The 137,021-nt window shown below is 43.9% G+C and overlaps 3 protein-coding genes across 10 annotated transcripts; 2 read left to right on the forward strand and 1 right to left on the reverse strand.

The window, feature by feature from the left end:
- Nucleotides 1-2,213: 2,213 nt before the first annotated feature.
- Nucleotides 2,214-43,700, forward strand: Zc3h7a (zinc finger CCCH-type containing 7A). Of its 4 annotated transcripts, none has more exons than XM_027424778.2 (23): nt 2,214-2,364; nt 12,681-12,782; nt 14,600-14,639; nt 16,544-16,741; nt 19,199-19,357; nt 19,579-19,659; nt 19,750-19,788; nt 21,731-21,764; nt 22,195-22,478; nt 25,559-25,766; nt 26,830-26,894; nt 27,426-27,612; nt 28,009-28,170; nt 29,710-29,906; nt 31,053-31,153; nt 32,021-32,202; nt 33,000-33,076; nt 34,194-34,327; nt 34,696-34,801; nt 37,994-38,102; nt 39,857-39,990; nt 41,670-41,833; nt 42,796-43,700. In XM_027424778.2, the coding sequence occupies exons 2-23, from the start codon at nt 12,715-12,717 to the stop codon at nt 42,983-42,985; spliced, it is 2,919 nt and encodes a 972-aa protein (XP_027280579.1). In that variant the 5' UTR covers nt 2,214-2,364; nt 12,681-12,714; the 3' UTR covers nt 42,986-43,700. The 4 variants fall into 4 exon arrangements, with proteins under 4 accessions (XP_027280579.1, XP_035303384.1, XP_027280580.1 ...); XM_027424779.2 differs by lacking the exon at nt 2,214-2,364 and adding an exon at nt 3,104-3,128; XM_027424780.2 differs by lacking the exon at nt 2,214-2,364 and adding an exon at nt 15,094-15,228 and having other exon boundaries at nt 12,682-12,782.
- Nucleotides 43,701-48,380: 4,680 nt separating this feature from the next.
- Txndc11 (thioredoxin domain containing 11) lies at nt 48,381-111,923 on the forward strand. Of its 4 annotated transcripts, XM_027424781.2 has the most exons (12): nt 48,382-48,761; nt 53,655-53,871; nt 58,410-58,507; nt 61,202-61,331; nt 72,428-72,521; nt 91,122-91,234; nt 93,492-93,692; nt 97,420-98,212; nt 101,043-101,185; nt 101,568-101,677; nt 105,927-106,007; nt 111,201-111,923. In XM_027424781.2, exons 1-12 carry the CDS (start codon nt 48,514-48,516, stop codon nt 111,805-111,807), a joined length of 2,835 nt encoding a protein of 944 aa, XP_027280582.1. In that variant the 5' UTR covers nt 48,382-48,513; the 3' UTR covers nt 111,808-111,923. The 4 variants fall into 4 exon arrangements, with proteins under 4 accessions (XP_027280583.1, XP_027280582.1, XP_027280584.1 ...); XM_027424782.2 differs by lacking the exon at nt 105,927-106,007 and having other exon boundaries at nt 48,381-48,761; XM_027424783.1 differs by lacking the exons at nt 48,382-48,761; nt 61,202-61,331 and having other exon boundaries at nt 53,734-53,871.
- Nucleotides 111,856-120,697, reverse strand: Snn (stannin). Of its 2 annotated transcripts, XM_027424786.2 has the most exons (3): nt 120,565-120,677; nt 115,616-115,805; nt 111,856-114,735 (listed from the first exon to the last, which is right to left on the reverse strand). In XM_027424786.2, the coding sequence occupies exon 3, from the start codon at nt 114,646-114,648 to the stop codon at nt 114,382-114,384; it is 267 nt and encodes an 88-aa protein (XP_027280587.1). In that variant the 5' UTR covers nt 114,649-114,735; nt 115,616-115,805; nt 120,565-120,677; the 3' UTR covers nt 111,856-114,381. The 2 variants fall into 2 exon arrangements, with proteins under 2 accessions (XP_027280587.1, XP_027280586.1); XM_027424785.2 differs by lacking the exon at nt 115,616-115,805 and having other exon boundaries at nt 120,565-120,697.
- Nucleotides 120,698-137,021: the final 16,324 nt, after the last annotated feature.

A 137,021-nucleotide genomic window follows, 5' to 3' on the forward strand; every position in this document is an offset into this window, starting at 1 on the left:
CTGGCACTTGGGAAGCAGGGACATAAAACAGTTCCCCAGCAGACATACCTTTCTGGTGCAGTACCCAGAGAAGAAACCCGAAAAATTTCCACCACTATTCTAGAAGTTAAAGGAAGCGCTGGACATTGATGGCGCACACCTTTAGTCCCAGCACTTGGGAGGCAGAGGCAGGCGGATCTCTGTGAGTTCGAGGCCAGCCTAGTCTCCAGAGAAACCCTATCTCAGAAAAAAAAAAAAAAAAAAAAAGCAGAAACTCTTAGATCACCTAGTATTTTCCAAGGCAAGAGAAGGTCAATCCATGCTCACACCCCTTTTCCTTTCTCCCTGACGTAGGTATTAGGTATAACGATGGGTTTCCAAATATCTACTCTCTGTCCCCAGGAACCTATGACTATTGCCACCTCCCTGGAAAACCACTAAGAATCTCTGAGTGTGACCAAGGACCCACTTGGATTGTCCAACTGGTTCAAATGCAGTCACCAGGGCTCTCCTGAAGGAGTCAGAGCAGGAGTGGTGATGGAGACCTCAGTCACAGAGATGCAGAAGGAGAAAGAGATGGTGGCTCTGGAGATAGAGGAGAGGCATGACCCAGGAGTGCCATCCATAGGCCTCTAGGAACTGAAAAGGGGCTAGAGCTCTTTACTAGAGTTTCCAGAACAGCACCTTGACTTCAGCACAGTGAAACACCCACTGCAGACTCTGGTCCTCTAGAATTCTAAGAAAACAAAAATGTAATCTTTTGTTACAAAAATGATAGCATATTCATACAATCTCATCAAGTTTCTCTTGTATATCAAGTACTGCCAACTTCCTGGGCTTCACCAGCACTTTGGGTCCAGTCAGCATGCATGTCAGGGTCTGCTAGTGTTGTTTTTTTTCTCCTCCCTGTGGCCTATACCCGGTACCTCCAGCTTCATAGCCAAACAAGTCATGAAACTTCAGATACCCCTCCTCACCCGCTGCTGCTATTACAAAGGTATGCCACCACATCCGGGTTCTCTGGTGCTTGGAATCAAACCCAAGGCTTTATGCATGCTAGGCAAGCACTCTGCCAACTGATCTCCATCCTCAGCCCTTTTCACTTTTCTGCAGGTCCTTTCTATGTTTCATGTGTCATCCCTGTCCCTCAGCTACCCAAGTCCAGTTTCAGGATCTTTGCTTCCCCGTGCCAAGGAGCACTCTCCCGTCTACTTTGAATGGGCATCACTTCTTAGAATCCTTCCCAGATTCTTTCCCTTTAAAGAGTGTTCTCCGACTCTGCTCTAGGGTTTTGTTTCGTTTTTTTGGGGGGGGGGAGGGGAGAGATCCACACTCCCATTCGGCATCCCCTGTCGCAGGGATTGGCCTTAAACTGCTGTGCCTGGGCACAATGCAGGCCCCTATGGGCATTTGTCCACTGAAACACAGGTGAATAGAGCGACATCTAATTTGAGGCCTGAAGGCCAGGGAGAACGAGACTGACTATGGAGCCAGCATTGTCTCCGAGATCCGTGCCTACCATTCATTTGTAAGACCAAAGCTTCTTGTTTTCAAGATGATACAAATAGTGACTGAGAGCTGAGCGTTGTTAGCACATGCCTTTAATCCCAGCACTCGGTGCAGGGGGGCGCAGAGGCAGGCGGATCTCTGTAATCGAGACCAGCCTGGTCTACAAGAGCTAGTTCCAGGACAGCCTCAAAGTCTCGAAAAACAAAACAAAACAAAACAAAACAACAACAACAAAAAATTGACTGCGTGTAGGGTAGAACTCAACTGATGAGAAGAGGTTCTCAGGAGATCAGGAGAGTGACACTCCAGCGCCTGGATGAGTTTAGATCACCTCCCAGGGTCCCCATGCCTGCCATTCATTTGAAGAACACGCCATAAGGTTGTTTTCAAGGTGATGCCAACAGTGGCGGAGCGCAGAGCAGGACGCACGGGATTAAGTTACTGCAGGGAACAGATGGCGAGGAGAGTGACATTCTGGTGTCCAGATGAATGTAGGTCCTACTCCCAGTCCTACTCTGGTCCCCAAGCCACGCGGGAGAGGCGAGGGAGACTGGGCTCGCGGCTCTGCGGTAGCTCACCCTCTTCCGTGTAGCCGCCCCAGCATCCGCCCACCGCACCCGCTTCCGCAGCCCAGAGGCCCCGACGTGGCGCCTCCATCCCGGGTCTGACGCTGGCATCGCAGCCAATGGCAGCGTTTGCAGGGCGGCGCGCGAGGCCTCCCGCCGCCAGAGGGCGCCGCCCCGAGCGTCGCGGGCTGGCAGCCGCCTTGGGTCGCCCAGGGAAGCTGCCAGACAGTGAGAGCGAAAGCGGGCGAGCGCTGGTCCGGCTGTCGCCTCCGAGCCCCGCGCAGTCCGCGTCCCGGGTGCAGCCCCGCAGGTGAGGGGAAGGGACGCGCGGGCACAGCGGGGAGGGTCGAGCTCTGCTAGTAGCGCGCGCCGCCGCCGCCGCCTCCGCCTCGTGCTCACTCGCGGCCGTTAACGGACCCCAGGCGGGGGGAGGGGCGCGGCCCCGGAAGCCGGCTACACCGGGATCCTCCCGGGTCGCAAGCGGGGACGCGCGGCGGCCCCTGCCACCCGCATAGCTTGACCGACGTCCGCGCAGTCGCTTTTGGCGGTTTCACATTTCGTTATTTCCGGGTGCTTGGTGGTCGTGGGGATCCTGGTTAATAAGTGTCTGGGTTTGGGAGTGCGCACTATGCCTGCCGAATGCACGTTCGCTTGTGTCGGGTTCGTCCCTGCGGGTTTTGAGCGCGTTGCACCCTGCATATGGGTGGCGACCGGCTTCCGGTGTTCAGCAAAGGTGCGGGCACTGCACGGGGGTTCTCGTTTTTTTTTTTCTTTCCCCACCCTTAAAGAATGGAGATCTGTCAGTTCCCATTAGCGGGAATTTCCGGTTAGGGGTGGTCAGCGCAGGGGTGTGGTCAGGCTGGAAGGTCCTGGCTGGGCCCAAGGGGTGGTGCCTGTGCTCTGATTGGGTGAGTTTATTTCGGGGTTGGACGTTTTCGGATTCCCCAGATAGAAAAGGATCAAAGAGGGTAAAAGTGTGGGGTATTTAAGACCCAAGGAGTCTGGTGAAACTAGACCTGCGTTGTTCACTAAGGTGTCCGCTGATGATGCGGGGCCATTGAGCACTCGAGTATGGTGAGACTCAATTGACTTACACTTCTGGTTTCTCTTTCTGTGTTTCTCTGTGTAGCCCTGGCAGTCCTGGAACTCACTCTGTAGACCAGGCTGGCCTTAAGCTCAGAGATCACCTGCACCTGCCTCTGCCTCCCGAGTGCTGGGATTAAAGGTGTGAGCCATCACCGCCTGGCTCTGCATTCAATTTTAAAGTCTTATTTGGGAGGAAAAAAAGAACGAAAAAGATCTTGGCAAGCTCATGTACTTAATCAGTATGTGTTTAGCAATGTGTTACCTGGTTAATTGAGGTGATACCTGTTGTGGTCATGTTATAATAAAAACAATCTGGCTAGTTTCTTTCTACTTTTTTTTTTTTTTTTTTTTTTTTTTTTTTTTTTTTTTTTTAGTATGGCCACTTGGTAATTTAAAATGGCTCGTACCGCTGGCATCGTATTTCGATTGGACCGCGTTCCACAGGAGCGTCGGAATGGGGGAGGGGCTGGGAGCCCTTGCTATAGGCTCTTCCTGCATCTCTGGAAGTGGCTGCCTTTCTTGGAGCCCCTCAAGGAATTGAAAGTTCTTTTCGCCCTCAGTTGAACTGAGCAGAGCTGCGTGTGTGCATGTGTGTGTGTGTGGGGGGGGGGGGGTTGGAGTGATTAACAATGTTCATTTGTCAGCTGTAAGGCCTTGCAGTTGTTAATAGTGACTGATTTTGAAACCTCCTGATTTGGGTGTGTTAAATGTGGTGGTATTTTGTTTATTCTATAACAAATAAAGCTTGCCTGAAGATCAGGGTGCAGAGCTAAGCCACTAGTTAGCTGTAGAGGCCAGGCAGGCAATGGTGGCACACATCGTTAATCCCAGCACTCAGGAGACAGAGGCAGACAGATCTCTGTGAGTTCAAGGCCACCTTGGGCTACACGAGATTGAATCTGTCTAAAAGAGAAACAGCTCACACAAAGGTGATCCCAGCACTTGGAACCCCATGCCTTTAATCCCAGCACTAGGGAGGTGGAAACCAGTGATGTGGCTGGGTGGAGAGAGGAATATAAGGCTGGAAGAGACAAGCTCTTGAAGTCTGAGCAGTCAGTTTGAGGAGCACTGAAGTCTGAGGAGGCAGTCTGAGGACAGAATGGCCCCTTTGATCTAGTGGCTAGTTGCTCTGCTTCTCTGATCCTTCTTCAGCTTTCACCCCCTGATAGCTGACTCCCAAGTTTTTATTAAGACCAATTAGAATTTGTGCTACAGTTAAATCCATTTGTAAGTGAAGACGTGAATTGTTAGACTGTTAACTGTGGAAATAGTTTGAATAGGTAGTTAAGAAAGAGAAATACAAGCCAGGCATTGGTGGCGCACGCCTTTAATCCCAGCACTCTGGAGGCAGAGGCAGGTGGATCTCTGTGAGTTCGAGGCCAGCCTGGTCCCCAGAGTGAGTGCCAGGATAGGCTCCAAAGCTACACAGAGAAACCTTGTCTGGAAAAACCAAGAAAAAAAAAAAAGAGAGAGAGAGAGAGAAATACAAACACACCTCTATTATCACAAATACTTTAGAATGGGTTTTCTAGACAGAATGCATTGTGAGGAAGCTTTTGTCTTTTAGATAATACCTGGGTGTGTTTGTCTCAGCAAACCCACATTTTTCTCATAATCTTCCCATGTGTGGTGTCAGGCGGGGTCTATAGTCTCAGCCACTTGTCATAGTTAAGTGGGAGGCCTTTGAGTCCAGGAGTCCCAGACCAGCCTGGGCAACAGAGTGAGGTCTCATCTCAAACAGTAAACAACAAAACCATACAAAATTGTTTGTGCGCTCTCTCCCTCTCTCTCTCACTTCTCTCTCTCTCTCTCTCTCTCACACACACACACACACACACACACACACACACACACACACACACACACTTTCTTAAAAACAACATCCACCGTGTCAGCTGGGCATCAAACTGCATTGACAGTACCAACTTTACATGCTGGGCTTTCTTGCCACCCTCTGTGGCTTTCTAAGTGATTTCATTGATGTTAATTTAAACAAAATGAGGTACTCAACCTTGCCTGCCTGCCAGCAGAGGGCACCAGATCTCATTCAAGGTGGTTGTGAGCCACCATATGGTTGCTGGGAGTTGAACTCAGGACCCCTGGAAGAACAGTCAGTGCTCTTACCCGCTGAGTCATCTCTCCAGCCCTTGAATTTGCTTTTTAATTCTACAAGTTTAGCAATGTGTGGTCTAGTTAACTTTGTGACATCATGAAGCTTCTGAGCTGTGGACTTACCAGTGAGAGGCAATTGTTCTGTTTCCCGTGTAAGAAAGGATGTGATTTTGGAGCAGGGGTTTGTTAGGACATGTCTGGTGAGGGGTCAAGAAATGTTAGCCCTTGGGCAGGAGAGCCTCTTGGGAGTCTGAGGCACATCACAACTTCAGTGACTCAGGCAGATTATCTCAATGAAATATTTTCTGTTGAAGATGTCTTGCTCCCTGTGAGCTGCCCTGCTTGGAGGCTGCTTCCCAAGTGTATAGACTCTGGAATCTTGGCAGTTTCAAGTGAACAGTTCCCACGAGGGAAGGGAGGACTTAACGGAAATAAGGGGTTACCTTCCCAGTGCTGTTTGGCCTAGCCTCCAGTTTTTAGGAAGGGAGAAGCTGCCTCAACTGTCTTAGGAAAGGGAGAAGCCTTTTCAGGGAAGGAGAAGCTGTTTAGCAGGGTTTCTCTACCTGAATTGCAGCAGGAAGGGTGTGGCATTTTGCCCTCTTGCCCAGGGCTGGATAAGTGTTTGAAGAATCAGTATACACTGTACACTGTTTCAAGAAAGATTCACAGTAACATTACTTGAACCATTTGTTAGTTTTTTTTTTTTTTGGTCCTTTTTTCGCTCTCAAGACAGTTTCTTTTTGTAGCCTTGACTGTCCTAAAACTTGCTCTGTAGACCAGGCTGGCCTTGACCTCAAAGTCTGCTTGTCTCTGCCTCCCGAGTGCTGGTATTAAAGGCGTATGCTACCACCATCGGGTTTTTTTTTTTTTTTTTTTAAAGCAAAAATACAATAATACTGGACCACGTTTTCTTGCACCTCTTTAAAAATATCTTTTATTTATATTTTGACAATTTCATATATCTTGTATCTTTGCAAATTCCATAATGGTACTTGAGCCAGGGCCCCTGGTGGTCCATCTGTTGGTATGTCTTGGAAAGAAGGTTGTATCACACGAAGCTTTCTTTCTTTCTTTCTTTCTTTCTTTCTTTCTCTTTTTCTTTCTTTTCCTTTCTTCTTTAATGTATATGGTACTTTATCTGCATGTACACCTGCAGACTAGAAGAGGGCATCATGTTTCATTATAGATGGCTGTCAGTCACCATGTGGTTGCTGGAAATTGAACTCAAGTCCTCTAGAAGAGCTGCTAATGGTCTTAGCCACTAAGCCATCTTCAGCCCCTCACATGATTCATGTATTTATGTCTAAGTATGTTCTGGCCAAACATAGTCCATGGAGGTTTTCTTGGGCATACTTTCTGGCTCCTCAGCTTGAGTGAAGCTGTTTTAAATGATTCCCATGAGCCTGTCTGTGTGTATGAATGTGTACACAAGCATGTTTATTCTAGTCCTCTTGAGTGACCTTGAAGTGTCCACCTGTGTCTGAGCCCAGGCCACCTGAGACAGGTGCTGGTCCTCCTCAGGGAGCCTGGGTCACTTGGTTGGTGCAGAATAGTGAGTTTCAGGGACCCCAGACTGGCTTTGGAATCTAGCTCTGTCTTCTACAGCCAGCTTTCTGTCCAGGGTCACATCTTTGTACATATCACCCCCACCCCCACCCCCACCCCCGCCAGCGCAGCTCTCAGCACAGCCCTTGGCACCAGAGCGTGGCAGCTTCGGGTTTTGTCTCAGTATGTTATATAGTAACATCTCACTTCTTGGGATCTGCTCTGGGAGCTGCTATCTCCCCATGCTGTGAAAAAGTGAAAGGTAATGAATTTTACCATATTGGCTTTGTCCTAGACGGAAGGACAATGCCTTCTACCTAACAGACACTGACTGAATAGGGAGTTAGAATGATTCAGGGTGCTTTCTCCCTCTCATGGAACTTCCAGGGAAATAACACATTTTAAAGCAGCTGATCTCTGAAAGAGGGTATTGTAGCTTGTTAGAGTTTAAGTAAGGAAATTAATTCCTACTTAACTAGAGTTTCCTGTTTGGACGTGTACTGCTAAAACGGCCTCTCTCGATTTCTTCTAACCAAGGAGAAGTTTTGATGTAGGAAATACATTGTCATACTCCTTGGTGTGTCCCTTATGGTTTTAGGTTCTTTGTCGCTGTTTGTATTTTTCTCTCACTCTAGTGCTTTAATTCCTATTTTGCTTCTTGAGTGTATTTTCACCAGTCATTTCCTGTTTGGACCCTCCCTCCTTCTTTTCTTTCTGAGACATGGTTTCTTTGTGTAGCTCTGGCTGTCCTGCAGCTCATTCTGTAGACCAGGCTGGCCTTGAACTCACAGAGATCCAACTGCTTTTGTCTCCCAAGTGGTGGGACTAAAGGTGTTCGCCACCACTGTCTGGCTCCATCCCTTCTTCATTCAAATGAATGCTTCATTCATTTGCTGATTGCTTGTTTTGAGACAGGATCTCCTGTAGCCCAGACTAGCCTGGAGCTGTCCGTCTTTCTGCCTGCCTCTTAAGTGCTGGGGGTTCAGATGTCTGCCACTATGTCAGCTCATTGTAGTTTGTTTTGTGAACAGTTCTACAGAGTTTAACTGATCTCTGGACTTTTCATTAAACATTCTCTTTATACTTGACTACTTTGTTTCATGTGTTATATTCATACTGGTTCCATGTGTTGTATTCATACAGGCAGGACCAAGAGACAAGGTCCCTATTTAAGTGACCAATAGAGGTGGAGGTAGGCATGTGGCAATTTAAGGTGATAAGGGAAGGTCCCAAAATATGTCATTTAAGCCAAGACTGAATGGAAAGGAGCTTTTGTTCTGTGTGGGAGAAGTGACTAGGTGACTAGATTTTCTTTAAAGAATTTTTTATGCTCACCTGGCAGGGGAGATACCATGATAGGAGGTGTTTTTCCAGCGATGCTCATCCGCTACACTTGGGGGTGCTGACGTTTTCTTTTCTTTTCTATTCTATTCTTTTCTTTTTTCTTTCTTTTTTTTTTTTTTAATTTCCCCCAAAGCAGGAAACATAACCGGATAATTTGTGGTAGTGGGGTTTGCATTTGTGTTCTCATCTATAAAGAAAAAAATATTCTCAATTGGGCATGGTAGTGTACACCTCTAAATCCAGTCTTCAGGAGGCAGAGCAGGTGGATCTCTGTGAGTTGGAGACCAGCCTGGTCTACAAGAGCTAGTTCCAGGACAGCCTCCAAAGCCACAGAGAAACCCTGTCTCCAAAAACAAAGCAAACAAACAAACAAACAAAAGGAACAAACTAAAGTAGTTTTTTTTTTTTTTTCTTTAAAAATGGAGGTAGGAGGTGGGGTTATTTTCTACGTAAAGTTAAATGTGTGGTAGAACAGTATTTGCATGGATGGGGTGTGATTGGCATGAGCTTGATTGGGAAGGGCCTAAAGCTGGTAGTCTGTGTTTTTACAAGGTACTCACTGAGATCCACTTGCCTCTGCCTCCTGAGTGCTGAGATTAAAGGTGTGCACCATTATGTCTGACTACCTACACATAGTGGGTTCCAGGCCCTCTTGGGCTACACAGTGAGACTGTCAAAGAAAAGGGGTGGGGGGAGATAATACTATGTATGCTGCTGAAGTGCTTAGTAATGAACTAATTCATGTTATGCCACCCGGTGTGTGTGTGTGTGTGTGTGTGGTGTGTGGGGTGGGTGTGGTGGGTGTGGTGTGGGTGGTGTATTTGTGTGTGTGTGTGTGTGTGTGTGTGTGTGTGTGTGTGTGTGTGTGTGTGTGTGTGTATATGTGTGTGTGTGTGTGTGTGTGTGTGTGTGTGTGTGTGTGTGTGTGTGTGTGTGTGTGTGTGTGTGTGTGTGTGTGTGTGTGTGTGTGTGTGTGTGTGTGTGTGTGTGTGTGTGTGTGTGTGTGTGTGTGTGTGTGTGTGTGTGTGTGTGTGTGTGTGTGTGTGTGTGTGTGTGTGTGTGTGTGTGTGTGTGTGTGTGTGTGTGTGTGTGTGTGTGTGTGTGTGTGTGTGTGTGTGTGTGTGTGTGTCCAGATGACACCTTGTAGGAATGGTTCTTTCCTATCGTAGTTTTCTGGGATTAAACTCAGATTGTTAGTGGTGGTGGCAGTTTTCTTTATCCACTGAGCCATTTCATTGTCCCTGTGACTTACTTTGAATTTGTCATATAAACTGAGTTGGGGTTAAGATAGTAAAGGCAGGTTTCTAAAGGTAGACAGATGTGACAAATTGAAAAATATTTGTACAATCTAGGTACAATACACGGTCTTTATTGTAAAAATTGTTTACAGTATATTTGGAATTTTTTAAATTTTCTATTTTTTGGTTTTTATTTATTTATTTACTTTTTGGAGACAGGGTTTCTCTTTAGCTTTGGAACCTGTCCTGGAACTTGGTCTGTAGACCAGGCTGGCCTCAAGGAATTCTTTACTAAGGTTTTAAGGAAAAACTTAAAAATTATTGAAACTGAAATGCTATTACACTGTTGTTTAGATTTATTTAATTTATTTTATGTGTATGAATGTTTTTCTGGCATGTATGTCTGTTTACCATGTGAGTGCCTGGTGCCCATGGAGGTCAGAAGAGGGTGAGAGATTCCCTGGCACTGGAGTTAGACAATTGTGAGATGCCATGTGGGTTTACTTAGCTGCCATTTCTCTAGCCTTTCACACCTTGTTTAAATATTGCCTACTATACTAAAATTGTGGGCATTTGGGATGGGGGATGTAGCTCAGCGGTGGAGAATGGCTGCCATGCCTGCCAAATGTATGTGAGGTCCTTGTTTCAGTTTCCCAGCATGACAGACAAACAACATTGGGGCATATAATTCCAACATTTAGGAGGTGGAGGCAGGAGGATGAAGAGCTCAAGGCCAGCCTGAGCTACATCTGGAGTTTCTGTCCAGTCAGGGCTACAAGGGTGAGACTTTATCTCAGAAAGACAAAGCAGTGATAGCCAAGGCTCTGGCCTCAGTTTTAAAGAGGGTTTTTTTGTTTTTTGGTTTTTCGAGACAGCGTTTTTCTTTCTCTGTGTAGCTTTGGAGCCTATCCTGGCACTCGCTCTGGAGACCAGGGTGGCCTCGAATTCACAGAGATCCGCCTGCCTTTGTCTCCTGAGTGCTGGGATTAAAGGCATGCACCACCACTGACCGGCTTCTTTCTTTCTTTCTTTCTTTCTTTCTTTCTTTCTTTCTTTTTTTTTTTTTTTGTTTCAAGACAGGGTTTTTCTGGAACTCAGTCTATAGATCAGACTGGCCTCAAACTCACAAGGATCCACCTGCCTCTGCCTCCCAAGGGCTGGAATGAAAGGTGTGCACCACCATGTCCATCTTATTTCCTATTAATTATTGCTTGAATTTTTAGCTCTTTGCCCTGTGCCCTTTTGTAAGAGGTCAGAGTTCAAGGTGTTTCAGCATTTTCTAGGAAAATAGTCCTAAGGCTATTAACCCAGCCAATTATCATTAACCAGGAATCCCCACTCCCCAGCCCATCCCCAAGAGACAGGGTCTCTCTATAGCCCTAGCTATCCTGGAACTCGCTCTATAGACCAGGCTGCCCTCACAGAGATCCATCTGCCTCTGCCTCCCAAGTGCTAGGGATTAAAGGTGTGCACCCCCACTACCTCTCCGCATCTTGACTAAACTGTTTTAAAGCTGTTTAAAAATTGTAGAAATAGAGCCATTTTACTTCAGTGTCTTATGTGTATGGGTATTTTGCCTGCACACATGTATATGTGCCACTTACCTGCCTGGTTCCTGAAGAGGGTGTCTGACCGATCGCCTGGAACTGGAGTCACAGACAGTAGTGAGCCGCCTTGTGGGTGCTGTACTTGAGCCTGGGTCCTCTTAACCACTGAGCCATCTTTCTAGCCCCCGGTGTTATGGCTTTTAAAAAAACTCATTCTGGAAATTTCAAAGACATGAAAGTGAATTCTTGTACTTGCCATCCACAGCTAGTCACACATTCTGCCTTTTCATCCTGAGTCCCCTCTTATAAGTTGGGAATATTTGATTTTTGTTTATTTTTAGTTTGTCCTGGAATTCATCTTGTGGTTAAAGGTGTATGCCACCACACCTGGGGAATGTTTGAAAGCAAGTGGTAGATGTCTTTTCTAAGTGTCACCTTTACAGTATCAAATACAAATTCTTACCACTTGACAGCGTTAGAACGACCAAAAAAAAAAAAAAAAAAAAGCATGCCAGTTAGCCTCTGGACATCCAGTCCTGTGTATCTTAAAATGACTTTACCATGGCAAGCAGTAGTGAAACTAGAACATTTCAGCTGCCTGCTTGAGGTTGGGGTGAGGTTCTCCAGATCTGAACACATGAGTTATGTGCTAAGATACCTTGTTCATTGTAAGTCTCAGTTCTCAGCCCAGGATGACTAGATGCCTCTTCCCCTACCGGCCCCCCCAGGGATGTTTGGCACTATCTGGAGATACATTGGTAGCTATAGAGACTGCCAACCTCTAACACTGGAGGATACTCCACAAATGACCAGTTATTAGGTGCTAAGGAATCTAGCATGGCAATGAGGGAATCCATATTTTAAAATTGTGTGTGTGTGGGTGTTTTGCTCATGTATGTCTGTGTACCACATGCATGCAGTGCCTGCTAGGGGCTAGAAAAAGGTGTCGGATTCCTTGGAACAGGAGTCACATGGTTGGGAACTGTCAGTGTGCGTTCTGGGAACTGAAGAGTCCTGGAAGAGCAGCCAGTGCTCTTACCCCCTGGGCCATCTCACCAGCCTCTGGAAATCTGTCCTTTATCTCAGTCCCTTCTCAGGGGGTCTATTTAACTTTCTGGGAACTGCTTGGTGAAGGTTGGTCAAGGGGGATGAACAGCATTGGCATGAAGTCACTGTATACAGATCTTCCATACTGTTGTAGAGTTAGCTCAGAAGCTCTGACTCTGCTTACTAGTATGTCAGGTTCCCTCCGAGGCAGGCGGAGGTAGTTTTCACTTCTGGAGATCTTCCAGAAGCTAAACAAGGCTGAGATTGTTCTTGCTACAGCTCATGCATGTGTGTTAACAGGGAAGAAACAAAACCTGTGTGAGGAAGGGAGATGCCTTTGAATGGAGACTACTTAGGAGGCATACTGGATTGGCTCTGCACCCTGAACAGTTTGAAAATCTCATGCTGTGGACACAAGACCACAGGGACCCCAAAGGAAGGCATAATGGGCTCCTCAGTGTTCGGGGCTTTTGGAGATATGTTCTGGACTGAGTGAGGGCCTAGAGTCATGGATTTGTTTGTTTATTTTTTGAGACAGGGTTTCTCTGTGTAGCCTTGGCTGTCCTAGAACTCCTTTGTAGACCAGGCTAACCTTGAACTCAGAGATCTGCCTGCCTCTGCCTCCTGAGTATTTGGAGTTATGGATGTTAGTGGGGAATCCAGAATTGCTGGCAGGTGCAGTAATTTTGTGCCTTGTTTCTTTGCAGATTGCTCAGTTAGCAAGTGGATGTGCGGGGTAACATGTCCAGTGTGTCCGAGGAGAGAAGAAAAAGGCAGCACAACATTAAGGAAGGTCTACAGTTCATCCAGTAAGAACTTGACCCTTTGTGGCCCACCAGTATGCTTGTCCCATGGCCACCCCTGTATTATGTATAGACTCCACACATGTGGAAAGTCAGAGATCTCTTGGGTTTTTTAAGGCTTGTGTCGTTTTGTTTTGAAATAGAATCTCACACTGTAGCCCAAGAAAGCCTCAAACTCCTAGCAGTCCTCCTGCTTCATCCTCACAAGAACTGGATTAGAAGCATGAACCACCATACCTATCAAGACTGAAAACTGCCATAGTATTCAGGTTGGGTTAGAAATGACATTTTCTTTTTTTTTTTTTTTTTTTGGTTTTTTTTTTTTTTTTTTTCGAGACAGGGTTTCTCTGTGTAGGTTTGGAGCCTATCCTGGCACTCGCTCTGGAGACCAGGCTGGCCTCAAACTCACAGAGATCAGCCTGCCTCTGCCTCCGGAGTGCTGGGATTGAAGGCGTGCGCCACCAACGCCCGGCTAGAAATGGCATTTTCATTTGAGCACTTTTTTTTCCTTATCTTTTTGGCTATTCTTTTTGTTGTTGTTATTGTTTTTCAAGACCAGATTTCTCTGTAGCCCTGGAACTCTGTAGACCAGACTGGCCTTGAACTTAAGTTCCACCTTTCTATGCCTTCTAAGTGCTGGGATTAAAGGCATGTACCTTTTGAATATTCTTATATATATTTTTTTTAAGTTTGTTTTGTCCTTTTCTGGTTTGTTTGTTTTTATCTTTATTTTTTTCTTAGATGTGATGCCTGCATCATCATCATCATCATCATCATTATTATTGGGTTTCTCTATGGCTTTGGAGGCTGTCCTGGAACTAGCTCTTGTAGACCAGGCTGGTCTCCAACTCACAGAGATCCACCTGCTCTGCCTCCCAAGTGCTGGGATTAAAGGCGTGCGCCACCACTGCCTGGCATGATGCCTGTATTATTTTTTAAGTTTTATTTATTTATTATGCATATAGTGTTCTGCCTCCATGTTTGCCTGCAGGCCAGAAGAGGGCACCCGATGTTGTGAGCCATCATGTGATTGTTGGACTCAGGACCTCTGGAAGAGCAGTCAGTGTTTATAACCTCTGAGCCAGCTCTCCAGGCCCCTCTTATATTCTTCTTATTGGTGGTTTTTAGGGCTAAAACCCTGATCTTGTAGCCCCTTCCCGCAAATTAGACTCAAGAATTGGAATCTGTTCCCATAAGAAGCATTCTGGAGAATTAAACATCTGGAGTGAACATCTGCAGCACAGAAGGCTTTTGCTGTTGGGCTTTGCTGTTAGGAATAGTACCAGTGGCAGACAGCTTTTGCTTGGGGACGTGTCCAGGCAGAAGGATCTCTTTGTTCCTTCTTGGGAGGAGACATTGATCTGCAATAAATTGGAGCAGAAAGTGTCAATTTTTTAGTCTTCTTGGTATTTGAAGAATTAGGTCATTTTTGAAAAGGAGTAGATTTGAAAGAGAAGTATTGTACTCAAGGAAAACAGTAGCTGCCATGGTGGCTCATGCCTGAAATATCTCAGCACTTGTAATTCCTGCACTCAGAATTCTGTCACAAGAGAGTGTTAGATCTTTGAGCTGCCATGTAGGTATTGGGAACTGAATCAGGGTCCTCTGCAGGAGCAGCAAGTACTTTTGATCCATCTCTACAGCCCCTAAAACTCGGTTTAAGATAACTTTTGGCTGAATAATGCTGATAGTGAGCCTGTTGGGCTGTGGAAGCGGGCTGATCTTAGTGAGTTCCATGTCAATCAGGGATACTGTCTCAGAATAAAGGAATAAAATTAGTAGATCTTGGTAATTACAATAGATTTATTTCTTCTTCTCCTCAGGTCTCCACTGTCATATCCAGGGACCCAGGAGCAATATGCGGTAATGACTTTGGGAAGGGCTGTGGGTAGTCATAGTAGCTCAAGAACTATAATCAGCAGCAGGATTTGGCAAACTGGCCTTGTGTGTCATACCTGACCTGACCTGACCTGACCAGCTGCCCTCTATCACAAATAAAGCTTTATCAGAACACTGTTACTGCAGCTGTTTGTTTATGTATTCTCTGTGGCACTTTTGTGACACAGGACAGAACTTAAATGTTCCCCAGTGCTTTAAATGTTCACTTCTTGGCATTTATAGAAAAAGCTTGCCAACCTCTTCTATATAGGACAGCCTTTGGGGCATTTTTGGACAATTGTCCTTTATTTACTGTGTTAGTGCGGTCTGAATTGGTATGGATTCTGAGCCCTCTGCCAATTAACTACTATTTTATCAAAGATAAGTGGGGTGGAATGGAACAGAGAATGTGAGTGTCATCATTTTCATCTTTGATAAGTCCTGACAGCACTGAAGGAGGTTGTCTAGAGAGCAGGAGGAAGAGTTGGGATGGCCTGGCCAGACACAGGGAGAAGAAGGCCACTCCTTCTTCTTGGGCCTCGGACTACAGCACTATGGCTTCGAATCTCTGAGGGTGTGTGTTTCCAAGTGTCCACATTCCTCCTCCCCTGTGTTGAGTTGCTCTTCTTCCTCTCCTCCCTGAGGGGAGTATTAGAGTATTTGAACTGAAATTAGAGTATTTGAACCTGAAAAGATCCTTTGGTTTTTCCACATGTGAAACTGGGGCCCTCAGAAGTTGAGTGAAACATCACAAGCCACATCAGGCATTAATGCCTGGTTTGTTCTTAATAATCTGGTCAGTTTAAATGTGTGTGTATTAGGACCAAAAAAGGTGGTAGAAAATGATCTTGTGATCTTTTAAACTATCAAGGCATTGTTTTCTTCCTTTTTTTTTTTTTTTTTTTTTTTTTTTTTTTTTTTTTTTTGCAACAGGGTTTCTCTGTATTGCTTTGGAGCCTGTCCTGGAACTCATTCTGTAGACCAGGCTGGCTTCGAACTCACAGAGATCCATCAAGGCATTTTTTTTTTTTTTTTTTTTACATATCAAGGCATTTTTTGTACTTAGCCTCATCTCCTTCCCCTAAGTCAGGAAATGATCTAAGCAAATAGCTTATAAAAGAAGAAATACAGGACCAGAGAGATGGCTCAGCATATAAAGGCCCAGGCTCCAAGCCTAATGACCTGAATTTCTTTCCATGTGTCCCACATGGTGGACGGAGAGATCTGCCTCTCCAAATTCTTTGCCCCCCCCCCCCCATGCATAGGGGCATGCATAAAACCACTCCTTCGAGTTCCCCACAAATAACAGAATGTTTTTAACGAAGAAATGTAAATGATTTGTAAAAATGTGGAGAGGTTTGACCATACTGGTAAAGACATGCACTTACTAAAGGGCACTGTACATGTGTGTGCATACCTACATGCACATGCTCCCAAGTGTGCTGCCAGCAGGGCATGGTAGCATTTATTACTATTGCCTAATCAGAAATACAAGTCAAAGACTTAACCTGAAGCTGGGTGTGGTAGCTCATGCCTGTAATCTCAGCTCTTGAGAAGCAGAGGCAGGAGGATGGCAGTACATTTGAAGCCATAAGTGTAAAATGTACTCTCTTGACTCAGGACATGTACCAAGTGTCTATTACCTGCACAGAATCAGAGGCACACACATGCGCCTGCTAAGTGCTTTGGTCCATTTTTTTCTCGTAAGGAGAGTGTCTTCTGTTGCAGAAGTAGGCAAGATGAACTTCCTAGTAAGGCAGCAGTGACAGGCTTTCTTACAGCATTTCTGCCCTGCTGTCAGCAATGTTCTCTGAAGTTTTAGGCATAAACATGATATTTATTTCTGTCTTACCTTGTTCTGGCTTCAGGAGATAATTTTCTCTTTTTAGGTATATTTGCAAGATCTCGTGAGAAATCTTTTTAATGAAGGAAATGATATTTATCGGGAATGTGATTGGAGTAGCTCTCTAAGTCAGTACTCAGAAGCGTTGAGTATAGCTGATTATGCAAAGTCTGAAGAAATTTTAATGCCTCAAGAAATCATTGAAAAACTTCATATAAATCGTATTGCTTGCTATTCTAATATGGTGAGTTGGATTTTTAAAATTAATTCTAGAGCATTTTCTTTCTTTCCTTCTTTCTTTCTTTCTTTCTTTCTTTCTTTCTTTCTTTCTTTCTTTCTTTCTTGATGCAAACAGCACGAGGCTTTATTGTAGTTGTTTAACGAGCTAACTCCATGTTAGCTCGGGCCTTTCATCCATCCACCATGGCAGATGGCTAGGAAAGACTGTGCGAAGCCACAACATAGAGATCTTATAGGGCAGCGTAAGGGGAGTGTCTAGGGGTATGCACAGGCTCAGGATTGGTGTGCCTCCAGGCTTGCCCTGTGTTGATTGGTCTAGAGCATTTTCTAAAGTGATGTAGTACATTAATAAGGCCCTGGCATGATACTGGGGTGTCTGCCACTGAGCTGCACCCTGACCGCCTAGTGCTTCATGTGTACTCATGGATGGCTGCTATTGCTTTCTATAATGTGTTCCCAATTAATAAGCTATTTGGGAGTTACATATCATTTTATTTTGTTTGTTTTGTTTTTCAAGACAGGGTTTCTCTGTGGCTTTGGAGGTTGTCCTGGAACTAGCTCATGTAGACCAGGCTGGTCTTGAACTCACAGAGATCTGCCTGCCTCTGCCTCCCAAGTGCTGGGATTAAAGGTGTGTGTCACTAACGCTACATTTTACTTTTAAGATTGACATCAACATTGGAGATTTGTGGGATACCATGTGATATTTAGTGATGTGTGTGTATACACTGTACAGGGTTGAAATCAGGGTAAGAGTATTTGTAGTAAGAACATGGATAATCCCTTTTTTTTCTGTTTTATAATTTTCTTTTTACAAAGAACAGTTGTTATAACTTTATAGTCTTGGAGGTCTTCCAGGTGCCAGCTAAGAGCAATCTCTTGCAAGATTGGTCTGCAGTATTTCTGTTGTTTTATTAAGAAGTTTTATGTTATTTCTCACAGGGCTGAGGATAGAATCTAGGGCCTGTACATGCTAGGCAAACATTCCATCATTGAGCTTTCCAGCCCCTTTCTAAGCTCACTTTAAATATATAGCACACTGCCAGGTGGTGGTAACACACATCTCTAGTCCCAGCAGGAACAGGTGACTCTCTGTGAGTTTGAGGCCAGCTTGGTCTACAGAGTAAGTTCCAAGACAGCTAGGCCTACACAGTGAATCCCTGTCTCAAAAACCCTAAAAACCAAAACCAACAACAGTGTGTGTGTGTGTGTGTGTGTGTGTGTGTGTGTGTGTACATACATATACATATTTTATGTATGTGTATATATCACACTACCATTATTGTAGTTACCCACTTGTCATTTAAAGTTATTTATTTATTTATTTTATGAGGAGGGCAAAGAGAATGAGAGCATAAGAGTCTGAGGGCAACTTTTGGTTCTTTCTTTCCACTGTGGGTCATCAGGGTTACACAGCAAATGCCATCTCACCTACCCTATTTGACTTTAAAAATATATTTTTTTAAGCCGGACATTGGTGGCTCATACCTTTAATCCCAGCACTCAGGAGGCAAAGGCAGGTGGATCTCTGAGTTCAAGACCAGCCTGGTCTACAAGAGCTAGTTTCAGGACAGCCTGCAAAGTTACACAAAGAAACCCTGTCTCCAAAAACCAAAACATATATATAATTTTAGGTTTATTTATTTTGTTTTACATTTTAACAACATGCATGTATGTGCACAATGGTATGCAATGTGTTTGAGTGTTTTGCCTGTATGTCTGTGCACTACCATGCTTGCCTGGTACCTGTACAACCAGGAGAAGATATCAGATCCCCTGGGATTGGAGTTATAGGCAATTGTGAACCTCCATATGGATGCTGGGAATTGAACCTAGGTCTTCTGGAAGAGGGGCTAGTGCTCTTAACTGCTGATCCATCTCCCTAGCCTCCATATTTGAATTACTTAATGGATTAAAAAAGCAGTGATGAGGGGCTGGAGAGATGACTCAGTGGTTAAGAGCACTGCCTGCTCTTCTAAAGGTCCTGAGTTCAATTCCCAGCAACCACATGGTGACCCACAACCATCCTTAATGAAATCTGGTGCCCTCATCTGGCCTGCAGGCATACATGCAGGCAGAACACTGTTCTCATAATAAACAAACAAACAAACAAATAAATAAGTAAATAGATCAGAAAAAAAGCAGTGATGACAGTGAGGAGGAAAATAGGCTAGATTATGACACTGGGACACCAGCCGTGTCCCAGAAGCTTTCTTCCTTGGAGATATAGGGCTCTGTGACCATGTACTCATATTTGTCTGATACAGGATAAGGGAATATATAGATATTCACGATAATTTTCTACTTTTATGTATGTGGACTATCCTAACAATATCACTCAAATGAAAAATATTGTGAACTCTAGGTTTAAGTTGAGAGTGGTAGAATGGGGTCACACATTTGTTTTGAAACAGGCATCAGAGTGAGATACTAACCGTTCAATTTCTGGCTTTCCCACCAGGGGTTCCATGATAAAGTTTTAGAAGATTGTAATGCTGTCCTCAGTGTCAATGCCAGTAACTGCAAGGCTCTCTATCGGAAGTCTAAGGCTTTGAGTGACTTAGGGCGCTACGGAGAGGCCTATGATGCTGTAGCAAAGTGCTCCTTAGCAGTGCCTCAGGTATGGAATTGAGTGCTTCAGTTCACTTGTTTGCATCGTAAGTATTTTATTGCTGTCATGAGGAGAAATGTCATGTGAGAGAATCAAGTTTTCATGAAGCCTTCAACATGTTTCAGTTCAGTGAAACAGCTAAGAAATTAAGTATCTAGATAGGAAATATCACAGCCCTGTTTGCTTGTTTCACTGCAGATATATTCATGAATGTTGGCTTTTTTTTTTAGGATGAACATGTAATAAAACTAACTCAAGAATTAGCTCAGAAATTGGGATTTAAAATAAGGAAAGCATATGTTAGAGCCGAGGTAAGTCAAACTTCTCTCAGGGTCTTTTCATTTTGTTTTATAATCTTGAGTCAGTTCTGTTTTGAAATTGCCGTTTTCATTTTATTTCAGCTCTCACTGAAACCAGTTCCTGGAGCTGGGGTTACCAAGGTAAGGTTATTACCTGTGCAAGAACCATGCATGCTTCTGAGAAAAGGAGGGTTGCAGTCTTAGCAGCTGTGCTTTTTGTAGTTTTAGTGTGTATCTCTTTGATGCCTCAGATATGAAACTGGCCCTGGCTTCCTGTAACTTTAGAGAACAAAACAATTCAAGTACTGTACTTTAGTCTTGGCCAGCTTTTCCTGGCACTGGAGCATGTAACAGGATATGAAGAGATGCTCAGTTTTCTTTGAAAATCATGGATGGAGGCCAGATTCTAATTTTGAGAGACATTGGGGTTTTTAAAAAAAAGGCTGGACCCTAACTAGAACTAATTAAAAAAAAAAAAAAGTTACTCAGTTTCAGTCATAAATATAGAGTTAATTTTAAGGAATGTATGATATGGCACTAAGGTTAATGTATAACATACTAAAATTTGTTAAAAGTGCAAATGTTGAATGTGTGGTAACATGGACAAGGTTATGCTCATAAGGCCTCCACCCTTGCCAAACCACTGAAGGTGACTAAGAGATGCTGGCAGTGGGAGAAATAGTCTGACCCAGGGAAAAGCACACTAAGATGTTACTGATACAAAATTGTATGTCCTGAAAACATATACATACAATTAACACTATACAGACAGAGTATGTTGTATTTATGTATGGAGGAATGCACACACACAAACACACAGCATAACCACTACCACCACCAACAATAAAGAAAAAGAGACTATGAGTTTCAAAAAGGGCAAGGATGAGGGAACATGTGAAGTCTTAGAAGGAGTAAGTGGGGTGAAATGATGTAATTATATAATAACCTCAAAATTGTTTTAAAATAATAAGAGTTTGAAACATGGGTCATATTGCTTGATTTAACCCTTTTAGAAAATATACATATACTAAAACTATATTTAAAGTAGCATACTAAAATTGAAAAAGGCAAACATAAACAAAAATTAAGATAACCTACTCTAAGAAAAAATATTGTTCAATTTCCTTTTATTATTAAAAGGAAACACTCAGTAAAAATGAAGAAAATAAATAAGTTTCATTGAAAAAAAAAAAAGGCTGGAGAGATGGCTTAGCAGTTAAGAGCACTTGTTACTCTTGCAGAGGACCTGGGCCCACGTTCAGTTCCCAGCACCCATATAGTGGTTCATTACCATCCATAACTCCACTTCCAGGGGATCTGATGCTATCTTGTGACATTCCAGAGCACCAAGCACACATGTGGTATACATACATAGACACAAGCAAAAACATAGATAATATGAAATGAATAGATCTAATTTTTAAAATTATAGAAATTTTATCAGGAATGGCAGATTTGTTAGTCTCAGGCTTCAAAAGGCAGAGGCAGGAGGATCTCTGAATTCAAGACCAACCCGGTTTACATGGAATTCCAGGCCAGCCAGTACTACATAGTAAAACCCTAGTGCACGTTCTCTCTCTTCTCTCTCCCTATCTCCCTCCCTCCACCCTCCCCCTCCCCCTCCAACTTTAAAGTCTTGTTGGGATGGTACTAGCCATTGTGAGGAGCTGGTGAACAGTGACCAGCTTAGTCCTTATTCCCCTCTAAATATCCTTTGAGAAATGTGTGTCTGCTAGAAGTATACAGTGTTTCCCAGTGTGGCCATGCACAACTGTGATCCCAGCAGTGTGATGCAAGCAGGGACAACAGAGATCTGTCTTTAATAGAAAGTAAAAAGCCAGGTCTGATAATGCAGCAGAGGCAGGCAGATATCTGTGAGTTCCAGGCCAGCCAGGGGTATATAAAGAGATCTTGTCTCAAAACAGCAAACAAAAAGAGTAGAAGATAAGTGGTTTGAATGTTGTTTTGATTTGTTGTATCTTTGTCAAATGTCTTTGCAAATCGGCATCACTCTTTTGAGTTTTACAGACTGCTTTAGTGTTTAGAATCCTGAAAACATGATCACTATTGGTTTAATTTCCAGGCTGTGAACTATTCTGTGGAAGATATTGAACCAGGTATGTTTTTACTTTTCATCTTTTTTTTTTAAAGATTTATTTATTTATTATGCATACAGTATTCTGCCTGCATGTATGCCTGCAGGCCACAAGAGGGCACAAGATCTCATTATAGATGGTTGTGAGCAACCATGTGGTTGCTGGGAATTGATCTCAGGACCTCTGGAGGAACAGTTAATGCTCTTAACCTCTGAGCAGTCTCTCCAGCCCCTTTACTTTTCATCTTAACCCTATGAAATATGCCTGCTAGTTTGCCAGTTTTAAACTGTATATTATATAGTATTGTCAAACAAGATTGCCGTGTGATGAAAGTGAGACTGACTGCTTTCATATTTTCACCTAGCCTTCACACCCTCTGTTATTGGCCATTAACACTCCTATTTTGTAAATACAGTGGATTGGAGAGAATAAATTTCTATGTATGTTACAGATTTATTAACCCCAAAGCAAGAAGCACTTCCGGTTGTCTCCCTTCCTACATCCAGTTTTTCTCATGACATTGGGAGTGAGCTAACCTCAGTTTCTGGTATGCCTGTAACTTCTGTTTTGCAACTGCAAGTGGATGAGAGCCCACTGCCATCCACAATGTTTGCAAATGGAGGGAAGATCCCCTTCACGCTGCCAGATGCCTTTGTTGATGATGGAGATATTATCCTTGGGGATGACATAGATGATCTCCTTGATTCAGCACCAGAAACAAATGATGGTATCATGGTGAGTTTTACTGTTTAGCTTTCCCTTTAAAAAAAAAAAGGTGTGTGGTGGTGGTGCTGGTGTGTGTGTGTGTGTGTGTGTGAGAGAGAGAGAGAGACAGAGAGACAGAGAGACAGAGACAGAGAGAGGTGTGTTTGTGACATGTGTGCAGGTACCTGTGGAGGCCCAAAGAGGGTATCAGATCCTGTGGAGCTAGAGTTACAGGTAGTTGTGAACCACCCCATGTGGGTGCTGGAAACAGAACTCTGGTCTTTTGGAAGAGAAGTGATCTTAACTGCTGAGCTATCTCTCTTGCGCAGTTTAGTTTCTCCTCTCTCTTTTAAAATTTTTATTTTTATACCTTTTTAATAAAGGTTCTAGGGATTGAACTCATGTCCTTATGCTTACAAGGCAAGCCATCTCTCCTGCCCTACTTTGTCTTCTCAAGGACATAGTTACCTCCTGTTTAAAGTGTAATGTAATGTTGTAGATAACTTGTATTGCATCTTGGATTCACTTTTGCTTACTTTTTTTTTTTTTTTTTTTTTTTTTGGTTTTGCGAGACAGGGGTTTCTCTGTGGCTTTGGAGGCTGTCCTGGTACTAGCTCTTGTAGACCAGTTGGTTTCAAACTCACAGAGATTCGCCTGCCTCTGCCTCCCTAGTGCTGGGATTAAAGGTGTGCCACCACCAACTGGCCACTTACACGTTTTTACCTTGACATTTTCTTAGCTTCTATTGAGGAGATAACAGATACCTGGATAACATGGTCATTGCTGAAATAAAAGAAAGGAGCGTGCTGTCTACAAGTTGATTAATATTTCTGGAATGGAAAAGTTAAGCATAACATTCGGATAGAGAATAGGTATTTGAAGGCTCAAGGGATGGCTCAGTGAGTAAAGTGCTTGCTGTAAAAGCATAAGGACTCGTTTGATCCCTGCACCAGTGTAAAACAGCCAGGTGTGGTAGCACCAGTTTGTAATCCCAGAGCTGCAAGTGGACACTTCAGATTCCTGGGACTCACTGGCCAGCTAGTATAGCCTCATTGGTGAGCCCCAGGTCCCAAAAGACAAGGTAGGGAGTTCCTCAGTAATGACACCCGAGTTTGAGGTGTAATTTCTGCCTTCATGTATATATAAATATACTCAGGGAAAAAATATAAAAAAAAAAGAACAACAAAAAAAGATTAAAAACAACATCAAAAAACCCAGATAAATATACTCAGGAACACACATGTGCATATATGCACGCAGGGGTACACACAGACTCTTAAAAAAATAAGGCATGGTGGCTCACGCCTTTGATCCCAACACTTGTGAGGCAGAAGCAGGAAGGTCTCTGTGAGTTTCAGGCTAACCTGGTTTATATCAGTAGTTTCAGCCCAGCCAGGTCTACATAATGAGACCCTTTCTCAAAACTCTCTCTCTGTCCTCTCTCCTCTCTCTCTCTCCTCTCCCACTCTGTATCAGATGATATGTATATAATAACACATAGACTCACTCTCGCACTAAACATATATATGTATATACGGATACACACACAACAGATAATGCATATATAACATATTTGTGTGTGTGTACACACACACACACACACACACACACACACACACACACACACACACACACACACACGAATAAGCTGGAGAAATGGGTCTTCCAAAGGACCCCTAGCACCTACATGGTGGCTAACAAATGCCTCTAACTCCAGTTCAGAGGACCTGATGATTCTTCTGGCAGGCAAAACACTCACACATATAAATAACTAAATCTCTTTTTAAAACGTTAAAAATTTTATTTTTAAAGTTGTAAGTTTACTTAGTTGGGTAAAGTAGTTGCTGTGCAAGTGGGAGAACCAGCGTTGGGATCCCTGGCACACACATGAGCAGTAGGCATGGTGGTCCCTGCCTGTAACCAGGAGCTAGGGAATGCAGGTTCGAGGGGTTCACAGGAGCTTGTTGGCCAGCGTGGCTGAAACAACAAGCTCTAGCTTCGGAGAAGCTGCCCTGTCTCAGAATAAGGTGAGGCAGTTGAGGATATTCTAATATCAATCTGGCCTCCACACATGCATATGCCACACACGTGTTTTCTATCTTTTTACAGTTATTTGTGGGGGAGTTGAGCAGACAGTTTGCAGGAGTCAGTCCTTCTCTTCCACCATGCATGCCCTCAAATCAAACTCATGATTTTGGGTTTGACAGCAAGTGCCTTAACCTCTGAGCCATCTTACTGCCCCACCCCCCCCTTTAAACAAATTTTAAAAGTTTAGAAATAAATTTAAAATAAAAGTGTGAGTTCAGGGCTAAGAATGTAGATCATGATTTGCTAGCATACATGAAGTCCTGGGTTCCATCCTCATTACTGAATGGCGGCACTCATCAGTAATCCTGCCACTTGGGAGCTAGAGGTAAGGAGATTGGAAGTTCAAGGTCTTCTATGGTAACAGTGAGTTTGAGGCCAACTCAATTTACATGAGACCCTGTCTTCAGGAACAAAAGTCTCAGCCAGAGCCAGGCATTGGTGGCGCATGCCTTTAATTCCAGCACTTGGGAGGCAGAGGTAGAGGATCTTTGTGAGTTTGAGACCAGCCTGGTCTACAAGAGCTAGTTCCAGGACAGCCTCCAAAGCTACACAGAGAAACCCTGTCTCGGAAAAAAAAAAAAAAAAAAAGTCTCAGTCAGGCATGGTGGCACACACCTTTAATCCCAGCACTCAGGAGGCAGGGGCAGGTAAATCTCTTGAGTTTGAGGCCAGCCTGATCTACAAAGCAAGTTCCAGAACAGCCAGGGCTGTAACACAGAGAAACCCTGTCTCAAAAATCAAGACTTAATCTTTTAATAAAAACTAAAAAAAAAAAAAAAAATTAATCTTTTAGTTGTGAATTGGATTTTAGAGGATTCAGTTCATCCTGGAAGGGCATGATGTAGCGTGGTGGGCAGAGAAAGGTGGTTTGGCATAGAATGGCTCTAAGATTGTTGTAATGGATGCCAGCCCTCTTGTGCAGCAAATCCCTCAGTTTGTGGGTTTATTTTGATATGCTGGTGGTAAAAGAAGGAAGCTAAGCCTATGAGAGGTTAATGAATCTCTTGGTTTCTTCTCTTCAGCCCTCCACCCTGGGCAGAGGATCCCTCCCGACAGCCAGTGTGGCTCCTAGCTTGCCTTTCAGGACAACATCCCTGCTTGGAACCTTGCCCATTGGTGCGAGGTATGCTCCTCCACCCTCCTTTGCAGAGTTGTATCCACCTCTGACCTCAGCCTTGGAAGACTTTTGTTCTTCTTTAAATTCATTTTCAGTGACTGAATCCAAACGAGGTAAGACTTTCTCCTAAATTTTAAACAACTACAATCAGTTTTCTAAAAATGAAAATGTATATGGCAATTTTTGTAAAGCTTTTTAGGTGTTAGTTTCTTGGATTGTTCTCATTGTGGCTAAACTATAAAGAGGGAGCCTTAAGGTTCACACTTGGCTTGACTTAGCTGACATTCTGAGAGTAAGAAATAGGCATAAAGTAGGCTTGAATGATTCGGTTGGCTATGCTGGTGTTTACTATTTCGGGGTAAATGTCTTGCAGTGTATTCTCCAGTAAAAGTTTGTCCCATCTTAAAGGATGTAAACTGGCAAAACATTACAGCTAGCTTCATATCTGGGTTTAGACCTTGTTGGGGCTTCATCTGTTGAGTTCAGCACCTATGCCCTTATTTTATCATGCAGTGCTGAGTGATGTCTTAGTCTGGTCAATAGTAGGCTGCTGAATACTTGGTTTGGGGCTTTTTTGGGGTTTTTTGTTAGTTAACCTTTTGTTTTTCTGGGGTGCTAGAGATGGAATCCAGGGCCTACACATACTAAGTATATGTAATGTGCTCTACCATTGAGCTGTAAATAGTGAGAAAAGTCCTCATATTGTCAAATAGCTAAAGGGTAAAAGTCAAATTACCATTTCTGAGATTTACAGTGAAGAGATTGAAAGCATGAATTGCAGAATGGCAGAGGGAAGAGATTGAAAGTGTGAAATACAGAATGGCAGAGGGGAATAACTGAACGGTAGACTAAGATGAGACAGCCCCAGCCTCCTCCACTCATTGTCAGAGAGGAGGCACCTTTCTCAGCTGGAATGTGGATATTGTTTCCTTAGGGTCATCTTAGTCCCACTCAGTAGGCCCTGCCATAGATAATTTCTCCAATTATTATGGCTAAGGGTTATTTATGCCCTTGACTTCTAGAAGGAAGGTCCTGCAGCCCCCTTTTGTCAGTAGTGAGAGCTCATGTGACTGGGGTGGGAAAGCTGTGGGAGCCATACGCTGTCAGCTGCAGAGCCCGTGTGTGCTGATTCCATGTAGAGTGAAAAGGTCTGTTGAAGTCTTTTTATTATTTTAGATCTGTCCACCTCAACTGCTAGAGAGGGAACAACGCTTAACAACAGTAATTCCTCCCTTTTACTTGTAAGTGTCACTTCCTCTTTTGTGAATAAATACATCGCTTAAATTGAACATAGGCCTGTACTTAAATAACTGAATTATGTGAATGAAAATGAAAGTCTCCCTTGAATTTTCTGTGTGCTGTGGGGAATAGTATTATAAAACTCATCCAGAACATCCAGTAATAAATGTTTTGAGTGTGTGACTGGATCTGTTGGAGCAAATTAATCACCATTACAGATATCGCAAGCTTTAGCGAAGTCTTAACAGAGCAAGGAGACATAGGAGCAGAGCGTGTAAGATGTATGTCCTGTGGAAGCAGACCAGTTGTGTGTTAGTAGCAGCCCATAGAAAACCACTAAAGGGGCCCAGAGTTCAAAGAGAAAAACACAGAAACTGACTTTTTGTCATAGAGAAGCACACTGGAAAGGAATGGTACCAGCCTCATCCTACTCTCCGCAGGAGTCCAGTTCTTTCTTTAGTGATAGTACAATATTTGTTGCCTGTTTTTGTTTTGTTTTGTTTTGTTTTTTTGTTTTCTTACTCTTTTTGCAGATGAATGGACCAGGTAGTTTGTTTCCCTCTGAAAATTTCCTGGGAATTGCAAGTCAGCCTAGAAATGATTTTGGAAACTTATTTGGAAGTGTGATTGCTAAACCATTTTCATCAGGGACTCCTAGGCACCCGCTCGAAGGAACACACGAGCTGAGACAAGCTTGCCAGATCTGCTTTGTAAAATCAGGTCAGCACCAAACTAGTGGGCTGTAGGATGAGAACTGTGGAGCTTGTGAGTGGGTGGAAGCAGCCCTGACCCTGGTGGCTGTCTACTTTGAAATGTTAGGAAGTAAGCAGTGAAAGAAGCAGGCAATGTGGTCCAAAGGTGATTCAAACTGTGGACTACATTTCGTTTATGAGCAATAGAATTCCTGTCCAGATCACTTCCCTAGTAAGGTGCCTTGGAAGGGCTGCTATGAGTGGGATACTGTCTTTCCTGATAAAGGCACACACTGCCTGCTGTTGAGATGTGGGACCTGTGGTAGTCAGTGTCCACCTGGTCATAACTGCTTATAAACTGCCTATATAAAATTAAAAAGGTATTTGTTCTGCCTATAAACAATCTTCTTTATGTCTTTTTCAGGCCCTAAGTTAATGGATTTCACTTACCATGCTAATCTAGATCATAAATGTAAGAAAGATATTTTAATTGGTAGGATAAAAAATGTTGAAGATAAATCATGGAAAAAAATACGTCCAAGACCAACAAAAACAAATTATGAAGGACCATATTATATATGTAAAGGTATTTAATATAATTACTTAATGTATGTTATATGACTAATCAGCTTTTAGAAAGTCTCTATGCTAACCACCAAGTCTCGTCCTCTGTACCTGTTGGCTGCATTTGTGTCAATACTTCCTGTCATTAAAAATGCTTAGGCTAGGAGAAAAACAGTATCTTGAATCGGTCAGTTCTATTTTTGCTTTTTTTTTTTTTTAACATTTTGTGTATATTTTATAGTTTGTGGAGACAAGGCCTAGATTGGTTTTTGTTTGTTTTTTTTGTTTTTTCCTGAGGTGGGGGAAGGTTTATTTTTGTTGTTGTTGTTGTTTTTCATTTCATATATTTTTTCTCTTTTTATTATTATTATTATTATTATTATTATTATTAATTCAAGTTAGGGAACAGGCTTGTTTCACATGTATTTCCCCCCTCCCGCTTCCTCCCCTCACCCCCATTCCTTCTTCCCCACCTGTGGGGGAAGTTTTTTGAGACAGGGTTTGTCTGTGGCTGTAGAGGCTGTCCTGGAACTAGCTCTTGTAGACCAGGCTTGTCTTGAACTCACAGAGATCCGCCTGCCTCTGCCTCCCAAGTGCTGGAATCAAAGGCATGTGCCACCAATGCCCAGCTAGATTGGGTTTTAAGTGGAGAACTTTTCATCTCCAAAGAATCACAGCACTGGAATAAAGCTCAGAATGTGTTTCTGAGAAGACTTGCATTCTCCTTTTGGTTTAAGCTTCATCTAAATGAGCTTTGAAAGCCACTAAGAAAACGACTAAGATGATTTTATTTTATTTTTTTGTAGTTTTCATTTTACTTATTAATTTTATGTGTCCAAGTGTTTTTCCTGAGTCTGTGCACTACATAAGTTTGGGGCCTACAGAGTTCAGAAGAGCATCCCATTCCCTTGTAACTGTAGTTACAGAAGAGTGAACCACCATGTGGGTGCTGGGAATGGAACCTGGGTCCTCTGGAAGAACAGTCAGTGCTCGTAACTGCTAAGCCATCTTCGTAGCCTGATTTTTTTTTTTTTATGAGAGTATTCATTGTTCAAAATGACATTTTCATACATAATGTAACATGTGCTTTGGTCATATTCATCCCCATTACCTTCTTTTTTTTAATTAATTTATTTATTATGTATACATCATTCTGCTTCCGTGTATATCTGCACACCAGAAGAGGGCACCAGATCTCATAACAGATGGTTGTGAGCCACCATGTGGTTGCTGGGAATTGGACTCAGGATCTCTGGAAGAGCAGTTGGTGCTCTTAACCTCTGAGCCATCTCTCCAGCCCCCCATTACCTTCTTGTGTCCCACTTTCTCCATAAAGTGGTTTTTAACCTTGATATGGAGCATGTGCACATATTGAAGAGTCTTCTCTGATTGCAGTCAAAAACATTTCGGCTTGAAGACTAAATCCCACCCGTCCTACATAGGGATGACTGTCCTTGCTTAAAGCTCTCTGAATTATAAGGGATGTTCATATTGATGCTGTAACTGTGCTTGCCATTTATTGGCCCTGGAACAGGTGTCTCTGACTCTCCTGCCTTTCCAGATGTTGCTGCAGAGGATGAGTGTCGATATTCTGGCCACTGTACATTCGCTTATTGTCAAGAAGAGATAGATGTGTGGACCCTGGAAAGAAAAGGGGCATTCAGTCGAGAGGCTTTCTTTGGTGGCAATGGAAAGATCAGTCTTACTGTGGTCAAACTTCTCCAGGAGCATCTTGGAGAGTTTACATTCCTTTGTGAGGTGATTTCTCCATGACTCATATTCTGCTGTAAAATTTCCTAATAGCGGAGGGAGAGTGTTAACTTTTTGGAGAGCACTTGCCCAGCATGCATAGAGGTCTCAGCACTCTTTTGTTTTTATTAATTGTGGTCAAGCGCTATGGCACTTGGGAAGTGGAAACAGATGGATATCTATGGGTTCTAGGCCAGCCTGGTCTACAGAGTGAGCTCCAAGTCAGCCAGGGCTACTTAGTGAGACTCTTGTCTCAACAAAAACCAAACCAAAACAAATTGTGTTCAGGTATGGTGGCACACACATTTAACCCAGCAGTCTTAAATTTTACTTATATTTTATATATGAGTGGTCTGCATGTATGCCTGCAGGCCAGAAGAAGGCATCAGATCCTATTTTAGATGGTTTTGAGCCACCATGTATGTGGTTGCTGGGAATTGAACTCAGGATCTCTGAAAGAGCAGTCAGTGCTTTTAAATACTGAGCCACCCCAGCCCTAACCCAGCACTCTTGGAAGGCAAAGGCAGGTAGATGTGTATGAATTTTAGGCTGGTCTTGTCTACATAGTAGGCAAGCTAGGGCTATACAGTGAAACCTTTCAAGCAAACAAAAATCACCAAGTGATTTTTAGTGCATGCCTTTAGACTCAGCACCTGGGAGGTAGAGACAGGCAGATCTTTGTGAGTTTGAGGCTAGTCTGGTCTACAAAGTGAGTTCCAGGACAGCCAGTGCTGTTAACACTGAGAAGCTCTGTCTGGAGAAACAAAACCAACAAAAAAAAAAACCAAAACGTGTAGAAATTTCTGATTTGTAAACCTCATTGTATAAAGTGCTCAGCAAACCCTATCACATTGTATTCACTTAGCAACCAGTAGCTACTGTACTACTATTATATGAAAAAATGGAAAAAACCTGGGCCTGGTGGTGCATATCTGTAATCCCAGTGCTCAGGAGTTTGAGACAGGAGGATTACTATAAGTTCAAGGATAGTCTGGGCTATACAAGCAGAGCAGAGTGAGTGGTAGCAAGGTTCCATGCTGAGTATCAATTGGCACAAATTATAGAGGTAAATTTTGAAACTAAGGCAGTATTCTGGGCACAGAACTCAGACTTGTGTTTATTTGTGTGATAATCCTTCTTTTCTCTCTATTTCAGAAATGTTTTGATCATAAACCTAGAATGATAAGTAAAAGAAATAAAGATAATTCCACTGCTTGTTCTCACCCGGTTACAAAGCATGAATTTGAGGACAATAAGTATGTTTGTGATTTCTAATTTTTATAGTGACAAAAAATAGATTTTCTTAGATCCAATAAAGGCAGTAGTAGACTAGGTATAAGTATGCACACAGTTAACATAACAGAGGAGGCAATCACAGGTAGACCTCTGAGCTTCAGGCCAGCTAGGGCTCCATAGTGAGACCATACTACCCCCCCCCCAAAAAAAAAAAAAAAAGGAATAAAAGGCAGTAGAAGGTGTTCCTCTTGTCTTTCTGTTCTTTTGAGAAGTAATAACTATTTTAAAATGTCTTTTATTGTTATGGCACATGCCTGTAATCTCAGCACTCAGGGGGCAGAGTTAGGAGGATCACAAATTTGAGTCTAGCTTGGCCTACATAGCAGGCTAGAATAGCTGGTCCTAATGAGAAACCAACCTCAAAAAATCAAAACAATGAAATAGTGCGATGGCTTAGCAGGCAAAGATGCTTTTACCAAGTCTGATGGCCTGACCCACATGGTAGAAAACACAGAACTTTTTCCAAGTTGTCCTCTGGCCATAGAGCATGTACACACACGCATGCTAAATAAATGAAATAGAAAAGGCAAAATAAAAAAAAAATGCTTTTTTTGACCATTTGTCAAAGAGTTTAGTACTGAATTACTTGATTAATATAGAAAAGCACAATAATTTATAGCTTGTGACATGCATTTATATTTTTCTTGTTTAAACTGTAATTAAACATTAACAGTTGCATGCATAATTTTTTTCTGACACTAATTTAGAAAGATGGCTTTTCTGACGAGAACTTGACATTGTATTGTATGTGTGTATATATGTATGTATGTATGCATAGTTTTTCGAAGTTGGCAAAGCAGTACTAAAACATTACTTTTTTACCTTAGGTGCCTTGTCCACATTTTGAGAGAGACCACAGTAAAATATTCGAAAATACGTTCTTTTCATAGTCAGTGTCAGCTTGATCTATGTCGACATGAGGTCCGTTATGGCTGCTTAAGGGAAGATGAGTGCTTCTATGCCCATAGTCTTATTGAATTGAAAGTCTGGATAATGCAAAATGAAAGAGGTGGGTCTGTGTTGGTTTGTTTACTGTCTCTGTATGAGAAGTCAGGGAGTGACAGAACAATAGTAAGGAGAACCAGCCTTCTCAGCCAGCTCATTTGATAACAGTGGGCAAAGACAACTTGTTACCAAGCCTGATAACCTGAGTTGGATCCTTGGATTCTATGTGTTGAAAGGTGAGAACTGACTCCTGCACCTAGTCCTCTGATCTCCACTTGTGTGCAGAGACACAAATAAATGACTTGTAATAAAAAATGTAAGTGTGCTGTTACACAGGGAAAACCCTGTCTGGGAAAAACAAGCAAACAAAAAGTAAGCATGAAGTTCCATCCTTCAAGTCCAGTTTTGGGGTTGAACTTAGGGCTGTGTGCACTCTAGGCAAGTTCTCTACAGGAACCTTCATTTCCAGTCCTCTTTTATGTTTACCAGGCTAACCTGAAACTCACTCAGTAGCCCACACTGACCTTGAATTTGTAATCCTCCTACCTCAGCTTCCTGAGTAGCTGAGATTATAGGACTGGCTTAGGCTACTATAATTTTTTTATGAGTTTACCTACTTTGGCAGTTAATTATTGATATGTACATGCAGCATGGATTTTAAGAAGGGGGCGGGGAGGGAGATTCCTCAGAAAGCAAAAGGAACTGTGCTTGTAAATATTCTGTTTCAAAAAATGTGATGCTGTGTACATTGATGGATCAGGTTGCCTGAGAACTGGGGAATTAGGGTTCTTTTAGTCTGACTGACACCAGATGGGTGGCTTACTATGTCATGTTCTTAAGAGAAACTTGTACACTCTCTAGGTATCTCCCATGATGTTATTGCTCAAGAATCCCAACAATACTGGAGAAGTTTGGAAGCAAGCATGCCTGGAGCTCAGGTATTATCTCTCCCTCATGTCCTTGTGAGTTGGATGTCTTTCTGGAGTCACCTGGTTGGTGCTGGGTCGATAGTAGGTTCAGGTTCATGTTTGTAATCCTTTTCTTAATGCTTGTTCAGTTGGGTGACTCTTCTGTGAAAAAATATTTGCATTTTTGATTACCATAAAAAAAAGGCATCCTGTAATATCTGCTAATGACATAGGAGACTGTTGTTTTGTTTTTGCTTTTTAAGCTTACGTGAGAAAATACGGGTCTTGGGCTTTGGCAATTCTTGGATAAGCAAGATGGGCTCTGTTTTGGAGTTTTGTGTTCTACTTGGTTTGACTTATTAATCCATCATTCTCCTCAACCCACCCAAAAGCCATTCAGTTTTGTAGTCAGTTCCAAAACTAGTGGTTTTTTTGTTTTGTTTTGTTTTTTTTGTTTTTCAAGACAGGGTTTCTCTGTATTGCTTTGGAGGCTGTCCTGGAACTAGCTCTTGTAGACCAGGCTGGTCTCGAACTCACAGAGATCCACCTGCCTCTGCCTCCCAAGTGATGGGATTAAAGGCGTGCACCACCAACGCCCAGCCAAAACTAGTGTTTTTGTTTTTGCTTATTTTCTATTTTGTTTTTCAAGGATTTCTCGGCTGGGCGTTGATGGCGCACGCCTTTAATCCCAGCACTCCGGAGGCAGAGGCAGGCGGATCTCTGTGTGTTTGAGGTCAGCCTGGTCTCTAGAGCGAGTGCCAGGATAGGCTCCAAAGCTACACAGAGACAGGATTTCTCTACTGGCTATCCTAGAACTCACTCTGTAGACCAGGCTGGCCTCGGCCTCAAACTCAGCTCCACCTGCCTCTGCCTGCCAAGTTCTGGGATTAAAGGAGTGAGCCACCACTGCCAGGCTCCAAACTAGCTTTTTGTTTTGTTTTTTTGCCAGTTGTGGCGGGTTTCTATAATCGGTTTTTATCAGATTCTTTTGTGGATGTGAGACAGTTTAGATTAGTTATCACCGTATATTTATTTGTCAAGTCATAGAGCTAGACAACTAAGCTATGATGGTACAAAATGCATGGCAATTTAATATGCTGTTTTTAGAAAAGTAGTTTCTATTGTAATTGGTCTTTCATTGTTTAAGGTACTTGGCAATCAGATAATGCCTGGATTACTTAATATGGAGATAAAGTTTGTATGTGCTCAGTGTCTGAGAAATGGCCAAGTCATTGAACCAGACAAGAACAGGAAGTACTGCAGTGCCAAAGCACAGCACTCGTAAGTATGTGTGGCTGCCTGTTAGTCCCTGCACTCCACAGGATACAGCCATGTGTGTCAGAAAGGAGACCAGGACTTGGAAAAGTCAATAATTAGATGTGATAACAAAGCGAAAGGGAAGAGGCTTTTAGGATATAGTAGCTGATATTTCGTAAGTGGTGTTTTCTTTGTTTTACCACTTTCATTGTTTAGAATTCATAGTGAATGTTGATAAATGTCAAGAGAAAGTGAAACTGTAGACCCATAAGGCATCTCTTAGAAGGGGTAAAAAGAAATCTCTGGTCCTTTGGGCATGCTGTGCCTATCCTTGTATGTTTTGTTTTTTTTTTGCCGGTGTGTTGTTTTTTTCTGACCTCCATCTTTTTTAGGTGGACCAAAGAACGTCGTGCAATGAGAGCGATGTCTTTTGAACGTAAGAAGTGGATGAACATCCGTCCTCTCCCCACAAAGAAACAAATGCCTTTACAGTTTGATGTACATACGTAATTTTTAAGCCACTTTTTAAAATTAGGCATTTCCAATTATTAGAAAGTAGTACTCATTCAAATTGAAGCTCTAAGCCCTTTAAGTGCTGCTCAGTTGTAATGAAATTGAAGCTGTTTGGTTTTTTTTGTTTGCCCTTTGGTGTATGTGTGTGACTCTTAACAGTTTTCATATTGATTGGTACTTCATAAGTTACTTGGACAGAGTAAAATGATAACCAGAGTTGAGGAAAAATTATGGTCATAACTTAATTAATTTTTCTAAGAATTTATCTTTGGGAGGGAATGAAGATTTCCTTTTATATTATCTCAGTTTGAGGTGAAGCCCAGGGCTTTCTGTATAGTCTTTTTTTTTTTTTTTTTTTTTCCAAGACAGGGTTTCTCTGTGGCTTTGGAGCTTATCCTGGCACTCACTCTGTAGACCAGGCTAATCTCGAACTCACAGAGATCCTCCTGCCTCTGCCTCCCTAGTGCTGGCATTAAAGGTGTGAGCCACCAACACCCGGCAGCCTTTCATTTTTCTGTCTTTTTTGGGGGTATTCGAGACAGGGTTTCTCTGTGTAACTGCCCTGGCTGTCCTGGAACTATGTAGACCAGGCTGGACTCGAATTCATAGAGATCCACTTGCTTCTGTCTCCTGAGTTCTGGGATTAAAGGTGTGTGTCATCATCACCCAGCTCATTTTTCTTATTGTACCTTGGTTGTTTTCACTGCAACAAGGGATGCAAGCTGAAAGACACTCAAAGATATAAGACTTCCTAACGTGGCCTAGAAGAAACTGTCAGTGCTAGAGATGCACACACATCTTCTCCACCCCTCTGGGGCCAAGAACACCAGGCCAGCGTGGCATAGGCCCCTCTTGTTTTTCACTCATGCAGAGGCCCCTCTTGTTTTGGGAGGGTCTTGAGTGGCCATGGCAGTAACAGTAACCAGGCAAGTCAGTTGTTGTCTGTGGACTTGGCTTTTCACAGGACAGTGTGTATGGAGAGTCCACAGGTATCACACTGCGAGCTAACAGACAGGGACAGGTGGAGTATTGACGAGCAGTATACTTTCTGTCCCCAGGATAGAAGCATGACAGATTGTCTCATCAGAGAAGCAAGGCACATGGCCTGCATGTAGTAAGCTGCCCTCTAAATGCCCAAGAAAAGTGGAGGAATTTTGCATCACCTGTGTACCTTGTAGCTTTGTAAACTTAGTTACAAGGCCAGTCTTTGCAAGGCAGTGATCTGGCTGTTTTTTGTCTAAAGTGGGATGAGATGGGTTTTATATGAAAAGGAAAGAGATTTATTGGAACCTTGATATTTTGGGACTTAAAGGATAAGGATGTGTGTGTACCTGAGACTTGGCTAAAACATGCAGCTGGACTAGGTTGTAGTTCTGTGGTAGAGTTCTTGTCTAGCATGTGTGTGGTCCTGAGTTCAATCCCCAGCGCTGCCAAAACAGATTGATGGCTCTTACTGTAATTCCTGAGGCAGCTGCCTAGGACTGTTGATTTTCCTTTGATCTTGAATGTGGCGAGCTCTGTTGCATAACATTTCAGTAGCTTATTGCCTCTTTTCCCCCATCACTTTAGATGTTGCTTAGGGACCCTTTTCCTAGAACAGGTGTGTGTGTGTATGTGTGTGTGTGTGTGTGTGTGTGTGTGTGTGTGTGTGTGTGTGTGTGTGTGTGTGTTGTAGAGACTGTGGCGAAGTAGAAAATAATCTTTTAGAAGGCTCTGTTCCTTTATTTGGCTTTATATGCCCACCTGATAAATTGGGATCATTATAAAGAGATAGTAACATCTCATGGGAGTCTTTGAAACCCAGCACAGTGCCTGGTCTTATCCTTCACGTTCCCTGTTCTTTATCTTTGAAAGACTGTGAGTAAGCCAGGAATGGCAGCTCACACCTGGAACTCCAGCACTCAGAATGCAGAGGCAGGGAAGTCACCATAAGTTTAAGGCCAGCCTGGTGTACATAGCAAGCAAGTTCATGCCAGCCGGGGCTACATAAACAGACCCTGTCTCAAAGCCTCAAACAAGGAAAAATAAATAAATAAAAAGAATGTGCCCTAGCTAGTTATTACACTGACTTATTGGATAGGCTGTTGACCTAATGTAGGTTTTCATGTGGGATTACTGATTTTCATCTCAGGAGAAAATGTAGTATTTGGGATTGTGCAGAAGCAGGTTCTGAGCATTCCCTGTTCTGTAAGATGAATAGCAGGGAGGGCCAGTTCCTGGTGAAGAACTAATGTAGCCAAGTTAGCAATTACAGATTTATGCTGCATCATAACCAGCCAGCTGGTGAGACTAGGAATGAGCTTTCTTGGTGATGGAGGTTTTCCTTGTTCTTGGAGACTAGTGATTCTTTTTTTTTTTTTTTTTTTTTAAGATTTTATTTATTTATTGTGTATACAGTCTTCTGCCTGCATGCCAGCAGAGAGCATCAGATCTCATCCAAGGTGGTTGTGAGCCACCATGTGGGAATTGAACTCAGGACCTTTGGAAGAGCAGCCAGTGCTCTTAACCTCTGAGCCATCTCTCCAGCCCCGAGACTAGTGATTCTTAGGGAAAACTTTTCTGATGATTGCTGTCACTTCATTTTTTCACTGGTCTCTACCTATTTCCATTGCTAATCAAAATTCTACATAACTAGAGGAGTGCTGTTTGAAAGAAAGCCTCTTAACTCCCTGGCCTGATAGTGTAGCTGTCTTCAAATACACAGTGTCTAGTGAGTGTGGATAAGGTTAGCTATCAATGAAGTCATTAGCACTTTCCTGATAGGCTACAGTCTCCTTCTGTTTCCAGTACTGACTTGGAGGCATCTGAGTATTACAGGAAGATAGCAATAGCCACCTAACAGGGAGGACATAGATATTCTCTGCAGAGATGAGATCCCAGTATGTGACTTTGTAGGAAATCTACAAATCTTTGTGCTTCACTTTCTTTGGTAAACTCTGAAATAGAAATGTTTGCTATCACTGTCTCAAGTATTTTGGGCTTTTGGTCCATGTGAGTGGAATTAACCTTAAAGTTTGTACTCCTAAGAATTAGTACTGATAGTAAGATCTTGTTAAATGTAAAAATTAGTTCTACTAAGCAATGCTGTCTTAAAGTGTATGTGCGTGCATGTGTATGTATGTATATATGTGTGTGTATGTTTATGCATATATACATATGTATTTGTTTTTCACACAGCTATGCAACCATATTGCTTCTGGAAAAAAATGTCAGTATGTTGGCAACTGTTCCTTTGCTCATAGTCCCGAGGAACGAGAAGTGTGGACTTACATGAAGGATAATAAAAGTAAGTTCACTGTTCTCTGTGTCCTTTGACTTCTGTGAAGTTTAGTTCCCCATGAGCACAGCAAGCAGCTTTGCGTGGTTTTGTCTGCAACTCTAGCTGTGCTGCTAGAAACGTGACCTCATCCTCCTTGGTGTGGAAGCTGACTTCTGATGTGGGTTTGGTTAGGCCACATCTGGGTGTGAATCTGTAGTTCCTCATCCTCTTTACGAGTGGTCCAGGCTCTCCCAGTTCCTGTGATTTTTTTTTTTTTTTTTTTTTTTTTTTTTTTTTTTTAAACAAGATCGCTTCAGTGGTGGCCCATCAGCTAGACGGGAGTTTGAGAGGAGCTTCAGACCGTTCAGTTTTGAACCTAGACAGTTTTTCTACAAAAATGCATGCCTCCAGTCTCTATTACAAGAATCACTTGGAATTAAGGCTGGCCTGCCATGTGATTTGTGTGGATGGGATGCCTTCTTATTGTTCTACTTGAAGTAAGCCTTGCTGAGGCTTTTCCTTCTTTGTCAGGGCTCTTCCATGACTCCTGCTACCATACTCCGAAGGAAGAAGAGCCTCCAGTTTTATGTCTCATCTCTGCTTGATGATTGAATGTTGGAAAACTTCAGGGCCAAATTTAGACTAGATCTCACTACCAGAATTTTTAACTCAAATTCTCATCTTGCTACATAGCCTTCCTTTCCTGGGAACATCTGGCCTTATCTGGAAACATTGTCATGACTAGGGAAGATGTGCTACTGACTTCTAACAAGCAGAATCCAAGGATGCAGCTGAATATTCTGTAGTGGACTAGAAGTGCATTTATTATCCAGCCAGAAAGGAGCAGAGCTAGAGCTGACTTGAGAAAACCCCAGCCTTAGGCTTAACAGTAATGTAGAATGTATCTGTTCTTACCCAGGAACCAGCCTCAATCACTATCCAGAACCTGGTCATGGTGATATTATTGTACATTGCACCCTAGTATGTTGATGCTCTAGGACTGTGGCTTCATTGGTGGGCTCCCAGCAGGATCAAGCCTTGCTCTAGTGGGGTTTCCCATCTTTCTCAATGACCAGGATGTGTTTCAGCTGCAACCCTTCTCTTCCTGTAAGGCATCGCCTGTGGTTACAGCACTGGCAGAGTTTGTGTAGCATAGGGTGACATGAAGTAATGCTGAGTCCTTTTGTGGACAGCCTTGTGATATTCCTGAGTTGTAAACTCAAGACACTCCCAAAGTGTCTTGCAAATGTGGGGAGGAGTTAATAATGAAGCTAATTTTGCAGTATTCTGCAGGAGAGAGTTAATCTGCTTCTTAGACTGGACTTTTTTTTTTTTAAGGTTTATTTGTTATGTATATAGTGTTCTGTCTGCATACATCCCTGAAGGCCAGAAGAGGGCTCCAGATTTCATTACAGATGGTTGTGAACCACCCTGTGGTTGCTGGGAATTGAACTCAGGACCTCTGGAAGAGCAGTCAGTGCTCTTAACCTCTGAGTCATCTCTCCAGTTTTTAAATTTACTCTTTTTTTTTTTTTTTTTTTTTTTTTTTTTTTTTTTTTGAGACAGAGTTTCTCTGTGTGTAGCCCTGGCATACTAGAACTTGCCTGGCCGCACACTCAGAGATCCGGCTGCTTATGCTTCCCAAGTGCTGGGATTAAAGGCGGGCACCACCATGATGTGTCTGTTTTGAAAATGTACTGAGTGATAGAAAATACACATGCTTGTGTGTGTATTTGAATGGCATTTTGTGGTTGTTGCTGAATACATTCCTTTTTCCTCAGTACATGATATAGAGCAATTTTATGAACTCTGGCTGAAGAATCAGAAAAGTGAAAAAAGTGATGATGTAGCCAGTCATGCTAACAAAGAAAATGGGAAGCAGATCCACATGCCAACAGATTATGCTGAAATTACTGTAAGTACCATTGTTAACTCACTTGTGTTTTGGGGCTGCTCCTACACCCTTCTCCTCTCCCCGCTTCCAAAGCCTGGTCATATCACCTGCAGCCTGTCTTCCTCTGGTGTCTTTTTTCTTCTGTGCTTTTTTGCCATTATGTCTCCTGTGCTGAAACAACTTTGCTTGAATTCTTAATTTCAAAAACATAAAGAAGCTTGGTTGGGATGTAGCCCCAGTGGTAGAGTCCTTGCCTAGCATGCATAATCCCCGGGGTTCAATCCCCAGCACCACAGAAACGGGGTGTGGTGTTACATGCCTGTAATCCTAGCACTCTTGGAAAGTCGAAGCAGAAGTAGCAGAAGTCCAAGGCCATCTTTGGCTACCTGGCAAATTGGAGGCCATCTGGTTACATGAAAACCTGTCTTAAAAACTAAAATTGCTACACATGGTTGCTTACACCTTTAATCTCAGCACTTGGGAGGCAGAGGCGGGTGATCTTTTGAGTTCAAGACCAGTCTGGTCTATATAGGAAGTTCTAGGTCATCCAGTGCTCCACAGTGAGACCTGTGCAAAAAGTAATGAAAACAAGAATACTTGAGTCTACCATTCCAAGTTAACTGATGTTAATGCTCTGTGTCTGTAAAATAAATGAAGGTACTACCGATAAAGCTGGAAGTGTGTCTGTTCTTCCCAGAGGAACCAGATCCAGTGGACGTATTTCTCTATAAGTTTACATATCAGTGATGTGACTTTTTTTTTTTTTTTTTTTAATTAAAGACAGGGGTTCACTCTGTAGTCCAGGTGGACTTGAATTTGAGCAGTCTTGACTCAGTCTCCAGAGTATTGGGATTATAGGAGTGAGCAAACACACCTAGCTATTATTACCCAGTTATTCTTCCTTTGTAGTTGGCCTGGCATGTTTATACCTGGCAAGAGTGTGTGCATTCTGCTATCACATGTTTCTTGCTTTCTTTGTTGCATCTCACTCATGTCCATCACCACAGCAGGGCTGGGTCTGTCCTGGTGTTTTGCGTGTCTGCTTAAGACACATTGAGTTTGAATCTCTCATAGTATTTTTTTTTTTTTTTTTTTTTTTTTTTTTTTTTTTTGGTTTTTCGAAACAAGGTTTCTCTGTGGCTTTAGAGGCTGTCCTGGAACTAGCTCTTGTAGACCAGGCTGGTCTCGAACTCACAGAGATCCGCCTGCCTCTGCCTCCCGAGTCCTGGCATTAAAGGCGCGCCACCACTGCCCGGCCTCTCATAGTACTTAAACCTCTCTGTGTTGTGTACCTCTGACCTTGCAGGACCAACATATTTACTTTCTGGGTGCCTGGTGCAAATCTGGCATAGTTGGGGCTCATGTATAGAATTGCTGCTGGCCATTCTAGAGCTGGCCCACTCTGACCTTATGCAGCTCCTGCTTTTCCTCTGGGTGTAACTTATTCTCAGAACACTTAACTGCCTCTCACATGGCTTTGTTTGTTCAGCAGCTTCTCTGGCCTACTTGACAGAACTAACTCCTCAGCTGTTCTGTGTGTTTATTTATGTTCCCATACTGTTGTTGATCCTGTGCTGAGACTGCCTCTGATTTTGGGTTATATGTCCCTTGCTTGGCTTCCCCAGAGTAGACCTGGGTTGAACTCAGGCAGCATTTGGAGGTGCAGGCTCTCAGGCAGCACATCTTCCTGCACACTTTAGGTGGACTTTCACTGCTGGATGTGTGGGAAGAACTGTAACAGTGAGAAGCAATGGCAAGGCCATATCTCCTCCGAGAAGCACAAAGAGAAGGTTTTCCACACTGAGGATGACCAGTATTGCTGGCAGCACCGCTTCCCCACTGGGAACTTCAGTATTTGTGAGAGGTATGTAGGCCCGTGCAGCTTCTCCCTGTGAAAACAGCTGCCTCATGGGCCTTCTGTGGACACTGTTTCTGCAGAGTAAGATATGGGTAGTTCTCTGCCCTGGGAGGCCCTGGAAGGATATGCAGGTGTATCTAGAGAGTAATGTGGGTGGTATTGTTACAGTGCTCTGCCCTGGGAGGATATGCAGGTATACCTATCCAGACCACCCTTACCATCTTTGAATTCTCAGATCTTTTTGTCACAATCTTTGCTCACAATAAATGGTCATCAAATTAGTGGTGGCTTTGGAGGGATGGCTCAGCAGGTTTTTTATTTAAAGATTTTATTTATTTTATGTGTACAACATTCTGTTGTCATGTACATCTGCACACCAGAAGAGGGCACCAGATCTCATAACGGATGGTTGTGAGCCACCATGTGGTTGCTGGGAATTGAACTCAAGACCTCTAGAAGAGCAGCCAGTGCTCTTAACCTCTCATCCATTTCTCCAGCCCCCAGCTCAGCAGTTTTGAGCACCTGCTGCTCTTGGAGAGGACCCAGGTCTGCTTCTCAGTACCCACATCAACTGGCTTACAGTCACCTGGAACTTGAGTTCCAAGGGATCTGTCATGCTCTTCTGGTCTCTGGGGGCGCTTACATGCATATGGTACACATACATACTCAGGCATGTCCACATACACCAAAGTAAAAAAACAAGTATTGAAAGAAAGGAAGGAAGGAAGGAAAAGAAAGAAAGAGAGAAAGAAAGAAAGGAGCATAACTATGGATCACTTTTTTTGACTTAGAAGGAACATGTACTTAGGTTATTTTACCCCCAACAGCAAAAAAGGGAAAATGGTAATTTTTGTGACTGCAGAAGGTTTGTGTAGGTAGGTCATATAGCTAGGGAAGAATGTGTTTTCAAGAATCATGACACTTTATCTAATTGCCTCATGCATGCTAACCACACTGTCTCTTAACAGGTATATGAATGGGTCCTGTACAGAAGGGAGCAGCTGTAAATTTGCACACGGAAGTGCTGAACTTCATGAATGGAAAGAAAGAAGAAAGGCCCTAGAGATGAAACTCAACAAAGCACGAAAAGATCACTTAATTGCCCCAAATGATAATGACTTTGGAAAATATAGTTTTTTGTTTAAAGATTTAAACTAACATGCTGGCTTTTATGTAACCCAATCAGAGCACTGGCCAGAAAAATTGGAAGTGTTGAAAAGCACGTAGCAGAGGAGCCCGCAGACTTTCTGCTTGATTGGCATCTATCGTTCCTCCTGAGCAGCAACCCACAGTAGATAGGAGAATGGCTGTTTGACAGGCCAGGCCAAGCTCTCACGGAGCCACTGGCATCAGATGGCAAAGTAACTTGGTGCCGGTTGCTGTCTGTTGGACAGACTTTTGGATGAGGTGTGTTGGGAAGAGTATAAGGTTTACATCTAGGATGGCTCTCTGAGTTGGTCCATCAGATAAGAACCAAGACCATGAGAGAATAAATGTACACTGGGATCAGAATATATAATGGATGAAATTCTTTATGTGTTTTAGTGGAACGAATTTATTTAATAAAGTTTGCTACTTATCTTGTATGTAGGTTGCTAAAAAGGATTTTAACTCAGATTTTTAAGCCAAATAACCATTTAACACTAGTATCTGTTAAATGGGGTATTTTCTGTATTTGTATGTTTCACTATGATAAGGGAACTGATGATCATGTACATCAAAAATATTTTGAAAATAATCAATTGACACAAATTTTATTTCTTGGTCTTTTGCTGTTTAAATGATGATTTTTGAAAGATTAAACTTGTATTGTTGGTATTGTGTAGTGTATGGACCGATATTGCCTGTAATAAAATATTTTATATAGAGATGACTTTCAGAGTTTTGGTGTGGTCTTTTCTCCATAAAGAATTATTGGAACAGGGTTTTACAGAAGTTTTGTTCTTTTGATGTGTCGTGTGCTGTGTGGCTTGAGCCCAGCACTTTATTTTTTTGTTGTTTTTCTTTTCTTTCTTTCTTTTTTTTTTTTTGTTTTGTTTTGTTTTGTTTTTTGTTTTGTTTTTTCGAGACAGGGTTTCTCTGTGGCTTTGGAGGCTGTCCTGAACTTGCTTTTGTAGACCAGGCTGGTCTTGAACTCACAGAGATCCACCTGCCTCTGCCTCCCGAGTGCTGGGATTAAAGGTGTGCGCCACCACCGCCTGGCTTGTTTTGTTTTTCGAGATAGAGTTTTTCTGTGTAACTCTGGCTGTCCTGGAGCACTATAGACTAGGCTGGCCTCAAACTCAGGTCCATCTGCCTCTGCTTCCTATGTGCTGGGATTAAAGGCCTGTGCCACTGTCTGGCTTGTTTGCTTATGTCTTATCTACACTTTCCAGGGAGAGTAAGATACACTGAGAAGTTGTCCCTGCTGCTGTTTCATCTTAAAGATGAAAGAATTCTAGCCTGAGGACAGAGCTGTGCAGAAGACCACTTGCCTACACATATAGTGTAATCCCAGCATTACATACTCATAAAGAGAAAAAATTCATTTGAGGTCTCATGCATACCAATGACATTTTTGTCCATCAAATTCTCCTTCATTTTGTGTGCCCCACCTGCTCAGCAGTTTGCATCTTTCCAGAAAAGTATTTCTGCCTAAATCAGCACATTTCATGCTCTGGTTTGCAGCCCCAGCCTGGATCTCCATTATCACGACACTAAGATTGATCATGCTGTGGGTAGATCACACATCCTACTGGACAGAGAAAGTATTGTGTGGGTGGGGGTGGGTAGGCGTGGGTGGGTGGGTGGGTGTGGGTGAGTGATGGCCACCTCCAGTCACCTAATAACAGTTTAGAAAACTAATAATTGGCATGTCTGTTAGGACTTGGTTATCTCTAAGGTTTTTTTTTTTTTTTTTTTTTTTTGTAGTTTTATGTGTAGAGGTGTTCTGTCTGCCTGTACCACATGCATACCCATTGCCCATGGAGGTCAGATCCCCTGGGATGCTACAGACTTTTGTAAGTCTCATGTGGGTGGTGGAAATAGAACCTGTGTTCTGGGGAACAGCCACTGCTCTTAACCACTAAGCCATCTCTCCAGCCCCCCAATGAGGTGGTTTTTAAATTAACATTTGAATTTTTTTTTTTTTCTGAAAGTCATATTCTGTAATGCTGGCTGGACCCATTATGTAGACCAGGCTTGTGTCGCTAGAGATCCTCCTGCCTCTTGAGGGTGCTGGGATTAAAGGTATACACTATCATGCTTGGCAGGATTTGCCTTTTTTTTAATTAAAAACTTCCAGTATTGGGGGATGGAACCAAGGGCCTCAAACATGCTAGATGAGTTCCACTTTCCTACCATATTTACAGAAGGTTTTTAATTATATATATGCATCTGTGGGCGTGTACATGTACATTTAGTACCCTTAGTGGGCCCTGGATGACCTGGAGCTGGAGTTAAAGGTAGTTGTGAACTCCCTGTACTGGGAACCAAACTTGGGTTTTCTGTAAGAGCAGTACACTACTGAGCCATGTCTCCAGCCTCAACCAGGACTTTTTTGGGGGGAGGGAGTTTTGAGACAGGGTTTCTCTGTTCTTGTAGACCAGGCTGGTCTCAAACTCAGAGATCCACCTGCCTCGGCCTCCTGAGTGCTGGGATTAAAGGCCTGCACCACCACTGCTTGGCCCCAACAAGGACCTTTTTTATTTGGAAATAAAGCCTTCCTAAATTTCCCATGCTGGCCTTGAACTCTGTAGTCCTGGAACACGTGGTCCTGTCTTTTCTCTGGAGTAGTTGGGATCACAGTTGTGTGTCACTAGGCATGGCTTAGAAAATTACTTATACACTATTCATAATATAAGCCTCACTTATTGGGGAAAAATTAAGATAATTCACTCTGTAGTCTAGGGTATCCTCAGCAATTTTAGTGGTGGGATGATAGGTTTGAGCTAGACACCATGTCCCAGTTTTGTATTTTACTTACCTAAGACTCACACCGTTTGCCCAGCACTTCCCAAAACTACTGACCCCCTTTGCCTCCCAAGCTGTAATCACAACCTGCTTTTCATCTCTGTGAATTTGCCCATCAAACATGTTTCATGGAAGTGAAATCCTACTGATGGCTGGGTTCTTTTGTTGAATGTAATTATTTTCTCATTTGTCTGTACTTAGGATTTCTACTGCTGTGATAAACAACATGAACAAAAGCTACTTGGGGAGGAAAGCGTTTATTTTGCTTACACTTTCTCATCACAATCCATTATTAAAGGAAGTCAAGTTAGGAACCTGGAAACAGGAACTGAAGTAGAAGCCAAACAGGAGTGCAGCTTCTGGGCTCTTGGCTTGCTTGGTTTGTTTCCTTATAGAGCCCAAGACCACCTGCTTAGGGGTGGCACCACCCCTTTGTGGGTTCTCCCACATCAATCTCTAATCAAGAGAATGCCCCATAGGCTTTCCAAAAGCTGGATCTTCAGGAGACATTTTCTCAATTGAGGATTCCTTCTCTAGATGACTAGTTGTGTCAAGTTGACAAAAAACTTGTCAGAACACCACTCCGACCCCTTTTGTGGCCAAATAGTATCTTATTGTGCAGACAGAGTACATTTTGCTTATTCATCTACACACTGATGGGCATGTGGTTGTTTCCACTTGCTTGGGTGTTGTGCCTATGCACATTACTTTTGGACCTCTAGTTTTGTTTGTTGCAGTGAACCTCTCCATCTGTCCTGGAGTAGTCTGAGGTGGTTGCAGGTTGAGTCCCTCCTACCCTTAGGGACTACCCTTCTGCCCAGTTGCTCCTACCCTGTGACTTCGGTGCCCCGGGGGCATAGCTGCATTCTCCTCAATCCTATTTTTTTCAAGGTTGCTTGTCCTAAGGGGACCTATTGCATAACACCTTCACTGTTGAGACTTAGGTCCAGGGATTTCGATCAATTGAGAAAGGAAAGGGCAATAATCCCCAAGCAATTGGTACAGCTTACAAACATCCTTTTAGCTAGAGACTGGAATCTAGGCTTCTTGTGTTTGTTGTAAGAGATGAATGCCAATCCATGGAAAGCCCATTTTAGGGTCATGATACAAAGTCTCCATGAGTTGGACATAGAGGTTTAGACAGGAGGTTGGCTGTTTTGCCTATGCTACAAAATGAAATTGAAGAACCTAGCAATCCACTGTGCTTCCCTGGTAGCAGTAATGATATACAGGGCAAACAAAATTTTGAGAGAAGTTAGGTGTAATGACTCATATCTGAAAGCTCAGCACTTGAAGGCTGCAGCAGGAGGATTGCCTAGAGTTTGAGACCTGGGTTATGGCATGAGACCTTGTCTCAATCAAGAGAGAAAAATATGGCCATATGATGTATGCAAAAAACAACTAAGGGCTACAGAGAGCTCAGTAAAGAGCAGCATGCTGTGCAGCCATTAGGACCTGAGTTCAGATCCCAGCAACCATGTTAACAAGCCAGGCCTGGTCTTGCATACACCTGTAACCCAGTACTCTGGAGGGCAGAGACAGAATCATTGAGGTTTGCTGGCTTCTATTAGCTGGTGGGAAAAAAAAAAAATCCAGCTACAAGTTCAAGGTGAGACCCTGGTAGCTTCCTGACCTAGGTCAAGTAAGTTTTCTAAGCCTGTCTTTCCATGCTAACGGAGAGTATGGACCAGTAGGACTATGGTCAAGAGAGGCAGTACCTGGACAGTGCAGTTACCCGCTAAGGAAAGCTCTATTTTGTGATAGGCACCCATTCTAAATTCCTAAAAGAGAAACCCCAGAATTGAAAAATCCTGTGAGATAAAGTAAACTCGCTTATTAATTGCTAACAGGGAGTAAGAGGGACAGCTCTTCACTAGTTGAGAAGAGTGAAACCTGCACATCACAGAAAAACGCGATAATTGTGGTCTCCACTCTTTAAAAAACCCTTCCTCTAGACCCTTCTGCACGGCACGCCTTCGATTTGGCGTTTAAGGCTGTAGTCCTGCTAGCAGCAATTAATAAACTCATTTATTTATAATTTGGGTGAGTCTGTGGTGTTTTCCCAGTGGATTCGAACCCTGGAACATAGCTGACATGATCTCATTAATTTCTATGAGTCGCCTCATCTAATCCTGAGAGGCGAAGTGCAGGCCTCCGTTCTTCCTGCATCCTCCCCAATCCACTTTCTAAAAAGCAGAGATACAGAATTGCACCTATGGTCTTCAGGGTCTCTAGGTCAGAACACTAGGGACAATTTCGGCTCCGAAATCTCAGCGAGGGAAGAGCAGTGAACCAACAGTACACGGAACAACTGGCCAACCGAAGAACTTGCTAGGACAGACGCATCACCAACTAGCTTCCGGGTACAAGGATGCAGCGCCTGCGCAGTCACCTTATGAGGGGCGGGGCCGAGCGTGAGTGACTGCAAGCCTGCGCAGTCTGTACAAGTAGGGAGGGACCTGTGGAAGGATGACGCGGCCGCGAGTGCTGCGAGCAACCGCGCAGACTCCTTAGGCCTGGGGGCGTGACCCCCCAGGGGCGTGGCTTTCGGGGGAAGCGTGCATTCGCGCAGACTCTGGGATGGTGGGCGGGACGTCTCTGAAGTGTCGCTGACGTGGAGGGTCCGGGTTAGCGGGCGACGCTGCCTGCCAGGTCTGAGAGCGACATACGGGGCCGGTCCCCGGGCCCCGAGGCGGCGGCAGCGGCGGTATAAAGCCGGCGACGGGGAGCATGTAATGTCGGAATGCCGAGGCCGCGGCGGCGGCGGCGGGAGCAACAGCAGCGACAACCCCGAGGGCGAGGGTGGCGGCGGCCCCAAGGGCTCCGGCTCCGTCAGCCCGGCCGGAGCGGCGGCATCCTCGGAGGGCCGGCTTCGCCGCGGGTTGCGCGGCGCCTCGCTCATGGCGCGCCGGCGGCCGGAGCTGCTGTGCGGGGCCGTGGCGCTTGGCTGCGCCCTACTCTTCGCCCTCAAGTTCACCTGCAGGTGAGGCTGCCGGGACTCGGGCTTCACGGCCGGAGCTCCGCCAGCCCGGCAGCGCGGGGTCAGCTCGGGACCCCTGGGATCCGGGGTCGTGTGTCTCCTGTGGGGAAGTCAGACCTGACCTTGTCTGTGGCGATAGGCTTGACTCCCTGTGGGCCACAGTCTCCCGCTGTCCCTGGTCCGCATGGAGAGCTTTCAGGGTGTTGCGCCTTACCAGTTTTGTACCGAGGGTGTGTGGCCGTGTTTCTGAGCTGCTTCTCGCCAGTTGGGATTTCTCGGGGTGCACAGGCTATACTCTGGTTTTTCGTCAGTTCCATTTCCCTTAATGCTTGCAGTGTAGTAATTTGCAAGCCATTTAGGAGTCTTAGTCGCTTTTGGGGATCCACGGACGCATCTGATGTAAAGTCAGTGCGCACTTTGTACTCAGTACTAGTGAATGCTGAAGACAAAAATCTCTGTTCCCTCGGGTATTTTCATTGAGGTGATATACGGTAAACAAGCAACTTCAGACCTTAATTACTGCTGTGCAGAAAATAGAAGGATGAGGGTAGGAAGGGCAGAAAGGCTTCATAAGAAATTAGCAATAGAAGCTTGCCTACACAAGGAAAGGAAGGGGGTCAGTGCTGGAAGATGTGGGGTAAGAGTGCCTACTACAGAGCAGTACAGAGCAGTTAAGTGCAAAGATCTGGAATTTTTTTTTTTTTTTTTAACTTGGGAAAGGCTGGAGTTTAGTGTAGGAAGAATGGAAGCTAATGTGCCTCTTTTCAAGAAATGCATAAATACAAAGTTTGTATTTCAATTATACTTCTCGACTCAGATCATCAGTGATGATTGCCTCGGATCATTTGAGATTTCAGTTTGTCTCTTAACATATTCTCTTGACACTTCTGTCCAGAGGGAAGTTTATCTGGGCCCATATTGAGTGTAATGAACACAATATGAGGTCCCTGTGGTCAAAATGGGTCAAAGGTTGGGGGTTTAGTGGAAAGAGACTCATTTTTTAGTGTTTGCCATGTGCCAGGTGCTGTGCTACTACCGGAATTAAAGGCATGCATTACTGTGCCTGGCCTGGAGTTTGAATTTTTTATTTTGAACAACTAGATATTTTATTGTCTTCACAAGGAAAACACAGGAAGTATTTTATAAGGTGGAATATTGCAAGTTGGCACTTGGATTCAAATTAAGAAAACAGCCCTTCTCCAGCTTCAAGGATTTGATTCACTTCAGTTTGTCCAGCTGTGGAAACAGTGCTGTGTTTGAACTGAGACAATAGCATATGACTTTAATGCTCTTTAATGAGGACAGAGACTTATGGAAGAATAAATAGGTTCTTTTTTAAATGTAATTTTATTTATAGTTCAGTTCTGACATAAATGACTGGCTCCTTCAGTGTTTGTGGCTTTGCTGAATTCAGAGTAGAAGGTAGACTTGGAGTTGAACCACAGTGAATTATTGTGCATTTCTGGGCATCTAATCTTTGCCCACATCTACTTTCAGGCATTCAGTATCCATGCATTCATTCTGTTTTGCATCCTGACTTGAATGGAGAAATGTGTATGTATATAAGGACTAAAGCAGCATGCATGTATAGTTGCCTTTTAGAAGGGAATTTATGGCATAAATTCCATGTAACAATTGAATTTGTATGCTGGCAATCTGGCTTAGTGGTAAAGCACTTAACTGCAAAAGCCTGATAATGTGAGTTTGACCCTAGAACTCATAGTGGAAGGAGAGAATAGATTCAAGAAGTTGTCTTCTGACTTCTATGTGAATGCCTACACTCACACATCATGCACACAGACACAGTAAAGCTTATCTTTTTTTTTTTAAACAGACCTTTATTATTCACAACCAACTCTTGTTTATTTTTTTATATCTGCTTCATAAGCTTAGGAAAGCTGTAGGAAATCTCTGATTTACATGCAATTTTTTTTTTAAATGTAAAACAAATTTTGAGAGATACATGAAAACTCTAAAGGGACTGTGATAGAGCAGAGGGGCTATATTTCTCTTTCCCATTTTTTGTTTGGTGTGTGTTTTATCTGACTTTTAACTTTAAGAACTTGATGTCACATATATTTCACACAGATTGCATTATTTTATTGTTAGCATACAGTTTTTCCTTTGTTTGTTTTTGAGACTGGATCTCATGTAGTTCAGGATGATTTCAAATTACTTTTACACCTTATCTTAAGTGCTGGGATTTTAGGTTTAAAAAAAATCTAAATTATGTGTATGTGTATATGCGTGTGTCTGTATGGGTGTGTGCACATGAGAGCAAGTGCCCACAGAGCCCAGAGGCATTGGCTACCTTGGAACCTGAGTGGTTCTCAGCCACCTAACATGGGTGCTGGGAAGCGAACTTGGGTCCTCTGCAAGAGCAGTGCACACTCTTAACTGCAGAGCTCTTAACAGCCCCCTGGCTTTCTATTTGAGAAAGAGTCTTTAACCCAGGCTGGCCTGAAACTTACTGTCCTCCTGCGTAGCCATCTGAATGCTAGAATTATAAGTGTGCGTCATCATGCCCATTCATCACCTGATGAAGATGAATCCTGCATTTGAATGGTAGGAATATCCACCATTGTGCAGCAGCCTTTAGAATCTCTTAAGAATGTGCCATTTTTTTTTTCTCCACAGAGCCTCACTACCTCTGTGCTTAGCTATCTTTTCTGCTTGTCATTCAGGTCTTAGCTTGAGAAGTACTCGATTACCCCCATGTCAGAAGCCCCACAACAGCGCTCATTTTATGTAGCTTTGCTAATTGTGTATATACCCGTTTCTTTGCTATCTTCCTCTTTTAGGAAGAAACCCTGACAGTAGCCTCTGCCTGTGTTGGATGCACAAGATCAGTTGCTCAGGCAGATTTTGAATAGTTGTGCAAGAGATTGTACTTTTCAGGTTAGGAAAGTATCCTCCACAGGCAGAAAGCTCTGCGGAGACCACAATGGGGAAATGTTTCAGAAAGTTTGTTCCTTTGGACTTTTTATGTTTTGGTATTCCATTATGGCCTCTAATATGTGGCTCTTTTTCACTTGGCATAATTATTTTGAGATTCATTCAGGTTATGTATTAGGTTTTTGTTTGCTTTTTCAAAAATATTTATTTGTGGAGGCTGGAGAGATGGTTCAGTGGTTAAGAGTACTGCCTGTTCTTCCAGAGGTCCTGAGTTCAATTCCCAGCAACCACATGGTGGCTCAAACCACCTTGAATGAGATTTGGTACCCTCTGCTGGCATGCAGGCAGAAGACTATATACATAATAAATAAATAAAAAATCTTGAAAAAATATTTATTTGTTTTTATTTTATGTGTGTGAGTGTTTTCCTGTATACATATAAGTGTACTATGTGTGCATGGTACCTGCAGAAGCCAGAAGAAGGTATTGGATTCCCTGGGACTGGAGTTACAGATAGATGGTTGTAAGTCATGATGTGTGTGCTGGGAACTGAACCTGGGTCCTTTGCAATAGCAGCCAGTACTCTTCACCATGGAGCCATCTCTCCAGCCCTGTCTTGTATTTTATTGCAACATTTATTTATTTGTTTATGTGGACAATGTATGGTTGTCAGAGAACAACTTGCCAGAAGTTGGTTCTGTCCTACCATGTGAATCTCTGGTATTGAACCCAGGACCTCAGCCTGGGTGACAGGTGCCTTTACCTGTTAGCCATCTTAAGCTGGCCCTTGTCTTGTATTTTTCCCTTAATTTTTAGTAATATTTAATTGTAAGAATACTAACCTGATGAATCATGCCAGTCTTTATGCTTACTACTGACATTCATTTATTTAGTTTTTAAAATAAGGTATCCTCATGTAGCACATGCTGGCATTTGATTCTGTCACTGTTTCCTGAGTACTGGCCTCTGTGTCTTTATACTTTAAAAAGTATCTCTTTTAGTGGTTTATTTTGTACTGACAGTCACTTCTTTGTTGAGTGGCTTAATCTTTTATAATTAATTGTGATTATTGATATAGTTGAGTTTTCTTGCTACTGGTTTTCATTGTCCCTTCTATGTTTTATTCCTTCTTTGGTCTTTCATTATCTTTTGGATTAATGTATTGTTTTAGAGCACTATGCTCAGGGCTTTATGCTCTAGCATTGTACACATGTGCCTGATGGAAGAGTTGTAGACCCTCTGACTGTGGGGAACCTTTCTAATTAAGGCTCTTGCTTTGTTCTTCATCTTTCTTACAACAAAAATTATTATTTGTATGTAGAAGTCTGTTATTGTTGCTTTTCCCTGAATGCTTTGGATAGGTAGAAGCCAACTCCACTTAATAAATGATGTTTTCTAAACGTGGAGTCAACTGTAAATGTCTCCTATAGGAATTGACTAGTGATGGCCTGTATGGTTTCCTTAGTTTTGAGCATTAGAGTAGGTAGCAGCAATGCCTGGAGATCAGTGGCTTCTGTGGAGAGTCAGATTGCAAAGAGGTGAAGCTGGAATTTGGGGTTGTGGGCAGTGAGACCATGCATGGATCGTGCCATTCTTCACTGTTTTCTTAGCCCACACCTTCAGGCACAATACCCAACATCTGCATTGCCCCAGCCAGATGTTACCTAGCACAGTGTATTGTGTTTTGTTTCAGAACAGTGACTTTCAAACTCTTATTTTTACTCAAAAGAGGTCTTTAAGAAAAAAAAAAAAAAAAGCTGCTGATGGTGTTTCACTCCTTTAATCCCAGCCCTCAGAAGGTAGAGGCAGGCAGATCTCTGAGTTCGAGGCCAACCTGGTCTAGAGTGAATTCCAGGACAGCCAGAGCTACACAGGGAAACCCTGTCTCAGAACCCACCCGAACAAAACAAAACAAAAAAGTCTTCTCTGTCCTTCCACACAAGCTGTAATGGAAGAAGAAAATAAGCTGAGAAATCTTGTTTGTGTTTACTCCTTTTTTAGTCGAGCAAAAGATGTGATAATACCAGCAAAGCCGCCTGTCAGCTTTTTCTCCTCGAGGTCTCCGGTCCTTGACCTCTTCCAGGGGCAGCTGGACTCTGCGGAACTTGTTCGCCGGGATTCTGAGGTAGTGTTGCTCTTCTTCTATGCCCCGTGGTGCGGCCAGTCCATTGCTGCCAGGGCAGAAATTGAGCAGGCAGCCAGCCGACTTTCAGATCAGGTAATGTGCACGTTCCACCCAAGCAGAAAGTGTCTGTCAAGTCTGTGTATCAGAGGATGACCCCTCAGAGAAATTGTGCCAGACTAGTAGTGTTGTCCAGGTGAACTCCAGGAGACCTTGTCAGGCACAAAGCCTGTAAAGCAGCAAGAAGGGTCTTGTTATGATGGTCAGAATGGCAAGAATGGAATCCAGTTCTTTGACTTCAGAAGTTGTGTGCTCATCCACAATACCATACTGCATGTTATAGCGCTGAAGATGGTAGAGAAGAGACCAAGAATCCTAGCTCTCTCATGACCAGCTTATGTGACTTGTTATCTCTTTTATGTTGTAAGTGGTATGTATACAAGCCATGGTACAGATGTGGAGGTTAGAGGACAACTTGCAGGAGTTAGTTCTCTCTTCTACTCTGTAGCCAACTACATAAATATTTATAACGGAAAAGATTATGTATAAAAGACTAACAGTTGCTGAGTGCGGTGGCACATACCTTTAATCCCAGCACTTGGGAGGGAGAAGTAACATCCCTCAGTGGTTTGCAGAGCAAATTCCAGGACAGCAAGAGCTACACGGAGAAACACTATCTTGAAAAAAGACTAAAGGTGCTTTCCACCAAACCTGATGACCTGAGTTCAACTCTTTGTGGAGTCAGTTCTCTCCTCCTGCCTTTCCTTAGTTTCTAGGGATTAAGCACAAGTCACCAAGTTGTGGCAAGTGCCTTTATCTGCTGATCCATCTCACTGGCCCCTTAGTTAATTAAAAAAAAAATGTATATAAAATTTTGTGTGTATGAGTGTTTAGTTTGATTATGTATGTGCACCACATGTATGCCTGGTGCCTTTGGAGGTCAGAAAATAGTGCCATATGTCCTGTAACTGGAGTTACAGATGGATGGCTGTGAGCTACCAGGTGGGTGCTGGGATCTGAACCCCCATCCTCTGAAAGGGCAGCAAGTGCTCCTAACTGCTGAGCCACTTGCTAGCCCTAGTTAATTTTTGAGATAGTGTTTTATGTGGTAAAGGCCGGCTTTGAATTCCTGATACTTCTGCCTCATTCTCCCAAGTGCTGGGATTAGAGATGTGTACCACTGCACACAAACCTGAAGATGACTATTTTATGATGCTCCTTTTCTGCCTGTGAGGCAGCTCATATTTGACAAAACTTCCCTATGCATATAATTTCAAAGTAATTTCATGTACTAATTGTAATGGAGGTAGTGGGAAAATGGGAAAGTAACTTGTAGATAAATCTTATGTATTTTAGTGAACACATGGGCAAAGATTATGCTTTATGTAGAGCCACTGTGAATGGGACAGTTACAGATGTAGACCTATGATAAGAAGTGATGAGCTAGCTGGTGGCTCAGATCCCACATTGGCATGATAACTGACTGTCCACAATAGAACTAGATAAAGAGATTTCTGCCTCAGTTTATATAGTAGTCTTATTCCTGAGAAATTCCATGAACATAACAGCCATACCTTGGGTTTACATGTAAGATAGGCTTAGACTCTGGATTTGGAATGTAAGGAACCAGACATTCCAGCATCAGTGCTAGGCAGGCATTTTAAACTACTGTGAAATAACAGTAGTTGACTGGCATGTGCAGAGCAGTTTTGAGCATTGAAGGACACATCTCAGGACCTTCACCTACCCATTGTAGCAAGCAAAAAGCACTCCATAGATTCCCGAGAGCTTGTGCTGTTGGAAAAGCATGATTTGAGCTAACTTGGGTGGGTGAGCCCCTGAGCTGCAGAATTCATTCAGAACTCTGTTGTTTATTTCTTAGAAACAAGAAATATTCCATATGGTGCCTCAGTGTCCTGCCCAGTTCCACAAAGCCTTTTAAAACTATTTTATACCTTAAAATATACCATGTATATTCCTTACACTGTTCATATTTCCAGAGAAAACTCCCAGCACTTAGAAATAGTGATGGGAGCATCTGGAGTTCAGTGCCACCTGCATCTCCATAGTGAGTTTGAGTCCAGCCCAAGCTACCCGAGACCCTCTCAAAAGAAAATAATAATAAAAAAGACTCTGTATGTTTGTGTATACATATATGTATAAATTATGTGTTTGTGGTATGTGCATATACACACACACATGCATACCTATACAGCTGACAAGATGGCTTAGTAAGTAAAGGCACTTAGATACAAGCATGATAATCTGAAAATTTAAGTCATATGATATCATATCAACTTTTCAGGGAGGAAACAAGAATTCTAAGGAAGCCCTGGGCAAGTGTGCAGTATGTAAGCATGAAAGAAAGCATCACTTTCCTAGTCAGTCCCCAGTTCTCTGAATTGGAGAACAAAGGACTGTCTTCTATGTAGGAAGTAAAGGGGAAATCCATTGTGTTTCATGTTAAAGTAGTGTTGTTTGTGGCTGATTTAAGCAATGTGTCTTGAATAATGGAATAGTTATAGCAGTATTCCTGTGTGCCAGGTACCATGCTACTCTTTACAACAGTCCTTCAAGCTGTTTTTGGCCTTGGCTTTCTTAAGCAGGGCCTCTGGCTTGCAGGGGCTTAGCAGTCTGTTAAGGTTCCACAGTGACAGACATTAGAAGTTGTGCTACCCACAGTGACCAAACCTGTTCTTTTCAGTTCCCTTTAAATTGAGATCTTATGGTTCTGTGTATACAGTAGGGAAACGAGAGTGAATTTCTTTTTAGAAACAGGCAGATATCATTTGAACCATATTGCTTAGTCAGATTAGCAAAGTGGTAGATGTGTCTCATTTTTTAAAGAAAGAAAATGAGAAATCAACCATGAGTATTGAGTGTTGCTTTTTCTCCCTTAGAAAAGGACAAAGTGGCCGGGTGTATGAGTCAGTAGTTAAGGGAGCTTCTGTTCTTCCAGAGGACCCACATTAGGCAGGTCACAATTCCCTTTACACACACACACACACACACACACACACACACACACACACACACACACACACACACACACACACACACGCTCAAAATTTAAAAAAAAGAACTGGATCTTAAAAGTTCTTTGAAGAGAACCCACTAAGTTTGAGCACTTGTGCTATACTTGTAATCAGAAAGCAATTTCGTTTGGTAACTTCATATAACTTTCTTCATAACTTCTTGAAAACTTTTTTTTTTTAATGTACTTTTAAGCTGGCACATAACCTTTAATCCCAGCACTGAGGAGGCAGAGGCAGGCAGATCTCTGTGAGTTCCAGGGCTGTTATACAGAGAAACCATATCTTGAAAAAGAAAAAGTATTTTTATTTTATGTGTATGCGTCTTTCCTGCACCATATGAGTGGCCTGTGCTCATTGAAGCATAGGGCATTGGATCCCCTGGAAATGATTGCAGATGCTTGTGAGATGCCATGTGGTTGCTAGGAACCAAACCCAGTCCTCTGGAAGAGCAGTTAACTCTTCAGGCCTAACTTTTTGGGGGGTGGGGTTCAAAACAGGGTTTCTCTGTAGCCCTGGTTGTCCTGGCTCAGTAGACCAGCCTAGCCTCAAACTCAGAAATGTGCCACCACCACACCTGAGCCATTTTTTTTTTTTTTTGGTGTGTATAGGTATGATGTATAGATATAATATTACAGCATGAGTGGAGGTCAGAGAATAGCTTTTGGGAGTTAGTCCCAGAGATGGGACTCAGATCCTTAGGCTTGGGCAGCAAGCACTGTTGCCCACTGAGTTATCTCACTGACCCCAAATAACTTACACAATACTTGAAACATACTTAAAGGTAACAGATTTTATAGGTACTGTAAAGTCTGCGAATGTTGTATTGGTTATTTAGTCATGTGTTGCATTCCCTCTAGTCAGGGGGCACTCCCCGAGAGGCAGCTCTGCTGTTGCGCTCAGGTCACTGGAGACATTTGGTTGTGACACTTGAGAGAGTGGGATAATGGTGTCAGGCAGGCAGGGGCAGGAAAGCTGGAGGACACTGCTCTCCTGCAGCAACTCTAGGACCTCTAATACCACAACAAGACAGCCCTGACCCTCAGTGCCATATGCCCGTGTGGAGACACTGTTCTGACTCATTTATGAATCTGTCTTAGCTTTGGTACATTTCAAAGTAAATTGCAGATAGGGGCACTTTACCCTAAATTCTTCAACATCTACTTGCAAATGTATATTTAACCACTTAGGCCTAACTTTTATTTTAATGGTAAATGTCACCTTAGAAAGCTTGAAACAAAAAAAGAAAGGAAGGAAGAAAGAAAGAAAGGAAGAAAGAAAAAAAGAATGAAAGGAAGAAAGCTTGAAACAGAGCCAGGAGTGGTAGCGCACCTTTAATCCCAGCACTGAGGAGGCAGAGGCAGTCAGATCTCTTTGAATTCTAAGCCAGCCTGTCTACAAAGTGAGTTCAGGACAGCCAGAGCTGTTACATAGAGAAATCCTGTCTCTAAAACAAAACAAGAGCTTGAAACAGGATTGGCTTGGTTTTTATTTAATACTTTCTGTTCTATTGGGGGAGCTAGTTCAGTTTCTACAGTTGTAAGTCTTGGTAAGTCTTGAGTTGCTATTTATAGTCATATGAAACCCTCTTTGCCTCTGCAGGTGTTGTTTGTGGCAATTAATTGTTGGTGGAACCAGGGAAAATGCAGAAAACAGAAGCATTTCTTTTATTTTCCTGTAATACATCTGTATCATCGGAGGTAAGGACTTGCAATGGTATTTTTAGTCCCACTTATATTCATCAGTTTATCAGTGAAACTTTTTTTCTATACAAAATTATTAGTCAATGTAGAAAATTGAGAAAATACAGGTAGACAAAAGTAAGTTTAAAAAAAAAAAAAAACGTAAAGGGATTTGATGGTTGTGTCAGCCGTGAGCAACCAGTGTTTTTTCTTTTTCTGTGAATGTATATGTCGACTCTCTGGTTGAAAACTAGAGATGGGCTTTTACAGTACTGTTACTTCCTAAATTGTTCTTTCACACTTCAATAAGCATGAGTGTATGTTTACATCAGTGTATGTTACAGCATTGTTCTTAAAAGTATGAATTACTGCCGGGCATTGGTGGCGCATACCTTTAATCCCAGCACTCGGGAGGCAGAGGCAGGTGGATCTCTGGGAGTTTGAGAGCAGCCTGGTCTACAAGAGCTAGTTCCAGGACAGCCTCCAAAGCCACAGAGAAACCCTGTCTCGAAAAACCAAAAAAAAAAAAAAAAAAAAAAAGTATGAATTACTCCATTGTATGGCTATACATTTTCACTACTCAAAAATGTTATGCAATGCAGAAGTACACCCTGTCCCTCATCCTGTTAAGCTGGTAGTGTAGCATGCTTTTGCCAATTGTGGTGGCACATGCGTATAATCTAAAATGGTTGGGAGGCCGAGGGCAGGAGGATTATTTGAGACCATCCTGGACAACTTAAACCCCATCTCAATCGGCCATCCAAATACTTGGGAATATTATTAATTCAGTAGTAAAGTGATTTCCTAAGATTGGTGTGAGATCCTGGGTTCAATCCCAGGTACTGCATTTCAATCAGAAAGAAAATTACTAGTGGTCCATAATTTTATGTCTATAGTTCTGAAGTGACAGAGGGTGGAAAACACTAAAGTTTTATGATTTTATTTTTTGGTCTCTAGTTACATTGATTTTGCCAAAAGTGACAGGCTATCTATGGTTTTTATTTTAAGCTGTCTTGTTTTTTTTTTTTTTTAAGATTTTATTTATTTATTATGTATACAACATTCTGCTTCCATGTATATCTGCACACCAGAAGAGGGCACCAGATCTCATAATAGATGGTTGTGAGCCATCATGTGGTTGCTGGGAATTGAACTCAGGATCTCTGGAAGAGCAGCTAGTGCTCTTAACCTCTGAGCTATCTCTCCAGCCCCTCTGCCTTGTTTTTTAATCTTTGTTTTTAGTTACGTATTTATGTGTGTGCCTGTGTTTTGGTATGAGCATATGTAAGTGCAGGTGCCCATCTAGAATAGAAGAGGGTGTCAGATCCCCGGGATCTGGAGTTACAGACAGTTATAAGCTGCCAGATGTGGGTGTTGGAAACCAAACTCTGGTCCTTTGCAAAAGCAGTTACATCTTAGCTGCAGAACCATCTCTTTAGGCCTAAGATTTATTTATTTATTTACTCGTTGTGTGTGTGTGTGTGTGAGGGGTGGATGTTTGAGTCTATATATGTGTATCATGTGCATACAGGAGCTCAAGGAGGTCAAAAGGAAAGCATCAGATCCCCTGGTATTACAGGGGTTTCTGGGCCACCACATTGGTGCTGGGAATAAAATCCAGGCCCTCTGGAAGAGTAGATAGTGCTCTTAACCATTGATCCACCTTTCCAACCCATTCATTCATTCATTCATTTCTTCATTCATTCATTTGTGGGCTGGTGACAGTCCTGGCTGGCTTGGAACTCACCATGTAGGCCAGGGTTGCCTCGAACTCAGAGATCTGTCTGCTTCTGCCTCCCTAGTGCACAGGACCTCTAGAATAGCTCATTACACTGATGGCTGTAGCTTAAATTAGAATTTGTTGATAATTGAGGGTGGTAATTTAATTTTTTTTTTTATTTTTTGGTTTTTCAAGACAGGGTTTCTCTGTATTGCTTTAGAGCCTGTCCTGGAACTCAGTCTGTAGACCAGGCTGGCCTTGAACTCACAGAGATCCGCCTGCCTCTGCCTCCCGAGTGCTGGGATTAAAGGGGTGCACCACCATTGCCTTGAGACTTGAGACTTTTAATGAGCTTGGGAGGATATTGAGGCAGTCATGTAAAAATCTGATTAGCTCAGGAGGGTACATGAGTGGTGGTACTGTTTCAGAGCTGGATTGGGTCCCTATGCATAGCCATAATGGCCACCTCCTGACTTTACCCTTGCCATTTTGTTCCTGTTGTAATGATACTTTAAACAGGTGTCAGGCTCACTTAGTGACCCTTTGTGTATGTGCCTTTGGGAATACTAATAATTACTTTCTAGTAGGCAAAGGATCAACTACCCATTGTTTCTTATTTCACAGTTTCATGGAAAAGGAAATCTGCCTACATGTGTTGAGTGTTACAAAAAAGATTCTGGAATTCTTTATCATGTGGTTAGTTTCCAAGGCCACCTTTTTCTTTTTTTTTAGTAGAAACTGAATTTTTCTTTTGTAGAATAGAATGATTTTAATTTGCAGCTAGATTAAAATTGATCTCATAGCATTGCTTGTGTCTTTCAACCTGAAGTGCTGGTTCTCTGTTCACCTCCTGGGCAAAGCAGACTGCTTACCTCTGAACCAATTGTTAAAGCAAAGATGTTTTCATTATGTGGTATGGATGGTTTTTGTTACACATTACAGGCATAATGCATGGTGTATTGTTTTTATTTATTTTGTTTTTTTGGCACTAGTTTTGGACCAATCGAATACAAAGGCCCCATGAGTGCTGTTTACATTGAGAAGTTTGTTCGCCGGGTGATGAAACCACTTCTCTACATCCCATCTCAATCAGAATTGCTAGATTTTCTCTCGAACTATGAGGTACTTATCTTTCTTATCTCCTCTGTTCCCAAGACCTTCTACTGGGTTGAACTGGATTGTTTATATTAAGTGGTTTTAGTTTTTGTTTTATTTGGTGTATATTAAATGTACAAGATAGTGGGTTTCATTATGACATTTTCACACTAAAAGCCTCCTGGATTTTAGCAATTAAAAAAAAAAAAATCACATTTGTAGTTGGAGAGCTGGCTCAGGGGTTAAGAGCATGTAGTACTGTCCTTTCAGAGAACCCAAGTTTAATTCCCTGCAGCCTTATCAGGTGGCTCAAAATTACCTGTAACTCCAGTTCCAGGAAATTCCATGCTTCTGGACTCCTCAGGCAACTGCACACATATGCACATATCGCGCGACAATTAAAAATAACTAAAAAAAAATCATCTTATAGAGAAGCCCCAGTTAAGTGCTTCTTGAGATGCTAGTTATAAGGATGGTTGCCAGGAGAGCTCTAAAAGACTAGAATACTTGCAGAATCTTGTCTGTGTTTTGTTTGGGAATTTTAAACAAATGTTGGCCTTGTCTCATAGTTAACTCGAATATAGAATTAGCACAAAGGCTGAGAGTTGGTGGCGCACGCCTTTAATCCCAGCACTCGGGAAGCAGAGGCAGGAGGATCTCTGTGAGTTTGAGGCCAGCCTGGTCTACAGAGTGACTGCTAGGATAGGCTCCAAAGCTACACAGAGAAACCCTGTCTCGAAAAACAAAACAAAACAAAACAAAAAGAATTAGCTCATAGTTTTTATGCAGCTACTCTTTTTTTTTTTTTTTTTGGTTTTTCGAGACAGGGTTTCTCTGTGGCTTTGGAGCCTGTCCTGGAACTAGCTCTTGTAGACCAGGCTAGTCTCGAACTCACAGAAATCCACCTGCCTCTGCCTCCTGAGTGCTGGGAGGCACAGCTACTCATTTCTAAGAATATTCTTTGACCCTATAGTATTTCACGGTGAGGTACCTGGCTTTTCTTGTCTGTTGTTTAGCCATTTTAAAAAACTGCAAATATTGCCAGGTGGTGGTGGTGGTGGTGGTGGTGGTGGTGGTGGTGGTGGTGGTGATGATGGTGCACGCCTTTAATCCCAGCACTCAGGAGGCAGAGGCAGGTGGATCCTCTTGAGTTTGAGGCCAAGCCTGGTCTACAGAGTGAGTTCCAGGACAGCAAGGGCTACATAAAGAAACACTGTCTTGACAAAATAAAGAAAAAACATTTAATTGGGGCTGGCTTACAGTTTCAGAGGTTTAGTCTATTATGGCGGGAAGCATAGCAGCATGCTGGCAGACATGGTGCTGGAGAAGGAGCTGAGAGTTCTATATCTGAATCCACAGACAGCAGGAAGAGTGAGCCACTGGGCCTAATTTGAACTTCTGAAACCTCAAAACCTATCCCCAGTGACACACTTATTCCAACAAGGCCACACCTACTCCAACAAGGCTATACCTCCTAATAGTCCCACTCCTTATGGACCTATGGGGGTCATTTTCATTCAAACTGTCACACTGAGTTGTCAGTATTTATTCTGCAGAATAGAGAGTGGCCCATGTATGATAATCACAAGAATGAGATGATAGGATCTAGGATTTTCTTCCTGGATAAACACTAGCACAATACTAACACCTCATGTATGTAGCTAGAAACTGCAGTTTACTTGCCCAGGGAAACTGTGGAGGAATATGAGAGCTTTAGTCATGTCCTTGCGAGCATATTAGGTTGTGCTTCCTGCAGTTATTCTACTTATTTTCAGACAGTTTTTCCTGCCTGTTTTTTTTTTTAATTGAAAAAAAATCTGTTTATTACAGCATGAATTGAGCAGTGACTAAAGCTAAAAGAGTAGCCAGCCTATACCATATTTTCTATTCCACATATGTTGTCATGCTTAATTCTGTTTTAGGTTCAGGCCATAGGTTATACTTTGAACATATTAAGTAGGGTCAGGATACTGCAAGTCTAGCAGCTTACCTGCCTATTTTTATAGTCAAGAAGATGTAGTTTATTAGTATGGATAACACAGTCAAACAGAATCTGGGTCATAGTTATTTTGGTGGCCTTGAACTTGATTGAAAAAGGAGTAGGACTGAGTTTGTGGGATGAAATTTCCACTGGTTTTATATTTTCTAATTTTAGGGTTGTTTTTTTTTAAGGTATCATCTCTGAAGTATTGGGCTTCTATATCAAGTGCTTTATTTTTAAAGCTCATGAACAAGAGCCGGGTGTTGGTGGCATACACCTTTAATCCCAGCACTGGGGAGGCAGAGGCAGGTGGATCTCAGTGAGTTCGAGACCAGCCTGGTCTACAAGAGCTAGTTCCAGGACAGCCTCCAAAGCCACAGAGAAACCCTGTCTCAAAAACCCCACCCCCCAAAAAAAAAGAAAGAAAGAAAAAGAAAAAAGAAAGAAAAAAGCTCATGAACAAAATCATTTGATTTTACCTTTATACCATGCCTACCAAATACCAACAGTATTGCTATTTAGAACTTTTATTTTGTATTTGTCCCAAAATTTCTATCATTTACTTAAGATGATTTATTTAGCATGTCTGTTAATTTATTCTTAGAAGTTCAGCCAGGCGGTGGTGGCACACACCTTTAATCTCAGCACTCAGGATTAGGCAGAGTCAGGCGGATCTCTGTGAATTCAAGACCAGCCTGGTCTATAAGAGCTAGTTCCAGGATAGGCTCCAAAGCTACACAGAGAAACCCTGTCTCGAAACCCCCCCCCCCCAAAAAAAAGAAGTTCAATAAACTAAATTGTTTTAAAATTAAGTTGGATAATAAGAGGCCTAGGAATCTTTGTGGATGCTTGTGAGTAGTGTGTTGACAAATTGCTAGGTGGGAGAAAACTTGAGCATTTTGCAGAAAAGTTCAAATGCCCACCTCCTAATATATGTGTTTTTAAGCACAAATCTGAGTGTTGATCAAGTATGTAGCATTTCTGTCAGTTCAGCGTTTTATGCTACTGTGAATAGGGTAGTTTTACAATGAATTAACATCAAGGCAGAAGTGGAGTGCCAGTGAGTAAAATCGAGGCAGAGGGGCTGGAGAGATGGCTCAAGGTTAAAAGCACTGGCTGTTCTTCTTGAGGACCCAGGTTCCATTCTTAGCAACCACGTGGTGGTTCACAACCCATCTGAATCATATCAGTTCTAAGAGAATCTGATCTCCTCAGGTACCAGGCATGTATGTAGTTTACATACATACATGTAGGCACTTAACAGACATATATAAGTCTTTAAAAAAGGGCGGGGGGGGGGGGGGGATATAAGACTTTTAAAAAAGCACATCAAGGTAATTGTTCATAAGGCCACTAGAGGGTGTGTGCCGACTGCCAAACTATTCTGCAAATGATGTATATGCTTCCTCAACAGATGTATTACAGAAAGTATTAAGGATTTGCTAGCCATCTGTAAGTAGCTGGTTTCTGCCTCCTTGCTAAAACAGTTACTAACAGTCTTACATAATGAACTAGAATTATATCACACAAAACAGGTCAAGGGATAACTGACCACTCAATTGTGTCTTGTTGTTTTGCTAAATTATGAAGTTGATGAAGGAGCTTTGTCAAATGCATATTTGTGGTGATATATTATTTATGATCTAATAAAGCTTGCCTGGAGATAAGAATGCAAAGTCAGACACACTAGTTAGCCAAAGAAAATGAGCAGTGGTGGCACACACTTTTAATCCCAGGACTTAGCACAAATAATAAAAACCCAGAGACAAATATTGGGGTTCAAGCTGAAGGTTAGAGAAGCAAATCGGCCAAGCCACCAGAGAGCTCTCACCTCTACCAATGCTCAGATTGAAGGGGCAACCCACCTTACCTTGGCATTCAGTCTTGGGAAATTAGTTTCCAGCCATGTTGAGGACAAGATTGTTCCAGCCTTGGTAGAGGTAAGAGTTCTCTTGTGGCTTTGCTGCATTGCTTTTCTGATCTTCAGCTTGAACCCCAATGTCTGTCTCTGGGTTTATATCAGTTGTGCTACAAGTATTCTTTGCTCTGTGCCAGACACACTGAGATAGAAGAATGATTATGAACAAGAGAGACTGTTTCATAGATTGACATCAAGTGGGGGTATGCTAAGTAAGCCTCAGGAAACAAATGAACAAGAAGCACTAGGCTAACTATTGCCCTCCTAATATATGTGTCTGTGTGAAACTTTAGAATATAACCTTACTTGAAAATAGGGTTTTTGGAGCTGGATGTGGTGTATACCTTTAATCTCAGCACTTGGGAGATAGACATAGGTGGCTCATTATGCGTTCTAGGCCAACTTGGGCTATATAGCCAATTCCAGGGCAACCAAGGCTACTTGGAGAGATACCTCCCACCCCCACCCCTCCAAAAAAAGCAAAAGGGTCTTTGCAAACATAATTTATCAAGGGTCTTGTGATTAAATCATCAAGAATTTAGGATGAAATCCCAAATCCCCTTACTGGTGTGTTGACGGAACAACAGCTGGTATGGAGAGGGCTGCAGCCACTGGAGCGATGCAGTCTCAAAGCAGGCCAGGCCTAGAGCTATCTGAATTTGGAAGAAGCAGGAAGACCCCCCTCATTGCCCCTCTCCCATTCTCCAGAGAGTAGAGAGAATGATTGCTGTGGTTCTGTGCCACCTATTTGTGATAATTTGTCAGAACAACCATAGGGAATGAGGTAGTTTCAGATTGTAAGTGCTGTGATGTGAGAGTATTGATCTGGGCACAGAGGAAGAGTGTAGCTAATTTGGAAGGCAGGAAGTCCTCACTAGGAAACGATATTTGAACAAAAACCTAAACAAGATGAAGCCTGTGTGATCTGACCAGACCGAGGAGTGGGATTGTTCAGGCAGAGGAAAGAGGACAGTGGGAGGAGACCAGGCTTTAGGACTGTTCTGTCCTTGTTGTGTCTCCAGATGACACTGTCAGTTGGCTGAATAAGGAACAGGCAGTGGCTTGTTCACTGGGGGCTGGTTAAACTTCTGGGAACATCACCAGAACCTAAGCCTGTTGCCCACTGCCTGGTACCAGGTTGGCCCCAGTCCTCAGCTGTCTTCCAGAAGAGCCTCTGTGAGGGCATTAAATACAGGCTGAAGAGTTGTCTGCTTCAAGCTAACTCATGGGTGTGTTTGCAGCTGAGCACACAAAAGCTCAAGTCTAGTAAAATCTGTATGGATATATATTTGTTCCTCACTCTTGTTTTCTCAGGTTTAAGCAAGACATGTGGAAGGAATTGAAATATGTGTAATTATGCTATTTGTTAAATAATGACATGGCTTCTGCTGGAGAGACCTTGGAATTTTAGGGAAACTTTGCAGATTTTGCTTTACCTAAACATAATCAACATTGCTTTCAAACTTAGATAATCTGCAATAGAAGTGACAACTTACCATCACCCCATTTTACTACCCTCCTTGTTTTATTTTGAACGGTTAATTAATATTAGGTCATGTTATTAAACGCAGTACAGACTGCTGCAGTGTTGTATCTGTCAGCTAGCACTTGGATACCTGTTACAGTTCTATATTGGTAAAGTTTTTAATTTTTAAATATGTGTATATTGGGGATGTATGTACACAAATACAGGTGCCCTCAGAGGCCAGAAGAGGGTGTTGGAGCCCTTGGACAGTTACAGGGAGTTGTAAAGAGCCCAATATGGTTGCTGGGAACTGAACTCAGGTTTTCTGCAAGAGCAGTATATTCTCTTAACTGCTGAACAGTCTTTCTAGTCCCCCTTGTTGTGTTTTAAATAGGTAGTACTTTACAGTTTACACAACTTTTTTCTCTAACATAATATTTTTATTGACTATTTGGGAATTTCACACAGTGTACCCTATCACATTCACTTCTCAGTTCTTCCTGGTCCACATCCTCATCCTTATGACTTCCCCCAAGAAAAAGAACAAGAAAACAACAGCAACAATAAAAAAGTCCAATTTTTGTTGCCTATATAGTTACTGGCACATAGTCAAACTCTCATGGCCAGTCACTTTAAGAAAACTGAGTCCTTCCCCACCCCCACCAGAAGCCATCAACTGTAAAGAGCTACACTTCAGGATCCCTATCATGGTGGTTTTTTCTTTTTTTTTTTTTTTTTTTGGGTTTTAGAGACAGGGTTTCTCTGTGGCTTTTGGAGGCTGTCCTGGAACTAGCTCTTATAGACCAGGCTAGTCTCGAACTCACAGAGATCCACCTGCCTCTGCCTCCCGAGTGCTGGGATTAAAGGTGTGCGCCACCAACCCCCAGCTTCCCTATCATGGTTTTTAAGAGTTCTTTTCAATGGCTTCCTTTCTAAACTGTTTCTTTTTTTGTGGGTGGGTGAGGAGAGGTTGTCACAGAACCTCCTATGTCTCACATTCTCAATTGGGAGTCTGCAGCCATCAATACCACTGCAAAAGAAGCTTCCTTGCTTTTTACAGTTACTGGCAGCCTGGATCATGGACTTCCATGTGGTTTCTGGCCACAACACAGACCATGGACCTCCTCATGGTCTCTAGTGGCAGTACAGACCACAAAATCAACATGGCCCTCAATGGTAGCACAGGCCATAGACATCAGCATCAACATAATCTCTGTCAGCATCACAGATCACAGACATCAACATGACCCTCTGCTGTAGCACAGACCACGGACACCATCATGGCCCTCAGTGGCAGCACAGGCCAGACATCAACATGGCCTCTGGTGGCAGCACAGACCATAGGCATCCACACAACCTGGGGCAGCAGCAGGTACTATGGACACCAGCACATCCCCTGACTGTAGCACAGATCACAGATATCAAGATGGCCTCTGGGAGCAGCACAAACCCAGAAGTCTTTTAAGGAGGCCCAATCCAGAAAATGAACCATTCTCCATCTTGGACATCCTGTCATTGCTTAGTGCCTGGGTGATCGTGCAGCTGTGCAGTGTGTTAGATGGAAGAGCCCACATGAGCTCCAGCTGCTGCATACAACCCTGCTGGCCCAACTTGACAGTGACACATGTGTCCATGTGCACCCCCCCACCTCAGCCTTGTCCCACACCTGTCATCTCTGTCAAGTCTAGTTCACTCCCTCTACCACACACGTGCTGCCCCATTCCTCTATTGTCCCCACCTCTCCAGCACATATTTGTTCATCACAGTGGGTTTGCAAACTACAATTTGTCACACACTATTTTCCCCCAAACAGCTTTACATGCAAAAATACTCATTGGTCTGGTTCAAGGTTTCCTGTTTCTAGCGCACCGTAAATACTGGACCATCACCGAGGCTCATAGATATCCCTCTGTTACCCAGAGTCAGGGTGATCTTGTAGCTAGGCAGGGCATCTGGGGGCAGGATCCGTGTGAGCTGCAGGTGGCTGCACATCTCTCCACCCGTGGTGCCTGAATTGTACTTGCAGGCTGGTAGGAGCACTTCTGGCCCCAGCTCTCCTCCTTCCTGTGTGGGCTACAGGGGAGGAGGTTCTATGCTGTAGGCTGGCCCTATTGGCTAATGTCATGTCCTTTGCTGCTCCCATACCCTTCAGTGCCTCAGCTCCTCCATGGCAGTTGATGGGTTGACAGCCAAGGCTGGAGGAGGCACCAGCTAAGCAGCAGCATCTCTCATCTGTGTACCAAGCCCTAAATGACTACTGTGGTTTGTCAGCTTTGGCTTGTTGTAGGATACCAGGAGCAGTTCACACTTTTAGTCATTTTGTACAGTCAGTATGAAGCTTCTGTTCTCCATTCCTTTGGTGGTAAAGAATGAAAATGATTTTGCTGTGTTTTGCATTTTACTGTTTGTTGAATTTCTTGTATTCTGTGAGACACATATTGTGGGGTACATTGAAGTTTGCAATGCCACTCTGATGAGCAAGTAGCTCAAACTGTTGGACAGTTTCAATGCCAATTTCTTTGAAGACAGAGTCTTCTTCATCCACACAGTATGTGCTGGGAGTGTTAATGTGAGTTAGAGGATTTGCCTAGTACACACAAAAGCCCTGGCAAAACTACAGGCAAAAACTAAAATTGCTACAGTGAAAATAAACTTTATACTTATGTGCTCTCAAAGGGTGCTGCAAATAGTCCAAGTGTTTTTTATTTTTAAAGATGTAACATGGAGGCCTATAAAGGTTGTTTAGTGGTAAAAGTACCTGTTCCCAAGCTTGACAACCTGAATTTGATCTCCAGTACCCACATAGTAGAAGGCGAGGACTGACTGTTGAACGTTGTCTTCTTACCCCCAAGCATGTACCATGGCATGTGTGTATCAACACACCCACACAAATAAACAAATGTTATAAATAATTACAATTGGAAAAAGATCCAATTTGGATTTCTCTTGGAGAATCAGAATCTGTATTTGTTCTACTTTCAGTTTGTGTGCATGTGTGCTCATTTTAACAAACATGCAATTACATACATGCATGGATATGGATAAGTATCTAAGGATCATATACATGTCCATTTTCCTTTTTTTTATTATTTTATTAGTTCTAGTTAGGGAACAAGCTTATTTCAAGCCCCTTCTCCCTCTCCCTCCCCTCACCCCCAACACCCCCAGTCTACCCCCCACCCCATCCACCCACCACTCCCCAGGCAGGGTAGGGCCCTCAACTGGGGCTCTGCAAAGTCCACCAAGTCTTCCTATGCTGGTCCTGGGCCCTTCCCCATGTGTCCAGGGCCAGAGTGTAACCCTTCATATGGGAAGGGCTCTCAAAGTCCCTTCTTGCACCAGGGAAAAATATTAATCCACCACCAGAGGCTCCCTGGAGTGCAGAGGCCTCCTTATTGACATCCATGTTCAGGGGTCTGGATCAGTCTTGTACGGGCCTCCCGGACAGCTTCTGGAGTCGATGTGCTCTCCCTTGTTCAGGTCAACGGTTCCTGTGGGTTTCTCCAATACATGTCCATTTTCATGAATTCCCCTAAGGTAATGTGATGTGGGAAGAGAAATAAAATTCACATGGAACATTTATTTATATTTAGAACTATTGTACTCCATTGGCTTTTATTTAGGAAAGATCAAAAATTAAAGGAGTTTAAATGAGTCATTATCTTTATATATTTGTACTGTATTAACAATTTTTAGAATTTCTGAAGGTCTGTCTTTTGTTCATAGTAGCAAAGCTTATTCTGTTATGCAATGGCTGGAAACCTTAATAAAGCAAACGCAGGCCAGGGAGTGGTGGAACACACCTTTAATCCCAGCACTAAGGAGGCAGAGGCACTCGGGAGGCAGAGGATCTCTGTGAGTTCCACCAGCCTGTTCTACTGAGTGAGTTCCAGGACAGGCACCAAAGCTACACAGAGAAATCCTGTCTTGAAAAACAAAAAACAAAGAGGAACAAGAACAAGAAGAAAGCGAACATGTGTTGTAAGTCCACTGTTGGCTGGCTTGTTTAAGAAGTTCTAAAGGAGTAGGGCAAAAGTTTCCAGTGTTTGCTTTTGTAATGGGGCTGGGGTTACATGGGACAGTGTGTACTTACCCATGTAAGAGACCCTGGGTTCCATCCCCAGTACTGCAAATTACATGAGAAAACAACTTTCTTATTTCCTCAGTTTAAGAAATTGGCTATTTGTTAGATTTTTTCTAGATGTTAGGGCTAAACATTTTGTCTCTATTTTTCAGAATGAATACTGGTTGAGTTAATTGACTCTAAGGAGTTAACCAGATAGTTTAGATTGAAAAGAGGAATCTTCCAGTATAGATCACAAATGTCCTCTTTTGTGCAGTATACCAATTTTGGTGGCGGGGAGGACTTTCGTTGTCTGAAATAGGGTTTCATGTAGCCCAGGCTGCCCTCAAACTTGTATATAACAACTTTGAACACTTTTTTGTTTATTTGAGACAGGTTTTCTCTGTATAACAGCCCTGGCTGTCTTGGAACTAGCTCTGTAGACCAAGGATAGCCTTGAACTCACAGAGATCCGCCTGCCTCTGCTTTCCGAATGCTGGGATTAAAGGCACACACCACCACCACCCAGCAACTTTGAACTCTTGATCCTCCTGTTTTTACCTGCCAAGTACAGGATTTATAGGTACTACTATGCTGGGCCTTTTCTTTGTTTCTTAAATTTATTTTTATTTAGTTTTGTGACAAGATCTCATTGTGTAGCCCTGTGTAGCACAGGCTGGTCTACCATCTCTGCCTTCTGAAGATTGGAATTATGGGCTTGAGCCATCATGATTGGTTAACACTGGTTTTAGATGTTATCAACATATGAAATTTCTATCTTAAATTTCTTTGAATCCAGTTTTGACCCAAGGATCTGCCTTTTCAGTTATCTACTTAGGATCATGAGGCTGAGGGTGTTAGAGCTAGAAAGGGGCTTGACTATGTGAGATTAATGCCTTATGTTAACCATGAGAAGAACTGGCCCTTATGCCAGTTTGGAACCATTGCTCACATGAAGGTGACCCCAAGGCCATATACTTAGCTCCTGAAGCTTTGGCTTGAGCTTGGCTCTTCTGGCTCTAACCCCATCATTCTTTCCTCTAGGATCACAGCTACTGGGTCTTTTAAACAGATGTGATTGCTACAGAACCAATCCAGACAGGAGTGCCATGGGAGCAGATGTATTGTGGGGTGCAGTTAATTTTAGTTTGGCATATTGAAGGGCCATTCTGTAAACTTAGAGGAGTAGATTAAGCAGCAGGCATTGAGTTTGAGGATGATGGGGAAAGAGGTCCCCAGTTGGGTCTCTGTATCTAACCTAACCAGAAAGGGGCCTTGTCACTTGGAGGTGTTGGGTGTGGGGAAAAAGAAGAGACCTGGTTACAGGGAAAGCCAGCCAGATACAACCTGATGTCTACCAGAGGGGGAGGTGAATTTGGAGAGGAAGTGATTGAAAGAGAAACCCATGAAAAGTACAGTGATGTTACTGATAACAGTTTACCCAGAATGGTGGATCTACAAGGAATGAAAATCTGAGCATGGTGAGGTTTGGTGCCAGGGCTCTGTGCTGCTAAAAGAAATGGAGATGTTCACTGTAGCCCACAGCCTTCCTTAGATGGTCAGGGTTAGAAAATGAAATGCAGCAATACATTCACCATCTATGCCTGGGATCATGTTTTCATATACAGAAGTTATCAGCTATTAATCACAGGGCTGACAATGCCTCTGTCACCTAATTGTGCTCTTGTTCCTTCAGCCTGGAGTACTCGGCTACTTTGAGTTCAGTGGTTCACCTCAGCCCCCTGGCTACTTGACCTTCTTCACCTCAGCACTGCACTCTTTAAAGAAAGGTAAAACTGATGTGTTAAGACATCGGCACTGTAGCAGAGATGTACTATTTTGATATGTGATTATATTTTCTAATTTGCTAGGTCCCTTTCCTCAATATACTTTTAATAATTGTCTTGTTTAATTTCTATTAACAAAGCATTGTACTATTCCAAATATATTCTCTTGCTGGGCATGGTGGTGCATGCCTTTAATCCTAGCACTTGGGAGGCAAGTGAATCTCTGTGAGTTATAGGTCAGTCTGGTCTACATAGTGAGACCTTGCCTAAAAATTAATTAGTTAATAAAATAATCAAATATATTCTTTATTATATTTAGCATATTATTATAAAAAGTTTGACCTTTTTATGACAAAACTTTATTCTGTGCTTTAAATTTTGTTACGTTGTCATCTTTAGTGTGAAGTTGACAGGTTTTGGTCTGACTCACTGCCTACCTAATCTACTAGTTGGCTGTGCTAAGCCATAACTTAGAAGGACCCTTCCTTCACAGGGTGGTTTCCCAAGGTCGCAGGTATGCCACAGTACATCATGAGCCTACTGTCAGTTTCATGCTTCTCAGGTTCACGTTGTATGTATGAATTCCATATCCCCCTCCTCTTTCCATATTGTTTTGTGTTCTCTCAAGGTCATGACTGAGTCTGTCAGTTCTGTTGGCTGCATTCATCTATGTACTTGTCCCAATTCTTTTGTTACCACTGGAGCTTTACCCACACCTGGACTAGACAGTGGACACTTAGCTGTTTCCAGCCTCTGCCTTCCTCCTCCCATGATACCTTTTTAAATGATAGTTTTGTCCAAAACATAAAGTGCCCAAGTCCTCTACCTGTCAAACTCCTATTCATCCTTAATAGTCCAGCTCAAATATCATTCTTACAATTTAGTGACTAATAAGCCCCTTCCCCAATCTAAATTGAGTTTTTTGTTATTTCTCTCTACTTAACACATGCATGGATGCATTTATGAATGTAATTATAAAGTAATTTGTTTAATGTCTTTCAGCTTTCCCAGACTTAGGTTTTTGGGGGTAGGGAGCATGTGTTTTTCTCCAGTGGCTAGCATGTAGCTCTGGGTATTTGCCAAATGAGTGATCACGTTAATGGCTATACCATGTTACCATGATAGATTAACTATCTGTTTTGTTTGTTTATTTGGTTGGTTTTTGATACAGGTTCTCACTATGTAGCTCTGGCTATCCTGGAACTCACTGTATATACCAGGCTGGCCTCGAATTCAGAGATCCACCTGCCTCTGCCTCCTGAATGTTAGGATTAAAGTGTGTACTGCCACTGCCCAGTTTAACCATCTGTTTTTTTTTTTTTACTGGGCTTACTTCAGGCTTAAAAACTTATAACAGCATATCATTATTATATCAAACAATTATATTACTGACCATTGTCTTAGAGTTTTATATAGAGAATTGGCTATGCCACATTCTCTTTTCAGGAAGATAATGCGAGAGAAAAACAGTTACGTAAGTGTCCCCTGTCTACTTGAAAGACAGAGCTTCACAGCCTCAAGTGACTAAGGCTTAGAGAAATTTTCCTTCACTAGGGAAGTTTTTCCTGCACTAGGGATTGGACCCACTGCGTTATGCTCTTGCATGAGCTACCTCCCAACCCTCTTTTCATCTTGAGACAAAGTCTCCCTAAGTTGTCTAGGAGGACTTTGAACTTGCAATTCTCCTGCCTGCGCCTGCTAAACAGCTGAGATTGCAGAACTTTGCACTAGGTCTGGCTCCAGGTTTGAACTTTCAAAACAAAATATGACTTAAATAAGTTTAAGAAACACACATTCAAAGCTCTTCATGGAAAGCCATAAATAAAGTTATATATGAAAGGGAACCCAGTGACCCCCTAAAACAAAGACAGCATTCAAATTCTTGAGCTGAAGGTTATATTTTGGGATCATGAAAGGTTGTTTGGTTGCTTATATTAGCTGCTACTATGCCACATTAGTGAAATGAGCCATTCATCTTAAACTGCTCTTTCCTTTGGAGTTTTTCAGATTGAAAAGCCTTTCTAGATACAAGACAGCAACCTTCCTTCCCTCCTCTTCCTTTCTTAAAGCTAGAAGAGGGCAAAGCAGAGATAGATAAATAACATGGGGATGCTCAAGAGAGAGAGAGAACGCTAAAAATTACTCTAGTCAGTCATGCTGATAGCACTTACAGTTCTAGCTATTCAGGAAGTTGAGGGAGGATGATCATTTGAGGCCAGCCCTGGAAAACATAGCAGGACCCACTCCCCAGTATAAAAAGCATATAAAAACCTGGAAGAAAAGTATAGCTTGGTGGTAGTCTTCCCTTAGTTTGCACAGGGACCCTGGGTTCTATTCTCAGTATATCAAAAGCACAAAAAAACAAAAACAAAAACAAAACACGCAGAAGTGAATTCACAATGAAATGAGTATGTTTGGTGATTTGAAAATTTTTTTCCTGATACATGTGGTCTGATTTATCTTTTCTGTGTTCCCTTACAGTGTTGTGATTCTAGCTAGGTCTTAGGATCCTGCTGCATATGCAAACATGGGAGCTGAGATTCATGCCAATTAATCCTCGTTCACCCTGCTTTTTGTGACTAAGTTCCCACTTAAGCTTAATGTACCATTTTTTAAAAAAGATTTTATTTATTATGTATACAGTGTTCTGTCTGCATGTTTGCTTGCATGCCAGAAGAGGGCACCAGATCTCATTGTAGATGGTTGTGAGCCATCATGTGGTTGCTGGGAATTGAACTCAGGACCTCTGGAAATCAGTGCTCTTAACCTCAGAGCCATCTCTCCAGTCCAGTGAACCATTTTCTTAAGAAAAAAAAAAAAAACACATTTGGAATTATTTTTCCCCCAATATATATATTCTGAAGGATTACTTAAGACGAGTCTTGCCTTGAGCATCTGGATTTCTTCCCCCTTTTCTTTCTTACTTGGAAGGACAGTTATTTTCCTTATTGTTAATAGCAGAAGCACCTGATAAGCATGTGCTTACTTTTTTAATGGGATAGTTTCAAATGTAAATTGTAGGTTACTGTCCTGTTTAGAGTGTACACACAAATTGAGGCCTGGAAACATTTAACTGGATCAGTTGAGTTGAAGTGTTTAGACTGTTGTGTAGGGAGCAGATGCTCCAACTAAATGCATGTGTCTTCTCAGGTCCTCTGTGGCTTTTTGTGGGGAGTGGGAGTTGGGGGAGTCCTTGGACTGATCAGCTGACTTAATGATTGTCTTAGAAGTCAGGTGTGGTGGTTCTCATCTATAACTAGCACCCTGGAGGCAGAGGCAGCAGGATCTCTGAGTTTGAGCTATGTCTGGACTATATATCAGGCTTCAGGACAGCTAGGGCTACATAGAGAGACCCTGTCTCAAAATACAAACAAATGCAACCAAAATAAAATAAATGGTCTTAGAAATAGGATACTGAGTTCTGTCTTGTTGCTGAGGGGAGCACTCACAGTTGCCTCTGGGGGTGTGAGAATGGAATTGCAAGGTCAGCTTTATCACTGCCAAACAGCTGTTGTTTGATGTCTTTACACATTAGGATAAAGGAAATTAGGGGAAACTTGTATACTGTCTTAGCTCTGTAATTTGGTCTGTTCTTCCTCTTTACTGGTTGAACTTTCTCTTTTTGCTTGGTTGCATGTTCTGTTTTCCTGAGGCTCGCTCAGCTTTGGTGCTGCTTTGTCAGCTGGTGTAATTTGCCTGCTAGTAGATACGGCCAGGAGTCTGTAACAATAAGTCTTTCCACCAAGTTGCCTGAGTAGGCGCTTCCTGCCAGGCCGCTCAAGTTCCGCCCGCTGCCACCTTAAGGTCCCAAGTAACATAAAGAGACTTATATTAGGTACAAATGCTGCTTGGCCAATGACTAGGATTTCTCATCTGTTAGCTCAGTCTTAATTATCACAAATCTATATATTTTATAAGACTTGTCTTATTGAGGACACCTTCCACTGGTGCCCTCTCTTGCCGGCAGATCACATGGTGACTCCAGAGCAGAGACCAGGAGGAAGAGAGAAGGTAACAACTTCCTTCTTGTCCTTGCTTATATATGAGTCTCCCTGCTATGTCACTTCCTGCCTGGATCACCACTTCTTTACTACATTTCCCAGAATCCTCCTTGACTCCTAGTCCCACCTAACTTGCTGCCTCATTGGCCAAACAGTACTTTATTTATCATCCAATAAGACAAACACATACACAGAAGCACTTCCCCCATCAGGAGCCCCTTGTTGTCTTTCTGCCGGTTATTTTCCCAGCCTCCTTACTGCTAGGAAATAATGCTAGCATTAGTGTTACTTATCTATTTGGTGTTTATGTGTGTATTTGTGTGTGTATATGTTGTTGGTTGTTTTATTACTCTTTTGTTCTTTGTTCTTTTGGGAGGCCTGCCACCCAGCTCTCAAATTAATCTCATACGGAGGCTTATTCTTTTTTTTTGTTTTGTTTTTTGTTTTGTTTTTTGAGACAGGGTTTCTCTGTGTAGCTTTGAAGTATATCCTGGCACTCGCTCTGGAGACCAGGCTGGCCTCAAACTCACAGAGATCCTCCTGCCTCTGCCTCCAGAGTGCTGGGATTAAAGGCATGTGCCACCAACGCTTGGCTGGAGGCTTATTCTTAAGGAGGTATATTCTTAATTATAAATGCCCCGCCTTAGCTTGGTTACTTTCTTGCTGGTTTTTCTTAATTTAAATTATCCCAAGTACCTTTTGCCTCTGGGCTTTTTCTTTTTCTTTCTTTCACTTTTACTCTGGCTGGCTGGGTGGCTGGGTGTCTGGCTCCTGACATCCTCCTCTCCTTGTTCTGTCTTGCTCCTTCCTTTTCTCCTTCCAGATTTCTCCTATTTATTCTCTCTGCCTGCCAGTCTTGCATATCCTTTCTCCTGCTTTGATATTGGCCGTTCAGCTCTTTTTTAGACCACCAGGTGTTTTAGACAGGCAAAGAATCACAGCTTCACAGAGTTAAACAAATGTAACATAAAAGAATACAACACATTTTTACATCATTAAAACAAATGTTCCACAGCATAAAAAATTTAACACACCTTAAAATAATACTCCATGTATATGTGTGCCATGTGTGTGCAGTGCCAACAGAGTCCAGAAGAGGATGTTGGAGCCCATGGAGCTGGAGTTACAGAGTTACAGGTAGCTGTGAGCCATCTAAAGTGAGTCCTCTGGACAAGTAATAATACATGCTTTTAACCGCCGAGCCATCTCTCTAGCCCCACTAGCATTATTTTTGACATAGTTCTGAGCCAGGCATAGTGTTGCACACCTACAATATCAGCATTTGGGAGGCAGAGGCAGAAAGAAAGATCCTATGTTCGAAGTCAGCTTAGGTTGTATTGCAAGATCTTGTCTCAAACAAACACACCCAACTGGCTCTTTTTCTTGATTTATTTCTTTCTGAAAATCCTATTAGATTTTTCTTGAAATTTAACATTTATTTTTCACTGTTTGGTTTTATTTTGGCCTAAATGGGGAGCACAGTTGATATTTTCCCTTTTCATTGGCTAATCAGTTGTACCATTTACAACTTTTCTCTGTCATGGTAGTACTTGCTTTAGCACAGACTACAGTCTGTAGTGCTTATGGGTCTGTTTTGGTGTTTTCTTTTAGTCTAGATTTCTACTTTGTGCTACGATTTGATTGGTTGGTCCATCAGTTTTTGATACATAGTCACGTTGTATATCTCATGTAGGCCTAGAACTTTCTTTGTAGACCAGTCTGGCCTCTAGCTCTTAATACTCTGCCTCTACTTCCCAAATACAGATTACAGAGTCATACCATCTACACTCTGCGGTGACCAGAGTAAATATGATGAATTTATGGCTTTATAAGCTGTTATTACTTGGTAAAGCATGGAATCTACGTTTTCTAGTTCTTGTGGATTTTTTTTTTTTTAATACATCCATGCCTTTGGCTAGATTAGCATTGGAATTATATTAAATGTGGGATTTGGCTTGAAGTCAGCTCATAGGGTCATAATGTTTATCTTCCCTTTCTTGGTCATAGCATGGTTATTCATTTAATTAAAGCTTCCTTTTGGTTCTTCAGTGTAGGTCTCAGAAGGCTCACATTAATACTTAGTCATTTCCAGGTGTTAAGTACTTAACTTTGGGCTTGCACCCTGTGTGCTTCTAGGACCTAAAGGAACAGCACTTGTCCTTTACTCTTCCAGACAGCAGAGACTTATTCTTAGAACCATTTAATGTCAGTAATCTTTATTGTTCTTTTGCTTAAAGAATCTAATAGCTGGCCATGGTGGTTCATGATTATAATCCTATCACTTGGGAGGCAGAGGCGCCACCTGATTGTGGTAGCTTTTTAAAAAGAGATATGTAATGGTTTTTGTCTTTTTTTTTTTTTTCTAGTGCTAGTGATGGAAATCAGGACCTTCTGTGTGCTAGGCAAGAGCTCTACTATTAAGCGATATATCTCCAGTCCTTTCAAGAAAAATAAAAATGTTTTTTTAGATCATCTCACTCTGTAGTCCAGATTGGCATAAAATACAGGGCAAACCTCCCACATCAACCTCACAAATGCTTAGACAAAAGTCCTTGCCCCTTGCAGCAAATTTTGGTTTTTCATTTCATCTGATTGACAAAAGAGATGCAATCTTGGGGAAGAGGAGAGGCAGTGAACTGGAAGCTGACGGTGTCTGACTCTAGAATAAGATCATTAATTTTTCTTTGATTGAGTTTATCTGTGTGGAAATTTGGAAGTTGGAGATGGAGGGCTGGTGCCTGTTTTATATGTCTAGGTTAATTTGTGTGTGAATAAACAGTACCCTTGAAGTCTGTAGTTCGTTAGGAACTACACTCCTGCTTGGAAGTGCCCAGATAAGCATAGTTTGCTTTTGAAAAACTCCATCTGCAGAAGGAATTCTGTCATTTGACTGCCCTTATGTGTGTCCACCTGAGTGTACTTGTACAGGTGTGCATCTGCTTGTTGAAGCCAGTAATTGGTGTCATATATCTTCCTCAATTGCTCTCTATCTTTTGAGACAGGGTTTCTCTCTGAATCTGGTACTTACCAGTTGGCTAGACTGGCTGGCTAGTGAACTCTAGGGATCCATTGCACCTACTACCCAGAGATTACAGACACATGTGACCATGTTGGCTTTTTTATGTGGTACTTGGGATCTGAACTCAGCTTGTCAGGCTTCCTGGAGCCCCTTTTCTGTCCCTTCCTACTTTTTCTCTCCCTGGTTTCTCACTGTCTGAAACAAGAAACCCGATGAACTGAATTAAAATTTACATGGTACCTAAATGTCATTTGAAAATACACAGAATTATTAATTAATGATAATAATTTCCATTCTTTTCTGTTACCTTGCTTTGTGCCATTAGTTTGATCATCATGTTGAATATTAAAAATTGTCTATTCATGAGCTGAGATAGGAAAATTGCCTGAGCCCAGGAGTTTGAGCCCACCCTATTTGGTTGCTGGGAACTGAGCTCTGGTCCTGTGCAAGAGCAGCAAGTGCTCTTAACCACTGAGCCATCTCTCCAACCCCACATGTACAGATTTTTAAATTACATTCCTTAAAGAATATAGCATAAGAGCTATATTATCTAGAGTGAATTCAAAGCACACAAGTAGATACAAAGGTAATATGCAAATGCCATGCCATTTTCTATAAGGAACTCTGGACACCTTAGTTGTTGGTCCCCTCAGGGATTCTTGGGATTCATCTCCCAGAGATCATGACTGTACTGTTCTTTTTTTCCTCCAGTTTCCCCAAGTCCTGAGAGATTGGGCAGCTGTAATGTTTTAATGGTTGTTTTGTAAGAAACAGAGGAGTATCTTCTGGTTGCAGTATAGGTGCTCTATTCTGTCTGGTGGCATCTGGTAGAACTAAGTGGGGAACCATGATTTGCTGATAAAAGCGAGTTTTTGCACAGGAACAAGCCCTTTCCATGTGCTTACTTGTAAATAAAGCTTCTCTTGAGTGCTTTTAGAGGGGACTAAGATATAGTTCAGTTGGCAGAGAGCTTGTCTCACATGCACAAAGCCTTGGCTTCAATTCTTAGCATTGTATAAACCTTTAGTAATGGTGCACTCGTGTAATCTCAGCACTTTGGAAGCGTAGGCAGGAGTTCAAGTCATCTTTAGCTAGCTTGAGGCTAGCCTGAACTACATGAGACAGTTTTTTATTTTTTTATTTTTATTTTATGTATACAAATGTGCCTACTACTCACAGAGGCCAGAAGTATGTGTAGGGTCCCTTGGAACTAGATTTACAGATGGTTGTGAGCTACTTATGTGAGTGATGGGAACAGAACTCTGGCCCCCTGGAAGAAGGAGCAAGTGCTCTTCACATCTGAGCTACCTCACTAGGCCAAGGGACCTTGTTACAAAACAACGAAAAAGAGTTGTGAAGGCAATGATGGCACACGCCTGCAGAGGCAGGTGGATCTCTGAGTTCAAGACTAGCCTGGTCTACAGAGCAAGTTCCAGGACAACCAGGGCTGTTGCATAGAGAAACCCTGTCTCAAAAACAAAACAAAACAAAACAAAACAAAACAAAACAAAACAAAGCAAACAAATAATCACAGGCAGGTAAGGAAACCTCTACTCTCCACAACATTCTTTTTCTTTTCTTTTCTTTTTTTTTTTTTTTAAAGTTTTAGAATATAAAGGCCTGCCTAGCCAGGCCAAATTGGGTGTTGTATTACCTTTCTTGGTAATTAGGTCTGATTCTTGAGACTTTGGGCTTAATAGTTCTCTGTGGGTTACAGATGAACTTTCATGAACCATATATTTTTTGCACTCAGTACCAACTCATGTGGACAATAGGTATGTGTCTCCATAGTGAGGGGACACAGGTTTGTCAGGTAGGCTTTGGCTTTCCAGCAGGACAAAAGGCTCAGCAGGGCACTGCCTCCAGGTGACTGTGAGAGACTCTGCTGGGGGAAAGCCAAACTCTCTCGGGTATTGTCACTTCAGCTCAAGGAGGATCAGAATTAAATTGAGTATAGGTCTTTCCATTCCTTGAGCTTGTGTACTTAGAAAATGACTCCATTTTCACTTTCTAGTTGTTTTGTGGTATTTTTTTCTTATTTTTGGGGTATGGTTTTTTCTTTCCAATATTTAGAAGTTGAAATATACATACACGCCTAGACAAAGAACCAAGAGCATTGAACATCTGAAAGAAATCTAAGGGTTCACAGAATAAAATCATAGGCTTACAGTTGCACATTTGTGTAAGATCCACTCCAGTTTGGGTCTGTACATGAGCCCCTGTTAACAGAGCTGAATATATATGGTAAGCTGGTGTTGGAACATTTTTGTGGGCCAGGTTTTCCCTGGGTGATGCAGTCTTTACTGCCACCTTTTGAGATATAAACTGTTCTTAACCCAGCTTAAAAAATTGGGAAGCTGAGCTGGGCGTTGGTGGCGCACACTTTTAATCCCAGCACTTGGGAGGCAGAGGCATGTGGATCTCTGTGAGTTCTAGGCCAGCTTGCTCTCCAGAGCGAGTACCAGGATAGGCTCCAAAGCTACACAGAGAAACCCTGTCTCGAAAAACCAAAAAAAAAAAAAAAATTGGGAAGCTGAAGTTCTGAGATAGTGGTTAATGTCTAAAAGTCTACTTTTAAACTCCAGAACCTGTGATTGTTGATTTCACATGGTGAAATTTCATTTCACAAGAGCAATGAAATGACATTCTAATCAGGCGGTCTTGAGATGGGATGTTATCCTGGTGTCTGGGTAGCGGGTTCTGATGATGTAATCAGAATTCTTGCATATTGATTGAAAGGCAGAACAGTATCAGTGTTGTGTTATGAGAAGGAGTTGACTGGCCATCACTAGCTTGAAGGCTGGTTAAGAGGCTGCAGCCAAGCAGTGTGGACAGCTGACAGTAGCTAGAAGGATTCCCTCTAGAACAGTGGTTCTCAACCTTCCTAATGCTGTGACCCTTTAATTCAGTTCCTCATGTTATGGTGACTCCCCAACCATAAAATTACTTCCATTGCTATTTCATAACTGTAATTTTGCTACTGTTATGAATTATAATGTAAATATCTATGTTTTCCAATAGTCTGAGGTAACCCCAGTGAAAAGTTATCCAGCTCCTCAGGGGCCATGACCCACAGGTGAGAACCTATACTTTAGAGCCCATGGAAGGAACATGTTCTGTTGACACACGAGGTTGGTTGTAGTCCAGTGCATCTCATTTTAAATAACTGACCCTTTATAATCCTAACATCATTAAATATCTGGTAATTAGGTATAACACAACTGTAAATACAGAAGCTGAGATAGAGCTCACCCCTTCCAGCCCTGCTCCCTTCTTGGAACTCCTATTGCATTCATAGACACCCTTTATCTTAATTTTCTCTTAGATTTTAGTAATAGCTTTCTAACAAGGAACTCCGCACAGAGAACAAGTCACTCTAGTGGCAGACATTCATGGCCCAGGCACCCCCTTCTCAGTGATCTTCAGTTTCTCATTGGAAGAATAATGGAATTTTCCTTTTGAAAATTCCATGATCTGTCAGGCGGTGGCACATGCCTTTAAGCACTCGGAGGTAGAGACAGGTGGATCTCTGTGAGTTCGAGGCCAACTTGGTCTACAGAGTGAGTTCCAGGACAGCCAGGGCTGTTGTTACACAGAGAAACCCAGTCTTGAAAAACCAAAAAAAAAAAAAAAAAAAAAAAAAAGAAAAAGAAAAAGAAATACCATGATCCTTCTACAGTAATCATAGGCCTGTGAAGTAAGAATGGTCTTCACATTTATAGAGGATTGTCTTGAGGGAAAGAAACACCTCATGCGGCTGACTCAACTAGCACATAGTACATCCTGAAATAGGTGGAGGAGGGCTTGTAAGCAGATGTTCAGCCTGGAAAGCCCTTCCTTCTCCAAGGAAGTTTTGCGCATTTAACACTGTGCTTTGGGATTTAAAGAGCAGGACTGCTGCTGCGCAGGTGTATATTTTACTGCCATGAAGATATGTGGCAATGCCTGTTTAGTTCTGTAGTTTATGGTCTTCTAAAACAGTGTATCTGGAACTGTATTGCTCTTCCCTCTTGTCCAGCTCCCAAGAAAGGATGTTCCCTGTTTACTTGGGCAGTATTTTGGCAAGCACTGGCACGTGTCTGTGGTGCCCAAATGTCAGATGTCTTCCTATATACGGTTATTTTAGTTTTATGTGAAGAACCATGAAAAATATACAAACCTCAGAGTTACGTTCTAGGGGAACATGGAAGGACTGGCAATAGTTTATGCATAGGAAATAAGCATTTGTGCAGTGTGTCCACTTCTGTGAAGGACTTTCATTTAATAGACATGTTTATCATTGGAGTCTGAGCTCACCATCATAAGTATACTGGGGAGGGAGTCACCAGCTACACTGGAAGAGTTGTTACCCTCTTTTAACATAATCCTCTTATCTCCTTTTCCCAATTCATCAAAAACCCCGTGGGGAGGGGAGAGAAATTAGAAGTTAATGAGAATAAAATAAGGGTTGTTTCCAGGCCACACTGGTTTGCCTATTGGAATGTCACTGTTTCCCAATATAAATAAGAAAGAAAAATTTGCCCAGAAGAGAAATTTCCCTAGAGGTAAATTATGTCTTAGTCATACTGATTAAATGCCATGTAGCTTAATCTGGTGATACTTAGTTATGAAGTAGACCATGACATACTTATCATTAGGTATCTGTATGCTATGTCTCTTGACCCAGTCAGTATTCCTTTTTTGTTCAGATCCCAGAGAGATTAGCTCACACAGAAGTCTCCTGGAGGTCTAAGAGTTCTGCCTTGTTCAGTTCTGGCCTGTTTGTTTTGGGGGGATCTTGGGTACAGTACTCCCAGCATACCAAACACTGTAGGCCTCTGAGACAGTTAAATTGTATAAGCTAGTTTGTAGTTAAGAGTCTGACATCTCTTTCTGAAGGAGTGGGGGAGGATATGACATCTTTGGTGGTAATTACCCCAGTGTTGGAGGGGTACTGGTGGGGAAGTTCAGGAGGACCTGTCCTGTGTCCTTCACAGATACCTGGCCATTATTAAGACTGGTTTGCTGCTGCATGGATCATCAGACTAAAATAGGCTTAATTCCTCACTGCAGGTGTTTCATGTGTACAATAGCCACACTGGGCATGCACGGTTGCAGGATGCCTCTAAGTGAAAAACCCTTGTTGAATTAAGGATATGATGTTTTCTGCAGGCTTTTTTTTTTTTTTTTTTTTTTTGAGGTGGGGTTGGTGTTCAAGATAGGGTTTTTCTGTGTAGCCCTGGCTGTCCTGGAACAGGATGTAGGTTGGCATCAAACTCTGCCTCTGCCTCTGCCTCCCTAGTGCTGGGATTAACATCACACCTGGTCTTCTGGTCTGTTTTCTTTTCTTTTCTTTTCTTTTTTTTAATTTTCAAGACATATTTATTTATGAAATCATTTGAAGTTGATCTGCACAATTTCAACACGAACTTTATTTAAAAAAAAAAAAACCCTGTGACATAATGTATTTGTCTCTAGAAAAGTCTTATTTACACATCAAGGAATAAAGGTTTTTTGTTTTTTGGGTTTTTTGTTGTTTTGTTTTTTTATGTAGATCTCAGCAGAACAATCCATCACACAGTCCTAGCATTCTAGGAATACTCCAGCAAGGGAATCCAAAGGGAGCTGCTGTCCTTCTCAATCATACTCAGAGAATCGAATGTGCTGACTGGCTTGTTGAGTCTTGGCCAGTCTAATCTTCTCAGCTTTGATGATTAACTTCTCCGTGCCTCTTTTCTTTTCCTGAGGTTGATTAAGTTTGGCCTGTCTATCTACCAAAATCTTCTGCCAGTACCTCTGCTCATGATCACCTGAAAGGACCTCGAGGTTCCAACAGTGCTTCTTTCTGATTTCAGTCTGTGCACTCATTACTGCCTGAGCATCCTCAGGAGTTTTGAACCGGGCATGGCATTCAGTATCTCCTTCTAGCAAATCAGCGTAAACAACTTCTGAGACTTCAGCCAAAATATCCTATACAATATCATGTTTGACTTAGAGCACATGGAACTATCTTTCAACATTTTACAATAACCAACCCTTGTCTGTTTTCTAATGAAAGTAGCTATTCTTAATCTTTCTTCAACATTTGAAAGGTTAATATTTTGCCTTGTTTATGTGGTTCATGGCTCAGAAGGTATGTGCTCTCCCTAATATTAAACTGAAATTTTAATATTTAATACTGACTTTAAGGCAAATGGTACTTAACAAAACAGGCTGAGGTGAGAACATTCAGAAAGCCCCTAACAAAATCCTTGACGCAAGCATGAGAGTCCAGATTGACCTGAATGAAAACCACGGGAAATTTCACCTTTTTCATTCTTGCACTCTACATGGTGGATGGTGACAAACATGTGTACAAGAAACAGGAAAAGTGTCTGAAGCTGTCCCTAGGGTGCATGGCAATTGAAATGGGGTAGTCTGTTATTGGCAAAGAGCCCCAACCCTGTAACAAATGGCCAGGAGCTTAGACTGAGGTGTCAAAGTAAGATGGCTGACCACTCAAAGCCTACCAGACTGCACAAGCATAAGCCTTCTGCTGCTTCCCCTCATGCTATGTTCATGGAGCATATCCTGTGGTACACTGAGTGGCTCCGTGAGCTCTAGGGACACAGGGTCAGTGACTTAGCACTTAGAACAAGCACCAAACAAGCCAATTGTCTGTCCCTCCCTGTGTTCTCCAGGAGTAGGTGGCCACAGTTCAGGCTCTGGTCACCTGTATCTGATTAGCTATTGGCACATGCAGCTTTTCCTTATCTAGATATTCTTGTAGGAGCTTGACATATTTGTAGTCCTCTTTGGTACCATTTGCCTCTGTGTGGTTACTAGAGATCTGAAACTGGCTAATGACCAAGCTACTAATGGACTAAATGAATTTTTTTTTTTTCTTTTCGGTTTTTTGAGACGGGTTTCTCTGTGTAGCCTTGGCTGTCCTGGAACTAGGTCTATGGATCAGGCTTGCCTCAAACTCAGACCTGCTTGCCTCTGCCTAGATTAAGAGCATGCACTACAATACCCAGCTTTTTTGGGGGGGGGGGTAAGGGAGGAGAGAATATGAGTTTCAATTTATTTTAAATTCTTGAACATATTCAAAGTTTTGTTTTATTTTTTTCCTTTGGACAGACTCTCATGGAGTGTAGTTAACCTCAAACTCCCTACATAGCTGAAGATGACCATGAACTGATCCTTAAACTTCCTATTATGCCTTGTTTTTATAGTACTTAATTAAAATATTGAAAATTCATTACTTTTAGAAAAGAATTCATTTATAAGTGACAAAAAGTACTGTTGTAGAGCATGCTAGTGCTTGCTTTAACAGGGTACACTCACATTATTCTTAGACTGTAAACTTTTTATGTTGATCCAAGTGTTAATTATTCACATGAGATTGCAAACTTGAGATACTTCTTGAAAATTCCACCATTCCAGGAGCTTCACCAGAAGAATGATTTTTATAATGTCTTTATATGTAAAAAGTAAAGTTTTAGAATTGCGGTATGTTGGAATTGTTAGGCTCTGCTTTGCTCAGGCCACCTTTCCATTCATACTGATGCAGTTAGACTGACCTTTGAATAGCCTCATTCAGCCTCTGGGTCAGGCTGCCACTTTTTATTCTTCTGCTGCAGCATATCATGACTTCGGCAGTCCACCAAATCAGTGTCCTTATTGGCTAAGGCTAATTTTCCTGTTCTAACTACAGCTGATCGACAGGATTCAGCCTACTCAGGTATATTCAGGATACCCTACTCAGGTATCCGGGGTCCCAGGCCACGACTGCGGTCACCCCAATCACCAGGCAGATTCGAGAGCTTGCTGCAAACTGCACGAGGCTTTATTGTAATTTAACAAGCTAACCCCATGTTAGCTCGGGTCTTTCACCCACCCGCCATGGCGGATGGCTAGCAAAAGACAGCTCGAACGGCTGCGTACCGATCTTGTAGGGCAGCATAAGGGGAGTGTCTAGGGGTATGCACAGGCTCATGATTGGTGTGCCTCCAGGCTTGGAGGGCTTGCCCTGTGTTGATTGGTCAACTGGTTGTTATGGCCCATAGGTCCTCCCAGGGTGGTTGCTATGCTTTGTGCGTCATTGCTGTGCACTTATCCGTAAAGCACACCTAGGGTCTTAAAGTATAGCGCCACCATAACTTCTGATTGGTTCCTTGTCACGAGGCAGGCATCTGACTTTCTAGTGACTAACTTCTGATTGTTTCCTTGTCACGAGGCAGGCATCTGACTTTCTAGTGTCTAGGACAAGGTCATAGAAGCACGTGTTCGGCCGTTATGGCTGCCAAAAGGGAAGCTGGTCCCTTCACAGTGTCATTTAGGTGCTAGCAGTTCATACTTTATCTTAGGTGCTGCTTTTTTTCCCCCTGATATTTTCATTATCTTAACTTAATGTGTTTACAATTTAAACTTTTAAAAGGGACTTGGGGAATGGCTCAGTGATAGAGTGCTTGCTAGCATGTGGAAGGCCCAGGGTCCATCCCTAGGACCATAGCATACACATTTCTTTCCCCTCTCTCTCTCATCAGCCTCTTCTGCAAGAGCCTGGTGCCTTTCAGTGGGGATTGACACTTGGAGATGAAGATCTGAGTGCTGGGTGTACTTTTTGGCAGTATCAGGGAGACCATACTTCAAGATCTAGCAGATAGAGCTAGGAAGCATATGTGTTTATGCCCTCGTGATACGAAAGCATCCATATTTTTATATTACATACATAATGAACAAATTAAAAGCCAGCTTATACAATGTTCTTTGATTCCAGTGTAGCATACTTTAACCTTCCCTCCTACAGTACAACTTCTTACCCTACTAGTAAATATCCTGGTGCCCAAGGTGACAGTATACTTACATATAAAGAAGTAGTAGTAGTAGTTTCAAAATTGGTAGTTTATAGCCTTGTGGGAAACATATTTCTTGATGAGATTTATTGACTTGGTCCTTATCTCTTTGCTCTTAATTTTACAGTCCTCTAGTTACTGAGGTTGGCTCTTTCCCCTGCACTCCTCACTGTGGTGTTAACCATTTGCAGTTACGTTTATTTGCTAGTGTCAGCATTCTACAGTAGGTTCTCTCCATTTCCCCTGATTTAGTTTTTGGATTATGTGAAGCATGACTGTGGCTCTGAGTCAAGTGCAGACAGTCCTGCTCAGGGATATGCAGGCCTCCTTACAAACCACTCTTTTTACTTTCTGGTTTATTCTTCCTGTATTTCTCTTGTGTCATTTTAAACTTGTTAGGTTTGTGTTTAGAATTGTTTACCAGGGTAAAGACACATTCCCACTATTCTGCTTAGCTCCTCCTCTTCTGGCAATGCTGGAAGGTAGGGTTTGGGACTGAAGAACACTTTTTTTTTTTCTTTTTTTGGTTTTTCAAGACAGGGTTTCTCTGTGGCTTTGGAGGCTGTCCTAGAACTAGCTCTTGTAGACCTGGCTGTTCTTGAACCCACAGAGATCCTCCTGCCTCTGCCTCCCGAATGCTGGGATTAAAGGTATGCGCCACCAACGCCTGGCTTTGAAGAACACTTTTTTTTGTTTGTTTTTGAGATAGGATCTCACTATGTAACAGCCCTGGCTGTCCTGGTACTCACTCTGTAGACCAGGCTGGCCTCAGACACACTTTCTATCCACTAATTTCTGCCTCCAAGTGCTGGGTGGGACTAAACCTGTGCACCACCACACCTGGTTGAGGATGACACTTTTGTGTGTTGAATGCCTTCATATTTTTATACTTTGGCTTCTTGGCTATGAGTTGGTAACATTCAAAGTTTACGACCTTATTTAACATCTGTAATAAGGCAGGGAGGATAGAAAAGGACACAATCTTCCCTCTACTGTCTTACTCACCCCTTTATTTTAGAATTAATTGTTCAAACACTACAGTATTGCATGTTCTTGAAAAATAGTAAAGACTAAGCAGATAAGCGCTCTTGCTACCAAGCCTGACAGCCTGAGTTCTATCCCCAGAACTTATATCAGAGGTGGTCCTTTAACCTCTGTACTGGTATGTGGCAGGTCCACACACAGTAAATTTAAATTTAGTTATTTGTTAATTTTTAGTAACAAAAGCACCACAGATGAGGATATAACTCTCTTTGTGTCCCAACACCAAACCAGTTTTACTCCCCTTAGAGATAGGTCTTTAAATTTTGCCCAGCTTGGTCTTAAGCTCCTCCTAGGCTCAAACATTCCTCTTGCCCCAGTCTTCAGAGTGTCTGGGCTATTGTGTGCAACTGTATCCCCTTTCAGGTTCTTTATACACTTTTACTCCCATGTGCCCATAAGGAAAGAATACTGTTTTCCAAGTATAAGGTTTTTGTTGTTGTTGTTGTTGTTTTTAGACAGCAATTCTGCTGTCTTGGAGGTATTTCTGTGCTTTATGATACTTCTGCCTCCTCATCCCTTCCATTTGTACAGCTAGTGTCTGCTAGCTAGTGTCCCTGAGTGTGACTCCTAGGACATACATGAGATGTCCTCATTCCTTCCATCTGTACAGTGTCTGCTAGCTAGTGTCCCTGAGTGTGACTACTAGGACATATGTGAGACCTCCTCATCCTTTCCATCTGTACAGTCAGTGTCTGCTAGCTAGTGTCCCTGAGTGTGACTCCTAGGACACACAAGAGATTGCTACTGGTATCCCTTCTTGGTTCCTAACAGTGCACAAACTTCTTTCTCAAGTCCCAGATTTTACCTTCTTGTATCAGAGCTTCCATTGCTCTGCTGGCCATTGATACTCCCTATTTCCTAAGCCTATATTTCAGGTAGTTTGGCAAAAGTGGTATTGTTTTGCTTTACTCTAGATGAGTTTGAACATTTTTCAATGTAAGGGTTAGCCAGGTCCATTCCCTTTCTGTGATGTGCCCATTTTAATCATTTTTATATGTCAATTTGTTTGAGTTCTCTGTATATACTAGACTCATTCATTTCACATATATTTAGTGGCATGCAATGCCACTCAGTTGGTAGAGTGCTTGCCTAGAATGCATAAAACCTTGGGTTTGATCCCTGGTAACCCATAAACTTTTTGTGGTGACACATTCCTATAATTCCAGTCCTGGGAAGGTGGAAGTAGGAAGATAAAAAAGTTCAGAGTTATCCTCATCCAACTAGTAGGGTACCAGCAATAAATAAGAGCTTGAATTCTTAAGAGGAATTTGGATGAAGGAAAATGTAAATAAATAAGACAATATAGGTACTTAAAAGTGCCATCAAGATAGGATAAAGTCCCAACATCTTCCCAGAGCTTCCATCTCCTGGGCACTTGCTATTAGGTGGGTAGTCAGGGAAGGGGAGAACAAGATAAGTGAAGAGAAGAAGCTGGCTGTGTCCAGAGACACCAGCTTGTACCTTGGCTCAGAGGTAGGTTTGTCTGAGCAAGGGGAACAGGGTAGCAAAGCAGACAGGCCAGCTCACTGCAGGTGGTTGTAGCCTCCTCAGCCTAAGTGACTGGAGTGAAGACTCCAGCTTCTACAGCTGGTCCTCCTGGGGCCAGGCCAGGTTAGCAACAGCCTTGCCCTAGGGGATAGGCACATTAGGACTGGATCAATGGGTTTGTGATTGTTTTAAGGCCTAGGCCTCCTCTTTAATAAAGGAAAATTTTCTGTTTCAGATTACCTAGGAACAATACGATTTGGGGTTATCACAAATAAACATCTTGCGAAACTGGTATCCTTAGTACACTCTGGAAGTGTGTATTTACATAGACATTTCAACACATCACTTGTAAGTATTTTAAAATCACATTCGTATTAGTGCAGTGGTTCTTAACCTTATTGTAGGTCACAGACTCAATGAGAACTGGACAAAATGTATGGACCTCTCCCTAGGAAAGAGCAAGTGATTTTATGTGCAAATTGAGAATTCCTATAAGCCCACCCTAGAGCCCAGCCCCTGGTAAAAATCTGTGCATTAGGGGGCTCTTGAATGCATTGTTTAGATCTTGTTTTCTTAGCACTTAGATTGTGATACAGCTTTGTCAGTTGCCCTTTTTGAGTGAAACTGTGGTTACTCAGTTGGTGATTTCTTACTGTAGGCCCACGTTCTCTGAGATTAGTTTCCACTGGGCAGTGTTGTTCATTTGTTCTTATATGAAGAGCAGGAATGTGAGGGGCTTTTCTCCTACAATAACAGTGGAAGTTCTTGTCAAGACATAGGGAGAAGTGGGTAGCTTCTCACCTCAGAGATCCTAGGTTCTCATTTCTCCTTTGTTCCCTGATTTCATTTGCTTTTTTGCTGGGACTGCTGCTACTTACCTACTTCTGAGTGTTAAGCTTCACATCTGTGTCCTTGCAACTTCCACAGTCGTTGCTGACAGGTTATTTTTCTGAAGTATTTTATTTTTAGTTACATTTATTAATTTTGTCACATGCACATATGCGCGTGCACACACAGAGACACACACACAGACACAGACACACAGACACAGACACACAGACACACACACAGACACACACACAGACACACACACAGACACAGACACAGACACAGACACAGACACACACACACACACACACACACACACACACACACGGAGGTCCAAGGACAATTTGCAGGAGTTGATTCTTTCCTTCCATCATATATGTCCTAGGAATGGAACACAGTCATCAAGTTTGGCAGCAAGTGCCTTTATCTACTGAGCCCTCTTGCTGGCCCTCTGAGGTGTTTTCATTGTTGGCAGGATTGCTGGCTTTCAACAGGATCATTGGCTTTGAGATCCAGTGATTATTTCTGCCCTTAGCTCAGGGTCATGGGTCTTTCCAATTGCTGTTGAGCCCTCACCAAAGAGTGCCCCCTGTTTGCCAGCCATTTTAGCACCTGCCTAACTCTCATATCTTGGATATTGTGCTTTTCTTCCTGCTATTTATAGTCCTAAATGTGTTTTTGTGTTTTCCAAATGGAAATGTTTATGGTGTGTTTTAAACCTTCATTGTCATACTCTAAGCATCACTGCTGTGATTGCCTCTCCCACTGCCTGTTCACTTTCCTTGTGCCTGTCTCACTCTTCACTTCATCTGCTTTGCTAGCTCTCATTTTCTTACACCATTGTTTTAGCCTATATGTATTTATAGCACAGGGCTTCAAGGAAGAGTAATGGAGAAAAGGAGAACTGTGAAGTAATTCTGAAACTGTTCAGGCTTGCTGCCTCAGTTGGGTGCTTTCAGTTGTTTATCAGCTGATGCCTTTTATCAAGTGACGTGTCATTGGAATAGTAGTGTCTTAAAAAGCAGAAGCAGTGGCACATTCATTATGTGGTCACATCCCAATCTCCATTCTGGTTGTTATTACATGCTTCATCTTGTGAAACCTTTCACTCTGGAAATTATTTGAAGCTCTGATTTATTGTCACTGGACTTTCAAAAGTACTTTCACATTACAGAAGAACAAAGCAACAACACTAGTGTCTCTTTCCTTCCCTCTACACACAAAGTGTGATCTGGGGCCTTTTGTAAGCTTAGGTCACTCACTAATTTATCCAGTTACTGGGGTAACCATCAACAAAGCCTGTGTAGGCTCTAAGTAATGGAAGCTCCACTCTGGCCTCTAGGGCAGGGCTTGACAAGCTAAGGTTAAGCTCTAAAATCCGCTCATCAAGGACAGTAGCCTAGATTCTTTTATAAGTATCTCATGGTGCTCTGTAACTTTCCCTAGACAGGGCGATTAGAGGTCATTACAGTCACCTAAAGGCAGGGAGAGTGTCTGTGGATAGGTGAGTCTATATCAGCAAAAGGTGAACCCAGTGATGTGAAAGTGACATCCTGCTCCCATGGTGACTTTCTCCCCACTTGTTAAGGACACTTGTGAGACTGTGTGGAGAGGTGGGCTGAGTCTTGGCTTTACAGCCATCAGTGGTACCTTTTCTGGGTGCTTTTTTCTCCCTCACAGTGCGGCTTGACCAGGCCTCTGGAGGACAGTGCTAACACTTTGGCTCTGCCTTGTCTTACTCACCTCTGTTTTATTCTCTTGAATTTGTCCTTGGCAGGTCTTCCCCAGGGAAGTCATGAACTTCACAGCTGAGAACATCTATAAGTGGGCCTCAGAAAACCAGGAGACACTCTTCCGATGGCTGCAGCCCCATGGAGGCAAGAGTCTGCTGTTGAACAATGAGCTGAAGAAAGGACCAGCACTCTTCCTATTCATACCTTTTGATCCCTTAGCTGAGAGGCATCCTCTCCTGGATGAGGTAGGAGTCCTGGCGAGGTAGGAGTCCTGGCGATCCTCTCATAGCTCTTCTTCCACATTCAGGGGCACTAGTCTATCATCAGTGTGGCCATCAAGAATAGTAGCTATGGCTCAGTGGTTTTTGCCTAGGACAAGGATTCCCCCAGATTCTCTGACCATCTTTGTTGATCTGGTCAGGGGTGACTAGGAAGGAAGGGAAATGAAATTGCCTCCCCAGATATAGACCAGGTGACTGCACTGATGTTCCTGTTTAGAGGGTATTGGGAACACAAGCAAGCTGATAAGGCCTAGGAAATGCCACTGTCATGGGACTGGCCAGGCTGCCAGCTTTGTTCATCCTGGGGGCAGCAACACAGTGGCCAGGTGCAGCTGCAGTGGTGCTGCGTGTCTTTTCTCTTGACGTTTCTTACTGCATGGATAGACAGATTTCCAGAGACAGGTGCTGCGGGAGTCTTCCCTCCCTCCCCCTCTGCTTTCGGGGACATCCGTTCTCTCTAGGCGTGAGTTTATTTTATACATGGATCATTTGGAGGCACTTAGAGGAGCAATAACAATCAGCAGAGTGAGCCTGGGATTGCTAAATTGGATTTACTAGGGTTTTATTTTTTTCTTTCCCTCAAGGATCTCTTAATTGGCCCAAACCAGAATCTGACAGCCAATGTAGCAGAGACCAGGCCAGGCAAACAGTGCTCTGGAGGCTGGGGCAGAACTTCTCACCAGCCAAGACTCAATGCTGTTCTTCAGCATTTGGTTCAAGTTGTTATCTCCATTGGGAACCTTCTGACTGATGCCACAGTCTGGCTTTAAAGGAAGAAAGGAGAGAGCAATGAAGTAGTTCAGTTCCTTCCACTGAACTAGTCTTAAGACTTCATTTCTTTTTTTTTGTTTGTTTGTTTTGTTTTGTTTTGTTTTTTTCGAGACAGGGTTTCTCTGAGTAGCTTTGGAGCCTATCCTGGCACTCGCTCTGGAGACCAGGCTGGCCTCGAACTCACAGAGATCCGCCTGCCTCTGCCTCCCGAGTGTTGGGATTAAAGGCGTGCGCCACAACGCCCGGCAAGACTTCATTTCTTTAGAAAGCGTGTGCTTTATGATCCAAGAGTCTGTTTTCCATGCCAGGGCCTCTATGTCATCTAGATTAAGATCCATCAAGGTCTTTGCAGGAAAGACAAGGTTTCAGCCTTGCTTGTACCTGTGGCTGTAGCTTTTTACTTTTGGGATGTTGTCTTCCTTGACTTGGGCTCGAAGAGAGGTGGGTAGTTTTGGCAGGAGTCCAGACCCTCACTCCAGAGGGCTGAGGTTGAGTTTGGCACCAGAGGGAGACATTGCTTTTGTTCACAGATGAGCATCTCCCCACATCTTCTGTTTCTAGCATCTACTAGCAGGCCTTTTTAAAAATCAGTTTCACCTGTGACTCTTCACAGGGTTCCTAGGGTGCTATGTAGTAGCAGTGTCCTTTTGACTTGTTCTCCACTCTGAGTGATCTTTCAGGCATTCACAGCTTGAGTCAAGTAAGAAGAGGCATCTACTTAAGAGATTTCTTTGATAGAAGACAACAGAAATATTGATAGCACAGACATTTATAATTGTTTACCAAGTTCTTAATTGTTTACATTAAATATGACATAGATTGAAATACATTAACAGCATGTACCATAAATTTTGTTTTCCAAACTGTTTCTGTAAGAGGCTTGTGATGTGAAAACCTACTTAGTTCATAGGAGAGAGGTAGGAGGCCTCACCCCTTAAGAGTATGGCTGCTGTGTGAGATACTAGGAACCAGACAAGGAAAGAAAATGATCTAGGAACATTGTTATTTTTCTGTAATGAATATTCATATTTGGGGAAATTTTATAAAATACAGCAATGGATCTTAAAGTTTTATGGGGTGTGTAGAGCCCTGGGGAGTAGCTGTTATTTTATCATTGAATATAAACCAGTCCAGGAAGGGTGGAGGGTTCCAGAGCTCTTTGTGGGTTGTCAAGGCCTGTCCTGTTGGCACAATATGCTGTCAAGGAGGATGATGTTTCTATGGGTGAGGGGTAATTTAAAACACTAGGTAATCACCTAAAGTGATGTTTTATTCCAAGGGCTAGTCTGTAAATATGTTTTGAATTAATCTTCCATAAATATTGTCATAGAAATTGTCTAAATTGGAAATGTATTCATTTAATGGTTCATACATACCTACACACTTCTTGTTTGTTTGAGACAGTCTCATGTAGCCCAGGCTGGCTTTGAATTTAGTAAGTAGCGGAAGATGACCTTAAACTTGAGAGTAAGGTGGTTACTCTCTTCAAGAAAGGATATTGTGTACGTTTCTCTGAAATGCAATGTGTTCACATGTGCTCAAACTTGGTCCTATTGTGAGGACCCATTCATAAACCTGTAAAGAAAAGGGAAGGCTGTGGGAAGGGTGTCAGGGATTAGGAGTGAAGAAGCTAGTTCATTTACTATTCAGAATGGGATTGCCTTTACCTGAGCAGCCTCCCAATTTGAGGGTCTTAGGAACAGCTGGAGGAGGAGGCAGGGTCCTTGGCCAGACATCAATAAAATGCAGCACTGTAAGGCTCAGCTCTAAATGGGGTGGCATGAGCCTGGAAAGGCAAGTGGGCCAGAATATGACTGTATTTATCCTACAGGTAATAGAAAGCCACCAAGTATCACTTGGCCAAGGAGTATCTATTATGCTTAGGGTCATACTTTAGAAGTTAGGAAGAGGGGGTGGTGACCTGAGGAGACTGAGCAGAGATGAGGATGAGCTGGTTTCTAGCCACAGTGGTACAGGGAGGGGAAGAAGTGCTCTAGAAAGGAAAGATGGGCATGGACAGTTGGAAGCAGGTTGGATTGGTTATCTCCTGGAAGGCATGAATATATTTGGGAGAATAGATGCTATAAATTTACTTAAATCTATATATGTATTTGCATAGTTTTCAGACTTACTAAAGATGGAGAGAAAAATGACAACATAGGGGAATGTTAACAGTGTGAAGAAAGTACACTCACCTGGAAAGCAAGAGGGTTCAAGTCTGTTCTGATTCTTTTAATAGTCTGGACACATTCTGAGATGGACTTTATTTATCTGTGGTGGATTCATCTATGGTGGGCAGACATTTCTAGAACTTTCTAACTCAGAACAATGTAGGGAGACACTGTAGTCCCGCCTGTTAGTAGCCTGGACAGGTGTGCCAGAACACGCCCGCCCGTGAGGGCGTGGTGAGGGGAAGTTTAAGGTGATTTAGGAAGGCTTCTTAAGGGACCGAGGACAAGTGAACCGTCCCTTCTCCTTGCCCTTCTCCCTGCTCCCTCCTCCTCGCTCTGGCCTGGCTGCCCTGGCATGCTTTGGCCTGCGCTTGGCTGGTGTATCCGAATAAAGAGACCTTGGCCCTATTGACTGCTGACTGATCACTCCACAGAACAATGGTTCAGTGCTTGCTGATAGAGGGGCAATGTTGTAAAAAAAAAAAAAAAAAAAAGACTTGTGGCACACACCTTTAATTCTAGCACTTGGGAGATAGAAGCGGGCAGATCTCTTGAGTTTGAGGCCAGGCTGATCTACAGAGTGAGTTCCAGGGCAGCTAGAGCTGGAGAGTTTTGGTATGACCACTTCTCCTTTGAGGCAGTCTTGGCCTGGACTCCTGCCTGTGACTTAGGGATGCTATCCAGGCAGTATAGCTGCCTTCTCTACATCCATAGTCCTTGTCTCTTACCAGCTCTGCCCTGTCTTTCAGATCACCGAAGTGGCCTTGGAGTACAATAACTGTCGTGGGGACCAGGTGGTGGAGCGTCTCCTTCAGCACCTTCGGCGGATGGAGGCACCTGTGTTCCAGTCCCTGGCACCAGAGCTGCCAGCTCCACTGCCTGATGTTCAGCTAATGGCAGCGTCTCCCTGCTGTAACACGGTGGTGCTGCCACAGGGGCCAGCCCTCTCCAGGACCCACAATGTCTGTGAACTGTGTGTCAACCAGACAGTGGGTGGTACTAAGCCGAGCTCAGTGAGCATGCCACAGTGCAGCTTCTTCGAGATGGCAGCTGCTCTGGATTCTTTCTACCTCAAGGAGCAGACTTTTTATCACGTGGTGTCAGGCAGCATAGAATGCAGCAATTTTTTAACCTCCTACAGCCCTTTCAGCTACTACACTGCATGTTGCAGGACCATATCCCGGGGCATGGCAAGCTTCACTGGCTCTGAACAGGATGTCTTTACAGCCCCGGCTATCACATTCTCTTCCCTCAAGAAGAGCTGTGAGGCCACTGCCCCAAGCTCCATTCCTCACATTGAGGAGAACAGGTACCACTTTCCTGAAGTGGGCCTCACTAGCACAACCTTCACAGGCCTGAGCTGCAGAACCAACAAGACCCTGAATATCTACCTTTTGGATTCCAATTTATTTTGGTTATATGCAGAGAGACTAGGTGCCCCTAGCTCTGCTCCTGTGAAAGAGTTTGCCACAATTGTTGATGTGAAAGAAGAGTCGCACTATATCTTGGACCCCGAACAAGCCCTCATGAAGTTCACTCTAGGTACTGTAGGTGGTTTGTCTCCCTGAGCATGATAAGGTTTGCTTAGTTTAAGAGCCATAACTTGCATTGATGGTCTCATTATTGCCGATCATGGGATGATGCCAGCTTCATAGGTCCTTTGAAGTCTTCAGAAAACTGACCATAAGTTGTCTTTATCTGTTGGTTATTTTGAAAAGAAGCCAGTTTGTCTGGTAAATAGAGTAGAAGCTTCTACCAGCCAAATTCTGGTTGAGTTTGTCAGCTAACCTATGGGAGCTAAGGGACCTAGACTAGCAACTTCCGTCGCATTTCCAAGGCTCAGCAAGCATTAATCCCAGGAACCTGGCTCCAATGCCAGACAGAATGATGAGAGCCTTTCTAGTAGGACGTGCAGGGGCTGATGAACATGGCACCAGCAATTGAGAGGAACTGAAGCAGAAAGGAGTGAGCTTAGATTGTCTTGCTCATTCTTGTTTCACAGGGTTGAATGTATGAGTGTCAGGGCCAGTGAGCCCCATTTTTTCTACTAAAGTTTTATGGCATGTTGAGGAAGCCTGCCTTGATCCCCAGTCCCTACATTGTGACATACAAGTGTTGAGAGCAGGTTGCAAACCAGTGAAATCCACTTGAGATGACCTAAGGCTTTACTGTGGGAAAGTTCTCCAGAGTTGGCTCCTGGGGCTTGGCAGCAGCAACAGCAAATGAACTTATGCTGTCCTGTTCCCAGGCTTTGCCGAAGTCCCTGACATACAACACAGGAAAGTAAGAATTGAAAAGCCTCGTTAGTTCAGCATCACTGGAAAAGCAGGGAGAGCCAATGTTTGCCAAATGAAGAGAAGAGGAATTTGACAGTGAGAGGGACTTGATTTCCAGGTTGAGAGAGTATGAAAGCAGGACGAGCACAGCTCCCCTAAGTACTAGTCCTTCTGGCTATCCTTTCATCAGTCCAGGTGAAGTATTCACATTAGCCACCTTTGTGAAGGGACTAATGTAATGTTGGTTTTTCTGTATCAAATTATTATAATTACAAGAGCTCCTTGATGCTCAAAGCAAACCTGTGACCAGTCACTTTATGGAGTCCAGTTACTCCCAATTCATGATATATTGGTGTAGTGGATTTTCTTAAAACGAAACAACTGTGTGATTTGTTTTGATATTTGTTTTTATTTTATGTCATGGGTGTTTTGCTGCATGTATGTCTGTATACCAACACTTGTGTGGTTATCTGCAGAGGCCATAAGAGGATGGTAGATCCCCTGGTGGTTCTGAGCAACCATGTAGATGCTAGGAATCAAACCTGGGTCCTCTGGAAGAACAGTTGGTGCTCTTAACTGCAGAGCTATCTTTCCATCTCCCCAAGCATGTAGTTTAAAATTTTATTTTTATTTTTGTATGTGTATGGTATTTTGCCTGCATATATGTCTGGCACCTAGAGAGGCCAGAAGAGGGCATTGGATCTACTGGAACTTGAATTGTAGGCAATTGTGAGTTACCATGTAGATGCTGAAAACTGAACCCGGGTCCTCTGGAAGAGCAGTCAGTGCTCTTCACCGACATGCTGTCTTTCCTTAGACCCTAACCATGTTTTTGTTACTGTTACTTGGTTTACTTTTTTCCTTTGAGATACGGTCTGTCTATGTAGCCCTGGTTAGCCTAGAATTTTCTATGTAGACCATGATGGCCTTAAACTTAGAGAGATCCACCTGCCTCTGCCTTTCAGGCATGGAATTAAAGGTGTGCACCACCACACCCAGGAGAGCATGTAAGTTTTTAAGTAGTGATTGGGTTCTCTGGATTCTATGAGTGATACTCTTCTGTTGGGCCAGCTATTTTATACTTGGTAGCAGTTTTGAGAGTCCCTAGAATTCAGAATTTAGGCTTTATTCAGATTGGAAAATCTTAGTTTCACAGTCCAAAACAATAGCCAGCTAAGTGTTTTTCAGCCATGATAAGGACATGTCTTCAGTGTTCACATGACACTCTTCACTTCCTCCTTCTGCAGAGGAAGTCATTCATTGTCTTAAGACTCCATTAAAGGGAGTTGGAAGAGAGAAGCGAAGTTCAGACTAGTGTTGTTGCTTCACTGAGGCAGAGGATTCTGAGATGGTGGCACTGGTGGGAAGGGTGAGATTGTTGCTTAAATTAGGACTTTTATTACTTGGTTTATTTATATATTTTTTTCATCATGTATAATTGTTTATTTTTGTTAGCTTTTTTTAAAAAGGAAATTTGAAGGACTTTAATAAAGGGAATCAAAAAGCTCCTTGGCCTCAGGTTAATGAGCACTAAACACCTTCACATTGTACTGACACTGCATTTATAGTGATGCTTAAAGAGCTTAGTGTCCAAGCTGCCTCTCTTGCAAAAGGTACAGTGTGTCTTGCTGTGTACATTCTCACTCTGTGTATGTATGGGTAGTCTCTTTGGAAAAGAGCAGACTGGAATCCCCATTTGTATTGCGCATTCCACCTACATGGTGTTTTGTTAGTAACGGACTGTCCTCTGAGAGTTGACACTACCAAAGTCAAACATGTTGGCAGCCTGGGCACCTTTGTCCCAGGGGTAAACACATAAGCATGGAGCTGGGTGTGGAGGTGTACACATTTGAATCTATTACTCAAGAGGCAGAGGTGGGTGGATCTCTGAGTTCAAGGCCAGCCTGGTCTACAGAGCAAGTTCCAGGTCATCCAGAGCTACAAAATAAGATACTGTCTCAAAACAAAAACCCAAAAATAAAATTACAGCAATAAAAAAAAAAAGTAAGCATGAGGCATCATTTCAATTTTAAAGTAGGTGCGCTACTCTGCTTGTACTTAGAGCAAAGATGATCTCATTTTCTCTTCATTTTTAGAGTCTTTTATTCAAAACTTCAGTGTTCTCTACAGTCCCTTGAAAAGGCATCTTACTGGAAGTAATTCTGCCCAGTTTCCGTCTCGGCATTTAATCACTGAAGTGACAACTGATACCTTCTGGGAAGTAACTCTTCGGAAACAGGTATGGGACTGGAGGTACTTCATGGTAGAGCACTTGAGCATTATGAGGCCCTGATCACTACAAGAAACAGGTGTAGGGGCTCAAGAGTGGAGCAAAAATCAAGCCATCCATTCCTGTTAAATTCTACAGCTGTAGTCACTTGGGGGAAAACAGTCTATTTTTGATATGCAGATTAGTCTAGTGGTGGGACATGAGCAGATTGATTGCATGGTGCTTTTCTAACTGCTGAGACCATAAAGAAAACATATAATTACAACTACAGATGAAAAAAGAAATCTCACCATGATTCCTGCACAATCAATGACTCAGAGCCTTCAGGATTCAGCATAGCAGGAAATGAGGTCTCAGACCAGGTATGAGTAACTGTCTCCCCTTCCCACAGGATGTTCTGCTGCTCTATTACACAAAATGGTGCGGCTTTTGCCCATCTCTCAATCACATCTTCATCCAGCTAGCTCGACTCCTGCCAGAAGATACATTTACTGTGGCTAGGTAAGAACACCAGTCTACAGCATCATGGGTCCTCTCTGCCACCTAACCCATGGGAGGTGGGCTTGAATCTAATGATCATGAAGATGTTTATTGCTGATCGGATTCATAGGCAGGTTTAGCTGCTTGGAAGTCTTGGGAAGGGGATGCCCAGAATTTACCACCCAGCCCTGGGACTCAGGGTCTTTGCCCTTGTTTCCCTCTTCATTGGTGAAATCCAGAGGAAGACTTTGTTAATAGCTATGTGTCTGGTTTTGTGATTCCATAGAAGCTTTATGTGGGCTTTTGTATAAACACATTTTGAATACTTTGTTTTGTGACAGGCTCTCTCTCTCTCTGTAGCTCAGGATGGCTTGAGCTTACTATGTAGCCCAGGCTGGCCTTTAATTCCTGGCAGTCCTTCTGCCTTGGTCTACCAAGTGCTAGGGTTACAGTTGTAAGCTACCACACCTGCCTTCAAATACCAGTTTAGTTACATTTATTCCTTGACAGTTGTGTATGTGGGTATACTTGCTTTGTTTTATTTTGAGAAGAGTCTACTCTCCCCATCCTGACTTCATGTTGTTTTTGTTTTGTAATTGGGTTTAACCAGAGTCACTCACGTGCTCATGGCTGTGGAGCTACACACTAGAGCATAGAGGACATACCTCATTGAAGATCAATACTTCCTCTTCCCCAGCATTCATCAATAGCTAATGGATCCTCAGGAGGGGTAGGCCCATGAGCCCTTCCCCTTTTTATGACTAAATGCTGTGAGTTCATAATTGCAATGGCCATCCCTCCCCCAGTCATCAGTTCTTAAATCTTAACATCTCCCTGAGTTTCTGCATTCACAGCTGTTGTCTACAGACAGAAAAGCTTCTCTGATAAGAGCTGAGAGCAGCATTTGCCTATGGGTATAAGCATAAATAGTTAGAAGGCAGTTGGACACCATGTGTGTTTAGTAAAGCAACAGTAGTGAGTTTGGTCTTTTGATTAGTTGTACAGACCAGGCAAGAATTCCCTCCTATCCCTCAAATCCAATCAGAAAATACTCCTGCCACTGTTATGCCTATGGGCACATCTTGCATGGAGGTCAACATTATAGCATGTAAGATCTACCACTTGGTAACATTATTGATGGCTTTTCTCTCCCCAATGCCTGGTAGCATCTTATGGTTAGAAGGGAAGCCCTTCTGTTTCCTTTCTAGCTGATTTCTCTGTCCTGTACCCAGGGTGTGTCTGCAATAGGGTCTTACCATCTAATTCTGGTCAGCAACCAAGAACAATCAGTTTGGAGGGTCTCTGGGACCCCATGGCTAACTGATGGTGTGGTATATATTATTTTTTAAAGTAAGGGTCTCTCAGTGAACCTGGAGCTCATCAGTTGAATAGCCTGGCTGGCCACTGGGTCATGGGATCCTACTGTGTCTGCTTCTTAGTACTGGGATCACAAGTGCACCACCATACATGGCTCTCTGTGTATTCTGGGGATCCAACTCAGGTTCTTATGCTTATATAATAAGCAGTTTACCAAGCCCTCAAATTCAGTTTGTAAGATTAGGAAGTGAGCAGTTTAGCTTTAAGATATAGCTTCTCCTTGTCACTAAATGTGAAAGACCAGATCATGGGGAAAAGATAGCAGAAGATAGAGATATAATCTTTCTGATGAAAAGATAACGAAAGATGAACATATTCCACTACAAGTATGTGCAGTGAAAACAACATATTTGATGCTTTTTTTTTTTTTTTGGTTAGTGGTAGGATTGAATCTGGAACCTCATGCAAAGCAAGTGCTCTACCACTCAGCTATAAATCCTAGTCCTAATAAAAACATGCTGTAAAATGTAGTCATAAATATCTATATGTTTATATTTCACCTGCTTCCTGCTATGTATTCTCAGTGATAATCAGAACCAAAATTGAAAAGTGAGTGTGCTGAGAGATTGTTACATACATATAGCCTTAAACCTCAGAACACCCAGTGAAGCTGCTGTATCTAGCCATCATTTTCTTGTAACTAATCTGAGGCACAGAAATATTGGGCAACTGGCCCAGAATTACAGAGCATATAAATTAGAGACCAGTGTTCAGAATCAGGAGTTCATATTCTAGATACGCCACATTTAAAATGGGTTGGGGTTGTAGTGCAGGTGATAAAGAGTGCTGTCTGGTATACACAAAGCCCTGGTTCAGTTCACAGCATAAACCAGGTGAACCAGATGGTGGCTCATGCTGGAAATTCTAGCACTCCGGGGGGTATAGGAAGAAGGATCATAAGTTCAAGGCCATTTCAGTGCATAGTCAATTAGAGGCCAGCCTAGACTACAAGATACTTGTCTTAAAATAGTAAATGAACTTTTTTTTTTAGGAGTTTTTAAAATAATGAAAAGTTTGGTCAGGTGGTGGTGCCGGTGCATGTCTTTAATCTTAGCACTTGGGAGACAGAGGCAGGCAGATCTCTCTCAGTTTGAGGCCAGCCTCATCTACAGAGAATTCCAGGACAGCTGAAATTACACAGAGAAACCCTGTCTGGGGGCAAAAAAAAGCTTTAGGACAGGTAAACTCCGGTGTAGACAAAGAACACAGGCATATGACAGAATAAACAAACAAATGGAAAATTATAACCTGAGAAATGCAAATTGAAACACCAATAAAGTGTCATTTACACTTATATTTATAAATGCTTCCAAGTGACAGGATCTTGTATTGGTAAAGTTGTTGCAGTCAGATATAACTAATGTAATTTACATTTACAAGAAGTTACAAAAAACAATTGTATGTTTCTGACTCAGTTAATTTCACTTTAAGACTTAAGAAAATAGGAATTCCAGAGATTTGTGGGTCAGTCCTTACAGCATTCTTCACAGCAACAGGAAAGTGTATGTCAGTAGTGAAGGCATAACAGACAGTTCTGTCCATTGCTAAATCAGTACTTTCATTTAATTATGGACAAGAATAAAGTATGAGCTGTGTGGCTGCTCCTGTGTCAGTTTATAAGCCATACCTGAAAGGATCCCAAGAAGGATGCCTCCGGGGCCCAGTGCAGTTCCCATGGGCTTTTACAGTATTTTCACTTCACAGTTGACTCTTCATTGAAGTACACATTAGGAGAGAAGAAGCATTCAATTATAAAATATGGTGGCCAGTACCACTTGTCTGAAAGGGGCTCTAGTGTTTTAGACAGATTTTTTACAGGCAGATGTAGACATGGCATTTTGTTAAAAGATGTGTATGTGGGGGGTTGCATTTGCATTTAGTTGTTCCAATTTTGGAGTTTTCTGTGTGTATATTTGAGACAGGGTCTCCTGTTTCCCAGGCTGGCCTCCACAAGCTGCAGCCAAGGATGACCTTGTGACCCCCTTGCTTTTGTCTTCTGAGTGCTGGGACTATAGGTGTGCACCACCATGCCTGGTTTAAGAAGGGCTTTGCTATCAATTTTGCTAAGTGAGCACTCTCCCAATTCAGCTACATTCCTTGCCCATATGCTAGTTTGAGCAAATACATAACATTAGTTTATACTGCCTGATTGTCTCACACCATTTACACTTTTTGAAAACCCCCACCAAATTAATAGGTCCAGACATTTTCATCTTCTGTGTGCACTGGTCTTGAATATCCCCCACTTAAAGGATGCCATCAGCCCTATGTATGGGTCAACACACGTGGATCCACAGTAACTGACCACAGTGTGGGTCATTTGGTAGATGCCATTTTTTATACTCTTAAATTAATCTGCTGACTGGTGGCACATGCCAGTAATCCCAGCACTAGGGATGATGAGGCAAGATGGCTGCTGAGAGTTTGATAGCATCCTGGGCTAAATAGTGAGAACTTGACTAGCTGCAGCAGCAAGGCTCCATGATGGGGGAAATACAAATTTAAAAAGGAAAAAGAACTGGCACTCTGTTAAGAAAGTATATGGATCTTGGCCTTCAGATTTACAGACTATCAAGTGTGCTCTTCAAAGAGACCTGCTGTGTGTGCTGTGCTCAATAGCTTTCTTTTTCTAGAACTAACGCACCAATCCAAGTGCTTGCCAGGTCCTGTTGGCAGATGAAGTACTCCTTCACTGAGGCAGCTTGGGAGATTCATGTTTAGTTTTAGGTTCCTGTATTACTCAGGGTATACAGTGGCGCATGTTCTGAAAGTGTAGATGCCTGACTTACACCTGTAGTAAGAGGTTTGGTTCAGCCTGGAGCATAGAAATACTCCAGGTTCTTCAGGTTTGGCCAGTCACTTTGTACCAATCTTTTCTCTTTGCCTTTGTCAGGATTGATGTGTCTCAGAATGATCTTCCTTGGGAATTCATGGTTGACCGTCTTCCTACTGTTTTGTTTTTTCCCTGCAATAGGTAAGGCTGATTGTTTTTCAATATGCGGGGCAGGTGGGACTTTCTTGTTGAGGCCTGAAGATGATGAAATGGGCTTCCACTGTAAATCTTTCATTGTGTTCAATAAAATTGTGCCATTAGGGATGTAGAATAGAAGAGCTCTAGTGTTGGAGTGTCATGTGTTGTGATTTTTCTGTTTTTTGTTTGTTTTGTTTTTTGGAGACAGGGTCTTTATATAGCTCTGGCTGTTCTAGAACTATGTAGACCAGGCTGGCCTTGAACTCAGTCTCCCAAGTGCTGGGATTAAAGGCATGTACTACACCTGGCATGTGCTGGTTTTCTTTGATGCTTTCTTACACAAGCATTCATGTGGCCCTGAGAACTAGTTAGTTTTCATACCTGTGTGATGCTACAATTGACAGAATGTGCTCATGTTTGTGTGGGATGAGTCCTGCTGATACCCACTGGTCCCTCTCACCCAAGGGGATACTAGCAGTTCCCTACCCACTACTCCATTCTTAGGGAGCTCTCTCTGCATGTGTACGGTCTTCTCAGAGGTTGTCTGTCACCCAACTATGCTGAAAGCTACAGTAAATGGGTGGGACATCAGCAAAGAGATCTGGGCTTGGCAATGAGCATAGGCCCAAATGTTTCCACAAAAAAAAAGAAAGAAAGAAAGAAAGAAAGAAAGAAAGAAAGAAAGAAAGAAAGAAAGAAAAGGATGCTGGCCCTTTCTCACACACAACTTCCCTTTGATTGTAGAATAGGTCCACATGGGGATTCATTCACATGTGGGAAATGTGTTTGCAGGATCCCTTAGGGAGGGCCTGGCCCATGCCCATGTTGCAGTCACTGTTGTTTTAACTTCTTGCATTTTACAAGTCATTGCACCACTGCCATGTTCATCAGGCCTCTCTGGGAGAGGGCTTCCTTGGACTTTGTCAAATCATTGACTCTGTTTTTGCCCTTTATCTCAAAGAATGTGTGCTAGAATACTTAATGTTGTAGCAGGGGCTTGTCAGATCACTCACTAAAAACAGAGTGTGACTCAGTCTGTTCCACTGCTGGCTCTGCCATTTCCTTTCTAAGATGTGTTAAATTGCCATATAATCAAGAAATCATGTATACTAACACCAGCAATTTCATTTGTGTGGGACACAAGTTGGGCATGTAGCATAGTGATATGTAGTTTTTGAATTCCAAACATAATTTAAAAAAAGTATTACAGCACACAATAAATGCCTTTGCAGGCAAAGGCTCTCAGCAGGTGGACTAATGAGCTGTGTACATGGAAGGAAAGACACCTGCAGGACAGGTGCACAAGAGGGACATGCTTGGCCAGCACTCCCTGCTTTGTATAATAAAAGAATGAGTGCAGGCCAGGTGTGGTGGCATACACTTTTAATTCCAGCTCAAAAGGCTCTGAGCTCTTTGAGTTGAAGGCCATCAGGAGTTATAAAGGGAGACTCTTTGTCAAAAGAAAAAAAAAAAAAAGTGAATTCTCCAGGTCACTGCAGCCCCTCCTGTCTCCCTTAATATTGAAGAGTAGAAGACTGCCCATGTCTGATAAACACAGAGAGTCTGGTGAATCAAAGCCTTTATTGTTTGGAGTGGGATTTTTCTCATTTCCTAAAGACAGATGGTGGGCACAAGTGGAGATAGTTCATCATTAGCCGGTCCAGAGAGCATTTGGCTTACCCAGAAGGTGGAAGAGAGAATTATAATGTGACTATTACCTGTATAAAAATAAATAAAAGGGGGCAGAAGGTGATAGAGAGATCCACTGGCCCAGCAGGAAGCAATCATCTGAGTAAGGACTATGAGGGCCACTAGACAGCTCTAAGAGCTAAAAGTGGCTCACGACCATCAACTATCAAGTACAAAGGCTCACAGAAAAGGAAATAAAAAAAACACTGTTGGATGACAGTAATAAGACTGTTTTCATGGTCCACCTGTTCCCGCTATTTTTAGTGAAGCATAAAGCTGTACATGCAGTATGGAAAATGCAAATGCTATACAAGGTGGAGATGTGCAGAGTGAGAATACTAAGGTGTTGATAATGCTGAGGTGTGAAGGCTAAGGTTGCTTCTGAGGTGTGAAGGCTACGAGCATTGGAAGATAGTGCTTGTATGATTTTTACATCCCTGAAAACTACATTGACTGTGCCCATTGCAGTCAGATGCCTGCCCTCTGCCCACAGTGCAACCTGCCTAGCTTCCCTCTGGTCTGGCCTTACCTCTCTTCTTTCAAAGTGGAGGCTGGGATGTGGACCTTAACCACCTTACACAGCGCTATCATAAAGCCAGTCCCCAAGCCAGCAAGCAGTCTAACATACTATGGAGGACATTCCAAACTGCAGATATTTGGGCCAAGCTCTGAGCCAGCGGATGCAGGTACAAGGATACTTCAGTGTTGCACCCAGGAAGAATTTCACTGCTTCTGGGGATCTCTGACTAGCAGTGGGACCTCTTACTACCATGCTTTCAAAAGGACAACCTTTTTTTTTTTTTCCTATTCTTTTGTGACCAGAGCCTCACATTATTTCTCATGCTGGTCTGAAACTCAATATGTAACCCCGAGTGCTGAGATTAATGATGGGAGCCGCCATTCCCAGATTAAAAGGACTACTTTTTAGAAGCAGTTTATAGATAATTCTGTGTCCTAGCTCATTTTTTAAATGTATGAAAGAAACAAAAACAGCAACATTTGACCTTTAAAAAAAAGTATATCCCAAGCAGTGATGGCACATATCTTTAGCCCAGCACTTGAGAGGTAGAAGCAGGCAGATCTCTGAGTTTGAGGTAAGCCTGATCTATAGAATTAGTTCTAAGACAGCCAGGGCTACACAGAGAAACCCTGAATCAAAACAGAGGGTGGAGAGAGAGAGAGAGAGAGAGAGAGAGAGAGAGAGAGAGAGAGAGAGAGAGAGAGAGAGAGAGAGAGAAGAAAGCAAGCATGTCACATGTCACACTCTTATGACCCCAGCTCAGGGGACAGAGATGAGGATCACAGGTTTCAGGGTCAGCCTGGACTACATACTGAGTGAGACTCTGTCTAAAACAAAACAGCCAACAAAATGGCTCAGCTGGTAAGAATTCTGAAAATCCAGATGGTGGAAGAAGTTGTCCCTTGATCTCCACAGGATCGCCATTGTAACTGTATACAAGCACAAAATAAATGCAGGGTGTTTTTTTTGTTTTTGTTTTCTAGACAGCGTCTTTTTGTGTAGCTTTAGAGCATATCCTGGCACTCGCTCTGTAGATGAGGCTGGCTTCGAACTCACAGAGATCCGCCTGCCTCTGCCTCCTGAGTGCTGGCATTAAAGGCATGTGCCACCAATGCTCAGCTTAAATGCAGCTTTTTTAAAAAGTGAATTTTTCTTAAAAAAAAAAAAAAAAAAGGGTGTGGTGGTGCACACCTTTAATCCCAATATGCAAGAGGCAGGCAGATTGCTGAGTTTATGGCCAACCTGGTCTAAGCAGTGAGTTCCAGGCCAGCCATGTCCAGAATGCAACCCTGTCTCCAAAGCCAAAACATAACAAAAATATAAATAAAAGGTATGAAAGCATTTTAGCATGACAATTGGGGAACCATAACATTTCCCCAAGACTTCAAAATAGCATTCTGCTTACCAGCCTCTGTAAATGTCTCTAAGAGACATATTGAGGTATCTCAACAGTTTTTTCTTTTCTTTTCTTTTTTTTTAAAGATTTATTTATTTTTAGCCAGGCGTTGGTGGCTCACACCTTTAATCCCAGCACTCGGGAGGCAGAGACAGGCGGATCTCTGTGAGTTCGAGACCAGCCTGGTCTACAGAGCTAGTTCCAGGATAGGCTCCAAAACAATACAGAGAAACCCTGTCTCGAAAAAAACAAACAAACAAAAAAAAGATTTATTTATTTTTATGTGCATTGGTGTTTTGCCTGCGTGTATGTCTGTGCAGCATGTGTGTGTAGTGCCCTCAGAGGCCAGAAAGGGGAATCAAATCCCCTGAGGCTGGAGTTACAGACAGTTGTGATCTACCATGTGAGCTACCACTGAGCTATCTCTCCAGCCCCTTAATGGTCATTAAGGAACCATGTTTTTTGTTTTTTTTTAATTTTTATTTTTACTTTTTTTTTTTTTTTTTTTTTCATTTTTGAGACAGTCTCACTATGTAGCCCAGGCTTGCTTCAAACTTTTGATCTTCCTGCCCGAGAGACTAGAAATGTATGGCACCATAACTGGTTAAAAATGAAATTTTGTAAAAGCTAATATTGAACATCCACTTAACTTATTTAACCCTTAGAACAGCTCTCTGAGGCACATTTTACAGAGCCCACATCACTTGTCTGAGAATATAAAGCACTGAGGAGAGCATTGTGGGATGCTGCCTTAGGGGTCCTGTCACCTCCATTCCTTCATTCTCTGAGGGTGTTGATTCCTGTCTGTTGACTAACCTCAGGCAGAACTGTAGAGAGAGGTGTTTTGAATTATGTTGGCTAGATTATGTAAACATGCCTGTGGAGAAACTTTGGTGGCTGTGTGGACAATTAGATGATGAATTCTGAAAAGGACCTTTCTGAATTAGAGCATGGAACATAGGGACCCCTTTGAATGTTACTCACATCTGTGTATCAGGGCTGAGTGGCCATAACTCATCTTACTCCCTTGGTTAGTTCATTTACCAGTAGAATCTGTCCAGGTGTGAGTCTAGTGTTCCCAGCCTGGGGTACAGTCCCCCTCAGCCAAGAACACTTTATGCTGTAGATACTGTGCATTAAGAGTGTGTTGTTACTGGCTTCTTGTTTGTTTGTTTGTTTTCAGTTTTACTGAGCACTGTTAAAAGCCCTGGTAACCCAGGACAGCCCTGTCCCAGGACTGTGATCACGGCCAATAGCTCAGACAGAGTAGCCACATTCTTCCTCCTCCATGATTCACTGGCTTTAGGTTTAGGCATGAGCCTGCTTGTCTTTGTGAAAGTTGAGTAGAGACACTTAAGTTCTGCCCTCAGGAACAGACAAACACTTTGTTTAAGTCAAATTACATTACAATTGCAATGCAAGTCTGGGGCACCTCAAGTCCACAGAGAACTGCTTGCCTGGGCATCACTTCTTTTCATTAAGAACTCAGCATCTTTTCTTGGTTAGAGTGGCTAGCCGAAAATCAAGTCCCATTTGTCTCTGCATTGTGCTTAACTAAGACCTTCACTTTTGACTTTCCCTTCCTCTCCAGAAAGGACCTAACTGTGAAATACCCTGGAGACCTCCCCATCACCCTTCCAAATCTGCTGAGGTTCATTCTGCATCACTCAGACCCTGCCTCGGCCCCTCAGGACTTTGACATCAGCCCTCCTACCCAAGAATGTGTCCAGAACGAGGCAGTCCTACAGCGTGAACACATCTCTCACGTGGAGAATACCATGCAGAAGCTAAGGTCTGAGATGAGCAGCCTACGCCGTACACAAGAGAAGGTGGAGGGCCGGCTCTTTAGTGCCCGCAGGGATGGGCACCGCCTGCTACGCCGTCAGCGTGCTCTGGAGCAACAGCACAGGTTGCTCCGTCGCCACAGTCAGAAACTGCAGGCCCTGTATGTGCAGAAGGCTCGTGAGCTCCAAGAGCTGGCCAGTGCCTCAGAGACTCCCCTCCCTGAGCACACATGGCTCAAGATCCTTCTGGCCACTATGGAGAGGGAGCTGGAAGGCCAGGGTGGAGCTAAGGAATCAGCCCCTCTGGAAAAGGCTCACCCCAACCACTCTAAGTTACCTGGTGACACCCCCCCACCTTCTACCACAAGCTCCACTCTGGCATCAGAGAGGAAGCAGGAGAACAGGACAGACTAACTTTTGAATGAGATGAAGGAATCAGAGGTGAAAACTGTACATTGGGAATATATTTATGCAAAATTTTATTGAAATTTATTGTAAATAAAGATTTTCTCAGTGGTCTAGAAAATGAACTTGAATGTCATTCAGCATTATTGATCAGGAATGGCATCCCTTCTCTTCCACTTATTGCACAAAGTTGGTAGCTTTGAGACACAACATTAGCACAGTCCATTTGAAGATTTATCTAGGAAAGTCAGTCCTTGCTTCAATGGCTGAGACTCCAGGTTACTGCCTGCTCCCCAGGATGAAAGGCTGGCTTCCTACTCACCAGAAGACCTCACCACAAAGGTTGCACTATTGAGAAAGCATCTGAAGAGAGGTCATAGCTTATTAACTGTTGGAGTGTATGCCCTGGTGTACAGCCAGTGATAAACAAAGACAGTTCACTAGTCCTATTGGTGTTTCATTTTTCTCCCTAAGACCTCTACCAGCACCCAACAGTGCCTGAACTTAATTGGCAATTCATCCCACTCTTGATGGTCTGACTCAAAAGCCAAAGACATCCCTGGCAACTGGAAGGAGACAGGAAGCACCCCAAAAGTGTAACTGATAAGAATGTGGTGTCTGAAAAAGAGAAATGTCATTGGCATAGTGAAAGCTGCAACCTGTGTCTTGACAGTGGAGTGATTTGAGCATTTCCAGGAGCCAGGCTCACACTGAAAGCGTAGATCCAAGCTGTTCTTGCATCTATGGATGGTGGAGCTAAAGGATCAGCAGTGTAATAGGTTGCTGGCTGCAAGGGGAATTAGAGGTAGAAAGCTAGAAGTGGGGTGGGGATGGGTCAAAACCCTCAGCCTCCAGGGCAGATTCCTTTCATACCATCTGTTCCCCTCCTAAACCTGAAAAATCACTGCTTCCAGGTCCTACATGCATCAAACCAGCCTAAGCAGCCTCTGCCGATGGCCAGTCCATCTGTTACTACCTCTTGCATGACTTAGCTATCTCACCAGGGTCTAAGAGTTTCTTAAGCTGTTCTTACTGCAGCAGCCCACAGAAGTGTCTTATTCCTACGTTCACAAATGGCCTTCCTTATAGTTGTCTCTCCTCACCATAACATTTGACCCACACCTCCCTTTGTAGGCATGCACTGCTAAAAAGATGTGTTCCCTATAGCTTCTCCCTTGGGGTTCCAGAGAATGGATTAGTCTCACACACTTTTTAAAGTTGTCTCCAGCCTGGCCTGAAGCTCTCTGCTTCCTGCCCATGCTGCTCTCAAGTGTGCCAGCCAAGCCAGGGCTGGCCACCTAGTCACCACCAAGGATGTGAACACACTCATGTTTTAATCAGAATGCACTTAGAGTGGTGGATTAACATCTAAGCTTATAGGCATGGACTTAAAGGATATCCTGGAGACACATGCTGCTGGCTCCCTGACCTATGAGCCAGGCCCTGAATTTGTACTCCTGGTGGCTCTGTTGTAAATGCATACGTGCACATTAGAAATGATCTTTGGCACATAGTGCCTTTAGAACTGGGGCAGAGGGCTCTGTCTATAAAGCTCTGAGGATCAAAGTGAAACCCAGTACCCAGCCAGTGGGCAGTCATTGGAGAGGAAAGGAAGCTCACTTGTGAATAGGTGGGAGGAAAACAAAGAGTCGACCCTACCCCCCACCCCCACTCCAGTGCAGAAAATACTAAATACAAAAACAAAATGTTAGCTTGCTTGGGCCAACTGGGTTTCTGACTTCAAGTAGCCACCACAGGCTCTGGTGTTTCCAGAGGACCAGAGCAGTTTCTACAAAGCCTGTGCCGAAGGGATGTACTGGGCATGCTCATGAACAAAGGGCAAGAGACTGCTCCGCTAAGCTGCCTGGCAGCCCTCAGGACTCACGGGGGAACTCGTCTGTCCGTCACAGGCTTCCAAACAAGTACAGCAGCTTCCTTGCAGTCACTGCCATCTGCACACACTGCTATTTAACAAAGCCGAAGCGATCAAAGGGAAGGGGCGTGGTCTTTCTTCTACCCATTACTAACCAAGCAGAAATCACCGGAGCACCCCAGCTGCTTAGCCTTTCACTTCCTTTCCATACACACAGATAAGACCTTAGTGAGCCCTGCCAAGGGCATCTGGGGCCTGACCAGTCAAAGACTCTCCATGGTCATGCCTCAGCCCACCATGAATACAGTCATCAAGCCAGTCCCACGGGCTCTATGTGGTAGTTTTAAAAATCAGCAAAAAGGCTTAAGCACGTGCTTCCGGGCCTATTTACAGTTCACAGGTTGGTTAGTTCACGCATTACAGTAGTAGCTCCATCAAAAACAGGCTCAGCTAAAACATTCAAGTAACAAAAGCGCTAAGGGGCCACGAGCAAGATCAGGCCTGCCCACTGCCTGCAATGGGCAGCCCTACCAGGAGGCTGAGGGGGAAGGCCAGGACAGCCGGGACCCGCAGTCAGTGCATGCGATGATGAAGCCCGAAGAGACCATGCCAGCAAGTGTCAACCCCTCTCATACAGCATCATGTCTGCTTCTGCCCTCTCAGTGCTTCTGGGCTGGCTGCAAACGGAACCAGGGCCTTCGCAGCCCAGCTCAGCCATGCACTTCTGGGCCATTGGTGGTCATCAACTTGGCCTTTCTTTCCACGCACGGCCCCTTGGCAGAGTACTGCACCAGTAGAAAGGGCTCCTTTGTCTCGCCATCACCCACGATGCTCTCCTCATCCTCCGACTGGCTGATGCGCTGCAGCCGCAGGTAGCACCAGCAGCCCAGGATCAAGGCCCCCAGGGCAGCAATGGCGATGAGGATGACAATGACCGTGACCACCCCCGTAGTGGGGCTGTGGTCCATAATAGACATGGTTAGTGCTTGGAGGGGCTTCTCTGGTGCAAAGTTCTTGGTGTGGCTGGCTCAACGAGGCTGGAATTCGGGCTGCACAGGACAGTCCTGAAAGACAAAGTCAGGAAAGACTATACAGGGGCTCTGCAGGGGACTATGCAGAGGACTCAGCCACAGGGCCCTTTCTGGGGTCCATTTTTAAGTTCTTGAACTCAACTGGTCTGGCCTTCAACCCTGTGACAACCGTGGGATTGCCTTTCCACTGTGTCTGCCCAGATGCTCACCCAGCCTACTTCCCCCAGCTACTTCTGACACCCAGGTGTTTCCGCTGTCAGCAAGTCACTCTGATGGGAAGGGAAATGGGCACCAGGGCAGTTGAGGCAGGGGCTCCAAGAGGACTAGCCACTAACTGGTTCTTCTGTTGTTTTTTTGTTTGTCTTTAAGACACAGTCTCACTCTGTGGCCCAGGTTATCCCAAACTCATGATTCTTTGGCCTTAGTCTTTTGAGCCTTAGCCACCATGGAGGTGGCTGGAAGTGGCCACTCTAGAAAACAGTACCAGTATGTGTACAGTAACCACTGATCTAGGAAGCTAGAGAGGAAGGATCCAAAAGTAGATAAACAGCATCAGTTCCTCTGTGTGTGTGTGTGTGTGTGTGTGTGTGTGTGTGTGTGTGTGTGTGTGTGTGTGTGTGTGTGGTGGGGGGGTCAGGTAATACATAATGTCTGAACCTTCAAGGTCTCCAAAGTCCGATTATCAGACCCAGGTGAGAGGTCACAATAGCCCACAGCTTTTGCCCTATGGAGCCACAGCTGATCTGTGAAGAACTGGTTTTCAGGAAGCTCGTAGATACAGGACAGGCAAGCAAAAGTAATGCAGCTCCTGAAAGACATAGGTTCTGGGGAAAGCTTTGGAGAAGGCAGGAAGGATGGGGTAGCTGGCTCCTGTCTGTGCATAGTTTGGCATCTAGTACAGGAGCCAAATTACCAAGAGGTCAACACTCCCAAATGTCTGTCCAGGTATGGTCACATCAGAAGCACAGAGGACCAGGTGCTGTGGTGCTAACTGCATGGGTAGGTGAGCTTCAGGGAGGCCACACTGGCAAGGAAGAGCATTCGTGGCAGGGGAACAGTACTTGCAGGACTTGGAAGGCAGGAGCGAGAACCTTGGGCATCACCTGTAAGAGTGGCAACAGGAAGTGAGTGCCAGCTGGGTTCAGGTATGCTGAGAGGTGATGCCAGGATAGACAGCTGAAACAACTCCATTTCGTAGAGCCCAGTCCTCCTCTGTAGGAGGTTTTAAGTGGCAAAGGAGAACGAGGCTGTGGGATACACAAGGCCTGTAAAATCTGGACTCCAGTTTCCCTCTCAAACCTTCAGGGCTTACTAAGTGGTAACCCAAAGCCTAGCCCTCTATGGCCCTCAGGATCAGGGCTTTGCTACATGGCTTCCCAGGTGCTGAATCTAGCAAGCTGGCCCAGTGTTATCAAGGTCCCCTACTTTCTTACTAATGTCAGTCAGTAAAGAACATCAGTGTAGTTAGAGGAATGAAGATGCTAGGGGAGTGTTCTGCATAGGCTAGGCAAAACCTCCACTGAACAAGCCTTGAATGTCCAAAGTCTTCCCATCCATCCACGTACAGGGCAGATAGTAAAGGAAGATTCTCCCTCCAAACAGGATAGAACGTACATGCTGCATCCTTGAGCAATAATCTCCTTACTTAAAAATGATTCAATTAACCCACTCAACCATAGAGGCTACCAGGGTCAGGTCCCCCTGGAGGTCACAGGCAGCCAAATCAATGCCCCAAGTGTCCAGGAACCCAGGATCCAGGCCCCGTGACCAAGCAATACTACCCTCATCACCTGCGCAGACTCTGCAGGGCAGCACCCTCTGACTCTAACCTGAGTCTGAGCTGCCTGGGTCCCACTCGACTGGTTCCCGGTCCACTCTTGCAATCAGAGCACACTAGATGTGCCCAAGTGCTTATGGTGACTGACTGTGTATCCCAATTCTGGCTCAAAGCTCCCCATCTTGTGACCTCCAATATCCTCTCGGCCCAGGCCTTTGACCTCACAATTCCTCCTGCCCAGGATGCTCCACTCCCAGACCTTTGAGAACTAGGTCTCAACTGGGGGCAACTGTGCACCTGACCACACCTGGTAGACAGAGTCCAGAGATTCTGCTCAACATCCTTCAAGTTATAGGACCGCTCCCAAACCTCAACACAGAATAGCCTAGCCCCAAATGGCACCCTCATGGAGGTGGAGGAAAACACTCTGACCTAGTTTACACCAACTCCAGGAAGGAAGCCTCTCCAACCAAAAGGCCATGGAAGCTCCCTCCTTGGCAAGGCCACCTAGCTCCTGGCCTTCCCCCATCCCCAGAGCTGCATGTCCCAAGAGTGCTTGCTCTGCTTGCTCCATAGCCTGGCACTTACCCTGTCAACATCAGTTCCCACAGTCCACGCAGACAGAGCAGATACCCATGGTGCTGCCTCTACCTGCCCTTCCTCCCGTTGTCTTCTGGTCAGGAAGGGGAAGTGTGTATTTGGGGTCTGGGGTGACTCTGGGATAGCAAGTGGAAAATCAAACAATGGTACCATGATCTGAGGGAAACAGCTGTCCTGGGACTAATGAGGAAACTGAGGCATAATTCTAGCCAGAGGGACCTCAGGAGAGCAGGGATGACCTCAAACTCCTGTCCACTGTGCCTGCCCCAGGCCTGGAGGTGGCCCCAGAGCTCTGACCTCTGAGCATAGATCCCTGACCCAGCTGCCCATGCCTGGCCTGTGGCCTCAGCCTAACCCTGATGGGCTTCTTTTCCTTTTTTTCATTTACCAAGTATTTCCTGAGAAGTGATCACAGCCTGACACAGTGACCTTAGAAGGGGGGACTTCTGAGGTTGTCTCACCCTCTGCTGGAAGCTCAGCAACCACTCATGCCTCCTAAACTGTCCTGTGGCTGCCTCCTTCCTTAGTACTGGACTGGGAACTTTCTCAGGGGTGACTCTTGGGGCTGCTTCTTCCCATGCTGCCCGGCCTGCACCCCCCCCTTGCACACCCAAGTCTTACCTAGAGCTCTCTGCTCTCTGCAGTTTCCTGGTTTAGGGAGTGTTTCCCTGGCTGTTATCTCCTGACCTGTGACCTCCAGAGAGCCTACGAAAAGGCCAGTGTCCCTCATGTTCACAACCATGCCCCACTGCCCTACCACTCTCACACAGTGGTGCCCAGTAAAGGCTGGCTGAGTGTTCCAAGCCTGGGTGTGTGGTGATGAGTTAAAAGCTACCTCACTCTCAGGGGGATAGTCAGGGCACCCTTGTCCTGAGCCAGCTCCCTTACTCCAGACTCCTCCCAGGTTCCTCAGCACAGGCCCCCAAGCCTGCCAGCAGCCTCTGGGGAAAGAGTTTATAAGCCAAATTCAGGCAGGGGTAAGGCATGGCAGTGGCCTCTAACAGGTCTGAGCCCAAACAGGATCAGCTAACTTGGTCATTTTTAACCTTCCCAATGATATGGTCCTTTAATACAGTTCCTCAGGTTGTGGTGGTAACAACCATAAAACTATTTTTGTTGTTACTTCATAACTTAAGTTTGCCACTGTTATGAAGAGTAATGTAAATATGTGTTTTCCTATGGTCTTAGGCAGCCCCTGTGAAAAGGGTCATTCGACCCCCAAAGGGTCACCACCTATAGGTTAAGAACTGCTGAGCAAACTCAAGGATGGCAGTAGAGAAGCAGATTCTAGAGGAAGCTGGGACGCCCTGCATCTGACTAGTACAACCCTCTGCACACTACTGACCCCCATTTTATCTACTAAGGCCCATGGGTCTGGGCACAACACAGCCCAGTTGAGAACAATCCCAGGACCACTTCAGAGCAATCATGCCCCAATCCCCCTTCTCTCCTCTTTTTTTGCCTTGATCATCCCATTCTGCAGATGAGGAAACTGAGGCCCAGGGTCAGCTAGAGCACAGGTCATACCATGACCCTTGTTGGAAGCAACAGCAGTGACAACTTCCAGGTGAGCACTGGTCAGCATGGGCCCAGGCACTCCACAGCCACCCCAGTTCACAATGCTTCAGAATTGTTGGGCTTGGTTTCTCAAGGCCCAGAGCACACAGGTCTCAAAATGACACATAGTGTGACCTCTGGGCAGGGATCTCCTAAAATTCAGACTCTCCTCTAGGTTTTCCTTGGTGAAGGTCTCTGTTACCCTTACCTCTTCATGGGATCACCCAACTTACCCTTCACCCCACCATTCAAGCTCAGCCCAGAGTGTATGTACATCAAGCACCAGGGCAAGCTGAGTCCCCTCTGTAACCACAGCAGACTGTCCCTGATGACCTCCCTTTTCCCAAGGCACAGAGCCTGGCCTGAACCCAATGTCACAATTAGTCTCTTCTCCAGGGACACCCCGCAGCCTGATCATTTAACTGGGCACATGATGAAGGCTGCTGAACTCGGCTGGACACCACTCTGTCCCCCCACCTGAAGCCTCCACTTCCTGGGGCACACTCCAAGGGAGCCAGAAACATGGTCATGTTTTCAGGAGCTTCCAGCACTGTCCCACCTTCCAATAAACCCACCTGCCAAGTATCCTCTTCGGGGACCCCAGGCCAGAAGATTTCCTGCCCCAGGTTTTTTTCTGCCAAATCCCAACAGGCACCATCACCAAGAGCTTGGATCCAGAAGGAGCTATCATCCAGCATGGCTGTGCCTCCTGTCCTCCTACCTTCCACCTTCCCCTCTAGAAACCTGCTCCAGATGCCATCGCACTGCCAGATCTCATGGCAGGAGAGGAAACTAGGGCTGAGAAGTTTGGGGACTGTCCCAGGGTCAGCTGTAGTCTCATAGTCCAGGCCTGAGTCCTGCCCCTCCTGTGTAAATCACTTCAGGGTCCTATTTGGCCATACAACTTAGGTAGGGATATAACAGCAGATGCTGAAAAAGTTCCTTGGTGTCACACTCTTGAGCTCAACATCTCATGTAGATCTCTCCAAAATTTCTGCCTCAAAACAATTCTAGAGTTATTACTCTTCCCACTTGACAAATAAATATGCCTTAGAGAAGTTAAGTCAGCTGCCCAAGGTCACACAGCTTAAAAGTGGATATGCGGCTATTCAATCCAGGCAGCCTGGACCCTAAATAATCGATTTCAAACCTGGTTCTAAAACGTCATCTACCTGACCTGTCTCCTCTCTCCTCTCTCCTGGAGGCTGAGTACAGTGAATCCTGTCTGACTACTTCCTAGGAGCTAGTCTAGGTGACCTGGGCCGAGGACCAGACACTAATGACAAGCGCCCCAGCAGCTCGCGCGTGCAAAGCGCGGGCGGGCGGCGTGCAGGCGCGGTGCCAGGCGACGCCGCGTCTCCCCCACTCTAAAGAAGGAGCAGGCGAGGCGTGAGGGAAGCAGGGGCCCGTTCAAGGGGCGACAGCTGCAGAGGAAACGACAGCTGAAGAAGACAAATCAAGTCTGCCTGAACGGGTTTTTTTTGGGGGGGGGGCAGGGCAGACCAGGAGTCAAGCCCACGACGCGCAGTCACTGCCGACCAGGCAGACCTGGGACCAAACGCTGCGGCTCGGCCTCAGTTTCCCCACTGCCGAAGCGGACGCCAGATGGTCCCTGGGCCCCCATCCCCCTTGATCCCATCTTGACCACGTTGGGACGCTGCCAGGAATCTTGTCAATGCTGGGAGTGAGTGTTTCGGGAAGCCCGGAGGATCGGCGCAGGGCACAGAACCCGCGGGTCGCGGAGAGGGAAAGACGCCCCGCCGAGCAGCCTCCGCCCCCACCTCCTTCTTTGTCCCAATTGCGCCGCGGAGGACAAAGAGCCCCCGCCCGCGCGCGGCGTCCGTGGCGCCGACCCGCCAGCGCCGCACCTCGGCCCATCCGGCGCGTCCCTTCCCCCTCATCCGCCCGCCCTGCCCGGTCCTGCTCACCATGTCGTGGCCCGCAGTCGGCACAATCTGCCAGCAGCAGCCTTGCTGCCCGGCTCCGCCCGCGCGCTAGCCGGGTCGGGCCGCCGCGTACTAGCCAGACGCCAGAGCGAGATCTGCGGCGGGCGGGGCGCTTCGGCTCCGCCCAGGCCGGAGGCGGGGCGCTCCGATGTGACCAACGGGAGGCCGCGTTGGGGTGACGGGGCGGGGCGGGAGGGAGGGGTGGAGTCACGTGCATTGGAGGGGGCCGCAGTGCGCGGGTGGGGGGAAAGCCGGGAGGGAAGCGTAAGCGGCGGAGGGGATGAGGAGGCTGCTGGGCGGCTGGCGAGTCGGCGAGCTGGGGCGGGTAAGGGGGCGGTGGGCAGCTGGGATTCCATAGGCGCCTTTTGGGGCCCGGCGATACTGGGCCTGCTCCTGGCGTCCGTAATCTCAGCCCAACGACAGAGGGGAAACTGAGGCTTACAACAGGTAGGAGTGTGGCACACCGCCCCAAGATTGCAGGCACCAGAAGAGTTTAATGACTCTGCTTTGGAGAGGAGCTGGCTGTTCATTTTATGGTTAATTCTATCATCCATCCATACGTCCATCCACCCACCCATCTGCACTGATCGCGTATCTTGCTGAGCCCGTCAGCCACAAGCCAGACAAACAAGGAAGGTCCCTGTCCCCAAATATGCAGACTGGGGTGCGTTACTTTAACATAACCTCTTAGTTAAGACTTCACCAAGTGTCCTGCTCTGTTCAGAGCCCGCTCTACAAATCAAAATAATCCCGAATAAAAATATATCATCCCATTTGACATGAGGAACCCAAGGCTCCAAAAGGCTTAAATATTGCCAATGTGCTTACAGATAGGATTTGTGGCCAGACATAACTGGCTAGAAACATAGAGGTGCTAGCTGGTGTAGTAACTGCCCCTAACAAGAGAGTTCAGGAATAGGACAGGACATTCCAGGCCACCTGGAACTCCCAAGAGGCTCAAGACTTCTGAGTCCCAAAGTATTGTCACAGACAGGAAGGGACAATTTGGTTGGCGCAGACCAGGCTGGGATCTCCTGAGAGCTGGGAAGGAGGCCAGGGGCTGCTTGCTTTTCTTTCCCAGACCCAGGCAGAAGGTCCTGCACACAGACTGAGGTCACCAAAGTTTCCTAGTTCCCATCTTTGACCCATGCCATTTCTTTTATCTTGAACATTCTTCCACATCATCTCCCAGACCTCAGCTTCCATGCCCTTGCTCTGGGGCTTCTATTTCCCCACTCAGTGGACTCTCCTGTCCATTGTGAAGTTGTATTTTCCAAGGGTGTCTCATCAACTTTTGGTCTCTATTTCAAGACTAAGACTGGGCCATCCACTGATGAGTCTACACAACAGTAGGCTCCTTTTTATTGTTGTTAGTTTGTTTTTTCTGAGACACAGTCTCACTATGTAGTTCTGGCTGTCCTGGAACTCACTCTGGTACAGACTGGCCTCCAACTCAGAGACCTGACTTCCTCTGTCTCTTGAGTGCTAAGGTTAAAGGTGTGCACCACCATCACCTGGCTAAAGTAGGCTCTTGATAAAATATGTTGAAAGAGTCAGGTACACCCTTGATCCCAGCACTTGATCCCAGGCAGGAGGACCTCTCTGAGTTCAAGGCCAGCCAGGTCTACAAAGTGAGTTCCAGAATAGCCAGGACTGTTACACAGAGAAATCCTGTCTCAGAAAAAAAAAAGAAAGAAAGAAAGAAAAGAAAAGAGGAAAAAAAAAAAAAAAGGAAGGACTAGCTCTGTGGGGAAGATCAGGCTGTGAGGAGGTGACCTGTGTTTGAGCAAGAATGGAGCATAGAGGCAGAAGGAAGCAGAGCTCTGGGCCAGCTGCCCATAGGCCAGAGCCAAGTGGCTCTGAGCAGCTCCAGTCTACAGGTCACCCCATCGCTGTCCTCAGCTCCTGCCCTGTGAACCATGTGACCCATGGCTGGGCTTCGAGTACAGACTTAAAGGAAGCAAGTATTTCCCCCATGCCAGTCCAGCATCTGCGGTTTGGGCCTCAGGTGGCCAAGAGCTCATTAGTAGTCTTGGCCTGGAAGAGCTAAGCTCAGAATTCCAGAGCTGGGACTGGCAGGGAGAGAACAGGGAGTCAGGGACATGAGAAAGGACATGTTGAGAGGTGAGCAGTATAACACAGAAATGATGTGGTCCTCCTTGCTTCAAATCTAGGCTTCCCTCCTGGAGGACTTTGGAAACACAGTCTAAGGTTGCTGTGCCTCACTTTTCCTTATCTGAAAAAAATGGGACAACAGCAAGGTAGACCTCTCAGAGTTAAGAGCACATCAAGTAATGGGAGCAAGGGAAGAATTCCTACTTGCTCACTGCTCATCTTAGTAACAGGGTATGTTTAGAAAAGACACAGATGTCCCCACTTGGATCTTGGGTCAGTGACTGCAGCTCTCTGAGCCTTGGCGTCCTCATTGTCTTGGTGGGTTTCATGAGTCCCAGTGCTGGGGATGGCGAGAAAGACAGTGGCCAGCAGTAGCCCAGAATTGCTCAGAATGCTTCACTGATGGCAACAGTAATAGACATGAGACTTAAAAAGTGTCAGGCTGGCTCCACTGGAGCCAGCTAGCAGTGCATTTGCCTAGCATGCAAGAAGCCTGGGTTCCATCCCCTAGCACTGCATAAAGAGAACACAGCGGCACACACCTGTAATCCTAGCATTTGGGAGGTAGAGGCAGGGGCTCAGAGTCATCCTTAGCTACATGTTGAGTTTGAAGCCAGCTGGGCTACATGAAACACTACCTCAAGGGGGAAAAAAAGGAAAAGAAAAAGTGGACCGGGCATTGGTGGCAAACACCTTTAATCCCAGCACTTGGGAGGCAGAGGCATATGAATCTCTGTGAGTTCGAAGCCAGCCTGGTCTACAGAGCGAGTTCTAGGACAGGCTCCAAAGCAATACAGAAAAACAAACAAACAAAAAAGTGATAAACACTTAGGTGAGTGGCACTTATCATAAGTTGACTGCTTTACTAAGCACTGCAGATTCCCAAACTCAGCCCCCATTGCACAGATGGGGAAACTGAGGCACTTATAAGTACAAGCCTCAAAGTAACCAGGAAAGAGTGTCACAGTATAGAGTTTTCAATAGTTGGTTTGAACCTGAGATTCTGCTTTGTGTGTTTGTTTTGTTTTGAAGACAGGGTTTCTCTATGTAGCTATGGCTGTCCCGGAACTCACCAAGATCTGTCTGCCTCTGCCTCCCAAGTGCTGGGATTAAAAGTGAGGCCACCACCGCCCAGCTGAAATTAGGCCACCACTGCCCAGCTGATATTCTGATTGTCTTATGAGCTCTCTGGAGGTGTTGATCATGTGAACTACTGAAGGTGACAGAGGCAGCAGGCATTTCACCTGTGGTTGAGCCCACATGGCTACCTGGGAGTCCTGCACTTGTAGCTGTGAACCTAATTGCTTATTCTGTGCCCTAGCTTTCTCTCCCCGACAAGTTTGGGAATCTGCAGGCAGGAAGTCTTGCTCTACTCCTGCAACCCATTTCCTCTTGTCCCTTCTTCCTTCATGGTGACATCTGGCCCAGGATCTTCCCAGTGGGACTGGCCAGAGGTTCTCAGATTTTCATTAACAAGAAAGATAATTAAGGGCTTGCTGAGGCCCAGCTGGGCCTGCTGTGGGCCAGTCTGGCCTTGTGCCTGCTTCCCTGCTTCCCAGAGGCACTGGGACAAGAAGAGGCTTGCTGGGGCTAGGAGTAGAGTCCTCAACTAGCCTCAGAGGTGACACCCAGCAGCTGGGCCTTCCTGCACAGCCAGCAATTACCAGTCTGAGCCGGTCAGCTGATTCCCAGGCATTCCCAGGAGGGGTTTAGACTTAAAAACAAAGTGAAAATTAGTTGGCCACAGGGGAGTTTCCTGATGGGTGAGATGGGAACCACTGGTGAATTCTACAGAACGAGTTTCAGTGGAACCCAGAGAGTTTCCCCTTGCTCAGAAGAACATAGCTTCTCTCTCAGGGAGAGGGAGCCTCACTGGCTGACGGCTTTACTGACTTATCTATGGCTGGTTCAACCCCTTAGAGCCAGAGAGAAAACTTGCTGGCCCATCTCAGGTAGCTGACACTCCTGAGATAAAATGTGTTGTTTTCTATGCATTTATGTCTCTGTTGCTTTTAATTTATGAGCCAGATTTTGTTTTTTTTTCTTTTTTGATAGTAACACACTCTTTTCTTTCCCTTCCTTCCTTCTTTCCTTCCTTCCTTCCTTCCTTTCTTCTTTCCTTCCTTCCTTCCTCCCTCCCTCCCTTACTACATCCCTCCCTCCTTCCTTTCTTTCTTTAAGACATAGTTTCTCTGTGTAACTCTAACTGTCCTGGAACTCACTCTGTAGACCAGGTTGGCCTTGAACTCACAAAGATCCATTTGCCTCTGCCTCCTGAGAGCTGGAATTAAAATTGTGTGCCATTATGATTGGCTCTTCCTTTTTAAATAGGACTATTTTGGGAGAAAAAAAAGAATACTGAGTGTTCAAACATGCATGAGTTACTTTCCTCTTTGCTCAAGTGCTGGGATGATAGGCATGTATCACAGGGCCCAGTTTTTGTGACATTCAACATAGATGGAACCCAGGGTTTTGTGCATTCTAGGTGAGCCTCTACTGACTGCACTGAAGCGCTAGACTGTATTCACTTATGTTTTTCACAAAGACATTAAGTCCTGCATTTGTCCTCTATAGTCCAGAGCCATAGCTAACCGGAGCAGGAAGAATGGTCTTGCCTAGCATCCTACCCTGCACCTGTTATTCTTGCACTTAGGAGACAGAGGCCAGGAGGATTGAGAGTTCTGGACCATTCTGGGCAAACATAAGATTCTGTCTAAAGGGAAGGAGGCAGAAAGAAAGGAATGAGGGAGGGAAGGGAAGAACAGAACAGAGAAGACCTAATTCTTGGGCAACTGTCCAATTACAGTGGAGATGAGTCCCCACGGTTGCTGGGTGTGCTGGACTGCTATTCTCCAAGCCTGGTAGCCATTGCCATCTTTATCAGATCAGTTGTTATTATCCACAAGAGACCTTCAAGAAGGGGTCTGTGACCTTTTATAGATGGAAGGGATTGGAAGGGTCATTAGCCCCCCATCTGAGATCCCAGCCACTCTGTCCTACTCTTCCCTTCCAGGCGTTAGCAATTCTGCCCCAACTATTCCTGACCCTCCAGAGGAAACTCAATAGTGTATAGAAGATAGAAGGTTACCTGAAAGGGGATCTCAGCTGAGCAGCCACAAGACAGTCATCATCCATGCTGCCCTGAGACTTTTCTGTGACACAATTGTTTGGGGATGGTGCTCACCTTCGTTCCTGTAAATAATTCTTCCACGCTTTGTCAGTAAGCTAAGTAAAGTCATTGGTTCACAAGCTACACCTGGGTGGAACCAGTCTGTCTGTGCCCTGTCTTAGGCAAGTAGACATTGCTCACAGCTCCCCAGAAAAAGCTAATGCAACGCTCAGTCATGCACTATTCACGCCACCCTGGTATCAGGCTTTGGGGTCTGGCAGGAACTGTTCCCAGGCTCATCGCAGAGCTTTTATCTGTGGCTGAGCCCAGCACAGAATGTCCTGTTCTCTGGATCCAAGCCTGGGGCCTCCAGCAGAGAGGGGATGGAGAAGCCAGATGGAGCAGCGCTGGTGGACCACTGAAGACACACCGACAAAGGACTTGGAGAGAATAAGAACCTAGCATTGCCATTTGCCAGCTATGCAGCCTTGGGATTTTCACTTACCTTCTCCGAGCTGGAATTTCCTTATCTGTAAAATGTAAATATCTGCTTGGCTTGCCAAGACCTTTAGACATACTGTATACAGGAACCTGGAGCAGCTGTGTTGGCCTTGGTCATAGGAGATTTTGTTTTTAAATTTATTTTTAATTTTTTTTGAGACATGGTTTCATGTAGTCAAGACTTGCCTTGAACTTCTAACCCTCCTGCCTCTATGTCCAGAGTGTTTTGATTATCGACATGTGCCAACATTTCTGACATATGTTCTGACATCTTCCAAGGTGACTCAATCATTAGACTGTGGGCAGGGCAGGGTGCTGTGAGCACCTCTGTCTTAGGGCTGCTTTGGTGTCTTGACTGTTTAGTGGGTGGCTTCCCTGGGGTCATCCCCCACAGAACACAAGAATGCCTTTCATGACCTAGCCCATTATCTCCACCTCATTCTGTTGCTTAGGAGTGAGGCACCAAACCACACAGGCAAAACTAATGCAATGCTCAGTTGCTTTTTTTCTGGTGTGTGTGTGTGTGTGTGTGTGTGTGTGTGTGTGTGTGTGTGTGTGATGAACGTTCTCGTGTGTGGTGTGTGCATGCACATTATCATATGTGGGCAAAGGTGTGTGCTGTGTATATATTTGTGTGTGCACATGCAAGTGGAGGCCTGAGGTTGATGTCAAGTGTCTTCCTCCATTGCACTCCACTTTATATATTGAGGTAGGGTCTCTCACAGTCCCTGCCTCCTGTTCACACCCATCTGGGGATAGATGCAAATTCCTGTCCTTATACTTGTTTAGTATGTGCTTTACCCACATAGCTATCTCCCCAGCCCCTGACAAGTTCTTTTTTTTTTTTTTTTTGAGATGGGTCTCTGTATATCCCTGACTGGTCTGGAACTCCCGATGTAGATTAGGCTGGCCTTGAACTCAAAGAGATTCTCCTGCTTCTTCTTCCTGAGTTTTGGGATTGAATAGATAACTAGTAAAGTAGATTATTAGTGTGGCAAGGGGAGTTTCTGAAATATTCTAAAATTTATGCTAAAGACAGTTGAGAAACCTACTTCAAGATGCAGGACTGATTTGGACACTACGTATTTGTTGTGTGTATTATGTATATACATGTATATGTATTTTGTATACATATGTATATGAACACATACAATATTATGTATATATGTTTATATACATACTGTCTTATTCAGGGTTACTATTGCTGTAGTAAAACATCATGACCAAAAGCAAGTTGGGGAGGAAATGGTTTATTTGACTTACCCTTCCATAACATAGTCCATCAATGAAGGAAGTTGGGATAGGAACTCAAGCAGGACAGGAACCTAGAGGCAGGAGCTGGTGCAGAGGCCATGGAGGGGTGCTTCTTACTGACTTGATCATTATGGCTTGCTCAGCCTGCTTTCATATAGAATGCAAGACCACCAGCCCAGGGATGACATCACTCACAAAGGTCTGGACCCTCCCCCATCAATCACTGATTAAGAAAATGCCATACAGACTTACCTGCAGCCTGATCTTATGGAAATACTTCCTTTTTCTTTACTTTTCTTTTCTTTTTTAAAGATTTATTTATTTATATTATATACAGTGTTCTGTCTGCATGTATACAGCAGGCCAGAAGAGGGCACCGGATCCCATTACAGATGGTTGTGAGCCACCATGTGGTTGCTGGGAATTGAACTCAGGACCCCTGGAAGAGCAGTCAGTGCTTTTAACCACTGAGCCATCTCTCCAGCCCCTCTTTTCTTTTTTTTTTTCAATAATTTATTTAACTTCTAGTTTATGTCCATTGGTGTGAAGGTGTCATATCCCCTGGAACTGAAGTTACAGTTGTGAGCTGCCATGTGTGTGCTGGGAATTGAACCTGGGTCCTCTGGAAGAACAGCCAATGCTCTTAACTGTTGAGGCATCTCTCCAGCCCCTGGAAACATTTTCTTAATTGAGGTTCCCTCCTCTCATATGACTGAGCTTGCGTTATTAATATAAAACTAACCAAAACACACACACACACACATACACACTCTCTCTCTCTCTCTCTCTCTCTCTCTCTCTCTCTCTCTCTCTTCTTTAGTTAACCAAGTCAAGGACTTTTATTATTAGTTAATGCGCCAAGGAAAAAGGTATAGAGGATGGGTCAGGGACGTAAAAATCCAGGTTTTTACACATCACCATTTAGATGTGGACCCAGGGATGCCACACATCGGGTGCAGCAGCTACACTTGTCAGATGTGCAACCCAGGTGCACATCCCACAGCCCATGTGACAGACAGCAGGAGCACAGCTCTTCTTGCAGGAGGTGCATCTCAGCACAGATGCAGTTGGCACCCACAGAGAGTAGAAGCCTTAGCTGAAGTCGCCCTTTGGGGGTGCTCGAGAGATGGCTCAGCAGTTAGGAACACCCACTGCTCTTGTAGAGGCCCTCATCCTCAGCACCCACATGGTGGCCCCAGTTCCAGGGGACCTAGTGCCCTCTTCTGACTTCTGAGGGCACTAGGCATACATGGGGGTACACATACATACATACAGGCAAACACTCACTCGTATACAATTTTTTAAAAAGACAGGACTCTTTAGAGATATCTGTCCAAACATTTACATTTGAAGGGAAATGCTTGTAGAGATAACCTTCGGAGAATCTGTGAAAGAGAATGACTAGCGACAGACTAATGATTGCTTGGGATTTGGGGGGTAGGCATATGAAGGCTTCTTTTCGATGTGTTTTTGTGGGTTTGAAATTCTCCATAGTTTTATATTACTGCAGGAATAAATCTATGAAGTGAATAAGAGGGTCACACAGATCAGGGGATGCAAAACCATAGACACCGAGGTGCTGTCCCTGGACTGCTTTGTAGTTTGTTCATCCTAGAGAAGTAGCTTACACGGGGACTAAGAAACCAGACCTGCCTCCCCAAGAATACCTAGGGCATGGAAGAGGATCACCCCCTGATGTCAGCATAGCCAGTGCTCAGACTGACACACTCCTACATCTGAGGCAACCTGGTGGCTATATGCGCAGACTTAGGACAGCTGACTTTTAAGTCTATGAGTGGGCTGTCGTTTTGCCTTAATATATTAAGTCATTACTTCTGGTGCTTCACTCTATTTTATTTGAGATCTTTCTGTTTGAAAGAAGATACTTACTCATGATGAATATCATCAATTCATATTGAAATCAAAGATTATAGCATTCCTGTCCTACAGTCATTTCCCAAAGACTGTCACTTCATTTTTTTTTAAAAGATTTTATTTATTTATTATGTATACAGTCTATACAGTCTTCTGCCTGCTTCCCAACAGAGGGCACAAGATCCCATTCAAGGTGGTTGTGAGCCACTATGTGGTTGCTGGGAATTGAACTCAGGACCTCTGGAAGAACAGTCAGTGCTCTTAACCGCTAAGCCATCTCTCCAGCCCCTGTCACTTTATTTTTAAATGGCAAGAATTAGGAAAATATTTTATTAGTTAATGAACTGATTTATTTTGGAGACAGGAGCCCCCCTCAAGTTCTTGATCCTCCTGTCTTAGCCTCTTAAGTGCTGAGACTCAGGCATCCTCCACCAGGCCCAGCTCCCTGGCTCCTTTACTCCTTCCATCTTCCCCTTCCTCGCTCTGTATCTCTTTATGTATTTCAATGCTAGAGCTGGAGCCCAGTGTCCTGCAAAGACTAGGGAAGTGCCTTTGTGCTAAACTGTATCCTTAGCCCCTAGCTCATGCATTTGTTGAGCACACACACACACACACACACACACACACACACACACACACACACACACTTTTTTTTTCTTAGACAGTGTTTCTCTGTGTAACCCAGGCTATTCTGGAACTTGCTCTGTAGACCAGGCTGGCCTTGAACTCAGAAATCCACCTGCCTCTGCCTCCTGAGTGCTGGGACTAAAGGCATGTGCCACCCCTGCCTGGTGTCAGCAGATATTTTTGAGTTCCTGCTTTGTGCCTAGAATTTGATAAACTAGGTGTGTTTAGAAATATGGGTGCCTCCCATGAAAAATTACATTTCCCAGAGCCCAGTTAGAAAGTGAAAAGAATTACAATGTTGTTTATAATTCAAATAAAAAATAAATAAAATAAAAAAGAAAGTGAAAAGAAGCTGAGTGTGGTGGCCCAGTGGATAAAGGCACTTGCTGCAAAACATAGTGAGCTGACTTCTATCCAGGAACCCATATGGTGGAAAGAATGATCCAGCTCCTCCAAGTTGTCCTCTGCCCTCCATACAAGGCACATACTCCACAACAAGCAAATCAATAAATGTAAATATATATATAGTATATTGTGTGTGTGTGTGTGTGTGTGTGTGTGTGTGTGTGGTGTGTTTTAAGCAGAAAAAAAGGACATGCAAGATGCATCTGTCAATAAAAGCATTTTTCATGCAATTGTGCCGATCTGAATTTGATCCCCAAATCCCAAGGTGGAAAGAGAGAACTCCTAAAAGTTGTTCCCTGACTTCCACTAATGTCATGGCGTGTGTGTACCTGCATACACACATATCATATACATACATGTACACACAATAGTAAAAGTGAAAATACAGGTGAAATTAATTTTAATAAGCATGCCCACACCCTGCCCTTTCACCACACATTTACGTGCCCTGCCAAGTCTTACCTTACCAGATGGTTCCCCTCCAGATGCTGGAACCTCTGAGGAACATAAGCCCATGAGTTCCATCTGGGCAATCAGGGACAGTAGATGCTCTGTAAATGTTTATCATAAGCAAATGGATGGATACAGGTCAGCAGACAAACAGGACCAGGGAAATGAAAGAACAAGCAAGACCCCACTAGCTCTCAGTCTCAGAGGCTGACAGATTATTTACCTGCCTCCAAGATGTCCGGACTTGATGCATAGTAATTGCTGGTTGGTATTTAGCAATCTGGCCTGACCACACCCATGAAAGCATACCCCCACCCACCCCCTGGCATGATGTGACTGGACTATTGGACATTTGGGGAGTTCTTCCAAAAGGCACTGGGGCAGGCAGGATTCTGAGAAGTGGTTGAGTGAATAAGCCCAGGGAGAATATGTGTTAGTGGGTAGGACAGAACACAAGCCCTCAGCTTCTATAGGCCTTGGCTCTCTCCTCTCTTGGCACAGCCATTTCTGCTGTGCACCTTCACCTCTAGCCTCCTGTCATCAGGAAACTTCACCCATCCTGTCTCCTGCCTTGGGAGGTGCCAAGCAGGAACCAGGTCACCTGGAAGAAGCTGAACCCAGGAGTTAGGGACAACAGAGTGTGAACACAAGAATACGTTATAGCAAGCATCAATCTCCCTCCTGGACAGTGACCTTCCGATTGCTGTGCCTGAGGGGCCATCTATCAAGACCCCCAGAGCCCTCGTGAGACCTCATCCTAATAAGCCTAGCCCAGACAAGCAAGGTCCCAATTGAATCTCCACCTAGCCATTTAGGAGGTATATGCCAAGTCCCAGAGACAGATTCCAGCCATCATGGCTGCCCTTCCAAAGGGGAAGGGCACGGATAAATGAGCCATATATTACCATCTCAGGAAGGAATAAGGAGATTGTGAAGTGGCAGGGGCTGGAGACGGAATTAGAAAGATCAGAGAGGCACCCTCTAGGCACACAGCTCAGGCCTGATAAATTCCAAGAAGGCAGTCTTCAAACCTCCCCAAGTGAAAGAACTACCAGTGCAAAAGTTTGGAGGAATCCCAGGGTATGGGAAAAAGGATTGCAGCAAGGGAACCATAGCAGGCCAGGCCCATGAGTGAGAAGGCCCCCAGAGAATGTGGCCGGAGAGGTGTCTAGGGTTCCCAGCTTGAGAAATGTGTTCTTTCCCTCCACTACCAAAGTCATTCTTCTCTATACAGCTAGGAAGCCCCTCACCCATGCTACCCTACTTCATCCTTTCCCCTTCCAAGGAAAGTCCCCTTTTCCTTTCCTCTGAGCATGAGGTCCGGTGCTATCTGAGCTGGAGTTTCCCTATGGGGAATGGCCTAGGGGAGTTTTGAAATCAATAGGTTCACAAATGAGATTCCTACCTACTGTGTACCAGTTAGGTGGTGAAGGAGATGTTGGCCATCAACCCTCACAGCCTATCTATTGCAGCTAGACTCTACCAGCACGTTATACAGGTCAGGGGATCAGGGCCAGAACAAGTCAGTTGAAACCACAGGGCTTGGGAGGCAGGGTGGGCCCCAGCATAGTTGCACCCCAAAAGTTTGCCAAGACTTGTTATGCCTCACAGGGTGGGAGGGACACTAGGGGGTCATTAGTCCCTTTCCTACCTGCCCCAGTTCAGCTCCCTGTAGCTGAGCCTGATACCCTAGAACTATTCTTTCCTCCCCAGGCCACGTAGCAGCCTTCACAACAGCTCTATATACACATGCAGTGTTCCCTCCCTCTGGGGGTGGAAGGAGGACATTAAACTGACAGGTTGATTTGAGAGAGCCACAATGAGGCCTGTGGGCGCCACTGTCTAAAGATACACTTCACATGATGCAGTGTCTAGAAGCTGGGCCAGCTGGTGCCTTATGGTGCCAGTGATACCTCAGGGCTGCCTGTCACCCCAGTCTTGTGGGACAGTGGAAAAGGCAGAAGCCCCTGTAGGCAGACATCTTTGTTTTAGGGAAGCAGGGTCAGTGCCCTCTAACCTTGTCCTGAGTGTGGATAACAGTCCAGTCTTTGTTGTAGTCACAGTCACCAGCTGTGCTAAAACATTCACCAAACTGTACACTTCAAATGGGTGAATCCTCTGGGAAGTGAATCATATCTAACTAAGCCTATTAAACACCCTGAATAGAGGGTAGTGAGACGGCCATAATTCTGCACTTGGAACACTGACTTGGAGCTTGTTAATTTCAGGTGAACCTGGGATACTGTTCTAGTTTCCCTTCTGTTGCTGTGATAAACACTGACAAAAAGCAGCAGAGGGGAGGAAAGAGTTTATTTCTGCTTACATGATGGGCCACAGTCTATCATTGAGGGAGTCAGTGCAGAAACTTGAAGAGGACGCCACTGAGAAATGGTGCTGTTTGGCTCAGACTCAACCTCCTTCCTTATACAACCCAGGGCCACTTGCCTAAGGATGGGGCTGCCCACAGTTGGCAGGGCCTCTTACATCAATCAGAAATCAAGTCAGCCCCTCCTAGACAGGCCTGCAGGCCTATCTGATCCAGGTGGTTCTTCAGGCTTTCCTCTTGGATGGTTCTAGGCTGTGTCAAGTCCACTATTGCTAACATAGTAAGACCTTTATCACAAACAACAATAAAACACAGGTGTGGTGGCAGTCAGGACGCTAAGGCAGGGGACTTATCCAGAGTTCAAGTCTATCTTGGGCTACATAGTGAGGACCTGCCCCTCCCAATCAAAAAAAAAAGTGATTTGGCTTGGCATAGTGACTCATACCTTTAATTTCAGCACTCAAGAGGCAGAGGCAGGTGGATCTCGATGAGTTTGAGGCCAGCCTGGTCTACAAAGCAAGTTCAGGGACAGCCAAGGCTGTTATATAGAGAAACCCTGTCTGGAAAAACCAAAATAAATAAATAAATTTGCAGGGCCTTGTAGCAAAACAACCAAACACTACAGGAACACCCCAGATACTCTACACCCTTCCCCTAAAACACGAAAGTCCAGATCTTCTCAGACAAAGAGAAAGTTAAAACCATACAACTTTCCTGCTTCAAAAATAATTACTTCAATCACAGTAACCAGAACTGAAGTTTCCTGAATGCCCAGGATATCCTGGGCCTTGTTCTAAATGTGTAACATGGGGTCAGGGTGTTCACTGGAGAAGAGTGTGTAATATGGGGCGCTTACTTAGGGAGGGTGTACAGCATAAAGAGGGCGTATAGCATGGGGAGAGTGTTTAGCATGGGGCATGGGGAGGGCTTATAGCATGGGGAGGGGTACAAGTACCCTGACTTGCCTGAGGAGGTCAGAGGGCAGCTTTCAGGAATTGGTTCTTTCCTTCCACCACAAAGGCTCCAGGGATCAAACTGGGTGTGGCAGACTTGTTGGCAGGCGTCTTTACCCCTGAGCCCTCTCACCAGCCCCCTGCATATTCTTTGTTGGCACAAGCAAGCCACTAACAGGGCTGGCCCAAGTCCTAGACATTGTCTATTCACTGTGATCATGTGAAGCAAATCTTTTATTTTTTTGGCACAAGTTGTCACTATGTAGCTCAAGCTGGCCTGGAATTATGGATGTGGCCAGAATTCACAATCCTCCTGCCTCAGCCTCCTGAAGGCTGCAGTTAATGGCAAATACTACGTATCTGGCTTGCTTAGTCTGTTTTGTTGGTTGGTTGGTTCAAGGATAGAGACAAAAGCCATCATGTTTAGTTGCTATATTTCTCACATCCCTTTTAATCTGGGATGGGTCCCCCCTCTAGTTCCTTGCTTTTGGTCCCTGCAGACCTTCTTTCATAATCACTGATTCGCTGAAGTCAGCAAGGTTTCCCCGGCCTTGACCTCGAATGTGGGACAGGCATTGTATTGTCAAAGTCAGCAAGAAAGCTACACCCAGGCAGAAAAGGGATTTGCATAAATTCTTGCCAGCTGCTAAGTTAGCCATTTCTTTATTTTGTCAAAAGCCCTGTGTGTCCAAAGCATGTCCAGGCTCTCCCTGCGTTTCTTGTAGAAAGTGGACTGAGGGACACGAGGGAGGAGATAGGGATGGGAGCACTCTAGGAATGAAGTGTCCTGGAGGTAGACAAGGTCAGAGGCTCTGTCGAGGTGAGGCAGTGGTCAGGAGGCAGCGGGATAATCTAGAGAGCCTACACCCTTCTCTTCTCACTTGTAGCTCATCCTGCTACTGCTCCCTCCAGCTGTAGTATGTGTGGGGGGTGACACACAGAACATGAGGGTGACTCACTCTTCCTTGTAGGCCCCTAACGCTCCTACCCTCCCTACGAGGGTGAGCCCTGGCAGAAAGAAATGAAATGCCTCAAGGGCACAGATACCAGGGCCAAAGACATGTGCTCCAGCTGTTCAGTGCTTTGCCCAGCCTCAGTATTCCTGTTTGGGAAGTGTAACACAATCTTCTCTGGCTGTTTCCAGGAACTAAATGACAATCACCACTATTGAGGAATGGTCTTTAATTTTTTAAAAATTTATTTATGTGGGTGAGTGGGATAGGGGATTGTGAGTGTCATGGTGTATATATGTGGAAATCAGACCACGGCTTTCAAGAGTTGGTTCTCTCCTTCCACCGTGTGGGTCCCTGGGATCCAATGGGTTCTCAGGCTTGGTAGCTACCTCTGAACCATTCCTCCGGCTCCTTGAGGGATGGTCTTGAAGAACAGGGCCTTGAGGTGTGACTGGTAGGGAATCTGGGTTAGTGCGGTCTCTGTCAGCAGCTGCCCAAGATAAGCACCCAGGCAGATCCTAAGCTCCTGGGTTCCCACTAGTGCTGGCCTCTGAGGCCCTGGTGCAGACACAGCTGAACCTGGGTGGGCGCTGTGGTTCTGAAGCCGCTCTCACTGCTGCTTTTGAGTCTTGAAGGCTTCCTGGATTTTCCGTTTCTTCCTTACTGCTGAAGACCCTGCATTAGTGAAGACACCTCGGAAGACCCCAGAGGCACACTTTCTGGATTTGAGCCCCATCTCAGCCACCACCCACCAGCTGCAGGACTCTGGGCAATTTTCTTAGTTGTCACCCAGTGACTCAGGTCTCTCATCCATAGAAGCAGCATAGACAACGCCCTCTTCTCAGGCCTGTGGTGGAGCCGCAGCCCTTTTCTTAGTCCAAGTTCAGGCTTTGAAGTGCTCAGGACTGCCCTGCCCAAGCAGTCTGGAGCTCCTTCCTTGCTCTGTGTCTCCTCTACTAAGACACAACTTCATTTCAGTCAGTGTCCTTGGTCTCTGCATGATGACATATGATAGACGTGCCTTACACATTTTCCACACAGAAGGAGTTGAAGGACCGTATCATCAGCACCGAAGGGCTCAGTGATTCAGCGAATCAGTGATTATGAAAAAAGGTCTGCAGGGACCAAAAGCAAGGAACTAGAGGGGGGACACATCCCAGATTAAAAGGGATGTGAGAACAACAAAACTGGGTTGTCACTGCAAGTAGACTCAAAACTTGTTTGTTTAATTGTGGGTAGCATTTAATTAGGTTGATGATTAAACAATTCAGGAATTAAAGTGACATTGCTTAGTCTTTTTGGAAATGAATTAACAATTGTTAACACTGTCAGTGCTCCATGTTTATGTAACATGTAATAAGAAAATCCATTACATCCTTGTCTTCTGTGACATCTACAACCAATATAAACAATATCTAATTGAAATACAAGCTAGGAATGTTAAACTCTCCATAGAAAAACGTAAGAGAAAAAAGGTCGTTATTTACAACACTATTGGCAATAAAGGGCAGAACTTTAAACAGCTTTAACCCAGGGCATTGCAGCTGATCCCGTCAGGTTGGACAAGTCCCATTCTCCATGTCCATCTAATTGTCCAGATGTGCCGAATACACTGAACCTGCATATGCAGTCTTTAAAGCATATGCATACAAAGGAAAGGCAGCCCCTCACTAAAACCTGCATCAAATGGAAAGTATTTTAAGTATGAATTTGTTCTTCCTGGAAATAACCCATGCCCAGTGAAACCCAAAAGCTGAGAAGGAGTTACACTCCCTGTGGGAGTGGACAGTGACAACCACCATCTACTTATGACCATTTTTCAGTAGTTTATCAACTACTCTGAACCTACTGTGAGATGTCGTCAAAGTCAG

This window comes from Cricetulus griseus, chromosome 7 (assembly GCF_003668045.3).
Source record: "Cricetulus griseus strain 17A/GY chromosome 7, alternate assembly CriGri-PICRH-1.0, whole genome shotgun sequence".
NCBI lineage: Eukaryota > Metazoa > Chordata > Mammalia > Rodentia > Cricetidae > Cricetulus > Cricetulus griseus.

Excerpts from the sequence above, each read along its gene's own strand:
- Zc3h7a (XM_027424778.2), top strand. The coding sequence starts at position 12,715 with ATGTCCAGTGTGTCCGAGGAGAGAAGAAAAAGGCAGCACAACATTAAG. Across the intron at positions 32,203-32,999 it reads GATAATGCAAAATGAAAGAG|GTATCTCCCATGATGTTATT; the intron begins GTGGGTCTGTGT and ends TACACTCTCTAG. Across the intron at positions 41,834-42,795 it reads AACTTCAGTATTTGTGAGAG|GTATATGAATGGGTCCTGTA; the intron begins GTATGTAGGCCC and ends GTCTCTTAACAG.
- Snn (XM_027424785.2), bottom strand. The coding sequence starts at position 114,648 with ATGTCTATTATGGACCACAGCCCCACTACGGGGGTGGTCACGGTCATT.
- Txndc11 (XM_027424781.2), top strand. The coding sequence starts at position 48,514 with ATGTCGGAATGCCGAGGCCGCGGCGGCGGCGGCGGGAGCAACAGCAGC. Across the intron at positions 93,693-97,419 it reads GGCATCCTCTCCTGGATGAG|ATCACCGAAGTGGCCTTGGA; the intron begins GTAGGAGTCCTG and ends CCTGTCTTTCAG. Across the intron at positions 101,186-101,567 it reads AAGTAACTCTTCGGAAACAG|GATGTTCTGCTGCTCTATTA; the intron begins GTATGGGACTGG and ends CCCTTCCCACAG.